The sequence below is a fragment of the Clarias gariepinus genome, chromosome 11, assembly GCF_024256425.1.
Source record: "Clarias gariepinus isolate MV-2021 ecotype Netherlands chromosome 11, CGAR_prim_01v2, whole genome shotgun sequence".
In the NCBI taxonomy this organism is placed as follows: Eukaryota; Metazoa; Chordata; class Actinopteri; order Siluriformes; family Clariidae; genus Clarias; species Clarias gariepinus.
Window position 1 is genome coordinate 26,174,324 of NC_071110.1, and position 128,177 is coordinate 26,302,500.

At 40.9% G+C, this 128,177-nt stretch overlaps 3 protein-coding genes across 9 annotated transcripts; 1 reads left to right on the forward strand and 2 right to left on the reverse strand.

Moving 5' to 3' along the window:
• Positions 1 to 4,424: 4,424 nt before the first annotated feature.
• tpst1 (tyrosylprotein sulfotransferase 1) lies at positions 4,425 to 55,700 on the forward strand. Of its 3 annotated transcripts, XM_053507949.1 has the most exons (7): positions 8,110 to 8,247; positions 8,329 to 8,403; positions 19,261 to 20,268; positions 34,564 to 34,762; positions 53,716 to 53,766; positions 54,430 to 54,501; positions 55,082 to 55,700. In XM_053507949.1, exons 3-6 carry the CDS (start codon positions 19,448 to 19,450, stop codon positions 54,463 to 54,465), a joined length of 1,107 nt encoding a protein of 368 aa, XP_053363924.1. In that variant the 5' UTR covers positions 8,110 to 8,247; positions 8,329 to 8,403; positions 19,261 to 19,447; the 3' UTR covers positions 54,466 to 54,501; positions 55,082 to 55,700. The 3 variants fall into 3 exon arrangements, with proteins under 3 accessions (XP_053363926.1, XP_053363925.1, XP_053363924.1); XM_053507951.1 differs by lacking the exons at positions 8,110 to 8,247; positions 8,329 to 8,403 and adding an exon at positions 4,425 to 4,573; XM_053507950.1 differs by lacking the exon at positions 53,716 to 53,766 and having other exon boundaries at positions 8,104 to 8,247.
• Positions 55,701 to 59,987: 4,287 nt separating this feature from the next.
• Positions 59,988 to 115,106, reverse strand: sgsm2 (small G protein signaling modulator 2). 4 transcript variants are annotated; one of them, XM_053507999.1, is made up of 24 exons: positions 115,006 to 115,106; positions 106,951 to 107,026; positions 85,724 to 85,892; positions 79,889 to 80,053; positions 79,711 to 79,778; positions 79,440 to 79,588; positions 78,188 to 78,322; positions 76,376 to 76,500; positions 76,167 to 76,234; positions 75,085 to 75,248; positions 74,864 to 74,993; positions 72,582 to 72,716; positions 67,268 to 67,427; positions 67,101 to 67,165; positions 66,863 to 67,008; positions 66,643 to 66,771; positions 66,375 to 66,557; positions 65,429 to 65,806; positions 64,988 to 65,112; positions 64,467 to 64,549; positions 63,072 to 63,181; positions 62,892 to 62,988; positions 62,607 to 62,774; positions 59,988 to 62,134 (listed from the first exon to the last, which is right to left on the reverse strand). In XM_053507999.1, the coding sequence occupies exons 1-24, from the start codon at positions 115,063 to 115,065 to the stop codon at positions 62,046 to 62,048; spliced, it is 3,177 nt and encodes a 1,058-aa protein (XP_053363974.1). In that variant the 5' UTR covers positions 115,066 to 115,106; the 3' UTR covers positions 59,988 to 62,045. The 4 variants fall into 4 exon arrangements, with proteins under 4 accessions (XP_053363974.1, XP_053363973.1, XP_053363976.1 ...); XM_053507998.1 differs by having other exon boundaries at positions 79,889 to 80,056; XM_053508001.1 differs by lacking the exon at positions 72,582 to 72,716.
• A 2,809-nt stretch (positions 115,107 to 117,915) lies between these two features.
• Positions 117,916 to 127,805, reverse strand: tnfaip1 (tumor necrosis factor, alpha-induced protein 1 (endothelial)). 2 transcript variants are annotated; one of them, XM_053507980.1, is made up of 9 exons: positions 127,636 to 127,805; positions 124,936 to 124,983; positions 124,745 to 124,800; positions 122,670 to 123,013; positions 122,401 to 122,570; positions 122,214 to 122,297; positions 122,053 to 122,105; positions 121,770 to 121,965; positions 117,916 to 119,177 (listed from the first exon to the last, which is right to left on the reverse strand). In XM_053507980.1, exons 3-9 carry the CDS (start codon positions 124,798 to 124,800, stop codon positions 118,959 to 118,961), a joined length of 1,122 nt encoding a protein of 373 aa, XP_053363955.1. In that variant the 5' UTR covers positions 124,936 to 124,983; positions 127,636 to 127,805; the 3' UTR covers positions 117,916 to 118,958. The 2 variants fall into 2 exon arrangements, with proteins under 2 accessions (XP_053363955.1, XP_053363956.1); XM_053507981.1 differs by lacking the exon at positions 124,745 to 124,800.
• Between the last annotated feature and the right edge of the window lie 372 nt (positions 127,806 to 128,177).

The window sequence follows — 128,177 nt, forward strand, 5'->3', positions numbered from 1 at the left end:
TCTAGGTGAGATACTGGTTCAACATGACCCGCCAAATCATCTTTAACATGCTTTGGCAATGTAAAACGTACTAGGCAAAAGAACCATTGTTCCAAGAAGACAACTATTTTACAATAAAGGCTTTGTAAAACATACTGTATTGCTCCAAACACTTTCCTTTTCCATTTGTTAGGTTACAATGTATATTAGTGAAGGTCAAAGCGAATGATTTACGTCATGCTCACTAAACAATTCAGTGAGACATCATGCCTCATAATTGTTATATAATTGGATAATTGTTTTAGGCTGGTCAGGTTTGGAGTGGATCCAGAATGCAATATATCCTGGGATAACTAGTAATTCCCACCCATCCCAATCCACCATGGAAGAGGTGCCGTTTTATTGCAGCAGAATGCGCACACAGGCTCCCATTTAATTGGGAGGGTCGATTTATAGTGGCCAGTCCACCTACCAGAAGCTAGAACTCGGAGGAAACCCATGAAGGCATGTAGAGAATGTGCAACACCGAACAGTAAACTGAGCTCATGTTCAAACCAGGCATCCTGGATCTTTGGGGTGGCCAAGGAAACCACTATTCCCCAGTGGTTAATCATACAACAACAGTTATTATAACAGTTAATATAACCTCACATTGATAAAAGGGACAAGAGATACCAAATAAAAATCTAGTTGAGTTCCCTGCCATTCATCTCTTTTACAGTAAGCAACTGTGCAAACCAGCAGTTTTTAGAACAGAAAGAGAAACTTCCAGGAGAAGTCTATTGTTTTCTCTCTTCCCCTGATATCACTCCATCTTGTCCATATGGCCACACGATGTGGGACACTGCAACTTCCTCCCATTCTCCCATGACTCCCATCTGTTCCCACAATGTACACTGCAGTCTGGGTATATCCTACTCCAGCCTCCTGAGACATATTGTTAACGATGACATGTTCAATCCAACTGCTTAACGTTTTGTATGGTGAGAATTCAGTATATGAATAGCCGACATCACAGACAAGGAAATGCATAGGAAACCATACCCTAGGGAGCATGAGGTAAGATATAAGAGTGAGAGATTTTCTGCCTGAGGAATCCTGAATGGATTTTTGCTGTATAGTAATAATACTCAGCTTAGCATGAGTAAGTAGAGCAGATTCTTTGATTAAATCAAAATGCCAACTTTGCCACTCCAGAACTGTGATGAAAGTGATGAGATCATTTGCCGGTGTGCACAGAAGTGTTGACACCTCCTTTGAAGTGAGGCAGAAACAACAGATGTGGCCATTTTCCTGCTTAACAATTTACCATAATAAGCATGGTTTATCTTTTTAATTTTTTTTTTTTTAATACTTCTTGTTTTTGAAAGTATCCCCTTCAGCGCCAACATGCTGTGATGCCTCTGGTCGGTGCAGGTTGTCGAGTGTGAAAACCACCCGCAGAAGTAATAGTAATCACTTTTATAAAGATTTAAACCCAGATTTGAGGCATTTAGGTGAGGGTGGATAGCGGCACTGTGGTGTGGTGGTTAGCACTGTCGCCTTGCACCTCCAGGGTTTGGGTTTGATTCCTGTGTGCTTGGAATATGCATGTTCTCCCCATGCTTGGTTGGTTTTCTTCCAAAGTCCAAAGACCCGCAGATAAGGTTAATTGGCATTCCCTAAATTGCCTATAGTGTGTGAATAAGTGTGTGATTGCATGGATGTATCCCCTGCGATGGATTGGAACACTGTCCAGGGTGTACCCCACCCCGTGCCCTAAGCCTCCTGGGATAGGCTCCAGGCCCCCCACGACCCTGAATGCAGGATAAAGTGGTAGAGATAATGATATGATGGGTAAGGGTGGTGGTGCAGGTTTGCTGAGTCAGTTTTCGATTATTTGGATATTTTCATTACATTTGTTAGTTAAATTATTTTAAATTGGTCCAGTAAGTGTGTGTCAGAGCACTAAACTGCAGCTCCCAGCAAGCAATGCGGGTCCGGTTCACTTGTCACAGGATTAGATTTCTGTTTACTTCCTCAATTAATGCACATCATCTATTTTGTGTCCCGATTTGTGACTATTAAGTTCCATGTGTGTCAATTGTCTTTTTGTCTTATGTCCCATTATCGTAGCTATGTCCATTTAATATAACGGGTATTGGTGACTCAGTGGTAGGTTTCTTGCCTGCCACGCGGAAGGCCAGGGTTCGATTCCACGCGGAAGGCCCGGGTTCGATTCCCACCCAATTCCCAATCCACTGAATGCAGTGCCGGTTCCAAGCTCAGATAAAATGGAGGTGTTGTGTCTGAAAGGGCATCCGGCGTAACAAACCTGTGCTATGTTGTTGTGCGGATCAGATAGTCCGCTGTAGCGACTCCTCGACTGGATCAGCTGAAAGATTAATAACAACAACATGTCCATAAATATGAGCCTGCACCTGCATCCTCAACTTTCCTTTTTTTTCCCTTTAGTTGACATTAGAGCTGATGACCGTCACTAGACATGCTGACTACATTAACAAATTAAGCAGAGACAATTCTCACAGAATAGTCACTGCACACAATAGAAACATATTCTTCAGTGAGGTTAAATGACTTTTCCAAGTCTTAGAAAGGCCAGTATTCATCTTGCTCTTGCTCTTGGCTTCATATTAAGCACCATTAGTCCTGTCCAATCTGTCATTTTGAAATGTCTTGTTGAGGATTTATTTGCTTACTCTGGCTATTTTGCCAACAAGTTACTTTAGCTTGAAAGTGCCCAGTACTATAAGAAGAAAATCAATATTTTTTTTGAATCAGAAGGTTATAAAGCCATAGTTAGAAGAAACCTACTGCACATGCTGCTTGGGGCTGAGATTGACTCATCCACGGCGCCGCCCTTTTGGTAGGGCGACTTTCCACTTTGCCTTCAAGTTGAATTTAGCATCACAAAAAGTTTTTTTGTGTGTGAAAATATGTAGCACTATGTAGCTTTGGGATGTAAGAATCATTGACATTTCACGGTGAAAGACCGGAGGAATTGTTTTATTTTGTTTATGGAGGATTGCGTGCAGGAATTAAGGCAGGATGGATATGTGCTGTATTTTTTTTCCATAAATAATGGACACTGTTGTGCCATCCACAATGTGCAAAGAATGCATGGCATAAATTCCATAAATTATAATGTGAAAATTTTTTATTTTGTTGACTTTGACCATGACATGGCTGCGGGGCCAGGCAGGTTGGTATAGGTATTTTAGAAACTGCAGATTTTAATAAACAATTGCCTGTACATTTAACATTCATTCATCTTCAGTAACACTTGTCCAGTGTACAGGTTTGGGGAGAGCCTGGAGCCTATCCCAGAAGACTTAGGGCAGGAGATGGGCCCCAACCTGGGCAGGGTGTTAAAATATCGCTGGGTTAAAAATTTAAGAACTCCAACTCATCTTCAAGTCTTTGGCCTGTGAGAGGAAACCAGAGTGCACAGAAGAAACCCATCAAGCACGGGGAGAACATGCAAACTCCACAGATACAAACTCCAAGAAAGGAATCGAACCCTCAACCCTGGAGCTGCAAGGCGACAGTGCTAACCACTACGCCACCATGCTGCCTTGTACATTTGACAATGGTGTGGAAAAAGTGATATTAAGACAGCAGGAATTCCAAAAGTCAACACAGGTATGTTAACTCAATTAACAACCCTTTACAACTGTGGTGAACAGAAAAGCAACTCAGAAAGCTCATGAATAAGAACAGGAATCCGAGATTCCAGTGACCACAAACGGACTGCCACTAGAAAGTTAATCTGGATATTTGACCAGTTTTTGGTAAAACATTTGATACAGGTATTTTAGTCTGGCTGTTTCTTTGAAACCTCTCAAGTGTAAAGTCTTGACACTGAAACAGAAATGAAGCGAAACTGAAAAAACCCAGGAACGAAAGTGAAAAACAGTAGTAAAACTGAAAAGGTTTTTTTTTTACACCATTAAATGTTTTTTAGTGTACATTTTTTTTTTACTCACTTTGAATATTTTTTTATTTTTGATAACTCCTTTATTTCCATAGCTGTCTCTTTAACAACAACTAGAAAAAACCTGTACCGTGAGTCTGCCTTATGAAATTTAACCACAAATGGGCGGGGCATATCCCTGTCCTCAATACCTGAACCAATCATCAACTTGGAGATAAATACGATCGGCGATCTGTTGTCCAATCAGACTCCTGCCTCGCTCAGGACTTACATCGGGTTGCCAGATTGGCATTATAATCCCAATTGTTTTCTTTGTTTATTATTATTGTTTAATAACAGACTTTTCATAATTAATTAATAATCGGTAAGTTATTGACATATTTGTTTACTTTTTAATCGTTTGTATTAGTTTGTTATGTAAAATTTGCTCAATGTGTGTTATATACATGTGCGTATATCTGGCAACCCGGAATGTTATGACGCGCATTCTGTGTGCTTACAGTTATGGTGAGAGCCGAGAGGATTTCAGTGTCGCGGTTTTCCTGCGCCTAGAGGAAGAGTACGCGGATGGAAAGCGGACGGCTGTCGGCGTCTCGTGGCTCAGATCCGCTCCATGAACCCCTGGCTGTGTCTCTGTAAGCGGATCTTCGAAAGCTTTAGGTGGGTTTCAATTCATTCTTCGTTTTACCCCGAAGTACTGCGTCGCGAACCTTCCTGTGTTCCGTGGATCCTTTCCATTCCTTTCCCTGGTGCTGGTGCAACTCGGGGATACAAACCTCCAGGGTTTCCTCCTGTTGATGTTGAGGTGCTCGCGCGTGCACGTGCAGGAGGATTGAATCCCCGGGCGCGTGCAGTAGAAGGCTGTCAGTGTGCACAGGATCTCGAGCTGTAGTGAAGTGCCATGCAAACTGCACGGGAGGAAAAATAATCAGCACTCCATCACTCTTGTTGTGGTCTCTGGGCGTTGTGCAAACATTCCCAGGGCTTACACAGACCACCAGGAGGTCATTGCACTTTGGAGGCTATAGATAGATTGTCTTACATTTTTCTAAGTTTGTGCAATGCTTCAGTTTCTGTCTCCATCAGTGTCTTGATGCAATCAACAGAGCTGTGTAGTTATGTGTGTGTCAATGAAAGAGAAAGAGAGGGAGTTGGATCATGCTCTGGAGTCTACTAAAAAAAAAATCTGGCTCATTAAAGATGTCCTCTCCTTGATATATAGGTGACAAGGTGATTTGCTCTGACATTTATAGCTTTCATATAAAAAACCCTGGAGAAACTCATTTCAGCTCTCTCGTGCTCATATTCTGGTCGCAGTATGAATGTTGGTAGTTTATCAGCTTCTCTCTCATCAACAGCGGACCATCCGATCCGCACAACAACTTGGCACAGGTTTTTACGCCGGATGCCCTTCCTCATGCAACCCTCCTGAATCCGGTGCCTGGGGTTTGGGGCTGTGGGTGGAAATCGAACCCGGGCCTTATGCATGTCAGGGGAGAATATGAATACGCTACAGTTTTAGTCCATTCATAACCTGCTTAACCAGTCAGATGATGCAGAGAGAGAAACAAACATTCGCATTAGTCTGTTCTGGCTTTCACATTAGTTTTCTCCTTTTTTTATCTTGAAACTCATCTTTTGTAAGCACTAGATCCCGCTCAGGGTTATCATGGATCACGAGGCTATCCCAGGAACACTGGGTGCAATGCAGGGGGAAAAAAAACAACAACAGTCTAACAAAGTCAGAGCTAGGTGCGAGTTATGATAATAGTAAATCCGTGTACTGACATGTTTTATGGCAGGGAGAAGGAAACCAGGGAACCTGCAGGAAACCCAGGCAGAGAAACTCCACACAGACAAGTAACCCGAGCTCTGGAGACCCCGGAGCTGTAAAGGGGAAACGATGCCACCCACCGTGCTGCCTCCGTGTTCGGTCAACATCATGTCTCGAAGCGACACACAGACCGTATCATTCGGACAAAAAAGAAAATTAAAGATTGTCTTTGTTGAAATAATGAACAGTGTAGTTTTTAGAGGATTGAAGATGGTCTTTGTTAGAATAATAAATTATGTTGTTTTCAGAGGATTAAAGATTGTCTTTTGAAATTATATATTGTGTAGTTTTTAGAGGGTTGAAGATTGACTTTGTTGAAATAATACATTATGTAGATTTTAGAGGATTGAAATTTGTTTTTGTTGAAATAGTAAATTGTGTAGTTTTAAGAGGATTGATAATTGTCTTTTAAAATCATATATTGTGTAGTTTTTATAGGATTGAAGATTGTCTGTTAAAATAGTACAATGTGTTTTTTAGAGGATTGAAGATTGTCTTCATTGAAATAAGATACTGTGTAGTTTTTAGAGGATTGATGATTCTTCGTTGATATAATACAATGTATAGTTTAAGGAGGATTGAACATGCTATGTTGGAATAATACAATGTGTAGTTTTTAAAAGATTGAAGATTATTAAAATAATAAATTGCTTTAGGCATGTAATCATTTCCTGCAGTGCTATAAGACTTGTCAGATTGAAATTTTTTTAGGATAGGAAAAACAAAACAAAAAAACTTCAGAATAGAATTGTGAGAGGTCGGGTTTCTGTTCTGTATCGATAATGAAATAGTGGGATTTGGAGAATCTTTAATTTCTCAACTTTTTCATCAGCCGAGCAACTCTTCTGCATAAACTACTCATCTTAAGAACCCACGAGACATGACATTTTCTAACATAAAAATTCAACTTGTCTGAATCTTAAAGTTAATTAGAACGACTTGAGTGGATGTTTATTATTCCGCTTTACTTTACAGTTTTCCGCGTAAATTTTTTGGAATCTGAACTTTCTTGTCCATGTCACAGTTGAGCGAGTGCTTGGTCACTTCTCCAAAAATGGTCGCTTCTCCGCTGATGGTTATTTCTCCTAAAAATCTGTGGTTTGTTGTGTTTACTTACTTATCTGCATTTGTTTGTATAGAGCTCAGAAATCTGGACTTTAAACTGTCAATAAGGAAACGCATGCTGAAGTCACAGTGTCTCTACCCATCCCAGGGTTGTTAAATGTGTTTTTTTTCTTCTTTTTTTAACTAATAACTTTGGTTTGGGACGAACAGCATAGCACTAAATAGTCAGCTTCTTCAGCTTGTGTTTGTCTCAATGTATTGAATCCTGATAATTTCTTTGTAGCGGGTACTTTTTCATCTGAAAAATCTCAAATCTGATCTGTTTTGGTGACATCAAATATGTACAGTATATACAGTACCAGTCAAAAGTTTGGACACAGCTTCTAATCTCATGGTCGTTCCAGGTTTTTAGTTCTTTCTACATTGTAAAACATCCAAAATGTGCAATAATCTCATTTGAACAGTTGATATTGAGACGTGTTTGCTACTTATGCAATAATACTTAAAATAACAACTAGCTGTTTTTGTTGGTATTTAATGACAAAATTCCATATGCGCTATTCCTTCGTTTTGGAATCTTCAGTATCGTTGTAGAATGTGGAAAATAAATCATTAAGCAGAAAACACATTGAATTAGAAGGGGTGCCGAAACTTTTGACTGGTACTGCGTGTAGTAAGGTCGGATCCGACATTGAGTCTGGGGGAAAAAAAGAAAAAGCGTGTGTGATTTTGACATGCCTGCCATCGTTCTGTGTTCCTCTTGTTCACATTGTTAAAGACTACAGCAGCTGTGTTGTTCTCAGCGTTTCATTTTCTTTTTTCCTTTCTGACAGTCGCTAAGATGTTGGCAGCGGTGTGAAGGAAGCGTGGCTCTTCCTGATAGATCACACTAACTTGTAACACTCGTAAATGGCACACAGAAGCAAGTTTGTTCGTTCCAGGATATCAGCATGTTTACCGTACATGTTGTCCTTGATATCCTGAACTCCAGCATGTCCCTGCCAGCCTGCTGTCCCTTTGTTTCTCAGACTACAGCATCAGCCTATAAGTACAAGTACTGTATAAGGTTTATGTCTCAGTGTCTCTTCTGGTTAAAAACTGTCAGCGTTTTCTAATGTTCATTCCTGTTCAGGGAAATTCGTTGATGATTATATCCAAGAGATTAATTCAGGTTAGGTCATTTTGTCCGTTTCTGGGCAGTCAATCAATATTTTCCCATTAAAGATGTCTGTGCTGACCAGGTCACGCACGTGCTGGAAGGCACTGGTGATTGATATGTTTTGTTTCATGGGTTTCTGGCCCCTCCGGGAACCGTTAGCTTGTGTCGACGCTGTTGACAAAGGAGTACACGTGTACGTGTGAACGCCCGTGGCGCTATAAAGCAGTTGTTGAGTAAGTGTTGGTTAATTTAGCTTCAATATCAGCAGCAGTGATGGTAGGACTGGGTACTTTTTACTTTATATATCCTCATATACATATTCTGGTATGTTTTTATGATATATCTTTTTTTTGTCAGAAAGTGTCAGAATTGTGCAACAGTACATTTTCTGCAACAGGAAAGACTTCAGGAAATACTGACGAAAGCAACACGGTGAGGAAAATAACTTTTACAGGGGCCGCTATACCATAAGCGATGACTATATCCGTGAATCGTTTTTGGGCACTGCCGTTCTCGATTAGATTCAATGCCACTACTGTCTGATTTGCCTCAAGCTGCTCAAATTCTTACAGGTTTTGTAAGAAAGGTATTTAATAAGCATTGAAATGCTGTGTATGTTGTGTTTTGATTGTTGAAACGTTTACATCTTATAGAAAGCGATTCAGTTTGTTGTTGTTGTTCTTAGCAATCATGCGCTCCAGACTCCAGTCCAGTAGGTGGCAGTATTGCACCAACGCACCATAAACCCAAAGAGAAGAACTTTAAGGAACTAGAGCGTTTAATGTTTAATAATTTACATAAATAATTTAAAACGGTTAATAAATTCCAAACCAACGATCGATTCAGTTATATTCAGTATAATACATAAACAAATAATAACACGAACTGACTTGTTTTGTGGACATTAAACATAACTGTAAACAGATCAAGATTATGTTATCATTTTTCATTAATAAAAATGTAATTTCTGTCAAATTGATCTGGTATAAGAGGAATAAAACGCTGTATGACATTTATCGTAAAAAAAAATTTCGTTTACTTGTAAGTTGTCATCGTCGTCAATACTGCTTCTTCTTTAAACAGGATTGTGGGGGTCTGGGTTATGGCCTATGTCAGGAGGCTTGGGGCACAAGGCGGGGTGCACCCTGGATATTCATCATAGGGCACACACATATACATTTATACATTACACACGGTAATTAACCTAATCTGCATGTCTCGAGGCGACAGTGCTAACCACTACGCGACTGTGCCGCCTACTCCTAAGTCATTACACACACATCTTTAAGGATGTGCTACGTACTGTTTAATGAATTTAGTAGGGATTTTATTATATTTATATTTTTGGACATGATATCCTACAATAATCTTTGTCAGTAAATGTGTCGTGACTGGAGAAATAACATCTCTGACATTATGCATCTGACCAGAGCTTAGTCATATGGCACCATGCTGAGTTGTTTATGGTCCTTGACATTGCAGCACTATGGAATGCCTCGACTGTAATTAAACAAAGCTGCTAGCCTCTCTCTCCCTCTAAGCACTAGCGAACAACATCTGGAATACATTTTAATGAAGCTGATCCTGAACATCCTATGGTATATTCAATTTATTCCAATATTTTCCATCTAATATTTTCCATAACAGCAGATTTTTCACAGAGCATGCTTTGCCAGGGTAGAGGGATCACTCGTTACAGATCACTCGCTATCTCTGAACATATGCACAAGTTTTTTTTAATATTTTTATTTTTTTAGTGAGCCAATACTATTGGAACAGATAGTCTTAAAGTAGAATAAAATGTTTCAGTAAACCCCCATGAAGAAGTTCTCTGTTGTGCTGGCAGTGTGTTTCGGATCATCGTCCTTCTGCATGATGAAGTTCCTCTCAGTTAGATTGGATGCTTTTCTCTGTACCCTGGCAGACGGAATGTTTATGTAGAGATCTGAATTAATTCCGCTGCTACCATCATGAATTACTTCATTACATCATCAATATAGATTAGGGAGTCTGTTTTAGAAGCAGCCATGCAGGCCGAAGCCCTGACACTCCCTTCATTGTGTTTGAATGATGAGCTTGTATGTTTTGGACTGCTATCACATCCTTTCTTTCTCCACGCTTTGGCGGTTCCATTAATTTAGTCTTGGTTCCAAAGCTTTGGTGGCTCATCTCTGTATTTCATCCCGACTTTCACTCTCGCCTCTATATTTCTGCTTTTAAAGTCTTTTTTAAAAGGGGGATTGTGATACAGTACCTGTACTCCTGCCATGTGGTTTCTAATTTGTCTATTGCACAATCCTAGTGCAACGGCCTTTTTTTTCCCCTTTCTGCTTTTAGAATTTCTTGCATTTCTTCCATTGATAGCTCCGTAGTCTTCATGCTGGTTTAATCTTCACAACAACAGATAAAGAATGGACATTCCGAATTAGTTAAATGTTTAAACAAGCAATCTAACAAGAATACCAGCCAGGCCTGTGTTCCAATATTTTTGATTACTTGGGGGGACAAATGGGTGTATTCATGGTACCAAAATGTTTTGATACCACTACTGTCATGATTTATTTATTAATTTCTTTTTATTTTAAATATACTTTCACTTTGAGCCAGATGTACTAGAGTTCTGTAGTTTAAAAAGCAAAATGGGTTAGAAATGAGGAGGGTTTTAGCACAAGCCTTATTATTTTGTGGGACACCGTATATACTGTCGCAAACGTTTTAATGAGACTGATTAGTTCTAGATTCTAGGACAATGTTATGCCTTACTGAGTATTTTTTTGTTTTGTTTTATGCAACAAATGTATCAGTGATGCAAATGTAAAATTGTATCATTAATAATTGTTCAAAATATGTCGAGATTATTTAATTAACAGTCACGTGATAGATAAGATCAGACAATGGCGTGCTGCTGAAATAACAAGAGGCTTTGTCCTCTCCAAGTCAGCACTTAGTATATATACAATATACATAGGGAAATTACCAACCAAATGTCTTGTTTTTGCCATCTTTGTGTTTGCCGTAGACTATTTCCCAGCCGTGGTGGAGCATGTGTTTAAGTCTTCGCTTGTTTATTTAGCTGAGAAGACGTTTGACGTTTTTCTTGGTAATTTCCATTAGTACATAACAGAGTAATAAAACCAAGCTCTGTGTTATTTTAGCAGCTCCTTGTCGGTTGCATGACTGTGGTCGAAAATGTGTCAATTTGTGTGTTCGTTGGATTTTTACAACTTTATGGGAGGTTTCATGATTGTAATAAGTGCCATTATGTGTTGTTCTGTGAGAATAGAGAGTCGTGCTGATTTCAAGCCCTGTATTTATTATTAATTGTGTTTTGAGCCGCATTTATGCTTTTAAGGTGACAAACAGTAGGCATTTTTGTGTTCTAATAAATTACACTTAAATAACTTTTTTGAATTAAACAACTGAAATGAAATAACACATAAATAACTTTTTTTAATGAAATAAGCTATACATTAAATTATGCTTAATGCTTATGCATTTAAATTAAGTTATTATTATTTATTTATTATAAAACATTATTGTTATTTAAATTAAATAACTTGTGTATGTATATATATATATATATATATATATATATATATATATATATATATATATATAAAACTAAGCATATTCAATTTAAATTATATTTACATTTAAATTCAATTTAAATTACTTTAAATACATTTAAACTACTTGTATATATTAACCGAGCAAAATAAATTATTTATTTTTAAAACCTAACCGGCCATTTAATTTTATTTATTTATTTATTTATTTATTTATTTGTTTGTTTGTTTTTATTTAACATTTTCATTTAATTTTGCAATGCTGACAAACTGCACAAAGCTTTTCTCTGTCCTATTTTAATACATACTACTACTTACATATTACTTTTTCACTTTACATAAATAACATGTAAATGAGGATTGGCAGGTCATTTTCCTATTCGATCGGTTCATACAGATGTAAAAAACTTTAAATATCAAGCAAATATCGAACGTCTAACAGATGCCTGTAGTTAAAAAACACATCTGGAAGAGAAATCCCAGCCTACAGCTTTATTCTTACAGAATAAGCTACACAGTAAGTCCCCTACATAAGAACATTCGAAGATACAAACATGCGTTTGTGCATGTTCAGTCGTGGAAGTTACAGTAGATCATATATCCGGCGTATATATTGTCACATGCATGCAGAATGCATCCTCTGCAAATGCAGTTCTAGGATGTCCGGGAGCAAGAGTAAAAGCTGCAGCGATGAAGCTGGTACTCCTAAGAAGTGCCAAGCAATAACGATTAAGGCAAATTTAAAATAATTAAGGGGAATGGGGCAAGGTGAAAAGATGGCAGACATTGGTCTTTTAACCATCAGCATAATTCTAACAACTCTATACTGTTATATACTGTGTAGAACAAATTGTTTTAGTATTCTAGTACAGAGACATGTTTGTCAGACTTACGAACAAATTGGACTTACGGACGAGTTCTCGGAATGGAACTTGTTTGAATGTAGGGGAATTACTGTATAAGCGAGTTCTGCATGACCCTACATTCATTAGTTACACATGAACTGTTAAATATAGCATTCATACCCTGCATCACTTGTTACTGAGGAGAATAAGTTCAGCGAGGTAGCTAATCAGAACTTCTTATTTATTCAGTCTACCCCAATAAAAATGAAGTGCCGCCTTGTGGAGTTATTTGGTATTACCATGTAGCCACGTTACTGAAATTTGATTGTTACAGTACAATGAACGTTATGTACAGTAGGCACGGTAGGGGTGACTTGTTGGCCCACCATGCCCCTACTATTATGGGGAAACACTGTATGTATATTTATACATGTACATTCACTGATCAGACATCACAACGCCAAACTTGAAGCCCAATACTGTCTAGTTTTCCCTTGTGCCCTTGGGGCATGACTCCACAAGAGCTTTTTATCATGGCCAGCGTTGCTGAGTTCAGCAGGTTTCAACGGGAAATAAGGTGAAAATATTTTCAGTTGTACTTGGATTCTCTTGTCCACTCCAGAGTAAGAAAACACACAGACGTGATTATTTCTCAAGTAATACAACAATGTCCAGTGAACGTCCCAGTATAAAACCAACGTTACCACAGAATTTGCACAACAAGCTGCTGACTTTCAGTGGTCGCCTTTATTGTGCACAGAAAGTACCAACACTGAAAGTACAGTACCAAAAATACATAGCGATAAGTAGCATGTTGTACTGTAACTCTTCTAATGTTAAGGTTAAGGTTATAATGAAAAGGTCTGGACAACACCATTACCCAGGGGTAGAATCGTGGCAGGAGAAGTGTTGGGTTGTTTAGTAGTGTGTGTGTGTGTGTGTGTGTGTGTGGTTAGAACTTAATCAGAACTCCTCAGAGGTTACAGCTGAGGATATAACTTTGTCCTAATCATTTTCCTTCTTAAAATGAATGCTGTGAGGATGATATTTATGAGCTGGCACCCGTGCCGTTGCCGTCCGTCGGTATTATGTAACACTACATAGAGCTCACAACATGGAACATTGGAAAGTAGTCCAGGACGGGATGTCTCCACCACAAAACTGGTTTATATTCATGTACAGCATGTCCAGAAATCTTTCCTGCTTTTATACCACAGTGATTTATGAGCGATTTACAATTTATTACAGTTGTTTATTAATAATGTATGACTCAACATGCTTTTTAAACATTCTTGATTCTGTTTAATGGAAGTTAAGAAGGTTTTTTTTTTTTTCCCGCTCTCATAAAATTAATGCAATTAGAAAATTGAAGATTATCATATTATAGGGAAAGCGGAAGTCCCTGTGACGACTGCTTACACAAAACATCATAAATAACAGTAAATTCTTATTATAATATATGAACTACAGCTGGAATTGCCACCGAAGTGCGGTTATATAAGATTCTTCGACACCTTTTATGTTTACAAACCACAAAGTCTTTACAAGCTCGTACAGTGGCGTAGTGGTCAGCACTGTTGCGGTGCATCTACAGGGTCCGGGTTCGATTTCCACTTCGGATCTTTGTGCATGGAGTTTGCATGTTCTCCCTGTGCTTGTCCATGACATGCAGATTAGGATGATTGGCATTCCCAAATTGGCCATAGAGTGTGAATGTGAGTGTGTCCCCTGTGATGGGTTGACCCCCCCATCCAGAGCCTTCAAAGAAGTGTTCAGTGTGTTACCAGAGAAGATATCAGGGTGTACAGTCTCACTGAGAAAGTGCAATTATGAGAGAACGACTTCAAACAATTTGCATTTCTTAGAAATTAGTCAAGGACGCAGCAGTAAAAGGACTGGCCTCCAGAACTCCAGAAATGATTCGAGGTAAAAGATAGTAGGCGTGAGTTAAGTCGCGAGAACCTTTCTTCTCTCACGTCTTTTGAAAACACCCCAGCAATGACTCTTGTCTCTTATGTGTTGCTTATCTTGTCTGCCTGAAGCACTCATTATTAAGTGTTGATGTGGTCCGGTTGCCGCACAGGCCCATGGAGAATTACCAAACAGATCAATGGCAAATCCAATGGAGGATATCCGTAACAGAAGTGAAGAAGCGCTGTTAATTTAATACCAACACTTTCTTGATTTCAGTTTCACCAAGATGAAATGTGAGAGCAAACATTGCTTGACCACAGTAGTAAATCAGTTACAAGGCCTCCTGGGTTGGTTTCTCTCTGATAGAATTGAATCTACATAAGGATATAGACTCGCTCTTGAGTATAGGTACGGCATCCTTGCCGTTTTGTGTGTCAGTGTTTTTATTTAAATGTCCTTTATACTGATGGATAAAAAAGAATAATAATACCTTTTTGCAGCATAGTACCATGTTTTTAGTGTGTTAGACTTACACAGATAACGTAACCGTAACGTAACATAACTCCACATAACATTAACACATTAATGTTGTTGTTGTTTTTTTTGGCTGGGGGTTCGCTATAGCAGACTATCTGATCTGCACAACTTGGCACATGTTTCACGCTAGATGACGCAACCCTCTCATTTTATCCGGGTTTGGAACCAGTACTGTATCCAGTGACTAGGGTTTGGGTATTGGCTGGGAATCGAACCCTGGCCTTCCGCATGGTAGGCGAGAAAGCTACCTCGTTAAATAAACACATTAACATTATCATATACCAGTAAACTGGAGACAGGATCATTGGAACCCAAGGCTCATCCATGCCACTGCTAACCTGTCTGGTTCAATCCCGCAGAACATACTGGCGGCAATAGAAAGGTATCAGGACGCCCAGTGCACCACTGCACACCGGGCCCAGCAGGCAGAGCTCAAGGCTGCCGATTCGGCCTCCACCAGATCTTACCTGATCCGATCGAGCATCCATGGGAAGTGCTGGACAAATAAGTCTTTCACAACACACAGCCCCCAAATTATTACCTAACATTCTGGCCCCAGACGCCACAGCACACCCCCAGACATCTTGTGAAATCATGTGCCCAAGGGAACCTACTGTACACAATATTGGGCATAACATTTTGCATTTTTTAATGTTAGGGCTGATTGGTGTATTTTTGTATATTGTTTGTTATGCATCTGTCTATCTTTAGCACAAATTTGGATCGGTGTAATGTTTTGAGAAAGAGTTTTTGATGTTATGCATCATCACTTTCAGTGATCCACCATGGTTTATACAATCATCAGTTGGGAATGTGCAGGCTGTTTTTTTTCCCCCTCGGCATGACTCTCAGAAGGCTAAGCTGTTTCTCAACTTCAAGGTTTTTCCTCATCAAACCCAGGCTTGTTCCATGAATAGCTTTATGTCTCACCTGTCTCACGTATTCGATGTGCTGTGGTGGAGAAACCCTGATCTGAGATTGAGCCCAACCCCAATAAACACCTTCAAAAGGAATAAAAACAAAAGCAGCATAAGATTGTTACATTGTTGCCTTCTTTCTGTGTTCCACATTCTCACATTGGATAGACAGCAACAGCTGTGGTGTTCTCAGATTTTATTTTTTTCTTTTCCATTTCTGGCCAGTGACAATCGCTGAGATGTCTGAGATGAGAGTTGCTGTTCCTGATAGATTGCACTCAAACGCGTAATGTTTGTAAAATGCCAAGCATTTAGTTTGGTCCAGTATATCATCATGTTTAATGTTACATATTGTCTTTGATGACCTCAAACCTGGCTTTCACTGGGGCAAGTACTGACCGTATGTGAGTGTTAAACATCTGAGTCTCTTCTGGTTAAAGGTGCAGATAGGTGTGAGAACAAGCGTGTGTAGCTGAAGACTTTTTCAAACGTCTCAAAATACAGCAGCAAAAGATGTTATAAGTATTTAAAGAATTCTTTGATAATTATGTACGCTTTGATATAAAAGTATTTCTCAGTTTTGCACTATTTTATACCCCACTATATCATGATATATATATATATATATATATATATATATATATATATATATATATATATAGATAGATATAGATATAGATATAGATATATAGATAGATATAAATATATAGATATATTTATAGATATAGATATATATAGATAGATAGATAGATAGATATAGTACACACAGTACTGTGCAAAAGTTTTAGGCACCATATTAGATACTGTACCAAATTGTTTATCATGTCTGCAAAATTATGTACAAAGTCATTCAATATTTCCATATATAACTTTTTATTTATAAAAAATTAATAAATAAATAACATTACAGGAGAATATGTGCATGGCTGTAAAGGAAAAAAATTGTACAAGACAGACCCGTTTTCAGATGGAAACAAAAAACCTAATGTACGCTCCTGGGATTTGCATAAAAATAGAAAGGAGCGAGTGTGACGAAGTTACCAAAAGAACTCGTAGTCTCCAGCAAGCTCAGTAAAACCTAACAGCTGCTTCCTATTCAACTGCACAAATCTGTGTCTTTTCACTCCAAATATTGACTGTTTATTTATTTGCTCTTTATAGAAGTTTCTTTTATGCAGAAATGTTTTCAAAAGCATCTTTTTTTATGCCATATTTTTGTATGTGCCCAAGACTTTTTTGCACAGTACTATAAGTAAAACAGCTGTTAGGTTTTACTGAGCATGCTGGAGAATATGAGTTCTTCTGGTATTTTTGTCACCCTCGCTCCTTTGTGGACCTTTTTAGGGCCTTTTTATCAATTCCTAATCATACTGCATGTCAGCAGACTTGACTTAACATTCGTTCTGTAAGGGCCCTGCAGTTTAACACTGAAATCAGTCCAAATTGGTTCCGGAAATCAGTCCAAATTGACTTATCATATAAAACCCTTATCGTATAAAAGCATATAAGAATAATGTATAATGGATGTGTTCTCTTCTGACCAGCCTAAAGATAGTTTGAGCTCGGAGACTGAAGTCTGGAGTCTTTCCAAGAATTACACAGTCAGCTCTAGAATGCTTGGCACCTTTTACGAAAAATGAGCAGCACATGTCATGAGTCATATTTTTTTGAGCTTAAACATATGGACACACTGTAGGAGTTTACTTACTCACAGAAGTTTTTAAAAAAGACTTTCTACAAAAGACTGTTTTTTAAAATGTCCCCTACAATTAAAGTGCACTTAATATCCTCATGCAACACGGAGCTTTTTCCAGTAGCATTCACTGACTATAACGGTGCCTTTTTTTTCTTAAATGTGAACCTACCATTGGGGTGGGGGGGTATGTGATCCTATCTAACCATGGCACATGGCACGGTGGTGGTGGTACCAGTAGGTTGAGGGTTTGATTCCCAACTGTGCGTTTCCAAATTTCCTGCAGTATGAATCTGTATGCTTGTGATGCCTATGATGGATCGGCACCCTGTCCAGGGTGTACCCCGCCTCAAGCCCCAAGTCCCCTGGAATAGGCTCCATGCCCTCCGCGACCTTGTATATAAGATAAGCGGTATAGAGAATGAATGAGTGGGTTTCAGAAAGAGCTTGCTTCCTTTCCACAGACCTTTTCGATTTAAATTGCGAATCTGCCTAATCGCGCAGTGTTAATCTGAAGGTTCTTCTCTTCGTCTTTCTATCCATCGTTCTCCCGGTGTGGCACCTGAAAACTGCTCAGTCAGATGAGCTGGGATTTTCTATTCCATACTCCTGATATATTTAGCTTAGCTAAACATTCTATTGATCTGATTAAGGCGTCTCCTGATAATCCACTTGCGTCTGTCACTACATATGTTCACTCATTATCGGCTTATTCCTTGCTCAGCTTATTTCCTCTTGAGACAGGGGGACAACGCATGAGTGTCTTGTCTGGTGGAAGCGTCGTGTCGTATTATATTCTTTATGCAAAGACGTTTTTGAAATACAGTATGGCCTGCTTCCCTTGCTGGTTCGAGTAGCAACGATAAAATAAATGTCCCTCGACTTTCCCAGACCTTTTCTCATTTGAGACGCTTCCAATCATTTTTGACAAGCCTGGTTTTGTAGATTCTTTAGGAATCGTAAAATCCAAAGGCTTGGCTCGTCTTAGTATCAGAGTTGGAGATTTATAACTTAAAAACACAGGAGACTTTCATCTTCCGGTTACATCACCTAACAGAATTCCATATTTTCCCCCCGGCCTGTATAAGATGGTGTCTTTAGTTATTTTTTTCCCCTTTATTCGAAATGTATTGCAGTTTCAAAGAGAAATCCACAAGGAATAAGTTCAAGTTAATATTCTTTAATTGGCGGGGTTTTCCAAGTACAGAACATTCTCAGTACATGACGAAGTGTATTTCTGCTCGTTAACCTTATCAAGGGATTAAAAAAAAAAACCACACATGTGCATAAGAAAGGGTCATTAAAAATGTCTTGTATGTTTGCAGACTGGGAATCCAGCTGCTCTGTGCGTTACTGCCGTATATCCCCGTCATCCCGAATTCCACAAGTGTGTTTATGCATAGAGTTTACTCAGGGCAGCGTGTGGCCCTCTGGTTAAAGAAAAAAGCTCAGGAGGAAACCTCACGACATAACCATTGAGCGCGAGCCAGCACTGTGTGGTAAACCTTTACATGTGTTGCATATTGTGTGCAGTTTACCACTCGGGCCTTGTGTATAGCAGTCAGCGGTCGAAAAGCGTTTCTGCTCAAGATTTCTTAGTTTTTTTTGCTGAAGTACAAACAGACACCACCGCTTGCAAAAGAACCGAACATCAAAACCATGATAAGATGAGTGTGTCATACTGTATCAAACCGGTCTCCTAATCTGGTACCGATCGTAAATTCTGCTTGTTTTTTTTTTTTTTTTACCCGAGACACCTGTCATAACTTCATATCAAAGAAATGTGACGTGGGTCTGTTCTGGATTTGTCGTTGCAGGCCCGATGGAGCTGGGAACTAGACGAAAGCCGCACGGAGAAGATCCCGATCTATGCTCGTCCTTCAGCAGGGAGTCCTGAACTGAAAAAACGGGTGTCGTCCTCAACCCTACCTGTCCCTTTTTCTCTAACTACGATCCCACCCTGTCTGGCACAGGCTCGTCCCTGGTTCCGTCCCCGACCCCAAGATGATTGGCAAGCTCAAGCAAAACTTGCTGGTGGCCTGTTTGGTTATCAGCTCTGTGACGGTGTTTTACCTCGGTCGGCATGCGATGGAATGCCACCACCGCGACGATCGAATCCCGGTCGGCCTGCGCTCTACGCTGCGCACTGGACAGAACATTAGCGCCCCTTTCGTCTACAACAAGGACATGCCCCTCATCTTTATCGGAGGTGTTCCTCGCAGCGGCACCACATTAATGAGGGCCATGCTAGATGCGCACCCAGACGTCCGCTGCGGAGAAGAGACTCGTGTCATCCCCCGGATCCTGGCCATGAAGCAGATGTGGAGCCGCTCGGGACGTGAGAAGATGCGTCTGGACGAAGCCGGCGTCACGGATGAAGTGCTAGACTCGGCGATGCAGGCCTTCCTTCTGGAGATCATCGTGAAGCACGGGGAGCCGGCCACTTACCTGTGCAACAAGGACCCATTTGCGCTCAAGTCCCTTTCGTACTTGGCGAAGATCTTCCCCCGCGCCAAATTCATCCTCATGATTCGTGACGGCAGAGCCTCCGTCCACTCCATGATCTCGCGCAAAGTGACCATTGCCGGCTTTGACTTAAACAGCTACCGAGACTGCCTGACAAAGTGGAACCGGGCCATAGAGACCATGTACACTCAGTGTTTGGAGGCGGCCGACAAGTGCCTGCCCATGCACTACGAACAGCTCGTCCTGCATCCGGAGAAATGGATGCGGACGCTGCTGAAATTCCTCAACATTCCCTGGAACGAATCGGTCCTGCATCACGAGGACCTCATTGGAAAAACAGGAGGTGTATCGCTTTCCAAGTAAGTCACTTATATACAGGGGGTTATTAGACACGGTTTTAATCGAGTAGCTTGGCCTAATTGTTTTGCTGTAATTACAGTCTAGAGCGGAACAGTAAAACTGAACCTAACACCCGTTTAATTCTCCTGGCGTCCGGGGTCTGAGTCGTTTGAAGTAATGATGACTCTTCGGTGCTCTTTTGTTTTAAACAATTAGTCTCTATTTAGATTTAATTTTATTCTCAGTATTTCGACTGAAATGTACATCAGTTAATTTTTTGTCGATAAAAACTAAAAACATTTAGTCTAAGTTTAGTCAATTTATTTTTCTTTTATTAATACATTAACAATTAAATCACATATTGTTACATTTACATTAACGGCATTTGGCAGAAGCCCTTATCCAAACCGACTTACATTTTTCTGTTATACATCTGAGCAGTTGAAGGTTAAGGGACTTGCTCAAGGGCCCAACAGTGGCAACCTTGTGATTGAGGGGTTTGAACCTGGGACCTTCCGAATCGTAATCCAAATTTTTCAATTTCAATAAAAGTTTCACGAAACGACTCGTGATTTGTGTAGTGCAGTGAGTGGGCTACAAACAGCATGCTTTCACTATGACTGTAGGGGACTAGTTACTGTTTATAACTAGTGCAATTGCAAAAAAATAAAAGGACAAGACTGTTAAAGAAATCTCTCCAGTGTTGTAACATCTATCTCTCCCTGCCAGGCTCGATTCCTGTCTCTCTGTGCATGGAGTTTGCATGTTCTCCTTGTGCTTGGTGGGTTTCCTCCAGGTACTCTGGTTTCCTCCCACAGTCCTAAAACAGGCAGATTAGGCTAATTGCCCGTAGTGTGTGTGTGTGCCCTGCGATAAATTGGCACCCTGTCCAGGGTGTACCTCCGTGACCATATACACAGGCTAAAGTGGTATAGACAATGAGTGAGAGTGACTGAGTATAAATGCAACCTTAATACTTAACCTAAACAAACTGTTGAATGAACCTTAACGTTAACTCGCCTTGTCATTCATTTCTGAGCGACTGGTGTTCTAGCGCTTTTCCATGTTTTTTTTTCCATGTTTTTTTTTTGTCAATTAGTTTTTTTAAGGCATCACAGGTAAAGTTATAGCATAAATCGTTTTCAGTTTTTTCTTTTCCGTTTTTGATGCTGGTAGGCGGGGCAAAGCTCCATTTGTCTTTTTATTTATTTTATTTTTTTATAAAACCACCAATCATATGGCGTGATGCATTTTAGAAAATGCAGATGCAGATGAAAAAACATTTGTCCACGCATCTGTCATTCATGTCATCGTTTAGTTTTTACTCGTTGACGAAAAAAAAAATTTTTTGTCACACTCGTTTTCAGACGTTACTTTTAGTCTTGTCTTCGTCATGTAAAACAGGACGTCAGAGAACATAACACGTTTCTTTATTATTTTCGTTGATGAAAATTACCGCTGCTTTGATCACGTGCCAGGCGACTTTTTGTTTTTATGTAATATGTCTCAATGTATCTGTTCTTTAGCAGATGAAAGCATGTTTTGTTTATAAACATTATCTGATCGTTTTCTGTAAGCAGTCGAGGGAATTAAGATGCGGTGAGCGCTAATGACCGCTGAATGATTGCTGGGGATATAAGCTGGGTCGACACGCATGTTCCTGATGCTGTGCTAACATGTTGGTTCAGGCCCTCAGCAGTTTGTACAGGACTGATGGGATTATACTTGTACAAATATACAGCGTGTGAACACACTTTCTTTGTAATTATGTGTGAGCACGTTGCAGGTAAATTTTCTTTATTTGATAAGCTTTTTGTTTGGGTGAGAGATTTTATCTCATTTCGTTGGCCAGGATGTTGACAGGTTTTTCTTGTGCCCTACTTTGTGGTTTTGTACACGCGTTAAGACCTCCGGAAGCAGCTTGAACAAGACCAACGTCTGTAGTTATCTTTGGAGAATAAAGCAGCAGTCAGTTTATTATTCAAAATCATCTCTCAGTGACAATTTTGTAATGTTACCCTTAAAACCCAGAGCATCATTAGTGTTTTCTGCATTACTGTATTTTATTGCAATACAGTACATCCTGTAATACATCCTGTAATGTCCTTTTTTTTCAAGCACAACCCAGGCAGTATGATCAAATGTTTTTTATTTTTTTATTTTTTATAATTTATTATATAGACATAACTAGGGGGAAAAATATGATCACAGGCAAACAAATACTATAGGCACAGGCAAAATACACATTTGATTGCATATTTTTATTGTTTATTATTTTCATAATGCATTGCATATGCATTTTCTGTGACATCATTTCCATATTCTGGTAACAGTTCTGTTTATTGTAATGATAACTTTGGTTTTACGTGATGTGTCCAAACACTTTGACACATACCAGCAGGACATTGGAACTCCACATAGTGTATAGTATATTAAAATTTTGTACTTCCAGCATGGATCCGCACTTTTTATCCGTATCGTAATTTAACCAACTTTAAGTATGCTTGTTATTGTAACTGACCCTCACACTACAGGCAATATGGAAACGCTAGTTAGCTTAATCTGCATGTCTGTGGACTGTGAAAGCAAAAACCAGAGAGCTCAGAGGAAACCCACCAAGCATGGGGAGAACCTGCAAACACCGTCCACACAGAACCCGGACCATGGTGGTGCGAAGCCGCAGTGCTAATCGCTACTTCAACATGCCGTCCATTATAATAATAATAATAATAATAATAATAATAATAATAATAATAATTTTAATGATTTTAGATTTTAAATTATGCATACTATTTATTATTATAAATACTACGCATAATTTCAGTATGCAGTAGTGTTTGAAATATGGAGACTTTATTATAAAAAAAACTTTAATCCTAAACTTATTCATAATCTGTTGTACCTGCAATGGATGTGTGCAGACTTTACCCCAGTTACTGTTGTTAATTCATTTTGTAGGATCATCCCTATTTGAGAAGTCAAAGACATCTTAAACTAGACAAAAATCCCAGACAATCCTGTAAATCTAGCATAAGTAGGAAGATAACTGGTAGTTTTTACCATGGCTCCCCATTATAAAAAAATAAATAAATAAAAATAAAAAATCTTGATCACAGAAACAAATCCAAATCTTACTTATTTTTTTTATATATTAGGAATATTTTTGAATTTGGTAATGTAAATTTGGATTTATTCTCAAAATTGGGGATTGGCACCTGCGACGGATTGGCACCCTGTCCAGGGTGTACCACGTCTCCTAGGATAGGCTCCAGGCCCCCTGTGACCCTGAATACAAGATAAAGAGATGATGCAGACGATGAGATGAGATGAGATGGGATTGGTATCTTTTTAGTTTCCTAGCAATGTTAAAGGTTGGGTATTTAGACGCATGTCACTGGTTTATAGTTGGATCCAGAGCAGTAGTGATTAGACTATCTTGTTGCTGTTTGCAGTGGCTTGGGATTTAATGTTGGACTTGCCTTTAATCTGACCGAAAAAAAAGAACAACCTATCAGAGCAGGTTATTTTTCTTGCTAAACTGAATCGTTTATATTAAGAACTATGTATATGTTAAAAAGCATGATAAGTATCATAATTTTCCCTTTTCAGCATTTAGTTCCTGATCATTTTCAGTCTGCCAAAGTTGTTCTTTAGGACGCACGCATGCATGACCAGTCCCAAAGGTCAAACACGGGAAAGTTTCCTGTTTGCCGTTGGTGCGGATAAGAATGGCAACCCGGAGCAAATCCAAGCTAAAGATCGCCTTTAGGAGCATTACTGACCAATGTGTGAAAAAAGTTTAGGTCCAATCCAGAGTTTTGTTAAAGAATCAAAACTCTAAAGTCATGCAAAAACTACCGAGTCATGCCTCACTGCAACCCTCCAGTCTCCCTCCAGACCTCCTGCAGAAACTCGGCTTCCGCCTGGATGTCATCTGTAATCTTTGCTAAAAATCAGGCAGGAAGAAAAAAAAAGCTGTGTGGTTCTTTCTTTTCTCTCAGGCCGCCACTCAGGAATTCAGTTTCCCGGGTTTTTTTTTTCTTCCCGAGGCGTTTAGGCCTGCCTTTCATCTCTGCACTCACTGTCAGAGTCAGGTAATTCAGCATTATGGCTAAAGTAATTGCTTTGGGAAACGCGTTATAAAATCGACCTTGCTTGGGTTTATCTCACAGACTGTAAATTTCCTTTCTCGTTGAACTTTCGCGTGGCCCGCTGGAACCCCGTCTAAAGTGGACGCCCGGGCAGGCGTAATTTTAGCCGAGTGCTGTAAACGTCCCATAATGTCCTGCTGATGAGCCGTGTTATACAGTACCTGTGTGTGAGTGTGTAGTCGTTTTTTTGTTTTCAAAGGATAAGAAAAAACACACACTAAGATAATAGTTGTATAGCTTTCCCATATTGTTTGTCTTTTATACCAAGGACGGGATCATATTCCAAGAAGAATCAAGTTACTGGAACTGATTTAAATTTTTTTTTTTTTTTTTTAAATCTGGTGGGTGAATATGTTTCATTGCCAATTTCCAAATATAATTTTATGCAAATAGACAGAATTTTGGTTTTGAATCTGTGTGGTTGTCCTTTCTAACGCACTAGAAGAGAACAGCTAACTGTAACCAGGTAGAGTACGTCAGCGTTTCCCACGTTTGACCATTAACACGCTGTTCTGTATGGCCTTCATAACGCCGCTAATCTAAGGTGCTGTTTAATTGGTGATTTCTGAGGCTGGTGACCCTAAATGAACTTTGCTTCTGCAGCAGAGGTAGGTTTTCGTCGTGCTTTCCTGGGACGGTCTTCGCATCGTTTTTAAAGCCACTCTTTCCATGCTTGGGAACGATTGTGTTCTCACTGATCAAAAACAAAAAAGGGCTTGGAGTCACCCATCCCATGGCCCTGATGTGAAAAAATGGCCTAAATGTCATGGCTGATCACTGAACATCGATGATGTCATCGTGAAGAAAAACTCTTAAATATACTGTACACAGAAAAAAGCCTTATCTGAACCAAGAAGTGGGAAATGTCTTGAACATGAGTGTGTTAAAAGGGGCATTCCAGGGCAGTTAATTCATAACGACAGTCCCTTTAAAGGGCAGTTTAAAACCCTTATTTGAAAAAGCAATAATCAAATCAGGCCTGCCACGATGCAGAATCTTTTTTTTTTTTTTTTTTTTTTAAGTTTTTTTGCTGGAAAATTTACACACTTATTTGTGGAGCTTTAAATAAAGCTTTAACTCCTTTAGCTTAGGTCCTCCGCTAGACGGTTGGTAGCCCTGATTAATCTGGAGACGTTAGGAGAGGGTGAGAAAGATGATGAGTAAAGGCATTCCTGATGTGTCTGTTTTTTTTCCTGTTATTTTTATAAACCAAGCCCGCTTCTGACCGTCTGGCAAATATCACATGCCGAGGAGTGTTCCTGCGGTCAAAAAACCCGGCGCGCAGTCTGTTCAATTATGAACTTTGAATGATGTTTTGGAAAGAATAAAACACAACACAGCATACTCTACTTACACAACTATACTAATCTCGAACGGACTGAACTCGCGCTCCAAGTTGTAACTCGTCTGCACGTAATGTAACTCTGGATCAGATAACGTCTGTATCTGTGTTTACACATCGCTCGGTTTAGGCTGAAATCTTAGCATGTGTACAGTACATAACTGCCCTTGCCTATTAAACAAATATTTTTTCTCCCCTTCCCGTCCCTGCTTGTCTTCTCCTACTTGTGTTTGATGTTTGATGGGTCTGATCTAATGAAATAAAAAGGCAATGAAAAGAAATAATTGAGGATATCATCAGATTATATCAGATTATGTCTAATCTTTCATCGGGTCCCAGAGATTGTGCGTAGAGCCCACGTGAAACTTTTTACCCATGTGAACTCTCACTCTTCCCTCTTTATCTGTGCCCGGCATTTACGTTCGTCAGTGCGATGTTTATCGTTGTTTGCCCGGTTACTGGGCTGATTATTCACGTTAATGCAGCGAAATGCTAATGTTGACTGACTACGACTCCAGCTGGGTGCATACACACATGGTCTCATTACTTCCGTGTCCTCGGGCAGAGTTTCAATCCTCAAATGCATCAAAAACACTTAAGGATTTCTGCTCCTAAATTTATGCTAAAAATCACTGGAGGCAAACAATGCTGGATTCCCAGACAGTTCCTCTGGTTCCTATACGTGTCCTAATTTACAGTAGGAATATCAAGAAAAAGCAATGGTATGTACAGGTAGAGCTGAATGGATGAAGAGGCTTTTCTGAGTCATCTGCATACCAGATGGTGTCCCACCCTTTGACCATATGCATGTTATTCTTCAACACATTGATTCCAATCAAATATTAATAAAAAGGGACCGAATGCGGAGTCCCAAGCCACCGGACACATGACATGACCAAACTGATGTCAATTGTGCTCCTAAAAAGAGAACATAAGCGGTGGTGTATTATTGAATAAAATGCTGAGAGGAGCCCATGAGACCAGCATTTGACTATTAGTGTGTGCTGCTTAAGCAATATGACATGACAGAAGGAATCACAGGCATCACAGCCGTGCTGATCTCCGGGGAAAAAAAACAGCACAACCTCGAGGTTGATATCGCTTTTACCCCAACATACGAACGAGTTCCATTCTCAGAGCTTGTTTGTAAGTCCAATTTGTTCGCAAGTTCAATAAACATTGTCTAGATGCTAGAATACTAACACAAGTGGTTCTACACAATATATTACAGTACAGTGTTCTTTAGAATCGTGCCGATGGTCGAACAATTCATGTTAAAAGAATGAACAATGTCTGCCGTCTTTTCACCTCGTTTCATTCTATCAATTATTTTCACTTTTGTCTTCATCGTTATTGCTTTTGCACTCGCTTCTTGACATCCTGGGCTTGTAGTGCACTTTCAGAGAATGCACGCTGCATTCACGTGATAATGTATGCCAGACCTGTGACCTACCTTCTATGATTGAACATGCGCAGAAGCATGTTCGTATCTTCAAAAGTGCATAACTCGAATGTTTGTATGTAGGGGACTTATTGTATACAACAGTTCGACACCATTTATTACCAACAGATTATGATTTGTTTATTTAATCAGTTACGTGGAAATCCTCTCGTCCTATCAGATTGCTCAGACAGAATTAGCTGTTGTCTAATATGATTTATCACTCGCAAATAAACAAGAAGCGGAGTCCCTCTCGAAAAAAAGAAATTTCCAAAGACGACCCAGGCACAAAAATCTGGTTTGAATGCCCATTGTTGTGCCCTCTGGAAGTTCTTACTTTCCTTTCAGTCTCACATTGGTCATCTCGCACATGTTTTTTTTTTTTCCCGAATGAAGATGCACTAGGACAGTTCCCTTTATTTCTATCAAGGTAAATAGAGAATGCTTGGAGTTTATAAATATGAACTGAAATATGTACTACCATGTATTTGTTAGGACCAGTCTGAATTTCAATTATAGAAAAAAATAAGATCCAAAAATCCCAGCTGGTGCAGGGCGGAAATATTGCACCGTCATTGCGCTTCTGCGCTCTGTGCGAACGGAATAAGGGAAGAATCGGGGGTTGTTGTTGTTACACCATTAAGCCGGAAGCAGAGGTTAAGCACAGGGTCAAGACGAGGCCTGTGTGAAAGGGGAGTTGTGAAGCGGAGGTTTGATGTGTACGATATGCCAACAGTGAACAAGTAACAGACTGATATCTTGTATAGAGGAAATCAGATGTACTACACTTAATAAGTGCTAAAGTTTTAGTGCGCCAAGTGTGAAAAATGTAGTGAACAATGATGTGAGTCAGCAAGTGCCCGACTATATCGTTTAATTCTGTGTCAAGGTTTGTAGGGGGCAAAGAGACTTTACGGAGACTTGGAGAACAAGGTGGGATATACCCTGGATGGGGTGCCAATCCATTGCAGGGAACATCAACATACATACACTTGCTCATTCACACACACTACAGGCAATTTGAGAATGCCAATTAGACTAATCTGCATGTCTTTGGACTGTGGGAGGGAACCTGAGTACCCTGAGGAAACCCACCAACTTCACTGGGAGAACATGGACCCAAAAAGTGAGAGGTGACCGTGACTGTGCTAACCGCTAAGGCAATGTGCCGCTAGTCGGGCAACATATTAGTGTGAAATCTCAGTGAATTAGAGCGTCAGCGACCTCAAAACTTCTGAACAAACTCGGCTCAACACTCGGTTCTTCCACTTGTTTTAGAACGTAGTGGTATGCATGGTATTTCCGACACATGACATTCCGCCGATGCATACGTGTGAAACGTCACACCTCCACTCAGACCAGAATGGCATGTGCTTTTTGAAAGCATGCATTGAGACTGCGTAACGCTGAATTTGTGAGTTCTCACTGTTAGATCTGCATGAAAAACTGCCGCACAATAGGAATACACACTATTCCTTTTTGCAGTTAAGAGTTTGGCATACCAAAGCATGGTACTGTATTTGCTGGATTACACACTTCTATAGGTGCTAAGGTGCTTCAGAGTTTATGAGGCAGTCAGTAGAACATGCCTACTCAAGCCTCGATCATGCTACAGCGCTCCAGGGGAACTGGGGCACCATGGCTTGTTTTAAGTGGAGGGATTGATATGATTTTCGGTGGTGGGGAGGGAGGGCCTAGCAAGCTCTAATGGCTTGATGAACACAGAACCCCACCCAGACTCCCAGAGGGCACTTACAGAAAACCATCCATTAAATTTGGCCCACAGCACCTGCCAGAAAAGTGCCCAGGTCTCTATCTATGGTGCACCACATAACCCCAGCCCAGCGTCACTAAAGCCAGGACATGACCATTAAGATCCATTACATGTTCATGTTTTTAAGGTGACTTGTGGCAGAGCTCTGGCCATTACTTAGAGTTGTGCAGCTGGGGATTTCTCTTATCTGACTTTAGGAAAACACCACCCTGCAGAAAAGCACTAGAGTTCGTCATGAATAATTGACAAACAGGCCGAGGCCATTAAGCAGAGCTCAATGAAGATGAACTTCACGTGTTATTTTTTTACTTGTTAGTAGGAATGATTTTTTTTGTGTGTGAGTGTTTTTCAATTATTATTGATAATCTGGAAAAAAAGAATAGATAGTTATAAGTGCTGTGGTTTGATTTTGTATGAAAATATAGTAATTGGTGCTTTGAAATGCACTAACCAGTTTGGTCATGCTCTCTCGCTCTAACGCACCTGCCAGATTTGAGTGTTTTGTTTGTTCTCCATATCTCCCTATTGATCTCCATATTAAGAGGCTTTATGGCTCTTGCTGGAGAAATGGACATCTTTAGCTGTGTTAAATTATTTCTCTTTCTTTACCAGCACTGTTCTCAGACACTTTGGGGATTTGTGTTTTCTAAAAGCACTTCTGTACTCAGGGGCCTAAGGTTGGATGAGGATGAGGATTGATCATCGCCTACTTCGGCCAGTCCGTGAGACTCTGAGCTATCCGTTATGTTGAACCATAAGAACCATGGATGTGTTCATGCAAATACAAATTATCTGTTATTGTGGCATTTAGAATTCTTAAACTTAAAACTCAATTTACATGGACTCGAATATTCCAGTAATAAACAGAATAATAGAACATTTTAATAAACTTGGTGAGAACAACGTATAGTAAAGCTTTAACCAATCAAAGATAATACCGCCTTTACCGCTTTATCCTGTATACAGGGTCGTGGGGGGCCTGGAGCCTATTTAAGGAGACTTATGTCACCTCTGGATGTGGTGCCAACCCATGACCAATACACTCACTTACTCACTCACTACAGGCAATTTGGAAACAGCAATTAGTCTAATCTGCATGTCTTTGGACTGTGGGAGAAAACCGGAGTACACTGAGGAAACCCACGAAAGACTGGGCGAGCATGCATACTCCATGCACAGACCCCGAGGCGGGAATCAAACTACTATAACAAAGTACTTCTTTCACTTCCAGCAGGTTAACAGCGGGCAGAACCACTTTGCCGCTTATCAAATTAAGTTGCGTCCTGATTGAATGCTCAGCGCATGCAAACTAGCGTCTTATCGGATCAGCATCCAGTGGCAAACGGTAGAGTTGGAATGATGTTAATCAGATTAAAAGAAATATTGTACTGGTGTTGGGAGTTTGTTCCTAGTAACGCATGAGGGCAATCGTCATAACCAGAACAAAATGAAATGTTTCCTAATGCACCCGATTGTTTAATATACACTAATAATGGGAGCAGGATTTGGATACGGATTGGTATCAACCTATGTAGTAGAAATATGAATCTCCAGACGCCCGATACGATATTATCACAGTACCGATTGTATTAATATTGTGATTCTGTCTTAATGAAGAATCATGATATATAATATTACATTTTTTTCCCAGATTTTTTACAATTTGAATACCTTATTGAAAAAAGTTAAACTTCAACTGAATTAAACATGAGTAATTAAAATACAGCATTAACATTAGTTCTCTTACCTAAAACCCAGCGCAGCGTGCAACTTTCGATAATGCAGCATATTAATAATGTGTTTCTGTTGCATCAATCCAGGATCGTTTACTCACTTCCTTTTCATCTATACCGCTTAGAGACCTGGGGCACGAGGCGGGGTACACTTTGGATGTGGTGCCAGTCCATCGCAGGGTACACATGATGGGACTGAAATGTTGTACGCAGTCGTAAGGCGGGATTTACCATAAAATGAAAAATGTTGGAGAAAAGTTCATGCTTTGCTTCCAGCAGATTAAATGCAGAAACACTTTGCCGCTTATTCTGATTAAATGCTTTGTGCATGAAAGCTCGCATCTTACTGGATCAGCGTCCATGCAAACGTTTAAGAAACACATTATAATAATAGTGAGTTTCTGACGCACCACTCGGATGCTCATGCGCTCGGCACAGGATCGGTTATGTCCAACATGATCGACTGAAAAAACAGCCAATTCCGGTCACTGGCTAATCGACCTCTATTATAAATGTTTAAAAAAGTTAGGTTTTTTTTCCTTCCTTATCCAATTCCTCCCCATCACTAGGGGGCTCCCACATTAAGGCTACTACAGTACGACCATTCAGTTGGGAGGGAAGACTATCGAAGACGTATAACGTTTCCTTCAAACCACGTAACGCCACCCGACCGCATATTTTCGAACTACTCGCTCACGCATGGTTGGGAGGACGGTGCTATCCAATACTTCTTCCGCTTTGATCTCACAGACGCCCCTGATTGGCTGTGACTAAGTTCCTCCCATCCCACCCCTCTGGGAGAGCTTGGCCAATCAGCTCTCTCTAGACCCCCGGCTCCGAGAGGCTACAGCTTCACCCGGAGATCGAACCAGTGATCTCTGGATGATGGGGGAGCACTTTACCACTGCGCCACTCGGGTCTATAAATGATTTAAAATATGATTTTGGAGTCAATGAGCCGCGATACCTGTGCCACCAATCAAAATAATCAGGATTCATAATTGAATCGATTTTTAAAAAATATTGTACTCATTCTGAAAAAAGTTATCAGTGCATCTCCGATAGTTGTTCCAGATGTTCTGATCTGTAACAACATCCAATATGCAGATCTGTCAGCAGTCGGGTTTGTTCTTTACCGACCATGAGCCGTCCTTTATGATGCCGGCGTGACATCTTTTTTGAATTGCAAATTCTTCCAGATGCCAACTCAAAGGGTGTCTTTGTAGCATTGTATCTTCATTCCAATTAGCATTAGCGTATTGAAACGATGCTGGCTCTCCATTAGTTGGCCATGGCAACAGCGAATGACAGAAGATCTTATTTTTCTCGAGAACGGCATGACTCATCAGAGAGGGAGAGAGAGAGAGAGAGAGACTGCCTGATTCGGCTTTACCTCTTTGTCAGTCTTGCGCATCTCTATTTTTTATTTTTTTTTCATTTCTAAGAGCATCGCTTTAGAGTGAAACTTAGTGCCAGCTTCCATTAGTGGAGCATATCTAGAGCTATAGTCTTCGTAAAAAAGAAAGAAAAAAAAAAAAGAAGATGGTTAAAGCAATTGCATGTGTCTTTAGACTGAAATAAGCCTATTAATCATGTAGTAAGTGCCGACGTGGAATTCAAACGTAGATGGATTATTGAAGTAAAGCGGTGTATTGGCCAGGGAGTCCGACACGTAAAGCAGCACTTATTTTTAGTGTAAATGGAGTGCACGGTGTCAGGGGAGAAGCCCGGGTCTCTAACTCTAAGAGTGCGGAACTGCTCGGTAAAACTAACCGCTAGCTCGAGCTAGTGAGCGGGAGAGCCTGAGTCCGGCCAAGTAGTGATGAAGTCATGTGATGAAGCAGAGCCAGAGTTTTTGATAGTCTCGGCCATAATCTCCTGTGTGTCTACTGTGGGGGAGGAACTGACTGTCTCGCAGAAAAGCTGTGCTCTCATACTGATTCTTCAATTTGAACTGGGCAGTTCTGAGAATATAAAAAAAAAAGGAAATAAATGCCCAAGGAGACGTGACGAGGTAGGTAGTCATACTTGCTTCTGGGCCATACGCTCGTAAACTCGAGCACACTTGGTAGTGTGAGTCACACTGGAGGCCTTACCCTACTTACAGCAGGCTCAGTGGAAATAAAAGAATAGAAAAATAAAAATAAATAATAAAATCTTTCTGGGCATGTCATGTGCTGCTTTTTCCACGCAGCTCTACGTGATGTCGAATGTCAGGATTTAGCTGGAGATTCCCCTCGTTCCCACTACAGACTGTTGTAATCTGTTTCCCATCTGCTTCTAGTCACCTCCAAAGGGGGAATAACAAAGGTGGCCTCGAATAATCTTCGCTTCAAAAGCAGTGAAAGTGAGCGGGGAGGGAGATGGCGGTAACGCATAACATTCTACTTAAGCACTTTTCCCCAGTCCCTGTGGTTCAGAGGCAATGGAAAGTTCAGAATCAGAAAAGTTTTAAGAAAAAAGTGTTGCACTGACAGGAGTGTTCAAGTCTAACCGGGACTTGTGATGCAATTTCACATGAATGAACTCTTAACTGCAGAAAAACAGTTAAATGGTTAAAACGTTTTAAAGAAGGTCAGGGTTTGAGGTGGCTTAGATCCCATCGTAGTCCTTCCCTGAACATTAATATTGACACATCCTCCATTCAGTCCTGACCTCGCTTCAAACCATTATCCAAACCTTTGGGCCATTAAGGAGTTCCTGGGAGGCCAGCGTTTCAGACGTAAAGCAGGAAGTCCGATCAACTAATATGGGCAATTTTGGAAAAGCCTGTTAGCTTCTTCTGCATGTCTTTGGACTGTGTGAGGAATGCGGGGTACCCTGGAGGAAACCCACCAAGCACGAGAAGAACATGCAAACTCCACACACATGGACCCCAGGCGGGATTTGAAGGCTGTGCGAGGCCAAAGTGTTAACCACTATGCCCCGTGCTGCATTGTTATAAAATAGTAATCCTAAAAAATTATTAATATCCTAACATAATATCTTACTCTCCTTTACAAAACTACTTAAGACTTGTCTTAACTGTGTGCATTCAGTGGATTCAGTGCAATCATTAAAATGTGTGTTTTTTGTGTTTGTTTGTTTGTTTTTCCCGTGTACGAGCACTAAAATAGTTTTTCGTACATGGCAAGAAACGACACTCGTTTAAGAAAAACCCTATGTGACTATTTAATCATCTCTCTTCTTCAGTCTGGATACGTGTTTAATGTTTTCTTAATAGCGAAAAGTATTGAAATGACCTGAATGGCTGACACTGTGTTTTTGCTTTTCTAATAAACAGCAGCGCTTCTCAACTTGCTGAATATTTTATTTCCCAGAGATCAATAATTTAGCACGGGTGTGACATAATGCATGATTCATTTTCAATCTGTTCACGAATTTGTTTTTGAAAGATTCCCAGTTAAAGGGAGTCCCACCGTAACCATGGTAACAATCTTGTTTTAGTTCGAGCTGTGTGAAACTCTTGGGATTTCTCGAGCGATACCGTAGACCTGTTGGTTAACACCGTATGTCATTATTTGAGCTGCATCACTGCAGGCTCCGTTATTGGGTGATTTGTGGACTATAATCGGTTGGTTAAGGAGAATTATTGGAACTCTGTCTTTAATAGAGCCATTAGTGCCATTGGCATAATCCTAATGAAATTCGAACATCATGTAGCCAATGAAACATGATGCGTGGCAACGGGAAGATGATCTCAGCGACTGAAATTGTTCATTTAAACCATTTTACATGCTTCTGTAAATGGAGGAAGGCTCCGAGGTTTATCGAATTCTCTCTCATGATGCATTTGGGGCTAATTAGGCAGCTAGCGGTATTACGAGGAATGATGAAGCGTCGGTGCTAATCTCCGAGCTTGTTGTGTTTCGCAGGGTCGAGCGCTCCACAGACCAGGTGATCAAGCCAGTCAACGTGGAGGCATTGTCCAAGTGGGTGGGCAAGATCCCAGTGGACGTGCTGAGGGACATGCCCGTCATTGCGCCGATGCTCGCCAGACTAGGCTACGACCCCCATGCTAACCCGCCGAACTACGGTCGCCCTGACGCACGTGTCCTGGACAATACTAGAAGGGTGAGTACTTAAACATTAAACAACACTTTTGCACATATACGTTTAATAACATTCCTAGTTTGCTAATCCTACAAATATGGAAATGGTATTGAGACTTTATTTGCACTGCATTTACTGTACTTATATGTGACTGGTACGCTCCTTGTCTGTATTTCTCTAAATTATTAGTGAAATCTTTTTGAATTATCCGGTATTTAAAATCTTGATGACTTGTAATCATCTACGAATTGACTTTATGTTAGCTACAAAATGGTACAATGTATTTTCTGAGGTAACTTTAATGGAATTCTGAGGTAAAACCCATGCTAATCCCCCACACATTATCGGATATGAACTTTTGCACAATTGTCAGCAGTGTACCTAGTTAGCTTTGATTATCTAAAATTTGCTTTGAATGATCAAGGAATGTCCCACACGTTTCTCACAGCAGTGACCCGGACGTCCCTGTTTTGTGACCACAGAAGCTCTGAGCCGCATCATACACAGTGCAGTATTTATTACCGCATATTATTTAGTAGTTTAGTTTGCAGGATTTGATTTAGCCATTTGAGCGGATTAGCCCCGCCTCCTGTATAAGTGACAGCTCAACATTCCAATGCCTTTTCATACTTACTGTATACATACTGTACAGTACATATCATAATATTCATACGTTGAATACATTGCTCTGATTGTCTTCGAGGCTTCTCAGGGTTTTACATTGACATTATCAACTTGCGCAAGCAGTCGACGTACCTGCCAAGGACACATTCTTCCAGGCCGCGACGATAAAAAAGTAGGCTGGAAATGGAAACCTGCCCAATCTGGCAACACTGACCAACAACAATGCTTCCTCCCACTCCTGATCATGCTGCGACTAATAACGAGAGCACTTGCAAATCATTTTTCCCAAAGAAGGTTCTTCGGTATGCATTTCACGGAGAGCTATCGTACTGGAGCAGGAGTCTGGAGCCCCTTTATTTCTTAATATTTTGCTTCCAAACAGTCCGACTCTCTTGTATTTTGAAAAATTTTTAGTCCAGTCCCTGTACCTAAGCATTTTCAGAGGTTTGTTAAGTCACACACTGACCTATCAATCATTAAAGCAAAAAAAAACATCTAAATTAAAGCATGAACCAGTGCAGATGATGACGAATGATCAGGTTGGTGATTAGTATACTGCTGATTCTGAATGCTAAGGGGTTGAACCAGACGAGAGGGGAAATGAGGTTGCTGCTAAGGTCGATACATAAACTACGAATTGTATCTTTAAATTGTATTTTTGGGTACTTTGTAGCTTGTTCCAGTAAAATATTATTTTCCATTTTTTTCCCCCTAAAATTTAATTGAATTCAATATCAAAAATTGGGGTGGCTCAAAACATTTTTCACGATAATGTCGAACCGAACCTTCAACAATACGAACCAGCGTATGTTAGAAACCGACCCTTAGAAGGCATTTCATGAGCACATCCGATTCAGAGCGTGCACAAAGAGGGGCTATTCACAGACGGTGCTGTTGACAATGTGTTTGTGTAAGGAGTGGGTGTACAAGGGGGGGCTGAGCAAATCAGAGCCTTGTGTGTAACTCCGCTATAATGTAAGATTTTTTCCATTTTAACTAATAAATAAAATGAATATGTAGTGCTCAGTGTTAATCCCGGGTCAAGCCACCACAAATAAATCAATGTATGGGAAAAGAATTTGGCGAGTAGTCCAGTCCAACACTAAACATGATATTCAGTAAGGATTCAATTCAGATATGAATTGTGATTTGTTTGTCTGGTGGTTCTTGTATCCAAAGTCATTTTTTTTTAAACTAATTTTTGCGTTTATAATGAACCGGTGGATCGGCCAGACTAGAATTGGCCGGTTTTCAATTTGATTTGGCCGTGACCGGTGATGTATACGGATATAAACTAGTCTGTACCAAAATTACTATTGAATAGGGGTTTTTATAAAATCACAATTTTAATCGAATCGGCACCTAGGTATCATGATATCGTATCGTGGGGTGATTGGTGATTTCCATCCCTAAAATTTAGCACATTTTTGGACTTATTACAAAAAAAGCACAAAGCACCTAATAAATCTAAAACTTGGTAACACATTTTCATATTCCACATCTTAATAATTTACAAAATGCTTCTTTTTTTTTAAATTGGCAACTTATCAAGGTTTCACGTATGATTTCTCCCGACCCAAGCCCTAACAAGTTTCAGTGTGTGTTCTCACGATATTAAAGTCGTAGCCGTTTGGAAAGAAATTTAGGAATAAGGGAAATGTAAGGCTGATCAGAGTAAGATTATCGACCTTGCCCAAGAAGGTTGTTCGGCCATATGGGATTTGAACTCACAACCTACCGAAGAGTGAAAACTGTTAAGTCATCAGTGAGAGAAAAGTAGTACTTCTTCTATATCTACAATCATTAATGTTAAATTGCTGAGAAGTTCACGAGCCCAAGATACACAGTATGCACTGTAACTTCTCAACAGCAGGTTTTTATTGGAAATGCAAGTACTTTAGAGTTATATCAGGGTAGGAGCATTGCTTTCTGAATTCTCATTAGGACGTAAAAAACCCATAGCATGCTAATATATGCCAATAAACCAGAGGTTCTCAAGTTTTAATGTCCATTTAAAGGGCCCAGGATTCTTCTGACCCCTATTTTCTTGAGCGTAAAGCCCATCTTGCACCACCATCACTGCAGAGCAGTTTTATTCTGTGCAGTTAACGTAATGTGTGAACATCTGTGAATAGTATAAACATGCATTATGCATTAAATAAATTGTGAAATGAAATTTAAACTTTTACACTCTGTACAGGCTGGAACTGTCTGGAAATTTGGATTATAACTAAGTCCAGAGGGCACGCTGCTAAAGTTAGGCAAGAGACTGAAATATCAGCCATGGGCTTTTTTTTTAACATGCATTTAAACACATTGTGGAGCCTTCATTGAGATACTTAGAACAAGACTTTTACAAGACCTTTTACTTTTGTTTTGCATTTTTATGTTGCAAATCAAGGGTAGTGCAGTTACTATATACTTGGTTATATTTAGAAACTAGAAGCCTTTGTAGTCCAACTATGGACCTTGCAGGCCACTGGTGATTATGACTGTGATTATTCATTCCCATATTACGATCTTGCTAGGGCCTCCGGTCAACATTTACACACATTCACACACTGTGGGCAAAATCGGAACGCCATTTAGCTTAATCTGCATGTCTTTGGAGTGTGGGAGGAAACCGGAGAACCCGGAGGAAACCCACCAAGCACAGGGAGAACATGCAAACTCCATGCACACAGACCTCCAGGTGGGAATCGAACCTGGACCCTGGAGGTGCAAGGTGACAGTGCTAAAGGCTAAGCCACCTACAGTACCTACCTGTCCATTACTTTATTAATCCCAAAGGGGAATTTTATAAAATAATATTTAATAATGTAATAATTAGCCGTGCATACCTTAAACGTTTGCCCTTGTGCATAACATCCGTTTATTTAATAAATTTTTAGCTTAAAATACAAAAGCATTCATCATAATTAAAACTCGAATCTCGCACATGTTCTCGTTAACATGTTGCCGTGACGATTCACAGTTTTTTTTTCTAAGAGCTTGCGGAAGGTTCCGAAGTCACAGCTGCTGTACTGTTATTGGTTCGCTTGTTATTGATCTCTAATAATTCATGATGCTCTGTTGGAAGGAAGCCCACTGGCGCATTCAAGACCTAATAGTACACTCTGTTATGAAATGAGAAGAGACTTGTAGGCAATCACAGCGTGAACATTATTCCTCATTCGCCAAACCCCATTATGGACGCGTCCGCTGATGGGTTCGCTCTCTGCAGATACACAGATATGGAGCCCAGGACGTGGTGTGTAAGCGGACACCGCACTTCAGCACATCTCATCTCAGTCATTTGTTTCGGGTCAAAGGTCAAAATCTGCTCCTGCCATTTGGACTAATTCTCTTTGGAGGAAGGAGAAAAAAAAAAGTTTGGTGACCGGCTTTGTATGTAATGTGTGAGAGCAGGGTGTGGACTAATACTGTACGTTCATCTTCAGTGCGTCTCTGCTCGGTCAAGTGTCTCTCACTCGATTTTATTTTTAATGCTTGGGGAACTTTAAACAAGGGTGACTTCGAGCTCGGTTTCGGAAGTGACGTGGTTAATGACAGAAATTGTGCGCTGTGGAAAATGTAAGTCGTTTAAGGCTTCATAAAAATCCATGTTATGCCAAAATGGCCCCAGGGCAGCGAACTAGTACCTCGATTTAAAGGGCAGGGCTTCGTCTATGGAAAAATGTCTAGCGTACTGTAGATTTCCTGCATTTTGGCGTTCCGATTAAAACGGAACTAACTGTTTTGGCACCTTGAAGCGATCTGTCATTCACGCAGAAGACTTTCCATGAGTCGAGAAAAGGAAAAATAACAGACTTGACTTTTCACACACATTTAGGGAGGAGGGTGCGTTATTCAAAAAGGAAAGTCTGTAGAATGCGCACCCCCTTCGTCCCCACCCCTCGGGATGAGGTTATTGAGGTTGGGAAGAATTATGAGTTATGCGTCCTCAGCCATTCAACCGCTGCCAGTTTTTGGGTGATTTTTTTTTTTCCCGGCTGTATGTGTTATTTGATTAGGTGAAAATATGCGCTGTTCACGTTTCGATCAAACTTTCACACGTGTCCTGTGGCTGAAAGGAATCTTTGGCACGAGCTAAAATGGCATATCTTTCATATTTCCCGATGGTTGGAAAAGCTACGGGTCTAAGTGGTTAATTAATTCCAGACACTCACGTCCACGTATGTGCATGCGCCTGTGTGTGTGCTTTCCTAACTGAAATATATTTATCTCCCACGTCACCTCATGCAGATGCTCGCCTCTGTATGACTGTATGACACCATTTCCTCTGGCTTCAGTTTGTACATTTCGAGGTTGTTGAGTCTCTCTTGCTACAATAGCGAGATCCTGCCTTTCTTCCCGAGTGTGAAGCACATGCTCGCGACTGGCCCTGCACATCTGCACAATATTAATCTGTGTCTCCCCCTCGATCAAGCACAGCTGCATGACTCTTCTCCTCCTCTACATGCATTACAACATGTGGGCGCACACACACACACACACACAAAAACAAAGATACATACAACATGCTTTTGTGCATGCAGCACAAAATGCAACCCTGGGTGTTGGGACGCAGTAACTTTACATACTTTACTCGAGTGTTTTTAAATCACTCGATCATCGTCTATACCGCTTTATCCCGTGTACAGGGTCGCGAGGGGACTCATAGGAGGGGGCATACATACACTTACACACTATGGACAATTTGGGACGGCCAGTTAGCCTAATCTGCATGTTTTTGGACTGTGGAAGGAAACCAGAGAACCCAGAGGAAACCCACTAGGTGGGAATCGAACCCGGAACGTGGAGGTGCAAGGCAACATAAGCACTTTTAAATCCTCACAAGAACTTCCTCATGTAACTGGATCATGTTAATGTTGATGTGAATTGATCACACATGATTCGGATGAGTAATTAGAAAGCTGTTTAAATTCTATATACTGTAGGTTAAGCAATGACATCATGCCTGGATGAGAGACTAAATATTTTAACATGAATCATAACTCCCATGCTGACTGAGTTTACCCTTTCCATTGTCTGAAAATGATTTCTCATGCTCCCAGAAACAGAACCACAGTTTCACAATTCGGTGCTGGAAAAATGCATAGATGTGATGAACCACAAGTTCAGTATTCAGTACATTCAGGTCGTCAGCTGACTTTGTTTTATTGGCTCGTAACAATGACCACCTGAAGCCGCCCTAGATCATAATACAGTGGATCTTATCCATGATGCACTCCCCTTCTCTTCACCCTGACACACCCTTCACTCTCGAATACAGTACGGTCAATCTGGACTTTTCAGGTCACATGACCCATTTTTTCCCTATTGCTCCAAAATTCAAATCTTTTCAATTTGCTCTTTATCTAAATGAATCACTCTTTATTAGTCACTTACTGTACAAGTGGTTTTCTTATGGCTACACAGCTGTTTAGTCCCGATCCCCTGAATGTGTCACATTGTGTGTGAGTGGAAATACTTTTACTCTCACTATTAAACATAGCTATCGCTTTTATATGATGCATCTCCATATGTTTAAGTGATATCCGAGTCCTGCGTGATTTTGTCCCTAATTTAGTCATGTCCAATTCCTCCCCGTCACTAGGGGCGCTCCCACATTAAGCTATTACTACTATCACTCTGTCAGGTGGGAAGACTATCGAAGACTTTTACATGTTTTCTCCGAACCACATGACGCCAGCCGACCACCAATTTTTTCGGACTGCTCTTTTAAGCACTGTTGGGGGCGGAGTAACACACAGCCTTTTCTGCTTGTGCCTCTGATTGGCTGTAGAGCCGTGATTAATGTGGGAGCACTAAGTACCTCATCCCTTTTTTGCTCGGCCAATCATCTCTCTCTAGACCTCCAGCTGCGAGAGGTTACAGCATCACCCGGGAATCGAACTCGCGATCTCCGGATGATAGGATGAGCACTTTACCACTGCGCCACTTGAAGGCCCCATAATATTTAAATCATTTTTCATTCACTTCCATGGAGTTGACGGTTTTGAACGTTCCTAACAGTTCTATGAGACGTGACGATAATCGGGTCTCTCCCTCAAGACGAAATGGGGTAAAGTGATAAAGTATAAAATGCATCAGTGGTGCTACAACAGCTGCGTCTTTCTTTTTCATTTTTTATTCCCTTTTTAATAACGTGACGTGACTACTGGTTTATGTAATTTTGAGTCATCCCATTTATGTTCATTTTATTTTATTTTATTGTTTTTTTACCATGTGTCTAAAATCCATCCTGTAGGCATGTGCTTGGAGCTGAACAATACCGTTTCCGACGTGCTTCTAAGCCTTCGCTGTGCCATTTTACTGTAAAAGTATGATGCCTGGTGACGCACGGAGGCGTCGTGAGATTTCCATAAAAACCGAGAAATTCTCCCAGATGCGCACACACAATGCACACGTTTAATCGATTCAACCTTTGCTTACTTGCTTTTATGTACATGCACGCCGTGTTCTCGTTCAATGAATACACGTCCCACCGGGCTTTCTCTACTGTATCTTTGCAAATGGCCCTGCAAGAGCAAGGTTTCCATGGTAACAGGTCCTAACTGGAAGACCACGGCGCGTTGGAAATTTCAGGTGGTGTTGCATGGATGTTTCTAGGAGATAGGAGAGACAGAAACTGCAGTGCGAATTCTTCTTCTTTATTCTTCATTATGCCGTTCTAAACACATTCGACTGATTTTTTATCTGGTGGAATAAAAAAGAAATATTTTTGGGTAATAATTTTTGGTTTTCTCTAGCCTTTGTTCTTTTTTTTATATTGATGAATTATGCACAATAGGATGAGGGACCAGAACCAACAAGACAAAGACAAAAATAAATGATTTAAAATTTTTTGTACATGACAGACGCCTGTATGTTTTTACTTTTGTACATGCAATATCAATTTTTAACCTGGAAACATGGCTTATAGTTTACTGTAACAAGTTTTTAAAGGTACTCCATATATGCATTTTTATGTAAAGGTATGTACAGAACTTATATAAAATATCATCACAATGATGCTGGAAAGGTACGGTACAGCGCATTTATCCAAAAGAGCAATGACTAAGCTACACTATATTGCAAAACGTACATTATATGAAGACCTCACCATCCAACCCCTACTGTGTATGTGCCTTCCATAAACTGTTGCCATAACGATGGAAGCACACATAGGACGTCTTTGTATGCCGTAGCACTGAGATTTCCCTTCCCTCTGCACGAAACATGGTTTGGCGAGGTTGGGTTGGAAGAACTCGAGTCCTGACCTCAACCCCGCCGAATACCTTTGGGATAAAAGGAATTCAGACTGTGCCCCAGGCCTTCTCACTTCACATCTGTGTCTGACTTCACTAACGCTGTTGTTGCTGAATGAGCATAAATCCCCACGTCCTCTTTCCAGAATGTAGTGGAACGCCCTCCCGGAAGAGTGGAGGTAGTTATTAGAGCTGTGATTCATAGGTAGACTGTTGATTCTTTCCAATTTCTAGGCGTGGCCATTTTTGATGCAATGGCACTGTCTGTGAGTTGCTTATAGGTTTTCTAAAATTTTCTAAAAACTACCTAATAAACGTTAAAATGCTGTGCAATCTATGCTGTTGTATGTTAAATGTGTTTTTCCATGGCAATGTTCTGGTCCACACCCCAGTCCTGTAGGTGGTGCTGTTGCACTAATCCCTATTAAATTCAAAAGAAGAAGTGATAAACTAGCATTTTTTTTGCAATTACTTTGTAAAGGATGATTCTGAATCGAAAAATCGCTCAACAAAATATTGAATAAGAATATTCCCAAGAACGCAAGCCTCCCAAGAACTCCTTTTATGGCCGACAAATAAAACTGCCCTAGATCAAGTCAAGTTCCTTCAAAGTGAGTGTGGTGTGTTGAGCGGTATGAGGTGGTGCATTGTCCTTCTAAAACAATGCCTTTGGTGATCAAACCAGGATGTATTTTTCCAGTAAAGAAAAGGGGAAGGGCCGTTAATGGCGTTTCTGGGAAGCTATTGTTTCAGATGTGATGCAGGCAGTAATCAGTATAACATGAATGAATGACTAGTCCCAAGTTAACTAGTCCAAACTAATCCGATTGGCTAAAAATAATCAAAGTTCCCCTGTCTATCGGGTATTTACTATGAAAAGCAAGATGACTTTGTTTCTTGCTTTGGCTGGAGGCACTAGTGGTGAAACTGCACTGTACAGTTTTATACTCGTCCATATTTGTAATACTATTCCAGCCGACACCAGCATGCAGCTTGGCTTGCGCTCGTGTCAGATTGACCGATTGTCCAGTGACAAATTGCCAATTAAATCTGCCCGAGTGCTTATTTGGCTTTTCTTCTCAAGAGCTTCGCTTCCTTACTTGTCGTGTATATCAATTCTTTAACCTCAGTATTAAAATTCATAATCAATGCTACTAAGCACTCAGTTCTCAGTTCTACACGCATTACAGTTGTATCCTCAACATTACCCTTATCTTATATTCCCTTAAATTCCTTTCATTGGCAATACTTACTGTATTACTCTGTGTGCTGCACGGTTTCCCCTCATAGGCCGATTGGAGTCGCTAGCAATGTCATATACAGGAAGATTTAAGTGTGAGAGTGTTAAAAGCATTTAATCGGAGTCTAAAGTTTTGACTTGAACATTTGACGTGTTTAATCTGCTGGAAAAATTAACAGAGGAAGGAGAAAAGGTAGGATTTTTCTCCAGTATTGCAGTTTAAGTTGGGCTTTCCATCTTTCCAATAAATCCCACCTAATATAGTATGATTGGTTTCGATGCTTTAGTACACGTGAAATACAATTTATCAGTTGGACGTGCCATGCAAAATAAATGTAGTCTCCTACTTACAAACGAGTTTTGTTCCAGGAGCGCGTTTGTAAGTCCGATTTGTTCTTAAGTACGACAAAGTGAGTCTTGTTCGCTGTTGATACAAATCTACAATGTAACATATAACAATCCGCTTGACTAAATCTGTCCCCTTTCCCCACACCAAAACTACTGTAACTGCACTTAAGGAGCATGAATCTAGCTAAATTATTGTTGTTAAGTCAATTAATTGTTGTCTCTGCGCCTTTAATTCATGAGGGGAAATACAATTTTCTGGACTTTAAACATTTTATACATTAACTTACAGACTGAAAATAATAAATACTGTAAATATTGGTATCTGGTGCAATGCAGTGTCAAATTTTTTGTACAATTCACTCGAGCTACTTCCGTGATTAGACTCCCTGTATCACAAAACTCTTCAATCTGAAACAAATTAGAATAATCTCAATGCTTTATCGGCCGTTTGTGGGAAGACGCATGCACGTGATGTGATGCGACGCGACGCGACGCGACGCGATACTGTGGCTGATTCTGTGCAACACCACTCCGGCTACGATTAAATAATTTCGTCCTTCAGATTCACAATAAGTTGAAACCAGATGTGCGTATGCAGTCTTTAGCTTGAAAGCTCTGACTTTGACTGCAAATATTTACTCTCTTTTTCTTTCCTCTGCTTAAGCACAAAGACACGATCAGAGAGCGAGTTTGACAGAACAGCGTTATCTGGTTTATTCCAGGGAAAATATTGCTCGCTCCTTATCTCATTGTGCGTCCAGCAGATAATCGAGAGTGTTTGGATGCAGGTATGCAATAATGAACACGGAGTGAGTAATCACAAGAAGGTTGAACTGTCATCATGTGAGTCAAGATGATATTCCTCCTAATCTAACACCCCCGTACACACACACACACACACACACACACACACGGGTATCACTGACGAACAGAGGATGGAAGTATATTTCAGAATTTTGTTGATAAGTCTTTCGACTTTCCGCTGGCTCTGCCGCGAGCTCCCTGACTCATCCTGAGTGAACTGATGGATAATGACAACTTTAAACCTCCCAAGGCCTTGCTGTCCGTCGCTGCTGAAATTATTAAGACTGCAGAATCTCGGCTCATGCTGACACACAGTGATGCTTACAGACACACACCGTCCAAACGCGTTATACAGGAGTTAGAGACCTGTGTTTAACCGCTCAGCAAGTCGAAGTAACTGGAACTGTCATTTGATTAATGATTAATTATGATTGCAACATGCATGTTAGACAAGAATTGGAGAAAATAATCCAGAGCTGAACAAAAAAAACATTTAAGGAGTATGAGCCACTGGGAAAAGAATGTGCATGTTAGATAGCAGTGCACAATTTCTTATGACTCCGTCCATTAATCAATAAATCAGTAAACAACATTGATTATCGGGTGAGATAAATTAGGCAGCAAGTAAACAATCAGTTCTCCAAGTTGATAAATGGGCGAGCGTAAAGGTCTGAGTGGCTTCGATAAAGGCTGGTGGTTAGACATCGGGGTCAGAACATCTCTAAAACAGCAGGTCTTTTGTGGTGTTCAGTGGTTGTATGTACCAACCAAATGTGGTCCAAGTCAGGACAAGAGTGAACCAGCGATGGGTGCACAAGGCGTGCTGGAGAAAAGGTTTGAATGCCAATCGTCCCTCTACCTGTCATAATGATAATACCAATTGAAATGTAAGATGACTTGTACTATTACTAGTACTACTCATAATAATAATAATAATAATAATTTGTGATTGTGGAGTGATGGCTACAATTCAATCCCGATTATTGATATTAGCAAAAAAATGTGTGGATTGATATCAGAAAAGCTAGTTATCGGGTTATAATAAAAAATGGACCTATTGGACCAAGTGGACAATTTTTTTTTTTGTTCTATATGGTGTTTATCATTAACTACTGAAACTGAAATAACTAATTAATGCTTTTAATCTAAAAAAAAAAAAAAACTTGTTCCGAGAGGCTAAGAGAGTTTTCAAAACCTTAGCCAATGAGAATGCAGTGTTATATAAGACCCGCCCCATAGTATAGCTGTTGGCCAATGAGTAAGCATAACTCTAAATAAAATTTGAAAAAATTAAGGAAAGGTTTGAGTTTTAAACTCAAAAGTGCAGTGCCGAAACCGAGAACCTGAGAAGGGAAACTGAAAAAAGCCACCAGCTAAACTAAAAAACTAATGGGCAAAACTGAAAAAAAGAAAGAAAAAAAAAACATTCTTATCAGCCAAAACACAGACACAGTATGGGTGTGAATTGTATTTTTTTCTGTTATACATATAATACAGAAAATGTGTGTGCTGAAGATTAACGCAGCATGGAAGTGATTCAGCCGGTTTGGAGGGATGATTTTATATGCGCCCCAAACATGGCCATTTTTCAATGTCGTACCGTCCCGTTTCAAACTTTAATTATTAAAATGCTAATTATACATATTTCTCTATGAGTATTGATATTAAAATTAATGTAAGCTTCTCGAAGCATGTGACCTATAAAAATTGTTGCTTAAATGAAAGCATTCTGTACAATATTAGGGATTCTTTTTTCTTCAAAAAAAATCTGTAGTGTCCGTAACCATGTCAAATTTATGTTGCAATATCTTAACAATTTTGCATTTTAAAGTAATTTACCTTTTAGGGTTTATGTCTTTTCATGTGAAATCATGTAAAATTTTAAGATCATTGAAAGATTTGAATATAAAAAAATACATAAAAGGGCCTGAAATTGTATTTATTTATTTATTGTATATTAAATATGTTTCTTTTTATATGATAAAAATATAAATGGCATGGATCAGGAGATAAGAAGCATTAAGTATTATGTAAAATGGTGTGATATGATCCTATTTGAAAATTCACTTTTTTTCTCTAATTTGTTTCTTTTTGTTCATTTCTTTTTTTTACCACAAATGTAATTACAATTTTTAAAACTTGACTAATTGTAAGTCATTTTTGTTGTTTAAAAAAATATTAAACATAGTATTTTTTCAAGAATTCCACCTGATTTTTAGTGTTTTGATGTTGGAAAAAGGAAATTGATATAATAACATATAGTAGTAATAGTAGTAATAATAATAATAATAATAATAATTACTATTATTATAACCATACTATAATAATCCTTATAATAATAATACAGGTATTACTATTAATTTATGTTACAACATTAACTTGTTTTATCAGATGCCTCATGCTTTGTAGAGCTTCTTGCCAAGTTCAGATGAGGTGTGTGTGTGTGTGTTTGTATGTGAAAAATTGAGCAAATGAAAAATAAGCAATTTGTACCTGGAACTATACACACTACAGAACCTTTTCAACCCACATCTCGACCCGTGCCATCCTGACACACCTTTAAGTATCTATTTGTGTTTTGCTCCAAAAATAGCAGATCCAGCTCCCATACATATTAAGTTCCAGTACAAACAACGCTGAGAGAATGGCCTCGCTGTTTTGCATAGAGCCGGCTTATCGGGTTACTGAGCAAACCTGCAGCGTGCCGTCTCGCGCATCAATGCCCCTGTGTTCGCGTTCTGCGGCACTTAACCTACTGAAAATCATTTAAATAGAAGCGAAGGGTAAATGTTCATTCATCTATAAACCAGAGGAGTTCAAAAGTTTCCCCAAAGATGACATTTATAATTTTTTTCTTTTTTCATCCTCCAGCTGCCTCGGACGAGCCGTTTGATCTCGTGTCTGCAGTGATTCAGTCTGAAGTTTTTGGCTGGCGTGTCAGTGTGATTAAAACAGCAAAAGGAATGAATTAAGCTTTGCCGTTCTGTAGCTTCCATACTTCCTATCTGATTCACAATCTCAGCTCTCGGTGGCGGTGAGTGCGGTGTTGCAGTGATTATCATTTTGTGGTCGTAGCAGCCGAATTCTTACACTATCCCATTTATTTCGCTGCGCAGCATGTGAACGTCTCAAGCCGTAATCGATACCTATTAACAGGCTCTGCCACACACCTTCTCCGATATACGCTGAGAAATTTTTATCAAGATCAATATGTTCCTGGTCTGAGGTCGATTCTGATGAGTTTGCGTTCAGTTTGTACGGCCATGCAGAAACAAGATGATGCAGAAATAAAATCCTGAGCAAACAAGCCTGGATGTTGGTTGGAATGCCCTCTGTTTTTATTTAGCGTAACGAGGACGAGCGGATGAAAGGTCTGATTTGCGGTTTAATTTAATTTCCGTCCTGTGTGATAAGTGAATGCCGTGTAGCTGTAAATATGGACAGGAACGGCCCGGCTGTCAGGGCTTGTCCGCCCACTGCTTGGATTTATGAGACTCGGATAAACAACCTCAATCATGTCAGATCGGTGATGAGAAGGGAACAGTGACCGTTCTTTTAGAGAGAGGAAACAGGAGGATGCAAGAAGCCCTCGAAGCAAAGTCGTGATGATTTCACATCTTAAGAACAACACTTTTAAAAACAATAATAATATTAATTATTATTATTATTATTATAATAAAGAACAATTAATAAACACAGTTTAAGTTCCCATATTTACTTTGACTATGTCTTTAACGACTTAACGCAGGCTGTTCCCCAAAGTGTGTGTTAATGCGCCACCTGAAATATCCCCTGAGATCCTGCGGTACTGTTTTACTCCTCTTCCGAACACACTGTTTCAGTGTCTATGTAAATGAGCTGCAGCTGAGCAACGCCCCTAGTCCCAGCAAAGCACAGCAACAAGCGGGGGGGAGTGTGTCTGCTTCTATGAGGTCACATTAGTAAAATGTGAAAATCTGCAGGAATGTTTTTTTCCCCCCTTTATTATTTATTTAATTATCTTTTGTCCGTACGCGCACGCTGGAGACGTGTCTGAATATCTAAATGACTGAAAACCGAGTCTTGCATTATCGGTTCCCCTGCATTCGAACTTGTTTGTAAAGAGTGTGTGTATTGATTTTTCATCACCGCTCCTCAGAGATCTTGAATGATACTGAAAATGTTACTAGAGATGCGGCGGGAAAAAAATCAATTCAGTCATGTATCCTGATTCGCTACAATGACTGCAAAATCTGACAGATTCATTACTTGTTTTATTAATTTGTAATTTATTTGTATGTTTTTTAGTTTAGGTAATGAAAATGTTGCAGTTCCCCTGTAGTCCTTTAGGTGGAGCACTCTGAATCATGCATGCTTTGACAGGCAGCACAGCGTCCCCCGTGTCGTAGGAGCAATTTATTTGAGAAGTTTGTTTAGAATTGTAACTTAGTCTTGTTATATTTGTGATAGGATCACAGTAGAAATAGTATTGGCACCTGGGTATTGTGATAAAATTGTATCAGGTGGCCCGCGGTGATTCCTATTCGTAAAGGTATTTATTTATTTATTTGTTTGTTTGTTTGTTTATTTGTAGTACTTCTCTAACGGATGTCATTAAGTTTTTATACCGTATTTATATTTACTGTATATATACTGTATGTGTGTGTGTATGTATGTATTCCAGTTGAGAAGTGAAGTGATTCTGAATACAAGTTGTTTTTTTCTTTTGAGTTAAAAAAAAAAAACTGCCCTTTATTTCAAGCGACAGCTGTGATAGATCCATAAATAGCTCTTAAAGAATGAATTTAAACATTACTGCTGAGAATAAAAGTACAGCTGAAACAGCATCTGCCACATTCCTCGGTGTCTCTCCACTTTCCCATATGTGTGCTTCAGGGGCGGGACGTCTCACATCCTCGCCTGGAACAAACCCCTGACGCTTTCACTACCCCAGGAGCATCCGTTTAAAACTTAAGGACGTATTTGTTGTACTGTAGCAGTGATTGTGCGATTCGTCTCTTAGCTTGATCTACAGTAGTCATGTCCTTCTCCTGTCCTTTCCTATTTTCTAATCAGCCTTACAGTATATTAACCAAGCCACCTCGGTGTGAGCTTCTGGCTGCCTCGTTTTGGCTGATTGGTGTCCGTCTGAAGGATAATGGACCCACATGAGCCATCTATCCTGATTATCATCTCTGGTTTTATAGGGACATTAGTAATATGTGGAGAAAGGGAGGGGGAAGGTGGGGGGCTGTTACACGAGGAGATGAGGGGAAAAAAAAGGAGCTGTGATGTGATTCTGGGCCCCTGCTGTCAGAATATTTTCTTCCACAGCCTTTGGCCTCTAATCAGCAGCGACAGAACCTCATGAGATGCAAAAGAACCTGGCTGTGGATTAGATCCACAGCAGTATCTGGCTCTCGTCCCTGCGTTCCTCTCAGAGGTGCAGTACACGGAGCGGGCGTGATGCTGTGATGAGTTTTTCAGGGATCGGTTGTATTGTTCTTCATGCATGTACTGTTACATACTGATATACTACTCATTTCTGAAGTTTTGGAGCATTATGAGCTGCCATCCTGGAAAAAAGAGAAGCTCAATCGCTATCAGTGTTGGAACTGTTACAAACGAATTCCGCGCCGGCTTGCAGCTCTCAGCAGGAGGCCCGGGAAACTCTCCTTCTCCACGGCCTCCCCACCCCACCGTGCTACCACCTCCAGACATTCCTCTCATTAATTAGGGCTAAAAACCTAAGTAATGCTCGTCTCCTATAGTCAGGCTATTTGTGCCAGGCCAAGAAAGCTCAAGTTGCTCAGCAGCTGAGCTCTGTGAAAGAATATGGCATGTACTCAATAAAATTAATTGAGTAAAAAAAAAATACAAATCTACAAAGGGGCCGTCTCCCTATCGATGATGTCGTCACATTATCTCTGGTCTAATGCAGACATTAGGTCATACCAGGGGTTTAGATTTTCTCCAGCTCATTAACAGACAAGCATATTCGCTAAAGATTTCCTACTATCTAAAAGGTCTGGTTCCTCTTAAGGTTTCTTCCTACTGCCATCTTAGAGAGTTTTTCACTTTCCACCGTCACCCTCGGCTTGCTGATCAGAGACAGATCATTATGATTTGCACCTTCAGGTCCTGGGTTCGATTCCCATGTTTGCATTGTACAGTTTGCATGTTCTTCCGGTGCTTGGTGGGTTTCTTCAGGGTTCTCCGGTTTCCCCCCACAGTCTAGATTAGGCTAATTGGTGTTCCCGTATTGCCCGTAGTGTGTGAATGTTGACCAGAGTTCCGACCATGGTTGGACAGATGGGAATAAATACGATGGTCACCATTGGCTTCCATGTCTCCAAGTCCCTAGTTGGACTAGGGAGGTTCCTAGATGGATGGATGGATGGATGGATGGATTTGAATGAATGACTTGAATTGAACATGCTTTATCCAAAGCTTACAAAAGTGTAAACCAAAAGCTGCTGTTCACTTCAAGGTAACTAATGATTAGGTACTGTAGCTCCTGCAGCTTTTTTTTATTCCTAACAATATAATGAACAAGTCTAGTAGCATAAATTCGTAAACACGCACATGTATACTTTTGTACCAGGAAATCGTAACAGGGCTAAATTAAAGGATCCATTAGATCCCTCATGGATTATTAAATATTGAAGAGCAGCAGAATAAATGATATTGTTGCTTCTCGTGTTTAGTTTTACCGTTGCACGAGAGAGGAATAACTTGGTCACCTCCCTTTCTCTTTTCCTTTAAATTCGCTGTCTAGGGACGAGAGGTTGAATAAATGAACTCCGAGCCATTTAGCCATTATTTGGCTTAACATGTACACTATACAGTATTGCCAAAAGTATTTGCTCGCCTGCCTTCACATGCATATGTTCTTGAGTAACATCCATAAGGTTTAATATGATGTTGGTCCCGCCCCTTTTGCAGCTAGAACAGCTTCAACTCTTCTGGGAAGGCTTTCCACACGGTTTAGGAGAGTGTTTATGGGACATTCATCCAGAAGCGCATTTGTGAGGTCGGACACTGATGTTGGACGAGAAGGCCTGGCTCGCAGTCTCCGCTCAAATACATCCCATAATTCATTCTGTCGGGTTGAGATGCAGGCCAGTCGAGTTCTTTCACACCAAACTCGCTCATCCATGTCTTTCCTTTGTGCACTGTGGAGCACAGTCATGGATAAGCGAGCTTGGTGTGGAAGAACCTTCTCAACCTGATAGAAAGACTCTCCAGTTGAAAGAGTTGAAGCTGTTATAGCGGATAACGGGATAACGGTGTAACTATAACAACATGACTCGTACTACAAGCAAAGAAACAGCACAGATAATCATGGTCATGTGTTTTTATGACAAAAATATATATATATTTTTTTTTTTGACACTGGGTTCCCTGTTGAGTCTGGTTCCTCTCAAGGTTTCTCCTTATTGCCATCTCAGGGAGTTTTTCCATTGAAACTGCAGCTGTTGTCCTCGGCTTGCTCATCAGGGACAATCTCATCATTTTTATTCATACACCTTCACATGTCGTGCAAACTTCCATAATTCTTCTGATTGTGTAAAGCTGCTTTGCAACATTGACGATTGTTAAAAGCGCTATACAAATAGAATTGAATTAAATTGAATTTGCGAGGTCGTTCCCATATTCCGGTGGTGTTGCTGTGTTGCCGGGGCAGATTAGTGTTGCTTGAGTTTTAAGGGGTTATTACTAACTGACGCGGCCCGGCGGTGACTGTGTGAGCGGTGGGGAGTAAAATAAACCTGTCACATTTCTCAAATTCCCACCTTTTGCAGAGTGAAAAATCTGTCTAGTTGTAGCTTCAGCACAGTTTATTTGACCTTTTTCCATTTTTCTCTTGTGGACCTTTACTTCCTGTTCTGTCTGCCACCTGTTTCCTTTTGGTCTTGGTTTTCTGTCAAATTATTTTTTTTTCATTAGGTTTTTTTTTTTTTTTTTGCTTCTTCTATTTTATGATTTGGTTCTTTCTCCTGTTACTCCCTCAAAAAGTTCCTCATGAGAGGAGGCATGAACTGGACTTGACTTAATTAGATATTGTTTCCTTCTGCAGCCTCGGGCTTCTCTTAAAGACTCGGTAACGAGGCTGCCTCTGATATCAACAGTACACAGAATTCACAAGTGCCCCAGCCCTGTAACACTGTCCCCCAACACCCCACCCCCACCCCCCCTTTCCTCCTCCTCCTCTCTCCCTCCCTTTTATCCTATGACTTGGCAGACACAGACTCACAGAGACATGGGTGTCGGGTTCAACCGAGTCCAACACCTTGGCTGAGGGAGAATGCCTCTCTCCTGAATAGTCTTAGTTAAACAGTGCCTGGGTTACAAAATCCCTGCATTAAGTCTGAGATTTCTTCTGAGATCATTTCGATTTACTGTTTATAAACAAACTTATAATACAGTATCATTTGTTTATAAACAAATAAAATATATATGTCATTGTTTATAAACAAACTAATGTATCATTGTGTGTTTATAAACAATGATGTATTATATGTTTAATCTACTGTATCAAAAAAAAAGCAGATTTAAGAATGAATAGACTACAGATGTTAAAAGCTTGGTCACAATAAGAGAGAGTAAGTCAGATGGTGGGTTTAGTGTCTCTGTCTTGTTTGCTTTAGGTCTAAGAACAAAGCTCTGTTGTAGTGACTGCAGCACGTCAGCCTCTAAAACAGTTCTTTGTGTGTTTTTTCTAGGTATTTAAAGGTGAATTTCAGCTACCTGACTTTCTTAAAGAACAATCACAGGTATGGTGGGTTTTTTTTTTTTTTTTTTTTTTTGAGAGCTCGTCTTTTTTTATTATTAGTTTTAACCCTTCCTCTTTTTTTATTACTATTTTTTTCTACTTTATTTTCAAACCTTTCCTAAAATACAGTAGTTTGTTGAAGCAGTCCAGATTTTCATTTCCAGATCCTCTCTCGTATCAGATTAATCGTCTCTTAAAATGGCACTCGTTTTAATAACGATTAAGGACGAATCTAGTAACTTCCTACGATCTCCTCTCTCGCCCTTTATTTTCCTGTTTGGAGAAGCGTCTTCTGATGTTAGCGCTTGGATTTTTGAGCGTTCCATAAAGAAGAAGTTAAAGTCAGATGCTCCCTGGCTGGTCTGGTGGAACAATACTGCCCCCTGTTGATCTGTTCAAGGGAAACATGGTGTACTGTAAAAGATGCAAGGAAAAAAAAACAGATAGATAGATAGATGGATAGATAGACAGACAGACTTTATTGATCCCATGAGGTAAATTATTGATGGGCGATGAGCCATGCTTGTTGCCATACATTGCATGTTAAAAGTTCAGACAGGTGGGATCCTTTAATTAAAGAGTGTTATTGATATTAAACATTAAAGCTTACTCGGTTGCATACTGTATCATTACAAGCAGTAAAATTGTTGTCTTCTTCTTACAGCAACAAAAGTCTTCAGAGAAACCAAACTCGAGTTAGAAGAAGAGGGAGTAAAATGATTAAACACACACAGAAGTAAGTGACCCATTTTTATTTATTTTTTAATCCAAGCTAAATGGTTCATGTCCTGTATAAAGCTCTGACATGTTTTTTTTTTCTTTATTGAAAGTCTGAACCGGCACATCGTCTTAATGTCTTCTATCTAATGCATAATTAACATGTAAAGTCCTCCTAAGATTTCCAGTTGATTACTTGGTCACAAGCCTTGATAATTACTCGTGTCTGGGTGTTCTGACTAAAGATTATATATCCAAGTGGAAATATCTTATACATAGTTAAATGTATCAACACGTGCTTGAAATAAAATGACAACAATTAAGCTTTACTCGCTCACTCATTGTCTACACCACTTTACTTGACTGCGTACAGGGGCATGAAGCCTTGTATTTCCACATCATTTAGATGTTTAGGTTAATTTTTATATACAATTACAAATAACATTTGACTAAAAATAAACCTTACTACTTTTATATTTGGTTTGTTGTGAACTTATTTTTAGAAAGATTCAGGAATACTTTACTTGCCAAGATGTCTTTTTTTTTTTTTTATCATCCTCATATGCTTACTCAGCTGCTTATCGCCCACTGTGTTACAGGACAAAGCGGGAACAGATGCAGCAGGACCATGGTGTGCTCACGTAACCACTACTGGGACCTCCGTGCTGTCTCTCACCCACCACACAAACCCACAGACTGTATCACCTGCATACATAAAAACACACACACACACACACACACACCTTCTCTGGCTCATGGGCCTGGACCACTATATGGAGAACTTTTGGCCTTTGATGTTGTACTGTAACAATTGTGGCCTACGAATGTCATTGCTATGTCGGATTTCTTCCCATTTATGTTTTTTTGTTTCATTTGTGTTTTTTTTTTTTTTTGGTCACATGATAATCATCTGACTTTTTGTTTTTTCCTGGCTACATAAATCTGTGATTCTGTTATAAGAAAATACAGTGGCTAGCAAAGGAAATATTTATGGAAGAAACTTAGCTTTTTGAAGATGCAATATCTATTTTGATGTTCTGTTTTTATTTTCATGCCTTTGTATTGTGCAATTCCTCGGGTACATGTGTACGAGATCGCGGTCTGGAGGCGTCGCCGGTGGTAAATATAGAATTGCATTTTGTACCATCATTCACTAGTATGATCTTTTGTACACAGAGAAATGTAATAAATGAATTGTCAGTGTTGAAGGCAAAAAAAGAGGTGCTTGCAGTTTTCTGTTGATTAAAAACTCACATGGGTTTATGCTCAAATCCCTTTAAAAAATCACTATAGTATACTGTACTATAGATACTGCTGTACTTCAAGGTAACTAAGATACTCCCATGGTGCTAATATGCTACATTACATTACTATGCTACACTACGCTACATTATGGCGGCACGGTGGCTTAGCGGTTAGCACTGTTGCCTTGCACCTCCGGGGTCCGGGGTTCGGTTCAAGCCTCAGGGTCTGTGTGCAAGGAGTTTGCATGTTCTTCCCGTGCTTGCTGGGTTTCCTCTGAGTACTCCGATTTTTCTACATTATGAGAATCCATTAGCATTTCCGCCCCGTACTTAGTTACACTTACTCTTCTTGTCTGCAGATATTCAGTTTTTGGCCTTAGACAGTAAAGATTTTTCTCTGTAGTATCAACGCAGAGTAAATTTTATTGACTTGACAGTGAGTGTTCCTGCCTGCGAGGGAGGACCTAACTTTAAAATATTCCACATTTCCTACTATCTAACTTGCTAGATATTTATTAGAATTATTGAGTGATTCTCCCTTGACATATTATACATTATCTACTGCACAGCCTGGTAATTCATCTGAAATGAATTGGGCATTCCCTACAGACAATGCACTTTTTTCCCTCCAAACAAGGATGGTAAGGTCATGCTACACTTGTAAGGTCTGATTATTAGTGCTTTAGGATTGACCATCTCAGCAATGATATGACTGACTTAGACGTTGGCATTCAGCGCAGCCTACTGTATGTCAGCATTGTGCGTTCAGCTGGCAGATTTCAATTCTGGCTCATAGTTGAATCTGGCCCAAGCCCCTCAGTCTGAACAGCTTGCTAGTCACAAACACCGAGGCCCAGCGATGACCAACAAGCACAACAAACAGCCCAGCAAACAAACTGAATTACACTAGACAAATCAACGACTTGGTAGCAGGCATGGCACTCCTGCAGTCATGATCAAGAAGCTGTGACCATATCAGTAGGTTAGACTTCAGAACCCTCCTTACACCCTCAAGTAATCCTTTTTGCAACTTACTGGAGGAGGAGGAGGAGGAGGGGGAGGATGCTTTGTCTACAGCCATGTCCGGAGGGTCATAATGACTTACAAGGGGTGAACTACCACTTTTGAGGGCACTTCGATAAACATCTAAACAGGGGTTTACCTTTACTTCCACTGGCTCGCAGGTACCTACAATAGACCACATGATTTGATTGCCACAAACTGCTATAACCCAGGTACATATGGGCACTAGGCACTTGAGTATAAGGACAAGCTGGTATGTGTTCTGACAAATATGATGAATCATGAGCAGATCACTTTTGGCCATATGCCCGCTGTTGATGGTTGTAATACTGTACATTAATGGTGCTCCCATCAGACAAAAGCTCTATCCCCAGATATACACAGCTGAGTGCAGATCGAGCGGTGGTGTCCAAAATAACTCCATGTGACTCTTAAACCAGTATTATGTAGGAGGTGCATTAGAAGGCCACACCTTGGTTCTGTATTGCAACACCTACAAAAGGCCTAAGGCAGGGGTACTTACAGTAGGTACACTCCCTCAGACCTCTGGTGGGTGTCTGAGTACCCCTTATCCACTATATGGATAGACCCTGGGAAGAAATACAAGACTATTGCTGAGCATGTGTCCTGGAGCAATGGGAATGCAACTGCTGATGAGACCAGTGGTCTTAATGAAACTTTTGCAGGGATACAGAATAGGGTAGTGGTGGCTCAAACCAAAAGCTGTAGGTTCCTGGGGGCTCAAGCCCCAGCGCTGCTGTATCCTGGCTGACCCTGTGCTCTGAAAAGCTAGTTTTCTTAGTTTTGACCTAGTTCCTGAAGACTCTCTCTTGCTATGGTTGACACAGTTTCAGCAAAGCATCCACAGAAATGCCCTAGGTTACATCCTTTATCTTTGTGAACAAAGTCATTGATTTTGATGCTCTCGGTGAGGGTGACCTTGTGCAGTGTTGACTGCTGTGCTCAACAGTACTATTTGGACATGCTGGCCGGAGGTAGGACACAGATATGTGGGCTCGCTTATCTAAGCACAGGGTGGCCTATTGTGTGGTAGACATAGACCTGACTTATAGACAGAATGCATACCAAGTCCCTTCTGTCCTATGCCACTGTAGGCAGAGCGCCACCTCTTTGTGTGCATTATTTATACCTACTGTACATTACACTAGAACGTCTGCTATGTTAATGTCACCGTGCACATACTCCATAGTGTTCAGGTTACCAGTTGACCCTCCCAAAGGTATGTATTGTCTTCTCCTTTTTTGTGTGTGTAAAACTGAATCCCAAGTGTAGTGTAAAAACCACCAGGGATGAAAAAAAAAAAAAATCGTTAGTGTGTCTGAGAGTACTGGAACAGTTTCTCCATGGAACATCGGTCCACTGCATTTGAATAGAACACTATCGTAAAGAACACAATCATGAATTCCTCCATTAAAGATATTGTGGATTAACTTCTAAATCAATATAAAATGTCCCATTGAGTAACAGGACAACTTATTTTCTTTATTCTCTACCTTAGCATGCATGGAGACCACACAGTCCTAAAGGGTCCTCAAAAGTTGAAACTGTTCAAATGTCTTGGATGAAGGGGTAAAAGTATTAAGTTCGAAGGGTAAAACTTCACAATAAATTTTCCCATGTTCCCTCCAGTGTTGGGGGTTGTTACTTTTTATAGTAACTTATTACACTACCAAATTACTGTACTGTAAAAGTAATCAGTTACATTACAGCGTTACTTAAAAAGTAACTAGTTCGAGTACTTTTCCACTGCAGAAAATGAAAACTCCTCTGTGATTCATGTTGTTTCAGTCAAGACCTTTATAATTATTCTACCATCATCACTCAGCGAAGTTTGGCCCATAATCTGTTAACTACTAATACCCCTAATCTCATCTACGCGGTTTTGCGCGGTGACCGTAAGTACGGTTCATCATGATCCACCGCGAGTTTTGGTGCTGTGATTAGGTTTCCATCTTTCCGCTCGTAGTCAAACCGCATAGGTGAGATAGGGGTACAACAGCAAGAATAACAGAGGCGGGCGGGTTATCGGGGGCGGGGCTTGTAGGATGACTTTCACACACACTAAGGGTTTGGGAATGACTGCTGTCTGGCTCACGGATTACGTAAATTGTCTAAATAACGGATGACATTAATATACATACTTTGTAACACATTACACCCAACGCTGCCCATGTCTAATTTTGGAACGAGTGGCACAGTGGCATAATGGTTAACACTGTGGCCTTTTCAGGGTCATGAGTCCAAATCCTGCCTTGGGTCTTGGGTTTGTATGCCTCCACGTCCCCCAGATCTCAACCCCATAGAAAATCTTTGGAGGGAGTTGAAAGTCCGTGTTGCCCAGCGACAGCCCCAAAACATCACTGCTCTAGAGGAGATCTGCATGGAGGGATGGGCCAAAATACCAGCAACAGGGTGTGAGAACCTTACAGAAAACATTTGACCTCCGTCATTGCCAACAAAGGGGCTGTATAACAAAGTATTGGGATAAAATTTTGTTATTGACCAAATAACCACCATAATTTGCAATTAGATTCTTTAAAATCCTATAATGTGATTTTCTGGATTTTTTTTTCTTATTGTTGTTATTTTTAGTCTTTTGGGTGATTCTGTCAAGGAGTCTCCACAACCTGTCACAGGTTTTACGCCAGATGCCCGACCTGACACAACCGTTCCATCTTATCTGGGCTTGGGCTGACCGGCACTGCATCCAGTTGCTGGCCAAAAGACAAAAACTGCGTGTATCTTGTACACTCTAGGAACTCCAGACCTTAAGCTCTCAGGCTGATAATGTTGATACCATTTAGTATGTAAATATAATATATAACAAAAACAAGCATGATATGATGCTCGAGGACGTTACAGTCCTCCGTGGTCCTTAAAGGAGTTAAACCATGGGCCCCAATGGTGCTCCATCATTGGATAGATCCTTATACTGGTTACTAGGTTGGTAACTAAGTACCATCAGTCAAACACTGTTGGGAGGTTTTTTTTAATGGGAGAGAAAGAGAAGAAATTAACCCTAATATCTAAGTCTTTAGTCGTTACTTGAAGATTGCCCATGACTCAGACCTCTGGAGGACGTAGGCTACATCCCACCACCTGCTGTAGGTGCCAGAACAGGAGAGAGACTACATGCATGTTTCCCTCTGCCCCTGAGAGGTGCTGGGACCAGTCGAGCATTGCCAGAGGATCGGAGGGAACGTGGTGATAGAGCTTTGAGGTGCTTCGTAGGCACGCATCACTGTTGCCGAAGTTTCCTCATGGTACAGCTGTAAATATACAAAGATCTGAATTTTCTGTTTTAAAAGCAAATATATTTGGACAAATGAAACTTGATTGTGTCAAAATATTTTAGGAACAACTTTTTTTTTCTTTTGTAATACATTCAAGGTAAAAGTATACATCCATTAAAATACATACTTCAGCATTCAGAGTTTGGCATCCAAAACAAAATATATCATTTCGAAATCCATAGAATCCAGGGCACGAACATGAATAAGGACCGTAACAGTCAACATGTAACAAAGGCTTCCCACATTCGAACTGTACAGTTCTCCAGTTATACAGGGTTCACTGAAGCACATCTCTACAACCGAAAGTCAAAAATAACGTTGGAAATACAGTCGCCTTTATGGGAATCGAAGAACTCCTGGGCTTTTTCTTCTCTATCCTTCTATCTACACTACAGTAGCAGGACATGGAGGGGAGACGTTAGGATTAGGGAGGGGGGCGGTTAATAAATTAAATGCATCACAGTAAAAATTAAGATGATTTATTTTCATTCAACAGTCTTTGAGTTCTGCATGGAGGTTGCACAACTGTATGACACTAAGGACGGTGTTCTGGAGGCTTTGGTACACAAGCTCCTTTTGGAAGTAATCGTTCGTAGGATGCATCATGTCCCTCACACATACAGTACAGTACAGTAGACGCTCACGAGATGATTAGCAGGGTCTGAGGCACAGAATCTATGGAGGGCCACTAAGGAAGTGTTACATTACCTGATAACAGATACGCAAAGCTTTGTAACATTACAAAGAATCTGAAGGGGAATGAGGAATTAAGCAGCAGTAGCTCAGGATAGGGGAAGACTTGATGGGGCAAATTTATGTTCTGAGCACTTGGGAGTGCCGTGTGTACCGAGACGGAGCTTTGGCTGAAACGTAAGAGTGACCGTCCTCTGCGGGACGATTTTCAGGAATGTCTATACTGATCGGAAAGACCATACTTCAGAGTGCTTTCTTACTAAAGCTGCAATGAGTGGAGAGTTACATACTAGTTTACTAGTGTGTAAAAAAAAGTCATGCACCATTCTTGAATATGCGCACACGCCGAGACACATCAGTTTTCACACGGCCATCGTTTGGAAGCGTCTCGCCCCCGTGTCTCCACGTCAATCTCATTTCAGAGCGAACCCCTTAACCGGGGGGGGATTTGGGTAGCTGGGTGGGGCTTACACTTCCCCTTTTCCCTCTTTCGGACTGAGGAAGGGAGGGTTGTGCAAAAGTGCAAAAGTAGCCTTTTTTTCCCCTTAGTAGTGTTCCAGAAGATCTAGGAGAGAAAACAAGGCCAGCAAAGTCAAAGACAAATACAAGGTAGACAAATACCATGATAAGGTTATATATATAACTGGCACAGTCCTTTTGGTCACAAATCGATGCTTTAATGACTTCTTCATGGCTTTAGGCAGCTTCTGTAATGTCAGGTTCTGTGGGTGCAGAAAAATGTGCTCTACTGTTTTTAGTCCCATATCTAATAAAGGCAGACGGAAAAAAACGAAAAGAAGAAGGGATCCTCCTGAGAGTCACTGATAAGTGCGGAATACTTTCTGTACATTTGGCAGAGAGGAAAAACAGTCATTGGTAAAACAGACCTACATTGTGGCAATCTTGAGGCTGAAGTCATGTTTTTCTTTTGTTTTTAGAAAGTTGACACTAAAAAGACCCGGTGGATCCTGTGGACGAGTGGACAGGCAAAAAAGAAGGAAAGAAAGAAAAAAAATCGATCAGTCACAGTGTGCTCAAATCCCACATGCATGCAGACAACTCCAACAGCCGACACAATGGCGTTCCGTTACAGGCAAAGGATACAGAAAGAGGACGATTTCAGGCCATTCAGTGTAATTGCAGGTGCCGATCAGAGTCATCGCTTTACCCGGGGAGTCACTGAGAGCCAGCGTGCTCTCGGTCCCCCTCTATCTCTGAACAGAGGGATTGCTGACGGGACCATAGGGGCAAGGAGGAATGAGAAATAGTGAGGAAGCAGGACGTGAGCGTCACTTGTTCTCGATGAGTGTTTGCACCTTGTGCACCAGCTCGCGGGCTATCCTCAGGATGTGCTGGACGTCGTGCCGCTCGGCCATTTCTGTTAGACAGAACGAAGGACAGACTATTATTATAGAACTGGTGCTGAATTAAAATGTAAGGAGGTCCATGTTTAGCACTAATTAGCCCCTTTATTAGTGTGTCTGCATATGATACCGGCTTTAGGTGCGTAGAGTGTGTATATATATATATAATATTAATATATTAATTATATAATAATTACACCGGCTGGAGATTTTTTCCCCACTACGCCGCCTGACCTGATTGGTCAAACGGAGTCATGTGATCGTTGTTGCTGCGTCTAATTGATGAAACACAATCATGCGGTAGATCCACTGGCTGCATGTGTGGAATAAACGGTTGGAAAAGTAACGAGTCGAGTGTAGCCGAATGTAGCGGAGTAAAAAGTATGGTGCAGTTAAACTACTCATAGAAGTACATTTTTTCCAAAAAGATACTCGAGGAAACGTAACTCGTTACTACCCTCTGGTTACGCTAACGAATTCCCTCACCGTTGAAGAACTTGATGATGTCTGTGAAGTCCATGTTGTTGTCACGGATGATTTCCCGGTACACCTCCACCAGCGCCAGTGCAATGAACAACACGAAATGCCGCGAGGAGATACGGGGGGCCACCCAGATCACCTCCCACACGGCAAACACGTCCTCATACAGCAGCTCTAACGCACACATACAGTACACGCAAATAAAAATGGCCAACGGCTTTCACTATTTTGGAAAAACAACAACAAGAACAAAACAAGAGCGTTTGCATCGGAAATGCCATCATACTGCACCTCTTTTGAAGTCCAACAGGAACCAGCGGTAGCAAAAGTAGAAGTGAGTGTAATCTCCATTCTGGTGCATCAGCTCAAACAACTCGGAGTCGAGGATCTGTAAAAGCAGCGGAGGTGACGGCTCATTAATTATCTTGTCTCTCATCGTATGACTCTGTGTGAGGGGAAGGGAAACAGCACCTGAATTAAGGACCTCATATTGGCGAAATGAGTGTCCATGGCTCCTCCAGTGGGGAAATTCTGACTCATCCTCTTCATTAGCTGTGTGAAACAGCTATAGGCAAGGCATTCTGAGAGAGAGAGAGAGAGGAAGAGGGAGAGAGGGAGAGAGGGAGAGAGAGAGAGAGAGAGAGGGGGGGGGAACAAAGGTGAGTATAAATGGACAGCTGTTAAAAGAGACCTAATTTAGCCTTGTTACGGAACGATCCGATATATCTATATATATAAATATAATATCACACATTATATATATATATATAAAGTGTTGACAAAAGACCTTGATGTGGGGCAAATTGACAACATTAATTGTATTGTATTAATAGTATTAATTGTGCAAAGAAGAATAATGTACTCACAGTGTGTACAGTATATATACTATATGATGTCTGCCTTATGATGTACAAAACCATTCACTATTTCCAAACTTTAAAATGAATTAATAAATAACATTACAAAGCTCCTTGGTTTTGCATATAAATAAAAAGCAGCAAAAGTTTCCAAAAGAGCTCATATTCTCCAGCACACTCAGTAAAAGCTAACAGCTGTTTTACCTCTAGTACTGTGTAAACGTCCTGGGCACATACAAAAAATGCCATAAGTATAAAACATTAATAAAAAAAAAAAAGCTTCTATAAAGAGCACTAAAGAGTAATAAAATAAACACAGTCAATATTTGTTGTGAAAATAATCAGCAGTGTTACGTACAGATTTGTGCAGTTTTATAAGTAAAACAGCTGTTGGGGTTTACTGAGCGTGCTGAAGAATATGATGTTCTTCTGGTAACTTTTTCATAACTTTTTCTTTCTATTCTCATACATAACCCAGGAACCTTAATTATTTGCTATTATTATTATTGTTTTTGTTATTATCATTATTTTTATTATCATTATTGTTATTATCATTATTGTTATTATTATTATTGTTATTATTATTATTAGCTTTCATCTAAGAAATGGTCTGTCATAATATGTTTTTTTTTTACAGGCATGCATTTGTACAAAATAGTTTGAAAATTATGAACGTTTATGTACATAATACTGCAGACGTGATAAGCATGCTGTATATAACTAACACAGTACTATAATAAAGTAAATATTTTTTTTAAAAAGTCTTACTTATCAGACATGGATATATATATATATATATATATATATATATATATATATATATATATAGGATGATATATAGGATGACGCTATTAAATAGCAAATTCTTTTAGAAGGTTATTCTTCAGAAAAAATACATAAGGATGGTCAAGTTTTTTTTCTTTCTTAGTTTTTTCTGATTAGTTAAACGTTGAACCAACAGACAGCAAAAAAAAAAAAAGAAGTTTAAGTAATAAACTCTGATTCTCACCATCATCCAAAATGACCATCAGAGGGGCCAGGAGGTCACACATGCCCTGCACGTAGCCCACCTCTAGATGCTCCCACACGTAACTGAGTGGAAATTAGGGGAGAATGAAGAGTTGAACAAATGTACACTTCAGGTTGTATGTTAAAGTACAGTACAGGTTGCCGTACACTGCCATCATGTGGCTGAAAAACGTAATCGCGCCTAAGGTAATCAATCTCACAGTGAAATGTCTCTGTGCCTTTAAATCACAAAGGGACTCCTAGATGCCATTTTGTCTCTGTTTTGAGCTGTTTTCCACTGTATTGGACTGTGAACTCGAAATATGATTATTCACATCTGGAATTCACATCTGTTTTTGGACAATGCACGTGAACTACTTGCGTGGTTGAACTGGAAGCGGAACCGCGTTCCGTTTGTATCTGCCGAAATTCGTAACTCGAATGTCCGTAAGTCAGGGGACTACCTGTACTAAGTACTATTACGGTATTAATGGAAAAAAACAAGATCCAAGTCTGTCTCACCTGCACATAATATTTCGCAGTTTCTCCAGGTTGCTCGTGGTGAAGTAGTAGTAGTTGCGGTCGCAGCGTGCAACATCTTTGTCTATCCTGTGCAGGTTCAGGGCGACTGAGTCCAATAGCTCGATCTGTAGTAATAATAATAATAATAATTATGATAATTATAATAATGATGATGGTGCAGGCCAAAAGACAACATAAAAAATATTATAAATAAATAATAGTTGCAGAACAGCATATAAGACATGAAATAGTTATAGAATATCATATTAGTATATACAGGAATATGAAGTACAAAGTAAGTGAGTTAACATTAAACTATGTAACAAAATAATTAAACAAACAAACTTCTAATACAAGTAAACAGTGTCTTAGTTAAATAACCAACTATATACAGTGCGTTACTGATTATAGTCTGGGCTTCATACAGGAGACTGAGTTTACCGTATACGAGGAGAATGATGGTGGAGTGTCCTCACTGTTAGTGACCAGCTTATCCAGCTGACTGCACAGCCTGTCCTCACTCAGCGAGTCTCGCGCACTCGGTTCTCCCGGTCCACCCCTAGTTGTGGCCTCGTCTCCCGGTTCCTCCTCCATACTCTGTCCATCATCGATACTAGACAGAATCTGGGAGTGTGCGGAAGCTACTGAGTAGTTCCTAGAAGAAGGGAGTCCAGAGTCTGGAGAGTCAAACTCGACTAGCGACCTCTCGTCAGGAGCCAGGGCCACTGGATTAACCACTGTGGTCATGGTGGGGGTGTTATCGTTCTCGCACGGAGTGTCCTGACTGAGCCCATCGGGTTCGTCCACTGACATGAACACCTGGAGGAAGGACAGAGAGAGAGAGAGAGAGAGAGAGAGAGAGAGAGAGATGTCAAGCAGCAATTAACCACCTCAAGCAGTCAACCACCTCTATTGTTTATTCTCTTCAATGTTTGTTTACATTGTACCGCTACAAAAAAAAAGAAAACATATTGTTTATAAAATAAAGAAACAAACAAATCAGAATCTATTAACAGTAAACAAGGTTTGTGGAACTGTTGTAAAAAAGCAATATTGCACGAGAGGGAGTGCTGTTGTGCTGAATATCAGCACGGCTGCGATAGCACAAGGACTCCTATTCCTAGTGTAAACCCTATTAATTACACTAACTGTTGGTCGCGAGCTCTGCCAGTCGCGGTTAGGTAGTTCCGCCAGCCGCGGAAGGAAAATGTGTTGTTTATAAATAACTCGTTAAACAAACAAACAAATTAAACTGTTGTATAAAAGCAATATCACAAGCCCCCCCCCCACCACCGTTCTTGCCTCCATATAAACTCACCTTTCTCACAGTTGCAGAGTTTGATAGCTCCTCAGCTGAAGCACTGCTTTACAGAAGAGAGAATCTTACCTCATTGCTGAGAGTCGAGTCTCTGTGGATGAGTTTCATGACGTGGCTGTCGATGCTGCTGCCCGATGAGAGTTTGGCGAAAATGGCCGACTGCATCTCCTTCTCCCGCTGCTTCACGATCACCTCGCAGGCCTTCCACTCTCTCATCACCTGTTTGTAGCGTGCTGCGATCTTCTCGTCAATCTGCAGGGGGTACCACGAATCAGACCAGGAAGAACCTCAACTGGAACTAGAGTTCATACACGAAAACCGAGGGATCAGTTTTTACCTGCGTCATGTCTTTCTTCCCCATGCCGAACTTATAATGGCCCAACAAAAACGGCCACACCTCTTTCCTGATCTCGTGCTGCACGCCGCCGTAATAGACCAACCGCAGTAGCTCGAGCTCCTTGTAGTTCTGAAATGAATACCGCGAAGAGGAGAAAAGGTGACACCTCCAGTTAAACACCAAACTGCTCATTAACGGGCCTTATTTGCAGTACACCGACCTTGCAGTCTTTTTGATATTTGCTCCAGATGTCTTTGCTGAGGCCTCCAGATGCTTCACAGGGTTTGTCCGGTGGCACGATGTTGTGGTTGACCAGCGCAGACAGATGCGTTCTCACGGTGGACAGATGCCGACAGTAGGCTAGCCCTAAAGTAATCGTATTTTTAAGCCTGATGAGAATGAGTCAATTGGAGCGTCGTGTTTTTACATACTGCATGTGGATGATAGTGTAAACTCACAGCCGTAGAAGGCTCTAGAGACGATCTGCCTCTTCATGTTATGACACAGCATCTTGAGGGGGATTCTGCATGTGGAAAGAGAAATAAGCACCAGCAGAGATTAGCATCCGGTGGGAAGTTAGCTACAAAAAGGCTGTGTATCGAAAAATAAAGAGATGCCGTCTCACCGGTCATGCATGCAGTTACACGCTCCAGGAAGCTCTACGGACAAGCTACCGCCCCCAGCAGAGCACGACAGGCACGACGAAGCATGGCTGGCGTTCTCGGCTTGCTGCCATGACGACGGGCTGCCTCCTAAGCCCGGCATCTCCATCACCTCCCCGTGGTCTAGGAAGAGAGAGAGGGAAAGAGAAAGATGAATGAGCTTTGTGAAAGCTGCCCTAGTAACCTTCATTACATGATTACTCCTCCACAATTCCTTTGTGTTTCTTAATGCGTCATCGCTTTAAGTCTTTTTTTTCTTTCTTTCTTTAAAGAACTGCTGATGGCTTTGCTTAAACTGGGCATTTAAAAAAAAAATCTTTCAATGGATTAATAATTATAATAAAAAAAAGAAAAATTACAGTGGCAAAAGTTCAATTTTATTGATCAGCACGTTCTGTTACAAATAACGCTAATTATAATAGACCAACCATTACATCATATTACATAGGGCAGTGATTCATCTATTCCCTGAGATCCTTAAATACAGACACAGGGAGGTAAAAAGGGATTCCTGAGGTAGCATGCATCTGTGAAGGAATAGAAACCAAAAGATAAAAAAGGCATGAACGATGCAAGAGGGGCGGGCCATGCCAGAAGACCTGCCAATCACAGCGTGCCACCGCACGGACAGAGCCAGGCATTCAGATAGCTACGAGAGGAAGAGAGAGGGGACATACAGCCACTGCTCCCACCATGCTGGATGCATCAAACCAAATAACAGAGAGTAGTGGAGAGGAGGACAAGAACAAACCAAAAAAAGGATAACTAAAGAGAAAGAGGGAAAAAAAAAATATATATATATATATATATATAAAAATCATGTTATTAAAATGTAAATGTACTCGAGCCAACCAAAAGAGTTCAATAGTACACACTGAGCAAATGCTCTTCACCTTAATTCTTCAGGCCCCAACTGGTGACCTGGTGACACTATAAGCTTCCTGTTGGGCCGTAACCAAAAAATGAATAAAAAAGACAACAACAAAAAAAAAAAAGGAGAAATAAATAAACAACAGAAGAACAGAATGTCTGATTTTCACTGCTGGTGGGTCTCTCGTGTGGGCTTTGATGTTTAAAATATGCCAACGTTACGGTCAAATAGGTGATGTGTTCACGGAACGATTCACGTATCTACCACGCCAGAACCCCACAGGACCAGACTGTTGTAATGAAAGGTGACCGCAGTTAGTGAAGAATTATAGTGAACAGCATTGCAGAAAACTGGCTGAAAACAGGAGGAGGAGGGAAATATTAAAAATCAACTCAATGATCTGAAACTGAACAAAAACAAAACAAAAAACTAACAAAAAAAACTAAACAAAACAAAAAAAACCGAAAAGTCAGAGAAGGGGAAGACACAGATTGGACAAAGCAGCAGAGGTGCACATTCCGGTTAAATAATAATCGAACCAAAAGATACTGGTAAGTGCAGTTTTCCCATGCAGAGTCGTCAAACACGATGGATGGAAATGAAATGAAAAAATGGAAGCCAAAAATCAGATACGGTGATTCATTAAGTCAAGTCAAGTGAACCAAAAAGAATGCCAAAGGAAAAACCAAGCAAATAATTGGAAGCATTGCTGCCCCGCCCAACAGTGCAGAGGAAAGGGAATGAGAGTTGCCCTAATTGGGATGAAAATCACTCCCGCTCCCAAATACATCCTCTACAACCAACCCTGAGATATGCGTGTGTGTGTGTGCATTTCTATAGAAACTCACTGCTACCATGTAAGGAACCAAAAAATAAATCAGCATCTCGTTCTTTTGTTACTATAAAGGAACATCTCGTTATATCCAGAGTGTGTTATTGTTATGAGAAAAGCATCTTGTCACTATGAGATAAACAGAGCATCGAAAAAACACCACTTGCATTGTGTTTAACTGCAGATGGTGAAAGAATTGTTCAAATTTTACTTCATGTTTGGCCTAAAACGCATCTCAAAGTCGCACACACTGATACTGTACGTGTGAAGATCCAATTCAATTGAATTCACTCCCTCACTCACTCATCTTCTATACCGCTTTATCCTGTATTCAGGGTCGTGGCGACCTGGAGCCTATCCCAGGAGACTTGGGGCACGAGGCAGGGTACACCCTAGACAGGGTGCCAATCCATCGCAGGGCACATACACATACCCACTTACACACTCATACACACACTACGGGCAATTTGGGAACGCCAATTAGCCTAACCTGCATGTCTTTGAACTGTAAGAGGAAACCGGAGTACCCGGAGGAAACCCACCAATCACGGGGAGTACATGCAAACTCCATGCACACAGAGACGGGAATCGAGCCTGGCCGGGAATCGAACAAGGACACTGGAGATGCAGGGCGACAGTGCTAACCACTAAACCACCAAAATTTAACTGGTTAGCAATGTTGCCTTGCATTTCCAGGGTCCGGGTTCGATTCCTGCCTCGGGGTCTGCGTGGATGAAGTTTGCATGTTCTCCTCATGGTTGGCAGGGTTTCCTCCTGATAGGGTCCAGGCCACCTTGAGTTTGAAAAGTGTGAGGAAATGTATATAAAATCATAGTTATCAGATATCAGTTATCAGTCTTGGAATATGCCCGTGTCATCAGGAAAGAAAAAAATATTTTAATTCAGTACATTCAGGTCATTAGCTGACTTCATTTTATTGCCACATATCATTGCTGAGTCTAGATCTGACCAACTGCAGCAACCCCAGATCATAACACTGCCTCCAGAGATTTTAACAGTGTCCACTATGTATGATGAGCGCATCGCTTCATGGGCTTCCCATCCTACCATATGCAAACGTATCAGGGTAAGATGGTAAGGGTCTGGACTCACCAGGACAAATGACCTTTGACCATCGCTCCAAAGTCCAATCTTTATGCTCTATGCTCCTAGTATACTGAAGCCTTTTTTCTTGATCCTCAGTAGCACATGGTTTTCTTGTGGTGACACAGCTGTTTAGTCCCAGTCCACTCAAAATAAGTTCTCGTCATACACAGCTGTGCTTTATATTGTCGATTATTTAGGATGCAACATCACCAAAGGTTTTTATACTGATCTGTAAAAACATTAATCCAATATGCATATTGTCTTCCAGACGGTATGTACTGTACATTGCTTTGATTTTTGGATATTTACATTCAGATCAGATGAGCAGTCTTAAGTCTTCAAACTTGGTCTTGGTGTGTTTTGCCATCGGTCTTGCCTTCAGCAGCAATATTCATGCTCAGTTGGATTCAGGTCAGGGGACAGACTCTTGCCAGTGCCGAAAATTTGGGTCATTGTCCACTTGCACAGTCCAATTAGTTTTGAAGCACTTAGCTGAAGATAAAGACCTCTGGAATTCATTGCAGAGCATTTCTCAGCAATCCTATCATATCATATTATCCATCCATCCATCCATCTTCAACCGCTTAGCCAAAGTAGGGTTGCGGAGAGGTAGCAGATCCAGCAGGGAACCCAAACTTCGCTTTTCCCAGCCACCTCAGCTAACTCCAATTAGTAAACTCAAGGGAACCAATGCAGTGAGCATTCACCTCTGGTGAAGTCTTATTGTGCTTGTTGACTTTGACCCAGACACGCCCATCTCCTGGAGGGTGTTCTTGATCCATCACAGATTTTTTTCCATGGCCTTTGGTGTTCCCGAGCTCACCCTTAAATTAAGGCAGAAAAGGTGAGAAAGATATGATATGATTGAAATACTTTCATTATTTTATTTCGACTCCAGTGTGCTCTGATAAACAGGTCAAATAACAAGGACTTTGTTAATGTCCAAATATAAATGGATATGACTGCATATGGCTCCAGCCATCCTAATCAGCACGAAGCGTTCCAAAGAATTAATGATAGAATTAGAGAATCCTTTGTGATTTTTGTCACCTTGCACCACCAGGGTTGGGGTTGGGGTTCGGGTTTGCGAGTCCCCCTGTGAGTGTTGGGTTTGCTCTGAGTACTTCGCTGTTCTCCCACAGTCCAAAGAGATGGCTAATCTGCGTTGAACTGGCAACCCAACCCCTTAAGAAAGTGTCTCCTCCGAAGTGGGGGTATCAGTCGGCCGATGTGACGGATGGGCCAAATACCAAACGCCTTCTGCACTGCTCAGTGACAATAAACCAAACATGAAGTAGACTGTGACCTTCTTCTTGAAATTCCTTTAACTTTGCGGTTTGTAAGAGCCTAGCCACTACAATACATTGCTGTTGTATATTGTTTATTTTTCTCTTGTTGTATTGAAATGCTTTTCTCTTGATCATGATACACTGGTGAAGATATTTTCTTCTTTCAAGTTAACACAGCCCTTTAATATACTCGTGTGTGGGTGTGATGCAAAAAAAAAAAAAAAAGCAGAGATGGAGTGTTTGTAGGGCTGCACGATGTACCAGTTGTTAATTAGTATCACAATATGCTGTAGGCCTGGAAGCCTCCATGAGCAGCGGTGGTTTTTAAAATTTTACTTTTTTACACACTATTATAAATGTCCCCGGTTTAGTTTAAATATAGCATATAATGATATCATACCATGTAGCGATTAAATTAACAATATGCTCATTTTGTCTATATTGCGCAATAATAAGTGTTGTAGTCCCTGTGTCCCCGTGGCCATGTGATGACAGGACTAATGCCAGCGAGACAGTTTACTGAAGGTAACCCCCAGCAACAGAGGAGTGCAAGGGAAAAAGTGACGACGGACGGGGGGGCGGGGGTGTGAGAGAGGAGGGGAAACGGCACTCGTCTCTCTCTCCCTCCCATACACTCATACACTCATACACACCAAGGCTTGCATGTCATCATTTGTTCTGTTAAGTTTGCCACGTGTCTGATATAAAATAGGGCTAATATAGTGCATAAATGGTAAAAAAAAAAAAAAAAGGATAGTGACTAGATTAAACTGTGTAAAAAAACAAATGCATTTACATCATCATCACTCTCTTTCTCTGCATTGTGAAAAGCTTTGGAGCGACCCAGGTCCGGTTATTTGACCTCGCTTTTTATTTCCATGTTGATGTTACCATGGTTACAGGCTTGGCTAATCACACACATGTCCGCACGATGCACTTGAACAATACTAGTGCAAAAACCAAATGGTCTGATCCACATGTTAACCCGCACCTGCACTGTTGGACTAGGACTTCAGGGGGGTGGGGTTGGGGATGGGGATGTTTGAGGTTTGGGGGGCGGAGCAATCAGGCAAGCACCCAGAAGCAGGTTAAAAAGTCATGCCATAAGCGAGTGATGGAGAAAGAGTAGGAAAAAATGAGGTGGGGTGGGGGGATTGGGTGGCGCTCGTGATAAAAACCTTTCATGACATTAGGGTCTGTGAGGTTCCGCGAGCAGATCATTGAGATCATTGCGTGAAGTCTATCTTCCTCCTCCTCATCGTCGTCCAGAGAGGGCGCGCGACTGCCCGTGGTGTGGTGGTAGTTTATAGTGACTGCTCGGGCAATAAGAAAACACAGTTTAGCACCCTCCACACCGAAAGCACGCCACACACACACATACGCAAACACACACCAGTTTTACTCATCACTTACCCTCAAGTCCAAGTTGAGCGTCATCAGGTCTACTAATCGGATCTAACAAAGTGTCTGAACGCCGGAGTGCATTATGGGTGTTCAGTACCTGCTTTGGATAACATATTGCATTTCGCTCCAGGATTTCCTGAGCACACGGTACGCTGGAGCAGATGGTGGTGTTGACACTGTTGATGATTGAGTCTAGCTAACCAGTGAACCTGCCAAATCGATTTAGACGTATCACACCGCCTATGAGCCATAAACTATTTTATATATCTTACATTTACTGCATTTGGCAGACACCCTCATATCCAGAACGACTTACAGTTCAGGGTTAAGGGCCTTGCTTAGGGGCCCAACAGTGGCGGTGCTGGATTTAACCTTGGTTTGACCTTTTGACCTTCTGATCAGTTGGTCCAACACCTTAACCACTGATCTATCCCTGTATCTAAATGTGTTTTATATATTAAGGCAAACCTTTAATTATAATCTACGTCTAAGAGCCTGATGTACGCAGGAGCGCACGGCTTTACTGTGACCACAACATACAGTATTAATCCTATTAATTAATATTTCATAATGTAAAAATGTTAGTGTGAAATAGCAGAATTGGGCAATCACAGAAAGCTTTGATAGAACATGGAAATAAATACTCAGTGACAAATTTGTCTAAAATTTAAGCTCTTACTCAATATAGACCCTCATGTCATAGCACGTACAAGGGTGAGTCAAAAATCATCCGCACTCTGGCTGTAGAATCCTCGTAGGGCTGCTTCAGGGGACCAAACAGGTGAAAGTCTGATGGAGCGAGATCAGGGCCCGTATTTACAAAGCTTCTTAAGCCTGAAAGTTGCTCCTAGTCAGGAAATTCTAAGAAAATTCTAAGAATTATGACATTTTCTTAGGATTTTCCCTTAAATTTAGGATTAAATCTTAGTTAAGATAAAAATGATTCACGAAACATCTTAGCCCTAAAAACAGCTCCTAAGGTAAAAATTGTTAAGAGTAGAGAGGAGGACCTTTAAAAGGCTTAAGAGTTTCTATAGCAGAGGACAAAATGGTGGAAAGAAAAAATATTCTCCAAATACTGAACATAAAGATAAAAGAAAACAGTGCTTTTATCAACCAATCACAGTCCTTGAATTGCTGCATCATCCCTAGCAACGGGGTCAACCACACCCCCTCACTAAGATTTCCTTACTCAAAGTTGCTCTAAAAAGTTTTATAAATCACTTTTAATCTAAGACTCCCAGCTAGGACATTTTAGGCTAAGATAGGTGCTCCCTGAAAGAATTCTAATCACAACGCCCTCGGATATCAGTCCTCTGCGTTTAACCCAAAGTTTGAACTTCAGCTCAATAAGCGTCTCACAGTAACGAGCACTGTTGATTGTTGAACCTTTTTCCTGACAATCTTTCAATACAGACCCTTTGGGAATCCCAGAAAACTGTAAGCATTGATGAATTTTCCAGCTGATGGTCGACTTTTGAACTTTTCCCCGCTGGCGATTGAGGATGTTTTTGTTCCATACTCTGCCGTTTACTCTCAGACTTGTAGTGATGAATCCATGTCTCCCTTTCCAAATTTTGTTTATCCTCCTCCGTGAGATGTTTCGGCACCAGGTACACCCTCGGACCACAAAAACAAACCCAGAATCCATGCACGCTGCTCTTCTTCCGTGCAAATCACAAGTGAGCAGAAATTGAACACGTCCACATCTGCAGTGACTGGGGAGACAGGAGCCTTGAACAAAAAGTGCCGATAAGAAAGGGCTCCCAACAGAAGTTCTAATAGAACTGGGGTGCGGATCATTTTTGACTCAACCATGTACATCGTGCTTTCCGTTCAAGACTCCTTCATTGTGTAGAAGAATAAATTCTACATTATTAAACACGCACATGTATTTCTGATACATGATGAGAATATCTGTTTCAGTAGCTGTCACATCCAGGAGATTTCAGGGCCTGAAATCTTTGGTAGTGGCTTTCTGGGCATGGATGGACCCATGGGTTGATAAACTACATGTTTAAAGAGGAGAAAGTGAGCGAGATCGGAGCTAACTCACTGGAGTCGTGGCGGTGTCCTGGGTATACGATGCGGAACACGTAGTCCGCAGCAACAGGCTCGTCATCGCTGTCCTGATCCACCAACCGAGCCGTGCTGTTTCTTTTACGCAGCTTGGGGAAGACTTTACCCTGCCAGATACACGGGCACGCAAACACATTTAAACTGAAAAATTCAAAATGCCAGCATAAAGAGGTCCTTCAATATAATGAAGACACTCACCTTGCCCTTCTGGGACCAGAGTGGAGGCTCCAGTTGTCCCCGGGGTAGTAAGCCAGTCTCCAGGCAGGACAAAAATGCCAGCAGGTGACCTCCAGGGGGGAAGTGAAGAGGGGGCCGCTGGATCCCATCCTGACTTACCAACACCAGAGTCCCACCGCAATCAGCTACGAGAAGACACCATGTGTTATATAAATGCACGGGAGGTTTACTGATTTAAGGGGCATTTATAGCACGGTGCATAAGTAAAGTCTAGTCCATGTACAGGAAGGACATTGGACTGCCATTAAGCAGTGCCTTTGTAATGTTCATAAAACATAAGATACAACTTTCAAAATGGGATCCAGGTAGATCATCTCTAGAAAGCTAGAGCACCTACCGTAACTGTCCCATTCGTCCCAACACTGAGGGACGCTTGCAAAAGTGTTTACAATTTCATGTTTTCCACTTTTTTCTTTTTTACGATGGCGTGAAAAAGTATTTGTCACACTGAAATGATTCAGATCATCAAACTGTTTGTTTTAATATTTCACAAAGAAGTTGTTGTTTTTGGTCTTTCGACTATTGCTGTTGAGGGGGTCACCACAGCGGAGCATCTGGGACCAGCACTGCACCTAGTGGCTGGAATTTGGGCACTGGCAAGGAATCGAACCCTCTATTCTATTCTATTCTATTCTATTCTATTCTATTCTATTCTCCTGGGATTTTCACGCACTATCCTGGCTAGGGTTTACAGAGAATGGTCTGAAAAAGATAAAAAAGATTGAGCAGCAGTCCTCAGGATAAAAAAAATGCCTTGTTGATGCCAGAGGTCAAAGGTGACTGTCTAGACTGCTTCGCGGTGATAAAAAAAAGCATTGCCTGGTCTCAATTTCTCAATAAGTCTTAATTTGTGCTGTGATGGCAGGGCCAGAGTATGAAGGCAAAAGTGTGGGTCCAACCTACAATATTACTAGCAAGATAAACCTAATAAAGTGGCAAACTTGTTTAAGCAATTATTATATGTGATGCATCATGCTTTGAGGTGAAGCCACATTCATGACTGAGTGATGCCCATATTAAATAATGAATACAGAGAGACTTACGTCGTTGGTGACAGTGGATGCAGACGATCTGTCTTAAGGGTACAGTCAACGCGTAGTCCCAATAAATACTGTGGGCAGAGGATTAGTATCTGTGTGTCAGAGTCGATTTCTGTGGCTACACTGTTATACTGCTTAATCAATGAGAGTGTAGAAGCTGGTGTGCGTGTGTGTGTGTGTGTGTGTGTGTGTGTGTGTGCGTGCTAAACAACCTCTTCTCCAAGTCACAGTCCCCCAGAGTGCCGTTGATTAACTGGTTGGGCGTCCATTTCAGCGTGAGTGTGTCAGCAGTCTGATGTAGAGACAGGTAACCCCTTAACACCTCCATGTCCTTCTTCTAAACTCAAATAAACAGACTTGCGTTACTTAGAGTTCTCAAAACCTGACGGTTCCTAGATTATGTCCATTAATAATTTAAGGGTTGCTCTAATCATGGTTTTGGGGGGTCATCACCCACCCCTGATTACAGAAATCAAAATCGGCTGATACCTGAACCGACAGTGGACTATCCGGTCTGCGTACATTTCGCCACAGTTTATAAGTCGGATGCCCTTCCTGACACAACCCTCCCATTTTTTTCCGGGCTTGGGAACGGCACTGCATGCACAGGCTGGGTAGTATAAGGCTCAAACCCGGATCCTCAGATCAACAATCTAGAACCTTAGACGACTGAGCCAACACTTTCTTCAAGTTATAGCTGTATATAATTAAATAACTATGAACTCTAAACAGCAGTGCACAAATTTAATTAATTTTTTTTTTTTAAGTATCAGATTTTTTAAATCTATTGCAACATATTTACAGAAATTCTCATATTATTTCATGTAGATTGTAAAGAAACTAAAACCTATAGAATAGCCCATGCTCAACTGAACATCAAAAAAGTTTCATGCCTTTTCATTTTGTGTCATCACAACATTATCGAGTTATGTAACCATCCCGTTGAAAGTTTGGGAGTAGCTCAGTGGTTAAGGCATTAGACAACAGTTTGGAAGGTCCCAGGTTCAAATCCCACAACCACCAAGTTGTCCCTGTTGGGCTCTTGATCAAGGCCCTTAAACCCTCAACTGCTTACATGTATCTGGATAAGAGTGTGTGCCAAATGCCTAAATGTAATGTAAAAGACAACCGATCTGTAAAATTAAGTGATTATTAGCAGATTTATTGGAGTACCCTTAAAATGTTTAGATAAGATTAAATTCTTCGTCACATATCCCAGTAGGGAAGCTGGGGTCAGAGCACAAGCTCAGCAGGGATATGGCGCTCCTGAAGGAGATAGGGTTAAGGGGCCTGATCATGCCCTGACTGTTGGCATGACACAGGGCTGATGGTAGCGCTCACCTTCATACATTTCCAAAAGGACAGCAAAGGAGCCACTTCTCTCTGAAGACTGGGGTAAAGTCATTTTCTTTAATGGATCCTTTTCTGTTTGTTTGGGGCACCCGGGTAAAAAAGCTTGTCCGAGGAAGAAAAGGTGGGAGCTACCACCAGTTGTGCCATTCCAACAGTAAAGCATCCTGAGACTGTTAACGGGGGAGGATTCTTCTCAGCCAAGGGAATGGGCTCACTCATAAGTTTATCCAAGAACATAGTCATGAATAAAAAAGTGGCTCTGGGAACGAAACATCGAAATTTTGGGACCATGGCCAGAAAACTCCCTAGACCTTAATCCAACTGAGACCTTGTGGTCAATTCTCAAGAGGACGGTGGACAAACTGTGTCGGGAGATAGACTAACATACAGATTGTATATCCAGTGTTCCTGGGAGAGACAGATCCATGATATTGATAAAGATTTTTTTTTTATTTGCTTCTCATCCCAATCTTTCTGAAATTCTTACATTTTAAAGTATTCATAAAGCATTTCCAGTGTACACGTCTAAAAAAAGCCGATCGTTGACATCAGTCCTAAGACTCTTCACACTTCACTAATTAGTACAAACCCTGATCTACAAGCTTTAAAAAGGTGAAGTTGGTTTCTCAAGAAAGTTCATGATGACGATTATCATGTGTGCAGTTCCTCACCGGCTGAACGAGCACGTTGTTCTTTCCGTAAAGTAGATGCACACGCGAGTTTTGATGAAGGGACTCCACATACTCCCTCGCAGAGGCTGCAAACTTATCCTCGGACATGCTCCCGCTGGACTGTCGCTTACGGATCTGAAACCAAGCAGGGATTCAAATATGTAGTGGAACACACAATTACTCGACTTATGGAATCATGAACAAGAGCACGAAGGAAATTCTCTAGAAAAAAGCTTGAGACAGAGAGAGCGATTCTGAAACGCATAAAAAATTGATTAATGTTTCAAAGTTCCCTCCAAAGCAACAGCGCTTTAAATGCCTGAATTCTAATGCTGAAAGGAGGAGTTCTGAAAGGACAGTCCATGCAATGACAAGCGAACAGATATGCCCTTTAATCATAATCGTAAGATTTTTAGAATATTAGAATATAAGAATTATTGTTTATTCCTCCAGATTTCAAAGCCCAGAATATACTGACTAGACATTTTTTCCTCAACAGGAAACTAAATATTAATGACCCTACACTATATAATCATATTTTTGTATATAAAAACAATCAAACCAATTAAAACATTTAGAAAATGGCCTCTGAGTGGCGCAGTGATAAAGTGCTCGCCCTATCATCTGGAAATCGCAAGTTCGATTCCCGGGTGATGCTGTAACCTCTCGCAGCCGGAGGTCCAGAGAGAGCTGATTGGCCGAGCTCTCTCGGAGGTACTTAACGCGCCCACAATAATCACGGCTCCACAGCCAACCAATCTGTGATAGCGCTGTCCTCCGAGCGTGTTACACCACCCCCAACGGTGCGTGAACGAGCAGTTCGAAAAGATGCGGTCCGCTGGCGTTCGGAGGAAAACACGTGAAAGACTTCTCCTACTTCTCCTTCTCTTACATACATGGAACCCAGGGTGCTATGTATATCTTCACTAAATCTTGCACAAAATGGCCAAAAAATATATAAACTCTAATCGCTTGGCTTTCCACTGACCTAAACAACGTTGGAACGGCCCCCGGCCATTAACGGAACTTAGCCAGCTTGGTTCGATCGCTCGTATGCCTAAAAGGCTTCGCGTTTCACCAGGATTTCCTTGTTACCTTCTTCAATTGTTGTGAAATTGAAGGTTTGATACTATTCATCTACTGTATACCACTGATCCTACCTGCGCGACAAACCTGACTTTAATGTTAAGACTATATCCTCACTACCCTACCAAACCCCTCATGCTGCTCTCTCTCTTTCTCTCTCTCTCACCCCGAGAGCAGGCCTGCGACTGGGCGATGCCTCCTGTCCTCGATGTGCTCCATGGATCCGGTGCCTCTGGACAAGCTCATTGGCTGAAGGATCTGTCCAGAAGTGGTCTGACGTCTTTAACTTGGTGTACTCCAGAGCACACGGTCCAACTAGGGGCAAGAAAAAAAAATCAGAATGGAGAAACACAAGTCAAACACCAAAGAAAACTATAAGCAACTATACAGACCACGCTACAATACAGTACAATTAATTACAATTGAAACAGGCTCACCCAGAAGCGCCGCCAAAATAGGGCCGAACACGGAGTCATGCATCAGTGCTTCTTTTTCATAATACTTGCTGCAAACACACACAGAGAGACCAAGCTGATTCCTTCCACTGCAGCAAACAGTTTATTCGAAAGCACAAATGAGCTTTTAAGGAGTACAGATAAGCAAGTGCAGTCTTACCTTGAGTTATCCACAATATATTGCACTATTTTGTCCAGGACCTTATCAAAAAGGGCAGTGCGCACCCAGATGTGTTTGATGGCCTGAGCTGAGAGAGGCTGAGGAACTCGGCCTGCGGAGGAACCCTGCCTGCGGAGAGGCTCCTGTCCACTTGTGCTCTGGGTTCTTCTGAGAGCAAAACATGGCCAGAAAAAAACAGAATTCCCGGTTAATGAATACGTCATAATTAACAGCTAGTCACAATTAAGGGAATAATACATAGTCTAGTAACTTCAGATAATATAGGGCTATATTTCATGGCTAACTTTAGCCTGTTCCGGCATACGAGCCAAGGTGGACACCGGATGAGTTGCGCGTACATCCGGGAGCCGATCGAAAAAGCCAAGTGAAGCGAGTTTGCATAAATTCAGCTAGTGTTTTATAAATTCATCCTACGTGTGAATCCGTCCTACATACACTCACTGAGCATGTGCAAACTAAAGTTTCCGGATCTTTCTCCAATTTTCCGGAAAGCCCATAAATCCATGCTGCTACTAGTGGGATCTTGCGGTTAGTGTACAATCTTGCAGTGAGTATAGAATGCTTTTTTCATGTTTGTGTGATTATATGTTAACTTTAATTGTGCATATAATGTTACTTTAACAGTCTATGAATGTATAAGTATATTTCAGTACAGAATTAATCACCTACAGAATTATGCATCCCAAAAAATATGATGCATCCCTGGTATCATATACAAAGCATGCATCGCTTGCAAAAGAACAGCTTCATACTGCGGTGTCTTCTCTATCTGACAAAACACACTTTAGCATATACACACAGTAGGACTGAAACGATTCCTCGAGTAATTCCTTTACGTAAAATGATTGAGGCAAAATCTTCTGCCTCGAAGCTTCTTTTAATTAATTTTAAAAGCTTGCGTTATATTTTTGCACAATTATTTGTTTTGCGTGACGCAGTACGCTTCCGGATGCAAGCCGCCAGTAAACACCGCCGAAGAAGCGATTACGTCACCAACATAGCGGAAGGAGACGCAAACAGTTAGCTGTGTATTGATTTGAGCGAGCGTTCTGTTGCGGGCTGCAAAATGGAAGGAGCGATAAAATTATAATAAAATTAATTTTAATGTGTGCCTTAGTTTCTTTGATATTTAAAGTCATTTGAAATACCTTTGATTAGTTTTTGCATCTGAGAAAAGGCTTCAAAAGAAGAATGTATGGCACTGTAATGCACTTAATGCCACTTTTTAAAAGCACCCAGCGCCAGGAGGAAACGTAAGTTACGGTCAAGTGAGGTTTATTGTCTATGTATTTCATATCTTAATTCATTTACATGTCTTTTCTAAACATTTTGATTGTTTTTAATATGTAAAAATATGATTATAGCGTTGGAAATTCATAATATTGTTAGTATTTTTGGGTGGCTGGAACGGATTATCTGCATTTACTGTGCATTATTTCCTTTGAGAAGAACTCGTCTTAAGACCTCGTCTCCGGAACGGATTAAATCCGTATGCCGAGGTACCACTGTGTATATAGATATAAAATTGACTGAGAGATACGATTTCACCACTTATCTAAAAAAACTAATCCGATTTCCTGCATGTGTGCGTATGCACAAACTTACAGAAGTAGAACCACACAGGACCCGGGATGACATTATCTCCAGTATCACACAGCCTCAGGGTGGGTAATTTATCTTTAGATGCAATCTTTTGTACTTTTCACACAGTCTGTCCACAGGGGAGCAAGAGTGTTCAGCTTGTCTAATGCAGTCCAGCAGGGCTAGCAGCAGTCACGACACGCTTATTCACAGCCACTTATACCTACCTGCAAAGCCGTTCACCTAGCGGTACCGAAATGCATATAAATAAATAAAAAAAGTGTTATCTTGTGTGGCTCACCTCAGAGCACTGCTTTCTTTAATCAGAAGAAGGAGGGAGCGATATCAGGACTCGGACTGCTAGACGCTACAATTCAACAGCATTTACTGTTACTGTTACAGGAATGATGCTTCAGAAAGGAAACTTCACCACAGTGCTGGGAATGATTCATAACTCTACAAGGACTGTTAGAATGAAGACATCAGGACATGGAGACATGGAGACAGCATGACCTTTACTCACTACGCTATAAACCAGGAATGTCTTGATGGCACCGTTAGCAACTTACGCATGGTAGAAGTTCACAGGACTAAAGCGGCCGCTATTACACCGAGCAGGGAATTACGCAGACAGACATCCGCTGGGCATTTCGGGTACCAACATGATTAAGCTCAACAGTGACCTAAGCCAATAACCCATTGATCTGTTAAGGCAAGCCCAAAGATAAATGATCGAACTCCTTGCACGGCCGCCTCCTCCCTCACCCCAGCCCAAACCTTCATTTAAAATCGATCACCTAATGCCCTGCCAGTCGAGCTGGGTGCAACCAAGGAGCCCATTTTAAGCAAATAAATCCCAGAGAGTGAGACAGCTTGCCAAAGCTATGCGTATATTATTGCGATTTACAGTCAGATTCTGCACTGAGAGCAATAACGCCTTGCCTGACCAGAAGAACTAGTGCAATTATAGAGAACAAATAATATGGACGGTATGTAATCCTTGGAAGCAACAGGGCACAATGATTAATGAACAAAATAAACCCTGTTCTCCAGTGCGGCCCTTTTTGATGCAGTTCAGATCATATCACATGACAGATAACTTTCAGATCATATAACATCCAGCGTCTTGGCTGAGACTCTGGAGTGCTGATTGGATGGATGGGGGTTCGATCCACGCCACTGCCGGGTCGCCACTGTTGGGACCTTTGACGATCCTGTCTCACTCACTCATCGTCTATACCGCTTTATCCTGTATTCAGGGTCGCAGGGGCCTAGAGCCTATCCCAGGAGACTTGGAGCAATAGGCGGGGTACACCCTGGACAGGGTACCAATCCATCTCAGGACACACACACATACACACTCACAAGCTCATTCACACACTAAGGGCAATTGAGGAACGGCATTTAACCTAATCTGCGTGTTTTTGGGACTGAGCTGGGAATCAAACCGGAACTTGGAGGTGCAGGGCGGCAGTGATAACCACTAAGCCACCGAGCCGCCCTTTGGCAAACCTATGCCCATATAAAATACCCAGCATGCTCAGTGTCGGTCCCAAGCCTGGAGAAATAGGTGTGTTTCGACAGAAAGGGAATCCGGCATAAACCAGAAACCCCAAAAAAACAAAACCCCCAAAAATAAAGCAAATGACAAATGCTATTTGTTTATAAAAAAGACGCAACAGGTTTCTTTAAACTAAATTCTCTTTGGTAATTCTTGTCAATCCTAGCCAGTATTATAAGTTATACTGTTTAGTTCAGTTCAGGTCAGGTCATCCTACAGGGTACTGAAAGACCCAAACGCATTTCATTATGTGAAAGTTCAAAGGTTTTTACTAGACACAAGTCAAAAATGTTACGATGGTACACAATACAGAGTGCGCTACATGCTCTCTAGACTTGTCTTCCATACAATGGGAGAAGCCCCTCCAAGGGTAAGGGGATGACACATTTCCACTGTTGCTTACGACCCAGAGGTCCACCTCTCTCCTTATCTCTCAGCAACATCCAGCTAACATGATTTGAACCCAGAATGGATCAACCAAATTAGATCAGATCTGCACCGCGGGATGGGGCTCCACCGAGCGGCTTCCAGCGGCTGACGCAGCCTCATTAGATTGCAGAGCTCCGAGTGCCACTGGAAGAGAAAGATGACGAGCGAATTCAGAAAAGAATGACGCTCCAGCATGCCACGAGTGCAAGAACCATTGTGCCTTCACAAATCTGCTGGAGTCCGTGGTGCACTTAGCGATAACCTTTCAGAGCCCTAATCGTTGTCGAACAGATATCCTGTAATGAGCGAGTTATGTTTATGTCCTTTGTTCTAGCGATTAATGATGCTGTAATGTTGCCATGGCAATTGGAGTAAGCGAGCAAATGGGGCCTCAGTGGAATGGGAAGGAGTAAGAGATGCACTACATCCCGGCTGGGTTTCGAAGCATGGCTAAGTGCAAGCTGACGCTGTGTGTTTTGCACATTGGTTATAGATACACACAGGAGACAAAGGCTGTGCGCCGGTCCTTTACAATCACCGAGAGATTTCTCCCCTTTGTTCAGAAACCCTCTGTGCCACATATGCCATGTGGAGAATTAATGGACAAATAAGAAGCCAAGTGAAGCATTGGCTCATCCACACAAACCATCTCTCACTCGCGGCAGAGAGCTGCAAAGGCTGTTTAGGGACCCACCAAACAGCTCTGCGGCTCGGCTAATTTCTCACATAGATTTTTCTTGATGCCATAAGCATTGATTTATATCATTTTGCAGAAGCTGGTCATAACAAGTATTGCTAAATGGAGTGACTGTAATGATCAGAGGTGATGATGACAAAATAATGGTTGAAAAAAAAAAAAATCAACATAGAAATTCCCAGAACTCCAGCATCCCCTTTTCAGCAGGACGGTTCCGGAGCAAGTTCAAAGGCTGATGTCCAATTTTGAACCAGTTCTTTGCTTTCAAACAGCCAAAGCACCGGCCCTTAGACAGGAAAAAAAAAAAAAACAGTTCCACGGTGGCTCCGACACTTTGCTGAGCTAGAACTAAAAACCTCTTGCATCAGGAGCTGTGAGCGGGATCATCACCACCAATAGACTCGATATGCAATGGGCAGCTCAAATGCTTTCTAGTCATGATGAAGCGAAGAGAACTGCTCGGAAAGCTGCTGTTGTGCTTGTAGGTAGTTTTTTTTTTTGTGCCGCGATCATTTATCATTTTTGCTTTGCCATTAGCATTGCTGCTAGAGCATTGTTGTCCATGGATGTCAGTACAGCAATGTAATGCGGTGACTTTCTAGCCCATGGAAAAACAAAGCCAGTTCTTAGGAGGTTCGCTATCGAACCGACACCAGCACTGGGCATGAACTAGCACCTGGTTCAACTTTGGTGGAAAAGGAGTATAAGAGATATTGACTCAACTGTCTACTGACAATATGAACAGTATTATGTATTCTGCTTTATTGCCGTATCAGCTTCGGCAGATACATATTAAACATTCAACCAATTTATACGAACCATTATAATAAATTGGTTATAATTCTAGATATAACGTAAGGGATTTAAACAGTAGTAAAAAAAAGTTAACAAATGGATAAATAAATAAATATCAGATTATAACATCACCTTGGCCAAAAGAACAAGATTTTATACAAGGTTCTTTAGATGCACTTTTGCTAAAAATTGTCAACATTTTATTGGCTTCTCCTTGCAGAATAAGTCCTTTAAAGATCGTTCAGGTAGAAATCGTCGTCTCACGGCATTAAAACTTGGGCAAATCAAAGGTACAGTATATGCTTTATAGTCAGGTTAGTACTACAGTGCTGAGATTTTGGAGCTTCCTCGCCCTTCAATAAATATGCACGGGTCAAACTCGTTTAGGCTTTACGGCACCTTGTATATACGACTCGGTCGTGTCTGGATCTAAAGGGGTGAAAGGGGCAGCGAGCTTTTTCCCACCACTGGGCTTATTCCAAATTATTTGTTGTTTTGGCATTCTTCCCATTCTGCTTGCCAGTTATTTAGTATATACTAATTGATCCAATATGAACGGTAAACGATGCAAAACAATCTCACTTATAAATGATTTTACTTACCAAATACAGATCTAATATCTTATTAAATCTATAACAATGTCCATATACTGTACAGTACATCACTCATCAGAGTTAGCTTTTGCTATTAAAAAAAGGCCCTCATTACAACTTTTTTAGCGCAACAACTTCCACTTAAGTAAAGCTCAGACCTGGAGATGTCAGCCTGTTGCTGGAGCTGCTCCTGGACCTTGCGGCACACCTCTTCGGCCGTGGCGTACACCTTCCCGATCTTGGTGAAGAGGGCGGCGATCTTATCGCTGCGGAGGAAGCCTGCGGCCCTGCGCTTCAGCATGTGACCCAGGCAAGCCTCAATAGCACCTGAGAGAGAGAGAGAGAGAGAGAGAGAGAGAGAAAGAGAGAGGGGAGGTCTTATTAAACAGAGCACTTCACACACTCGCAACAAAGCAAGGGTTAATATTTTAGCACGAGAATACGGGACAAACATCAAGATCCTTACTGAAATGGGTAAACAACCCCAAGTCATCCTTTTATAAACCAAAGAAAGATTTTAATAGCACTGTCTCAATACAGAGCAGGCAGGATTTTTAATAAAACAGGTACTCTTGATACAGTAGATCCCCATATAAAGCAGTGATAGCAGGATAAATGATGTTTAATGCGTCTCAAAGGCCACTCGTTGAGATTTGCATCTGTTGCGACACTGAATGAAAAAGTCAGGCTGCCGTCTTCCAACATGATGGATACTGTTGATATCTTGGGGCAGCAAGGTGCTGGCCGACGGCATAATCGGTTTTATGATGCTAATAGCTCTTTTATTGCCGGCCATACAACATTAAAGCTGCATCCACAGGATTTGTGCACAAAAAAGGACCCAAACCAAAGGCGAAAAAAAAAAAAAAGCATAGAGACAAATAACGATCAGGCTAAACAAGCGTTATAATGAAATCATTATCCTTCATTAATCATGGAATACATCCTAAGCGCTGTCATTACATTCCGTCTGTTCGTTAGCATGATAATTAGTATCAAGGCTTTTTTTTTTTATTTATTTTTGAGAACTACAAGAAAAACATACAGTAACTTTCAGAACAATACTGATGCATCCATAGTTAATGTTAACCAAAGTCGTGTTTGCCCACTTCTTGACCCCTGGTGCAAAGGGATGATGAGTCACTGAATGTGCAGTTCTGGGATCTTAGGATTAAGAAAAGGTCATTAGAGGTCTAAGAAATCTTGGATCCGGTCTATGCACAGACAAACACTCCCTGAAACACATTTGTTTCTTGTGACATTCGAACCATCTAGAAGTTTACGAATCAGTAGGCTCGTCCCTCGGGCAGAAACCACCGTACCTCCGTACCGCTCTTGATAAACAAGCAGTCAGATCTAACCGTTGCATGCATGCATCAGATGAATCATCTAAGTGCTAAGTGCTTGGTTAAAACGCATGTTAAAAAAACACTGAGGCAGGTATGAGGCATGCCGAAAAGGTCATGTGGTGAGATGAGCAAGGTGTAAATTGAAACACTGGAGTTCTATTTTTACATAGAAGCTATTAGAATACAATTCTGTGTTTGCATGCTTGGTGGTTTGCCCACAAAGGTCTCAAAAACACCATCTCTTGATATCGGTGCATATAAGGCATTAACATATTGTAGAGCTAGAAATCTATCAAAACAATTAAAGCTTTAAAACACTCTCACTCACTCTATACCGCATTATCCTGTATACAGGGTCACAGGGGGCCTGGAGCCTATAAACAGGAGGCACGAGGCAGGTATACCCCGGACAATCCGTCGCTAATCTGCATGTCTTTGGACTGTTGGAGGAAACCCACCAAGCACGAGGAGAACATGCACGCGGACCCAGAGGTGGGAATCGAACGCGAGACCTGAAGGTTTCAGGGCGACAGTGTTAACCACTAAGCCACCATGCCACCCTTTGGCGAACCTACACTCATATAAAATACCCAGCATGCTCAGTGTGAGACCCAAACCTGAAGAAACGGGTGGGTTGCAGCAGAAAGGGCATCCGAGGGCCTCCAAGTGACGCAGTGGTAAAGTGCTCACCCTATCATCTGGAAATCGCGAGTTTGATTCCTGGGTGATGCTGTAACCTCTCGCAGCCGGAGGTCTAGAGAGAGCTGATTGGCCGAGCTCTCTCAGAGGGGAGGGATAAGAGGTACTTATCCCACCCCTCTAAAGTGGATAGCGCTGTCCTCCGAGTGTGTTACGCCGCCCACAACAGCAAGTGAGCAAGCAGTTTGAAAAGATGCGGTCGACTTGCGTGACGTGGTTTGGAGGAAACACGTGATAGTCTTCGGCCCTCCCAACTGAGTGGTAGTAGTAGCCTTAATGAGGGAGCCCCCTAGTGACGGGGAGAAATTGGACATGAATAAATTAGGAAGAAAATCGGGGGAAAAAAATCCCCCCTAAAAAATAAAAAGGGCATCCGGCACAAACCATGTGCAATTAACTTGAATCGAACCTGGAACCTGGAGGTGCAAGGCTAACTACTACACACTAAATGTGAAAGGTGTACACGTTTCTCCTTGTAATGGTGGCTTTATTAAAATTCAGCTGAATCGCCTCTACTCAATCAGAGGGAGGGCACTGGTACTGTTAAATGTGCCACGCACTTCACATTGGTTTTTAATGAGCTCAGGAGGATTGACCATATTTGGCCTGACAAATCACATCGCTGAGGTTTTGCAGCTCTGCTTAGGAAATGACAGAAGGGCTCCTAATGGCACGCTAATAGCTGAAAGCTCCCTAATTCTCTTCAAATGGAAAGAACAGCCAGGCTGAGCATTGGAGGGGGGAAAGAAGTTGTCTGGACCTGACATCTCTGTAGTTCAATCTCTTCTGAGCTCATTAGCAGATCTAATTAAGGCAGAGGCACAGACAGCAATGGCTGACAGGAAGGAACAGACTAAGTAGGCAGATAGATTATATACAGACACTGGGCTTTTCAACTTTTTCCTATTTTTTAGCAGCAAGAACTAAGGGGTTTGATATTATCTTAGCTGGCGGCACGGTGGTGCAGTGGTTAGCACTGCCACCTTGCACCTCCAGGGTGCTCATAGTACAGTTTGCATGTTCTCCCCGTGCTTGGTGGGTTTCCCTTAGGGTACTCCAGTTTCCTCCCACAGACGTGCCTATTAGGCTAATCGGCGTTGCCAAATGGGCTGGAGTGTGTGTGAATGATCATGTTGACTGGAGGTCCTACCACGGTTGTAAAAAAAAAAATGGGACTAAATACATGGCTCACCGTTGGCCTCCATGTTCCTTAGTTGGACTACAGTGGTCCCTAGTTGGATAAGTCTATAGAGTTTATACAGAATGGCTTCAATAGCATGAATCCATAGAGGCGACCTGCCTTATGTGTGACCTGATGGTGGGGGTATAATGGTGTGGGGAATCATCAATTCCACGACCTCGTCGAAGTATTACTGTTAACCACACGCTCGCTTTAAGGCCACAAGTAACCCATCTTATAATGACTGCTCTCAGCATAATAAAACTTCACAGTACAAAGCATAAGTCTCAAACTGGTTCCATGAAGATGACAATATGTTTAATGTACTTTAGCAGCTTCCTCAGTCACCAGATCTGAATTAGAGATTAGCAGCATAAACGCAACCAAGAAATCTGCCGCAATTATGTGATGCAATCATGTCAGTATGGACTAAAACCTTTAAAAGAATCTCAAATGACTGAAAAAACAAACAAACAAAACACCACTGCTCTGTAAGAAAGATTGGGTCCCAGGATTAGTGAGTGTGTAAGACCAACATGGGGTGGATTTTTATAATCAGTTAATAGTTGCCTAAACAAACAAACAAACGCTACACGGAAAGAAAGAAAATAGTCCATAGTTTGTAGAACAAGTCAGTACCAACTTTGGCATGGAGATCCCACAAGTAGCCCAAGTCCTTTTGATGTTCAATTCAATTTAATTTAACTCCGGAACATATGAGCCAAATGGTTTTGATCTTCCTGCATGGAGAATAAACATAATTGATCTGTCCGTTCATCTTTAAAGGTTTCGTTTTCATAGTGTACTTGCCTTTGCTTTGAGGCTTTGAGGTTTCGCGTCCTCTAATGGATGAGACGTAAAGATCTAGCAAGTTCTGACCAATGTACAGACAAAATCTTTCTTTTTATTCATATGGACGTATTATGCCTTAGATGCACATGTAGACTCACACCTCTCAGTGTGTGTGTGTGTGTGAAGTTTGCATGTTCTCCCTGTGTTTGGTGGGTTTTCTCCGAGTACTCCGGATTCCTCCCATAGGCATGCAGATTAGGCTCATTGGTGTTCCCAAATTGCCCGTAGTGTGTGAATGAGCGTGTGGTGTATATGCCTTGCACCCTGTCCAAGGTGTACCCCACAATGTGCCTGAATTTACCTGGGATAGTCTCCAGGCTTCCTGCGACCCTGTATAGGATTAGCGGTATACAAATGAATGAATGAATGAATGAATGACGTTATGATTTCTAAACTGAAATACAATAACCATATACTAAAAGAAAAAGATGTCTAGTGACAATCTATGATCCATGGCTACGATCAGTACTTGTAATCATCCTTGACAGAGATGGGAGTCGAGCGAGTGTGTGTCTGTGCGACATCTGTGCCTTTGTTGGGAGGAGCCACCTGTGAATGCGCTGCCAAGCTGGAGATGTGACTCACCGTAATTGACAATAATGAACTGCATAACAGCTGCATGCTGTATGTGTGGGAGGGGAATCAGGACTGTGTAGAAAAGACAGAGCAGGAGGCAGAAGGTTGATGGATAAGTGGAGCAGAAACGTTAAGAACAATCGAGCAGAGAGTGAGGGCCTGTGAATTGTGGCAGGTGCCGGACTGGAGCTCAGGCGCGACTGTAATACCTGAAGCCGATCGTACTTAAGAACGGCATGCGATACGAGCTTTGGTAACGCCCACACCTTTTAAACCATGCCGATTACAGTACGCACGTTCTGAAGTCAGCTGTAATGTTAAACTATTGTATAATTATACGGTTATACATTTGCACTTTCGACCTCAGAGCATGGAGTAATAGATGGGATTTACTCATGACTAGTGTATGTTTACAGACAAAGAGTTCCGATCCGATCAGCTTTAATGTAATCATTGATTCTTACAATTTTGTAAGGTTGAGTATCTTACACGCGTTTGCGCGAAGTTTTGCTATTTTCATCGTCAGCCAAATACACTCCCTGTTCTGTAATTGGAGAGTGAATCACAGATGAGAAATCGAAAAAGTAGACACGTTAAAATATCACGTTAGCGCTGTTATTTCAATGAAAGTGAAAATATGAACTAATCCCAATATAATTATTCAGTTTCGCTTTTCTAATTAATATCTATTGGTGCAGGTGTGTGTTTACATTGTGCAAGTAGCTTATTTAAAAGTAGATTATTAAATCTGGCTTATAACTGTTCATAACATCGCTTTTACTCAACATTTTGATTTGAGTTATGGTGCAGGTTAAACTTCTGCAAAAGTTTCATTAAATTCTGTCGATTTAAGACGCGCCCACAGTTTGATGCATGCACGGCACGCTGTTAAAACTTGCGGTTTTAATCTGGCACATAACTGCTCATAACTTCACTTCTACTTCACATTTTGATTTCATTTATGGCACAGGTACTGCTAAAGTTTCATTATATTCTGTCCAGTCAACTTTGCGTGATGCTGTGACAAAATCTGGCTGGACAGACATACAGACCTACAGACATACAGACAGAAATTTTCCTGAGACTGGTTTTGGGTCCCCCAATGCATGGAATGTGAAGATATCATTAAAAGAGAGTTCTGACCAAAACCTCTCTTTTATTCATATAGATCACGCTATCCGGTATCACCCAGATGAAGATGGGTTCCCTTTTAAGTCTGGTTTCTCTTCTCATGTCATATCAGGGAGTTATTTCTTGCCATGCCGGCTTGCTCGTTAGGCTTGAACATTTTTTAATATCCAGTATTTTGTGACAGTGTCCGTTGTCGAAAGTGCTTTACAAATAAAATTATATCAACTTGAACTAAATTAAAGCCATTAAATGTGGAAGTTTCACTTTTTATTTGCTTATAACTATTAAAAATCAGTAACTATTAAACAAACCTTACTTTCTTACTATTTAATAAAACGGACTCTTCTTCCATCAAATGACTCGAAGTCCCTCTAGTCAAAGAGCTCCTCAAAAGCTTTTCCCTTTTGTCATTTTGCAAAAAGAGACAAAGCACACAAAACCCACCCATTTGCAATTCGATTCCAGCCACATTTGTATGTAGGGGTCGAATCAAATTAACATTGGTTTTCTGAACATGTGGCTCGGTCTGCCCGGCCAAATCAGATTTCATGTGGGAGTTTTTTTGTTATTCCGTGTGCAGCACTTCTTGACGTCAAACACAAGAAGAGGAACATGGACAAGCATGAAGGCAGGTTAGGAGAGTACGTGGATGTAGAACAATGAATGGTCTGGTCTTTCTTTTTTCAAAGACGGGGGCATTATGTATTATGAGTAATGTATGCACTACTTTTGATTTGTATATGAACTCTAGTCTTAACTCATGACAATTCACATTCATAATTACAAGTGACTCTTTTCTTAGAATTCTGACTCCCTTCTTTTTCCGTTCTGACTTTTACTTTTTTTCATTCTGACAGATCAAAGTATGTTTATTCTTCCTGCGAGAAGTGGCCATAATAAGTGAATTTTAACACAGTGTACTCGTTTTAAGACAAAACTTAATCTTTATCCAACCTTTTTTACTTTCTCATCTGTGATTCACTCTCCGAATAACGAACAGGGAGTGTATTTGGCTGATGACGAAAAAATGACAACCTAGCGTAAACAAGGCGTAATATATTCAATCTTACACTATTTTATTTCTTTGTGTTTATACGTTAGTCAGAAAGTTCTGCCGTACATAAAGACAGACAGACATGTACATGCACATCACTGATTGAATTAAAGCTCACCAGATTATTTTTAGCTTGAACCTTTTTTCTTATATATATATATATATATATATATATATATATATATATATATTTTTTTTTTTTTATTATTATTATTTTTTTTTTTCAAATTTTCTCCCTAATTTATTTGTGGCCAATTCATCCCCGTCACTAGGGGGCTCCCACATTAAGGCTACTACTACCATTCAGCCGGGAGGGCGAAGACTATTCCCTGTTTCCTCCGAACCGCGTGATGTCAGCCGACCGCATCTTTTCGAACTGCTTGTTCACGCACCATTAGGGGCGGAGTAACACACTCGGAGGAAAGCGCTAGCCGCTCCTTCCACGTGCGCGAGCTCACAGACGCCACTGATTGGCTGTAGAGCCGTGATTAATGTGGGAGCGCAAGTACCTCTCATTTCTCCCCCCTGAGAGAGCTCGGCCAATCAGCTGTCTCTGTGCCTCCAGCTGTGAAAGGAAAACAGCAACACCTGGGGTTCGAACAAGCGATCTCCGGATGATAGGGCGAGCGCTTTACCACTGCGCCACTCGGAGGCTATTAGCTTGAACCTTCTACAAACTCTTACACTAGTCTAAATTAAAGTGACAGGTTTAAAACGTCGGACTCAAAGAAAACGAATACAATGCAAGTGAATAACGCGGTTGCACTGAGAAACAGCTCCGGCCTACAAAACGACAAGCGTGATGACTTTGAGAGATGTATTAGCATGAAATCTGAACCTTTATCCATTTGACCGGAGTGTACAGACGAGGAAGTGAGAGAGCTAAAGAACTAAAGTGTTGCCGTTTCTCATCCGTGCCAGAGTATCAGAAAAAGAAAAAAAAAACTTGCACACCAATCAGAACAAACAAATTACTTGGAATTTGCAACCGGGAAACTACAAAGATAAAAATGTAAATAAATAAATAATCAGATTTGCATTGATGAGTGTACATAGCCCATGAGAATATTGCTGAGCACCGCGTGTGAGTGGACAAAGTACAATTAAAATACACTGCTACACAACAGAGTAGCTACCACCACCGGGGCTGCTCCGGTTTGATTAGAAGCGAAGCATAGATGAGTCAGACACTTAGTGCAATTAGGTCTGAACACCGCGAGGTCTAAACAAGTGTTCACAGGTTGACTGTGTTGAGGGATTTACGTGTTACCGCTCAGACCCTGTGCACAACGTCGAGTCTGTAAACATACGGCGTCGGCTTCCTCCGCATCAGGAGGACGAAATGTGCAGCCGCTGGCCGATCGAGGAGAAGAGACAGAGGGGGGGGCAAAGCGCGAGCGTGAGAAGCGAGTGGGAGAGCAGTTTAATGACTCATCCACAGCATCTACCCCACTCCGTAGTGGTTTGGGAGCGGTGAGCCAGTTTAGGAGTGGTTTGTGTAAAGATTAACTTCATCCCCCTTTCCGCAAACACGCCTCGGCCAGTCGAGATCCGCCGGACAGAGGCGTTTTGTGCGCCGCAGATATTGAAGAGGTGTTGATTTCGAAGAGACATTTTGAGAAAAGTTGCAGTGATAGAGAGCACAAAACCATCATGACCCTTTCACAATGGAAGGAGAAAGCGTTTTAACCTCGAATAAAGTACTAAACCACTTCTCCCAGCTAAAACGAAGGGTTGTGGGAATTTGTGGAGTTATACTGAACCCCTGCTATTTCTGCTGTGTGAAATTTATCCAACACCTTTAATAATAGCAGCATGATGTCGTCACTCGGATAGGAGCTGCGAGGCCGAGTGTGTTAAAGCATACCAAGCTCAATGAAAGGAAGCTAAAATGGTGGGTTACTTTAAAGCCTTGTTATTTATTTATACACTGATGAATAAGCACGCACATACACACACACACACACACACACACACACAGATATCAAGGGGCCAACATCTCTGGTCTCTATTCATTTTCTAGTGCTCTCATAAGATAACAAATTTAATATATATTATTGATCTATAAATATAAATCAGTGTTTCTTACAGGTGTGAAATATACTTGCGGTGGTAGCCGGTGGAACACGCAGCATTACCTGCCAGCGCAAAAGTGGTCTACGGCAGACAACCAACAAGAAATACATGTGATTTTTAACACAATAAAAAGGTGAACCTTGGATTGTGAGTAACCCGGTCCTCACTACTCGGTTGTGGGTGTATTTTAATTGTATTTTAATTGTAATTTGTCCACTTACACTCACAGCAATATTCTCATGGGCTTTGTAGACTCATCAATGCAAATTTTTTTTTTCTTTGTAGTGTCCAGGTTGCAAGTGAAACCTTAGATTGTGAGTAACTTCTGTCTGCAAGCGTTGTGCAAGACGAGCAATTAAAAAAAAATATATATATATTAAAAATAAATGTAAACTTACTAAACAAGCAAGGACTTGAAATACAAGTAGTACACATCTTTTGTGCGCTGCGGGATTATGGGTAACCAAATAACTCTATAAATAAATATAATAAATAAATGAATGGGAATGAACTCTCAACCAAAATACCACACAGGACTAAAAACATCCTTTTGCACACTGCACTTTATAGATATTTCTTACACCTGACAATTATAGTCTATTTATGGACATTATACATTTGTACATGCATGCACATTTATGGACATTTCGAAACATTTATTAACTTTATTTCATTTTTGCATACTTTCTGGACATTTATATCCATTTTATTTTGCACACTTTTGCACATTTTCCATATTTTGCATATTTGTACAGCTATTATTGTGTATATTTTGTTCAGATAGTTTTTTTAATATCTTTTTTAAACAAATTTTATATCCCATATTTTATACAATGTTCTTTTATCTGCAGTTTTTCTATATTCTAGAAAGAAGGTTTTTATATTTTATTCTTTATTCCGTTCCCTAATTTATTTTTATTTCTATTGATAATTTAGATTTTAAGGCCACAAGTGGTCATATAAGCATTTCACTGCATATCATACTGTGTATGTGACAAATTAAATTTGATTTGAATTTAATTTTGAATTTAATTTGATTAATCATCTTCCATGCTTAATCTTATTGCCTGCGTCACTCGTATAGTCAACATATAGATTTTTCGCTTTAAGAAGGTACCACTGTGTGTGTATAGTAAATATAGGGTCAGGATTGTACAATATAGAGTGACATATCATATAGAGGCAATATGTTGAAAGTAAATTTTATTTCATTTCTTTTTTACGACAGCTGGCATCCGCTGCATTTACTAAAAGGTGAACAAATATACTGGGCTGCCATCAGAGCTGTATATGTAAAAGAGAGAAAGGTAGAGAACAGTAGAGTAGATCCGAAGTTCAACGTCTTATTGGATTTATATAAGTTCCCCTAGTGGTAAAGTTCTCATCCTACCATCCGGAGATCGCGAGTTCGATTCCCGGGTGATGCTGTAACCTCTCGCAGCCGGAGGTCTAGAGAGAGCTGATTGGCCGAGCTCTTTCACAGGGGAGGGATGAGAGGTACCTAGTGGTCCCACATTAATCACAGCTCTACAGTCATTTAGGAGCGTCTGTGGGCTCACACAAGCGGAGGGAGCGGATAGGGAGAAAATCGGGGGAAAAAATTCAATTAAAATGTGAGACTACACCCAGTCTCACAGTGTGAAGGGACAACCTGTCGTTGATGGGTAAAGAGTTTGTAGAAATAGTTAAAAAGTTAAAGCTATAAATAAGCTTTAATGTAAATCAGTGATATTATTGTCTGTCTGTCTTTCTGTACGGTAGAACTCTTTGTCTATCTTATTAAAAGATTTAATAAATTCTGTCCAGCGGTCGATTTGAGACGCACCCACAGTTTGATTCATGCACAGTTTGCTGTCAAAACTGTTCATAACCTCATTTCTACTCAATATTTTGATTTCATTCAGGGTGCAGGTTAAATCTCAGGCAAATACCTAAAACCTTACAACTGTTAATTAAAATTTCTAATTATAATCTAAAATAATTCACCAAAGCAGAAAATAGAAAACCGCTTGCATCTTGTGCAAATACTAATGTTTTACAAGAGCATGCTGACTTTTTTAGTAGTGATTTTAGTAGTAGATAGATAGTGATTTTGAATCGTATGAAAAATCTCAATGCCCAAAATGGGATGGGAAGAAACACCACAGGGTTTAAAAAAACAAAACAAAAAACACTTTTACACCATTTTCTATGTCTTAATAAAGGCAAAATGAACGTGACTAAATGTTGTTTTTGAAATAAAGATAATAAAGGGAAAAGGAAATATTAAACATATTAAACCGATAAATCTCCTTGCTCTCTTACCCTTACAAGCTTATGTAACAGGTGCAAGGCAAAGCAACATCTGTACAATGCATTCATCCTCACAATAAAAAATGATGTACATGTTATTCCACCCTGTGCTTAACTCTCAATTCAGCCTTCTCTAATCAAGCACAACCCTGTGGAATAGCTTCTCTGGAAAAGGGATTATAAAGAACACGGATGTCCAATGAGCACCTTGAGTCGTGGTTGATGGGCGCTGGCTGGGAGCATCTGAGTTTACAGTGTGACTAAACAAGAAAAGAAAACTACTAAAACTTTGGAAGAACGTTGGAAGAACATTCAAGGCTGGATGGGCTTCTTTTAGGTTAAACCTAGTGAGATAGGAGCTAGTGAAAACTCTCTGGTTGTAAGATGTTCATTTGGCATTCTATCTCTGTTTGCTTTGTGCAAGCTGAGTGCTCATGTTAAACAGGAAAGTCGAGTAATTAAAAGTCTACATATTCATATTCCAGCCAACATAACACAAGACATACACTAGTCCTACAGGTGCAATGTTCACAGCTCGGTTGTTAAACGCCTTTCTGTCTTTCTACTTCTACTTGAATTACAGCTTCCTTCATTTATTAAAAAAAATAAATTCCAGTTTCCACCCACTGACTCCACTAACAAGGCAAGGGGAGCACACTGGGAGTAAAGTACGATCTGCCCTCTTTAACATGACTGAGCTCACAGACACCTGTGATTACACGGTGTTGATCTGATTGACAGGGGAAAAAAAATACGCCATTGCCCCGACTCAGAAAGAATATTCAATTGCGCCTGACAAAAGGAAAAGGATGTCTGATCTCCAGGCAATAGGGGGAATGTTTCAAACAGGTTTTCTACACTTAATGGTATTCTTAGACCTGGACCTATTATACTAGCTAACAATATGTTGTAAACGTAAATATTAAATCTGATGAAATAATGATCAGTAATACAAGACAAAAGATGCAACACAGGGAGTGTGATAAAAAAAATTACTTTTAATTGTGCAGAACAACAGAACACAGTTATGAGACTAAAATCTACCTTTATTTCTCTATATAATCCCCTGCTAAACTAATGCACTTATCCCAGGGTTTCACTACCATAAAGAAAGATGGTTTTCTCAGCACACCAGAGCCAGCTTATGGCCTCCCAAGAACTCCTTTAGTGGCCCAAACATGTGGAAATGGTTTGGATCGAGGCTATGATAAATTTTAACTTACATATGAACTATATGGACAAACCTGTTAATTGAATTCAGGTGTTTCAATCAGGCAATCTTAATGCTTCAGAATTCTAAGACATCTTGGCCAATGTTATGCTTCTGTGGCAACTTTGTGGAAACCGTTTGGGGAAGGCCCTTTTCTATTCCTTTTCCAAAATGACTGTGCCTCAGTGCACAAAACAAGGACTATATAGACATGATTTGATGAGGAACTTGACTGGCCCTAACACAGAACCCTGACCTCAACCCCATCAAGCACCTTTGGGACGAACTGGAACGGAGATTGCAAGCCAGGCCTTCTCGTCCAACATCAGTGCCTGACCTCATGTGGACATGACAGAATAAATGGGCACGAATTCCCACAGAAACAATCCAAAATCTTGTGGAAGAAGAAGAAGAGTGGAAGCGGTTATAGCTGCAAGAGGGGGGCCGACTCCATGTTGAAGTATATGTATTTACAGTAACTACTATACCATTGTACTGTAGGTTTGTGTAGAAGGTAAAAATCAGGGTGTTAATATGTGTGAGCATGGCAATGAATTGAAATCCAACTGGATCCTGGGTGACAGAAAACATTAATAAAAGCAAAACTAAAAAACAAAGCAGGGGACTAGAAGGGTTCACTGTTTAAACTAAGACACTTCAACCAACTAGGACACTTCAGCTACTTGAGATATATTAATCATCGGCATCTTCTTTCTGGTTAAACCATAACCTCGGTCTGCTGGTGATATCCTTACAAATGATGCATTCCATCTGCACCACTCTCTTCCGTAAGTACGGATGAGCAACAGCTGATTTGTTTTCTGAGTCACATCAAATTCCTTCTGTTTCTTTTTCTTCATTAACTCACCTGTTGTCACACCATTGAAGTTTAAATTCAGCACTCAAGCCCTTGAGAGCTTGTTCTCACCAGGTAATAAATGTAGAAGGTCATAATCAATTGCGGTGTCAGTCTCCTGCGTTTGCAGCCCGTGTTCGCGTTTAACCCTTTTCCGACTCAACGCTGTTAGAATCCCTGCGTTAAAGTAGACGAGCAGACATCTCTACAGTATGTGCTCTGGAGTAAAGAGAGCATGGTAAAAATGGCTTCAGAGAGTGTTGCAGATATGTCACAAGGACCCCCAGAGTGTATCTCATGTAGCTTAAATCAGAGAGAACAAGGAGCCTGCGGGTGTTTCTCATGGTCCCTACCACCGGATCCGACTCAGCTTTATCGACTGAGTGTTTGAGTCACGCTGCAGGAGAGCCGACATGCCCAGTGTGATATCTCGAAACGCTCCTCTTGAAACCGCTCTGCCCAAATCTGTCAGAGTTCAGAGGCGGCCTGTCAGACATGCCAAAACTCACAAACACCACCCACTGTCATCACCAAACCCAGCCACAAAGCCTCCGGAAATCCTGAAATAACCCTAATCAGGACCCCTAATAGAGAAAATAGATTGCCCGTGTTTGTGTATATGTGTGTGCGTGTGTTTGTGTGTGTGTGCTAGTGTGAGAGAATGTATTTGCACGTAACAGCTTCTGACATAGCCAAGTGTGTGTTGAGAGGGACACTAAGTTGTCATGGAGACGAAGTAAGCGGTGGAATACCTGAGCCCTTTCCCAGGCCTCTAGTGACTTTCCCAGCTTGTAATTCTAAATTAGTTCCACAACGAGATTCAATTTCAAATGTAATGATGCCTGCCAAAGTGGGGTTTGGAGTAAATAATTAGACATTTCATCAACCCACAGCTTGTTTCACTACATTTTAACAGATGGAAGAGATGCTCAAATTAAGTTTGCTGTTCTTGCTTGTCTCATTAATTCACTGAACTAAGCTTGCTATAAAAAAAAAAGTGAGGGTTTTGAAGAAATTTGGGAAAGATAACGGTAACGCCAGTGTTTTACATTAGGGCACTCCTCCATCACGCCAACAACTACCAAGTGCGTCCCTCCTGGGCCAATCTGCTCTATCTCAACTTTTGGCTGCGGGAGGCTACAACATCACCCGGGAATCGAACTTGCGAATTTGGGTCTGAGATTATGTGTTGACATTTCTGAGCCGGGATGCCTCTGGGATGTGTTTTCAGACCTTCCAGTTGCAAAAGAAGAGCTGTTTTTTCTTTAAAACCTTCACTAAATAAAAATCCTACTATATTTGTGAAAGTTATTTACAGAGTCGGGTTGCCAGCTCAACGCCCTGAGCACTTGGGGTGAAGGACCTTGCTCAAGGGTCCAACAGAGGCAATCCGGCAGTGTCGGGAGTCGAACCGTTGACCTCTTTTTCACCTCTCCCTATTTCTTTTTAACAATTTCTCTTCGTTTCTGATGCTCCTTTGTATCTTCTGCAAGAGTCCTGGGTTTGCATTCTTCTTCAAGATCACACTGCACGAGCAAGTTTAATTTAAACCATCTGAGTCTATAAGGAATCTAGACCTTAAGGCTAAAGTGCATCAAGAAAACCAAACAATCATGGAACATGGCTTTCAACCTTGATTCAGGCCAAAAAGCTGCGGCAGTTCTTTTCTCTATAGAAGCTTGAAATGTTTTGAACGACGTGTGGGGGGTCAGTAAGCATCATGGCATCCGATATCGCTGTCTGGTGAATAAAGCAGGAGCAGGTTCGCCATCTACAAAGCACGTGTGCTTGCAATTAAATGTTTATTGTCTCGGTGTCTGCACTTTTAATTGCATGTTCAATCTTTGTTGCCCTGTGAGAATCTGCAGTGGCAATACTAGATAAACACAAGTGACTCATATCTCTATTCATTCAGTCATTACTACCTAATTACCACAGTGTTGCAGATGTTCAGCGTGCAATCTGGCAAGCTTTTCTTAAACCCTGAGTGCTTCTTATTGCAAATGTAGCACACAAGACCGTAAAAGCACCATTAGTTATTTATCCATACCACTGTTTAAATTAGCCTCCAGAGGTAGCTGGATGATATAACCCAGAATGTCCTTGTTGTCCGCCTGCAACAGGTTGTCATGATATGTTTCCATATTTCCATTAAGGGTCTAACGCGAAATTTTGGTGCAAAATCCACGATAAAAAAAGCCGAAAACGATTTACTGAATTGCAAGTTTACGACAACCATCAGGAGATTTCGAGTAGTAGATGTTCATTTGTTTTGCACAACCAAACAAGTACCGTCAACTGGGATTTAGTTCAATATTACTTATTAAGACTTCTGAACGTGCCCAGGTGAGAAACTGCATATGGCCTCAGTAATCAGTAAACAACAGTAAAAATTCAGGAAAAAGTAAAGGCAGCTTCTTCAGTTCTTTACCTAAAGTCCGGAGATTGAGATATTTGTTAAATTGTTGTCGTTGTAGTTGGTCTTTCGGCTGCTCCCATTGAGGGGTCGCCATAGGGAACCATCCAAACCGTACAACAACTTGGGACAGGTTTTTTCAGATACGACCCTCCTATTTTATGCGAGCTTGGGACCGGTACTGCACCAGTGGCTGGGGTTTGGGGCATTAGGGGAGGGATCAAACCCGGACCTTCTACATGGCAGGCAAGTAACCTACCATTGAGCCAGCAATGCCCCCTGTAACGCTGTAACGCTGGAAAATACACAATGGGATTAACAAGTGTAAGACCATATTAGACTTGATGGATTTAAAATGAAAAATTGAATGCTTTCGAACTTTAAAATAAAAAAGGAAATCCTTGGCACCCTGAATACCGAACAACTACAAGAGATTCATTAGAGAAGGGAATCATCAGTCAGGATACGATATCACAATACTATCCTGATTCGATATTACATTTTCCCCCGATTTTGTTACAATTTAAAACCTTAATGAGTAATTAAATGTAGCCTCGTTCCTTATAACATTCGATTTCTTGCTTAAAAACCAAGCGCAGCATTTAAACAATACAAACTAACTTAAAATACAAGAGTTTAACATTTAACTTAAATTAAAATAAACAGAAACCACATTGTTACTGAGCAGCATGTATCTCTGGACTGGTTAGTGAGTGGGTTTGAGAAGGTTTATATCTGTATGAGTGTGACAAAAAAAAAAAAAAAAAAAAAACAAGCACTGATTCTTTTTACCCCTAATGTGACATCATATAAGAAGATACCCTCTGCCAGCTTGTTGCCCGGCTCTGGTGGGGTGGGGCTGTGAAATAAACGGAATCTAACTTATAATTAAGTGCAGTATCTAAAGGGCTAGTTCAGCTGGAGCATTAACAAACATGTTGGGTATCTTTAAATCACATGTTCAGAAAATAGTAAAACATGAGACCTTTAAGGAAATTTCAAAGCAAAGAAAAAAAAAAACAATATGCAAAACCGAAGCAATGCCTTTTTTCATGAGTGGTCTTAAAGTGTAAAGACGAGATTCACAAACAAGCAGCCGGTATAAAGAGAGAGGCTATTACCAGGAACCTGTTAAGTAGCTAATGTATCGGTGTCATGGAGGTAGTGGTACAGTGTGTACTCTCTCTCTCTCTCTCTCTCGAGAAGGGGCGTAACGGAGGGACATATCACCACCTCTAACCGCACACATCCAACGCATGATCAGGACGCAGATGATCAGTTTGGAAAAAGGTGACATGCGTCCTGGATCTTCACACAGAAGCCATCTGGACGTTGTGCGAGTCGAAGTTGAGCAGAAAAAACAAAGACTAGAAAAGTTGCTGCTTTCTTCCCATCCTGACAGACATACTTCTAGGTCAAGCTCGGACTCGACGTTTGCACAAACGCCCTTTTCCTCTTTTATCCTGAAAGGCAACATTATGTGTTGCTGCTTTAAGTCTGCCTTTCATCAGCTGCGTTCGAAAAGATCACAGCATTTCCAAATACACTTTGTTGAGGAAGTGTGGCTGTGTGGGTTGGGTCATCTGCGTGATTCCTCTGTGGAGGACGCAGGCTGTGTGCGGGGGAATCCTTGTTGTGTGCCTCTGATGTAAACTAACAGAGAGCTGCTGTGTGTTTCATCCATTCCCACTGTAGCTGGCAGTACTCCCAGAGTCCCCCCCATTGTCTGAGCGCAAGCTTCTCACCCAGCACATCCTCGCTGTCACGACTCTCTCGTGCATCTAAAAAACAAGGTACACGACGCGCGCACACACACACACACACACAAATGCACACGCGGCTTTCCACTGCTTATATATGGCTCCATCTTCTGCCTCAGATGGACGATATCTCCAATACCGGGCAAATGTTTGGTTAAGATTACATTACTTCTTTTTGCACATGCCTATTTTACACCTGCCACGTTAAAAAGTTGTAGTTAAGATGAAAGGATGAGCTTAAAGCATGTATGTGTTTGATTCTTCTTATGTAACTTCATGTATTGAATGAATGAATTTGATCGTCATCTCATCATCTATACTGCGTTATCCTGTATATAGGGTCAGGAGCCTATTCCAGGAGACTTAGGGCACAAGGCGGGGTACACCTGGACAGGGTGCCAATACATTGCAGGACACACACACACACACACACACACACACACACTTATTTACACACTACAGGCAATTTGGGATGCAATCTGAATGTCTTTGGACACATGAAGGAAACCGGAGAACCCAGAGGAAACCCCTCGAGCATGGGGAGGTGCCAGGTGACCGTGCTAACCACTACGCCACCGTGCCACCCCAATTCAATGATATTTCTGTGAATAAAAGGAAATTATTCATGGTAATGATTCAATGTAGAGACAGCAAACATTTAGTGAAGAAGCTGGTGCGGACATAATGAAACAAAACTGCCATTTAATCCTAAAAACAAACCAAAAAGATTAAAGAGTTTGATGATTTCTGCTGTACTGGGCAGACTAACGACTGTAACATGCCTGAACATTAAATGCAATCTTGGCTAGCTCTAGCAAGAAAGCTGGTGCATGCTAGCATGAAAAGGTATTGAAGAGGATTAGCATACAAGTGAATACAGAGCATAAAAAAAAATAAAAAAAATCAATAATTCATTAGACAATAAGTCAGCACTAATGGTGTTTATGTGTGCGATCTACCACTACAGGGTTTGGAATATTTCAGTTAACTAGGGCCAGACTACTTTCTTAGACTATGAGTAGTCTAGACAACTGAAGAAAAGAAGAAGAAAAGAACAAAAGAAGATGTGTTAGAGCCTCTATAAATAAAAAAAAGGTTTTGTCTGTACATTGGTCAGAACTCACTATTTCAATGATATCGTTATGTTTCATACATTTGAGGACTGAAACAAGACGCTGAAAAACTAAAATTCTGTCTGTATGTCTGTCTGTATGTCTGTCCAGCCAGATTATGTCACAGGATCGCGCAAAACTGGCTGGACAGAATTTAATAAAACTTTGGCAGTACTTAGGTTTTTGCCTGAAGTTAAACTTGCGCCAGAAATGTAAAAATCCAAACCAAACCATTTTGAAACCAAAATGTGCAGTAAATTGACGTTATAAGCAGTTTTGTGCCAGATTACAAACTGCAAGTTTTGACAGCATACTGCACATGTGGGTGCGTCTTAAATCGACCACTAGACAGAATGGTTTAATGAAACTTTTGCTGTACTTAGATATCTGCCAAAAGTTTAACCTGTGAAATCAAAATGTTGAGTAAAGTGATGTTATGAACAGTTATGTGCCGGATTTAATAATCTACTTTAAAATAAGCTACTAACGCGCTACTTGCTCAATCTAAACAATAGATATTAATTAATATTTGTACTGGGATTAGTTCATATTTTTAAGTGAAATTTAACGTGCTGGAGTTGTTTTAAGACAAAACTTTACCTTTATCCGATCAACTTTTGCGATTTCTCATCTGTGATAGAAGTGAATTTTACGGTGTCCGACAAAACTCTAAACAAAAGAAATCCAAAAACAAATGAACAAAACTAAAAACAAAATAACAAAACCCAAAACAAAATAACAATTTCAAAAACAAAATAACAAAACCCAAACCTAAATAAGAAAACAAACTAATTTGTTAACTTATTTTTGGATTTGTTATTTTGTTTTGGGTTTAGTTATTTAGTTTTTGAATTTGTTATTTTGTTTCCAAAAAAGGTTTATATCTGAAATTTGAGAAAGGAATACGTTTTATTTCTTTGTATTGATACGTTAGGCAGAAGACGGACAGACGTGTACGTGGGCTTCAACCCGATAAGATTATCACTGATTACATTAAAGCTTATCAGCTTATTTTTAGCTTTAAATTTTTAACTATTTCTACAAACTCTTTTCCCGTCAACGGTAGGTACTTAAGCTAGTCGGAAAAAAATAGTTCTCGGAGTTCTTATATACCTGGAATTGCAGGCTGTGTCCAACATTAAAAGATATAAAGTAGACCTCAGCTATTGGGAGTTGAAACCCTCTGTAAAACTCTGGTTTCTGCTGAAGGCCAGTCAGTTTAAATAATGTCAGCTATCGAACAGTAATAAACGAATGAGACTGTTACACTCCAGACTGACTTTTACAACCATTAAACCCACTATGGGCGATAGAAAAAGCGCTGTCTCAAACAGTGCAGCAAGCAAAACTACTCTCTACTCTCTACACTCTGGGGTGAAGTGCATTATGTATTTTTTACTTTTCTTTTTTTTGCCGACTCGGCCACGGCGCTGCATGAAACTCAACTGAATTGATGGAGAGGCAGAGGGAGAGAGGGAGAGCGAGAGAGAAGTTGAATGTAAAGCACAGCAGAATAAGAGAAAAGTGACTGGCTCACTTAGCACAAAGTGAAACAAATCAGTGTGTTTGTGTGTCTCTCTCTCTCTCATTCTCTCTCTCTATCTCGCTTTCTCCCACACTCGCTTGCTCTTAAATAAATAAATAAACCGACTTCTGGAATAACGTATATGATTTGTGCCACAAACAATACATGGGAAGCTCCCAGAACTTCTGGGAGAGGTGGGAAGTCTAACTACAGGACTATAGATGACCGTGTATAAAAGAGAGGGGGGGAAATGTGACACTATTTTATGCAGAGATCAGATTTTTGAGTCAGATGTTATAAACTGGTTATTTCTAAAATAGATGGTGGATGACAAAGTCTTAATATTTTAGTAAACATTGAAGGTACAGTATATTTGTGTAAAGCAGAACCATGAAACAATACTAACAACATCTGCATTTCTAGACTAATAATAATAATAACAACAATACACAACACAATGTTGTGGGGTTAGCACGGTCGCTATGTGCCTCAAGGGTACGAGTTTGATTCCCTCGCCGGGTCTGTGTGCATGGATGTTCTCCCTGTGCTTGGTGGGTTTCCTCCGGGTTCTCCGGTTTCCTCCGACAATCCAAAGACATGCAGATTTGGCTAATTGCCGTTCCTAAATTGCCCGTGTAGTGGGTGTATGTTTATGCCGCGCAATGGATTGGCATCCTGTCCAGACCCTGTACTCCGCCTTGTGCCCCAAGTCTCCTGGGAGACTCCTAGGCTCTAGGCCCTCCGCGACCCTGTATACAGGATAAGTGGTATAGAAGATGAATTGATTTATAATAATAATAAGACAGAGAAATTTTTCGCCTACTACAGGAAGTAATATCGTCTATCGACACTGTGGCAGTCATGCTAGATCAGGGCACATTTTGTACAGACCTGCTTAACAGTGAATCAGTGCCACATATACAGTGAGTGATGACTGATATACTGTAGTACTGCTTGCATCCACCTGCCTCCACGTCATCGAAGCGAGAGAGAGGTGAGTCACGCGTTTTTATTCCCCGTCCACACTGGCGTACGCTTCTGGCTCCTTTCCAAAGCTCCAGGACCACCATGTCACTTCCAGTCAGCTGCCTTCTCTCAACACACTGCTGTCCCTAATGACTCCTTTCAAGCCCTAGTTCATAAACCTGCGCGCGGTTAATCCGGATGACATCAAAATTACTTCCTTCGTGATGAGTCACAGTGATATTAGCTACGAGAGAGCTATTCAACAACTGGGTTAATATCTAGCCGGGAAGTACATAAAGGAAATATCGAAGATGTCTCGCTTTATACTTACTGCACAGAGCGATGACATGGCTGCTGTCTTCGTGTACGAATTTCTTGGTGACTGCCTCCTCCATAATCTGCTTCACCTGCATGAAACATGAAACAAAAAAAAATAAAGAACACGTATCATGGTTATGCCGTCCAAATGCGCAGGTGATGGTCCAGCTCTGTGCCCACCTGACGCCTGTGCCAAAAGAAATTAAGAGTTGCTAATTAGTCCTGATCGTAAAACAGCATGTGATTATAATTAGACAGTGTTTAATTGATAAGTTCCCCTGGGAATGGGGGAAGCTGTGACAAATGTAAATGGATCTTTCTGGTCTATTTCGACTGTCAGAAGAGTGCCAGGCACTCTAATTAATCACAGTTTCTTCCTGGAAGTTTTAGGCTTGAAGGAGAGAAAGTAATTACAGCATTGTAATAGGGTGGGATGTGGGTGTCTGCCTGGACTGTGCAAGTGAGCGTGACTGGAGTGGGAGCTGCGGCTGGGGGCGACAGGCAAGAAATATATTATATCTTAGTCTGTATATCTTCTGGCTGTAACCAGTTCAGCAGTTACATCAGATTAGAAAAAAATAGGACTAATTTTGGAATAACTTTAAATATTGTTTTGTTTTACAGACTGTCTATAAGCAGGGTTTCCTCAGGGTCCTCTGGTTTCCTCAACAGTCCAAAGACATGCGGATTAGGCTAATTGGTGTTCCCAAATTGCCAATAGTGTGTGAATGAGTGTTTGTAGTGTATGTGCCCTGTGATGGATTGGCACCCCACCCAGGATATACCCCACCTCATGCCCCAAGTCTCCTGGGATAGGCTCCAGGTCCTCCATGACCCTGTATACAGGATAAAGCGGTGCAGTTGACAAGTGAATGTGATCTTTTGTCACACTCTCAAAACAAGGACCTGTCTGGAGATTTCGACTGATATAACCAGTCTGGTGATATGGCCATGGGCAAAAAAAAAAAAAACACAGGTCCGATTTAGCCCAGAGTCATCTGGCCACAAATGCATGCAAGACATGCTTGTTGTCAAAACGTGTGGTTCTTCCATGGTTTTGCTGGGTGCCAGTAAAAAAAAAATGAAAAAAAATGCAGTCTTTAAAGACACCCACTTTAGTTTGAGTTCTTAAATAGACTCGTAAGGAGAAGGCTTAAGGAACACAGTAGGCTCTTGTGGAATCATGACGACAAGAGGCTCCTCACACTTTACATAAATGTCATAACAGGTTCATGATCCACAAAAAGATTGCTCCCTTCTAAAATTTTGGGAATAGGGAAATTTATAAGATCTGGTCATCATTCCCATAAGAGCTACTCACTGGAAGGCTCTGGAATTTAGGAGCATTTCCTAGATTGCAAGGTTGCAGCAGTTATTCTAGGGGAGGCACATGTGATCTGTGTTCTGTTGGAATATCAGATCTGTTCAGAGATGAAGCTGCCAAGGTATTGGACGGGGAGCCAATACATCGCAGGACACACACACTCATTCACACACTACAGGCAATTTGGGATGCTATTAGCCTAGTCTGCATGTCTTTGGACTCTTGGAGGAAACCGGAGAACCCGGAGGGAAACCCACCAAGCACAGCGAAAACAAGCAAAGTCCATGCGGGAATCGAACCTGGACCATGGAGATGCCAGGTTGCAAGGCTCAGGAATTTAGAAACATTGCCTAGATTGCTAGGTTGCAGCAGTTATTCTGTGTTCTGCTGGAATATCAGATCTGTTGAGAAAGGAAGCTGCCAAGGTATTCTTACCACTCCTGAAAACAGCAATGGAAACGAAGGCCCTTGTGGCCATCTTGAGGGCATAAATAGTCCAAGTAATCCCTGGCCAATTGTGTGTAATGTGGGAAGGAACAGCATTACATCCAGCAAGAGGCCATTTGTGTGCTAGAGCATCCTAATACTAGTGTGCTTTTTACCTTCATCGGGGAGAAATTCAATAAGCAATGAGTTGACTTGGTAATGGTGAAAAAGTCCATCCATGCCTTCCCAATCCTCTCTTAGATATAAAACATCAAGTCCAGCAACACACTGTTCCCAGATTGTAAAGGATGTAAGAAAGGCATTGCATCTGCCAGCAAGCTAGAGCCTTTTCTCCTATTGATAAAACGAGTACACATCTCCGTCTGTGACATTTGAAATCCAGCCATAGGCTGATAATCCACTTAGTAGCCCAAGGGAACTACTGCTACAGCGGTTTTCAACAATCCTTGCACCCTCAACAAGCCCCAGTACAGACCTTACTGGCCTAGATGGATATAATGGGCGAGCATAATAATGTCTGCCACATATTGGGAGAGCTTTTCCAATGAGCCCAGCTTAGCGATCGAACCATTATAGTTAACAGCACACGGTACAGTAAGGGAAACCTACTCAATCATCAACTAATGATAATTGCCCATAGGCTTACCAGTCAATCAGACAGCAAGCAGCTGGGAACTTCAGTTGAACCCAGGCCAGCGGTTCAAGCCAGCAGTTCAACTTCACTTAAGCTTATTGAAAGAGCACTGTATGATGAGGAAGAGTTGTTCAATGAGCAACACTTATTCACAGACAGTGGATGCGTACAATCAGGAAAATGATGCTAAGGTGATCAGAAGAAAGGAGACCAATTCCTGGGTTGCACCACCTCTAGTAAGTAGCCATTATAGAAGTGTATCGCTAGCATTGGCGGTCAAAGCTCTGATTTTGATTACAAGCTGTTATGCTTCATCAGGTGTAAACGATCTTACACATGACCAAAATGAGATAGATTTTTCGGCTGCTCTCGTCAAAGGGGACGCCACAGAGGATCATGTGATCCGCACACAACTTGGCACAGGTTTTACGCTGGATGCTCTTCCTAGTGCAACCGTCTTATTTTATCCAAGCACTAAATCAAGTGGCTGGGATTTTACATTAGGTGGGAACTGAACCCAGGCCTACCGCATGGCAGGAGAGAAACTTACCTCTACTGAGCCACCAATGCTATGCAAGAAGGTCTCCAGATTATTCTTACTACACCTGGTGGATAGGGTAAACGAGAACCACAGCTAATAAAAATACCTGAGAATGTCATAAACTCCTGTTATTCCAATGATTGTAGAGAAACTCTTATCACCAAAAGCTAGGGCATTTATTCAAATATTTTAAACATGCACTTGGTACTTGAGTGGCTGACACACACCCAATTATATTACACAGCTCTGACTGCATGGTTCAACAGGTTTAAACAGGGTGACAAAATGCAGACAGATAAGTGTAACGCACGCTTAATGATCGAGCTTGGAAGAGCCTCCTATTGAACCGGGATGAACAATATAGCACTAAATCACATTCTCCGGCTCGGCTGACAGCAGGAACAATGGCTTTAATGAAGTCATTTTTCATGGATTATTACAGCTAGAGGATAAAGGGGGCCCGTCAGGTGATGCGTACATGTTTTATAGACATATCGAAGCATCCCAGATGTTTCACTTGTCTACCGGGTGACTGCAGCCATGGCAGATGATAAAGCCTCGGTCCCTGACTGCGTTTAAATGGCTGTAATAGACTTATGATGAGCAGAAAATGGCTGTTGCAGAAAAAACCTGGGATTTTAGGATTTGAGAGCATGAAAACGAAGAATAGCCAAGGTACACAATGGAATGGAAACAGCAATTTACAAACACATGTTTTATTCGAAGAAAATTGTAGCGCCTAAGGGAATCGAGTTAACAGTCTGGGTATTACTATAGAATTCAATTTTATGCAGAAGGTACAGTATAGCACTGTGTGTGAGATACATTAGAAAAACCACATACAGTATGAAGAAAATCCAGAACAAAAAGAAATAAACATACCAATGTAGCTACTGTAAGAAGGGACAAAGTGTGATGGACTAGACGACTGGGTCAGAACAACTGCAAAACTGCAGGTCTTGTGGGATGTTCCTGGTCTGCAATGATCAGGAGATACCAAAAGTGGTGCAAGGAAGGAAAACTGGCGAACTGGCAAGCCTGGCCAAGGCTCACTGATGCAGATGGGGAGTGAAAGCTGGAACTGTAATCTGATCTAATAGAAGCGTAGTGGACTGTAGATCAAATTAATGAAAAGGTTAATTCTGGTTTTGATAGAAAGGTGTCAGAAGACACAGTGCATCACTGTTGTGGTGGCAAAATGGGGGACCTACTCAATATTGGCTGATCAGTGGGTGTATATTTTATGATTTTTTGGATGAATTATTTGTTGTTGTTTTCTTCTTTCCAAATGACAGACAAACAGTGTCAAAAAGCTTGACGGCATGGCCACTCCTAGCACCTAGCAGGGTGTTCCCATATGCACCATACTCATCTGGGGTGTTTCCCTGGCCTCGTGCCCAGAATCTATGAGATAGGCTGCTGCCTCCTGCACAGGTTAAGGTGGTTCCTCAAAATGACTGAATGAATAAATGAATGAATCCGAATTACTCATATTTTTCTGAGTAAAAGGTTGCTGACCACTACTGGAGAGATCCCTCCCTCATTACAGCACAGCAAATTAGAACGAAAGTTGTTCCGACAGTCATCATAAAAGGTAATATATGGCACGCTGGTTTAGTGGTTTTCACCGTCGCCTTGCACGTCCAGGGTCTGGGATCGATTCCCACCTCGGGGTCTGTGTGCATGGAGATTGCATGCTCTCCCCGTGCTTAGTGGGTTTCCTCCAGATGCTCCGTTTTCCTTCCAATGTCCAAAGACATGCAGATTAGCCTAATTGGCGTTCCCAAATTGCCTGTAGTATATAAACACAATGTGCATATTTATACATAGAAATATAAGTTCACGTTTATGGGTGCAAAACTTAACAGAAATAGAACGATGCTCAGCGCTATAATGCTGCATGAGCACAAAGCGCAGACGACTAAGAGTAACGATTATAGTGTAATAGAAACTGTTTCGGCGTGGAGAAAGCCTCCTCGCACAATCATCCTCTCGCTGCAAGCTGCAGCTGTATAAATGGTGAATTGATGCAGTTAAACTTCTGTGGTCGTGGCTGATGCTTTCAGTTCCTAGGCAACAAGGAGGCCGCTAAGTGCAGCTGATAGTGACAGAGGTCTGAGGTGTAACACAAAGAGGGCTGGGAGAAGAGGATTGACTCCCAGCATTAAGAGATGCTCCCAATCCACTAAACATTTCCAGATTTGAAAGTATGCTTTCTTCGTTGATCTACTGATCTCATGCTGCACTGATGGAACGGACACAAATGGTGGCTAAATTATCCGAATGCATTCAGGGATACTGACTCAATTACCGCGCCGACGAAGAAATCAATATCCGTTTTTCCCGTGAAAAGCGTAAGGACGAGCATTCAAATGTGTGTGTGGAACTGATGAGAATCATTTTAAAACGTTCGATAAACCACGACGGGTATAATAAAGACTAGTCCTCCGATACGACTGCAGCTCGACTCGCTCCAAAAGGCGGAAAGCTGTGAGAGATGGATGTACGAAACCTTTCGAAAACTTCATTAACAGGATGACGTTAAAAATTCATTTCCTCATTAACTCCAGCCACCGCACCACTCTTGAGGGTAGAGACTGAACAGAGAACATCAGTCTGTGTCTCTTGGAAAAGAGCAAAAGACGTGGGTTTTTCGGTCAAAACGGTCGTCCAGGGTGACGAGGCTGATGAACGAGTTTTATCCCATCATCAATAATCGTTTGGATCCTTTATACTTACTCCTATAGATTTATTAACCCCAATTTGAGTTCAAGTGCCGTTGTAGCAGTTATAGTGCAGATTTATAACCCAGTAAAGACAGGTTTCATTTTTGGTACTGCTAGCCAGACACAAACCCAATGGACTGCAGATTTAATTATTCGTTCGTCAATCTACCCATCAGTCTACACGTATTATTTGCACATCCAGGGTCCAGGTTCAATTCCCTTATGTCTGGGGGGGTTTGCATGTTCTTCTCATGATTGGTGAGTTTCCTAGGGGTGCACTGGTTTCCTCCCACAGTCCAAAGACATACAGATTAAGCTAACTGGCGTTCCAATGATCCCCATTAGCCTCCATTGTCCCCAGTCAGACTTTAAAGGTTCCTAGATATATGAATGGATGGATGCTTCCAAATAATAATATATGTGGGAGTGATTATACAAAAAAAATTGATGAATTTGTATGCTGTTAAAAAAAAAAACATGTTCTTCAAACTTATTTCATACTTTGTTTCACTTTTATCTTACTTATTAGTATCTTCTAAACTATATGGCTTCAAGGTTTGTAAAAATTTGACCATTAAACCCATAATGTGCTTTTTTTTCTTTTTTTTCTTTTCTTTCTTTTTTTTTTATAAACATCCATTCCTGATTTATGCTGCTGTCATAAATAAATCCCCAGTCTTCTGGAAATGGCATCCTACTAGATTTCTGGAGTGTGGCTGTGGGGATTTGCTCATTCAGCCAGAGCATTAGAGAAGTCAGGCACCGATGTCTTGCGAGGAGCTCTGGGGTGCAGTCAGCATTGCAGTTCATCCCAAAGGCGTTCAGTGGAGTAACGGTCAGGTTTTGGTATACGCCACTTGATTTCTAACAAAACCAACCTTGGCAAGACCACATGTCCACATGGACCTCATTTTGTGCACAGCGGCACTGTCATGATGGAACAAGTTTGGGTCCTTTAGATCAAGTGATGGGAAATTGTTATTCTATATAATTTTAACGTTGGCAACACTTTTAGAGAAAGCCCACATATGCGCTGGTTTGTTATGGTTTCACATTTTTCAAGCTTTCATTTACATTTCTAAAACATTTATCTCAGTCTCTACTGATAGTTGTTTTTATTCTTGTCACAGTTGAGCTCCTATTCTACAACATGGGATATAGGCTTGGAAGACACCTTGGACAGGCTGCCAGTCCACTGCAGGACACCATGCGCACACATTCACACACTCATTCACACCTAGGTGCAATCATAGGCAGTCAGCTCAGTGATTTGTTTTTGGCACGTGGGAGGTAAGCCTAACGAAACCCACATGGATAGGGTAAGAAGATGCACAGAAGCTTGGCACGAACAGTAACTCAATCTCAGGATCAGGATTAGACCTTGGCACCCGCCGTGCACTCGTTCCAGAGCTTTCGCAGTTTAAATTTAGTTTTGGAGTGAGCATCGATAACTACCAGAAAAACAAATGCATGTTATGATGAACAGCTTTTTTTCAAAAATATGGACAAATTATGTTTTGAAATTGTAATCTGGAAACCTGGAAAAACGAGGAAAGACAAAAAGAAACGGGACTAAGAGTTACGCATGAAATCAAATCCAAGAGTCTGCTCTTATTTATTTGAGATGTCCAGTAGGTTGAATGCATTAACTTAAGTCCACGGCTTAAGTCTAAAGTCTATTGTTCCAGTGTTGTTTCTGTTCATCCTGTATACACGTACAACTACAAATACAGTAATGACTCACAAGGATAGTGGAAATGAAGCTGCATGCCAGATGGTGCTACATCTGAGAAATTACATTCATTTAAAACAGCCAGTTATTTAAACAGTGTAGATCTGGAGCGACGGTCATAATGTTTATGCATTCATGCGTAGATATGATATATAAAGAAAAAAAAACAGAGTGCATGATGCAAATCATTTCCTTGTGCAATATTCAACAGGTTCAACGCGCAGACTTAGCCACCATCATTAAACATTAACTGTAACAATAACAATGACAGGTTGTGCTGGTAATCCAATAAGGTCGGAATGAAATATAATCCTAGAGAAATCGATTTTTTTTTTTTATCTTTTAGGAAAAGTGTGTAATTCAGTGTGCATTCATTTTTCCCCCTCTAAAACTGAGTGATGATGATGATGATCATCATCATCATCATCAGGAGGGGCGTGAACAGGAACCTGGACATCACATCATTCAGCAGGTTACAGGAGAATCGACTTGATTCATTGTATCAACATCAAAGTTCCCCCAACATCAAAGCACCAAACTCACGAGCCTTTGCAATTGTGCATTGATCATGTCATGCATAAATATATTTATATAAATATACACCAGCCTTCCATGTTTCTCATTCACATATCTCTCTCTCTCTCACACACACACACACACTCACCTCCCGTTTCACGTTCCACAGCAATTTTTCTTTAAATTCTTCCTCCGTCGATGAACCCATCGCCCCGACACCCAGCGCACAGCATAAACCGATTTCACACACTCACAGCGCGGGTTAAACGCTCCGCCGTCTCTCCGCTCCTGCAGTTTTTTATTTTATTTTTTATTTATTTTTGATCTCACACGAGCGCGTATTGTGGCTGTTGAGCGCTGACGCATCCGAGAATCGCGTTAACGCGCCGCGGAGCCATCTTCCGTACTGCCGCTGTGACGTCACCCAGACGAACACGCCCCCTCCCGGGCCTGGCTGACCAATCGCGTTAATCAGCGCGCGGCCTGCGCTGCTCCGCCATGTATTTTTGGATCCGTGTCTTGTTTAAATACTGAAGTGGACAGGATCCACTGAGCGCACTTTTTATAGCCTCTCAGCTAGATGACGTTAAAGCGACAGAGAGGAGATGTGGGTGATGCCTTCCCTCTCTCTCTCTCTCCCTCTCTCTGTCCTCTTGTATGGAAGTCTAAGGGAAGTCAAGACATATTGTACCCAAGCCCTTATTATTATTATTATTATTATTATTCATTCTTGCTTCATAATAAAAATCATTTTTTTTCATAATTCATCATACAGCATTTTTTAAAGCAAGGTATAATTTACATTCACCCTCACCAGCCACTTCATAGGGTTAACACTACGGCTTCGCACCTCCATGGTCCGGGTTCGATTCGCACCTCGCGGTCTTCAAGTTGTGTCCGCGCTTGCTGGGTTTCCTCCCACAGTCCACAGTCATGCACATTATTCCCTAATTGCCCATAGTGTGTGTGAGTAATCCTGTGATGGATTGGCACTTAGTCTAGGGTCCAATTCAATTCACTCACTCACTCATCGTCATTACCGCTTTATCCTGTATTCAGGGTCAAAGGGATCTGGAGCCTATCCCAGGAGACTTAGACCACGAGGGACACTCATACACCCATTCACACCATACGGGCAATTTGGGAACGCCAATTAGCCTAACCTGCATATCTTTGGACTGTGGGAGGAAACCAGGGCGTCCCTGCATACAAAAAAGGGAAGGGTTCAATTCAATTCAGTTTAATTCAATTCAAATTTTATTCGTCACATACACAGTCATACACAGGACGATATGCAGTGAAATGCTTAGACGACCGCCCGTGACCTTAAAATACACTGTTATTAGGAAATAAATATGAAAAAGAAAATATAAGTAAATTTAACTAAGAAAGAATAAAATATTTGTACAATACAAATTACTAAATATACAATATATGAAAAATATAAGAAAAATATAAGGAAAATAAGAAAAACCTAGCTGTACAATATAGAAAATATAGAATTATTGACTTTTTGTATGGGATGATGTACATAAATAGAAATGCCCAGGGGGTGTGTAAATATCCCTAAAAGAATTTAAAGTGAATTTGTGCATTAGGGATGTCCATGTATGTGCAGGTGTGCAGTGCCCACTCGTGCCCTGTCTCCTGAGATAGGCTCCAGGCCCCCCTGTGACCTGAAACAGACAATTAATAAGTAAGTGAGTAAAATCAAAGGTATAATCAAGATTCTCCCTCACCAGCCGCTTCATTAGGTTAGCACTATAGCCATGCACATCCAGGGTTGAGGGTTCGATTTCTGCCTCAGAGTTTGCATGAACTCCCTATGCTTTCTGTCTTTTCTTCCCAATGTTGCTTGTACCGTAGCATTCCTAAATGGCTCGTAGTGTGTTGTGTGTGTGTCATGATGGATTCCCCCCCCCCCCTCCAGCGTATTCCCCCACCTCGTGCCCAGTCTCCTGGGATAGGCTCCAGGCCCACTGCAACCCTGTATACAAAATAAAGCAGTATAGATGATGAGTGTACAGGGTCTGTGTTCGATTCCTGCCTCGGGGTCTGCATCTTCTCACCCACTCCTTGCTGGGTTTCCTTCCACAGTCCATAGAATTTTGCCCATAGCGCATGAATGAGCATGGATGAATTAATTAATTGAATTGGCACTCCATCTAGGGTGTACCCCGCCTCGTGCCCTGAGTCTCCTGGCACAGGCTTCAGGCCCCGCTTGACTCTGTATACAGGTTAATGCGGCATAGATGAAGATTGAGAGAGTAAATTGCTCTTCACATGACAAATAAAGTACACCTCCAGGATCGAGGGTTTGATTCCCATCTCTGGTCTGTGTGCTTGGGGAATTTTCTAACACAGTAAAAAGACATACATTCCCCATAGAGTAAGTGAGTGCTCTGTGATAGATTGGCACCCTGTCCAGGGTGTCCCCGCCCCCGCATGCCTAAAGGCTACAGAACCCCTGTGACCTTGTACAGGATAAGTGGTATAGAAGATGAATGAAACATATTTTACGGTGCATGCGGAGTGTGTGCTTTCAGAGCTCAAATCCCAAAATTGTCAATCCGCCCCTGCTGGTGACTTGACCCTCAACTGCTCAGTTTTATAAATGAGATGAATGAATAGGGATGACTGCCAAACTCATTTATTTAAAAATTAATAATAAAAACTGCCTCATCTTCTTTCATTCTACAACTGTCAGTAAACTGCGTCTACTACACCTCCAGGTTCCTGTTTTTGGGTCAAGTCTGTGTAACCATTTTTATATTCACCTCAGTTGTAACTGTTGAGCTTAGTTGTCAGCTTTCTAACCCGAAGGCTAGGAGTTCAAATCCCAGCAGCACAGCAAAAGCCCTTACCATCAATTTCTCGGTTGTATAAAAGAGATACATTTAAATCTGATTAAGGGTGTCTACTAAATGCCATAAATGTATAGAAATCACAGCTCTGTAATGCTTTTCAGTTCATCCTAGTTGTAAAGAGTGGTTATTTGAATGACCATTGATGTCCTGTACATATTTTCCCAACACAGTAAAGAACCTCACACAATTCATTTAAATAAAATCTTTTATAAAGTGTATGAAAAGCTTGATAAAATAAACCTACAGATTTAACAAAAATACATCATGTAAGAAGAATCACAAATATATAACTAGTGAAGTTCAAAAGCACATTTGGAGCCAACTTCTACCGATTCCCCAACATTATGATTAGATCTCATATCAGAACTTATTTCGATCTTAGGCGCACTTTTGTTTTCTTAATACACAGGAAGGCATGAGTGGCACTAAGGCATCCTAAAATATCAAAGAAAAAGACACAAGGTGTCTTTCCTAATTTGTCAATTAATCTGCAATGTGGTTTAATCCCAAAAAAAAAAAAAAAAGGAAAAGGCTGTCAGTATTACAATTCTGATATAAATACATACAAATATTAAAAACACAAGCAAGGCTTGCTGTGTGTTCACATTATAGGATTCGTTTTTTTAAAGAAGTGGTATGATGATCAGTCAGTTTAAATTCTAGTGTCTATACAGAGCTTTAAATAAAAATAGGTTATAAAATGACTTAAAGGAGGTTAAAGACATTCTACAATAGTGCTGGTCATTTTTCATGACGCAAAATAAAGAAATCTAAAAGATTTATTATTTTTTTTTACCAGATTGTCAGGATTCATCGTGATATGGAGTTAAAACAGTGGTTAAATATTGTCAAAAAGAGAGTTGTCTGTAGTGTGATATTTCTCACAGAATTTTCGGCTGTGGGCGAAAGCTCACACTTCCATGCTGTTCGGTACACTTAAGTATACGTCACCGGAAAACCTGGCAAGTGTGCGTTCTCCCTTCGGAAAGACGTACCGGTCAAAATGATGCGTTTATCAGTTTATCAGTATCTGAGAGGATTCACTTACGCGACACCCCGATGTGATAATTCGTGGCTTACGGGGTGCTCTGAATATAGTGTTATCATTCGTGCTCGCACTCACTCAACAACGTCTCCCAAGTGTGTGTCTGTCTGTGTGTGTGTGCGCGCACACACGAGTTCTCAGTAGTTTGTGCAAGCTTTCGCTCTTTAGTGGACAAGACTCGGTTCTCAGCTAGTGTCCCAGTGGTCTGTCGTCGTAGGTGCTGTATCTCTTGATGTGTATGCGCCGTACTCGCTCTCTCAGCTCCACGCTCTCATCCTCCTCGCTGTGTGAGCAGCAATGAGCTCGTCTGCGTGTGGCTTCCAGGAGAGAGTTGTCAGGAACCGGGAGTGTCTCATAAAGCAGAGCATTTAGTGTCTCTTCGTAGATGCGGGCCTCGGGAAACTCCACCTGAGACGAAACAGTAAAACACAGGATGATGACGCCAGTGGTCTGGCTTCAGAAAATCCTAATTCACAAATTCTTTAAAATTGAAGATTGAATTTTAAAAGGGAAAAGCTAGCATCACCATGTTTCCTGTTCTTGTTTTTTTTCTTCTGGTTGGTCATTTTAATTATTCCATTGCCATACTGAATGTGTGTGTGAGTGCACCCTTGTTCATAAATCATCAGTTTTTGGATGCAAAATTTCTTTTTTTACTTTAAATAATAAAGGATCTGGCCTCTGAATGGCGCAGCCGAAGGTCTAAACCACATTGTCTCTAATTTTAGTCATGTCCAATTTCTGGACAATAACAACAAGGCAAGCTGACCAATATTAAAGGGATAGTTGTTGTTTTTTCAAGTCTTTCTTAAATCAAAACTGAGGTGCATAAACACTCCCGCTCAATAGTTCGGAATCACTTGCAAATTACTTTGTTTTTCAAAGAAAAAAACATTTTCATGCAATTCCCAAACAATTTTATTCATTCCACAAACCATTAAAGTTAGTAAAGGAGCGGCAGCACAGTCTCCGGGTCTGAACTCTACTGAGCTTTGGTGGGAGCAGCTTGACCGTATGGTACGGAGGAAGACTTCATCAAGCCGATCCATCATGTGGGAAATAATGGGAAGCTCATCAGATTAACTTGAAAAACTGATAGAATGTCTGCCGGGCTGTAATTGCTGCAAACGTTTTTTATTTTTTTTTTGATTGAGGAATACATGCATCATTTTAATCAAAATCATTATAGCTTTTCGGCTATATTTTTTTATTCAGACTAGTTTCGTGTGTGTTTCCTTGAAAAACAACAACATTTCGAAGTGATCCCAAAAGTATTTGAGTGGTAGTGTAAGTACATTATAATACCTCTTGGTCGTTATAAATGTTCCTGCTCTGCACAAGACCGTGACGTTTGTCACCCAGAATGCGAAAAGTAATTCCACAACCCTTGTTTAAAAATGCGTTCCGTAGTTCGGTTGAGACTCATATGAAGCTTCTGGAGTCACACTGAGCTTAAATTACTTTGTATTTAGTATACATTAAATAATTTTCTTTACCCTGACATCTGTCTAGTCATACGTGTTGGTTCAACTTTGTCTGCTCTTCCATTACTACTTAAAAGTCAACTTAAAAATTAAAAACAAAAACAACATACAGAGTCCGTTTAGCAACATGCAGAGCACACTCGTTTTGAATGCAAAACCCTATGTCTGAAACTGTTCTCAAACATGATGGTGACCAATAATTTGTATTTTAAGGCACTCAAATCAGTTTCAAGTTAGTCCTTGACCTTGCAAGTCTGCATCAATCACGGTCTGAACGTCTGCCTTGAGACAAGGTTACGCATCACTCCTGTGCACTACTTCAGCTCTTGTGCTTAATTGTGTTTTCTTTTTTGTCCTTCCCATTTCTACTTTTTCTATGAGTTTTCGTCAGCTATCTGGAACCTCTGGGATGTTTGTTCACCCAAATAATCCAGTCTTGGACATGAGAAACTAAAATGTGAACATTAACTGTAACAGGACAAACGGTTAGTGTTAGTATGCAATAATGAGCTTGACTAGAATATAAGTAAGCGATCCATGTTTTATTACAAAATTCCTGCACTAGTCATAGATAGATAGACTAGTCAGATCGGATATGATCCGATTTGCATTTTTATTGACGGTTCACATCATACTTTCCTTGAAATGCCACACATGCACATCGAACCATCTTTCCTCAAACAATCTGGGTTAAAACACTCATTGATTTCAAACAATGGTTGCAATTCTGGCAGAAATATGCTAGTGATTCTGCTCTGGAGAATTGCAAGCAGTTAGCCAGCTGTATTTGTTGAGGTCCAGAAGAAGGAAGAAAGCCAGACGCCTTGCTTTAGCTTTTTTTAGCAGATCTTGCTAGCACTGTTATGAAATCCCCATGCTACAGTACTGACTGTTCAAATAGAACTTTTTTGTTAAAATAAATTAAAAAATCTCGTCTTCTAATTACCGACGCCTATCCCAGGGGACTAAGGGTGCAAGATGGGATACGCCCTGGATAGGGTGCACTGGACAAGACAATCATCTATTATTGAGGATTTATTCATTATTTATTGTTAACATGCATCTGCCATAGGAATAAATGTAAAGCACTGGACCATAACAATTAATCGAGGGAACTTCCACATTGTGTCAAGCTCGAAATAAAACTTAAAATAAAAAGTTACCCAATGCTTAATAAATAGGAACTTGATAAAATCATCTGACATGAAAAAAAAAAAACAGTAAGTCCCAGACTTACGAATATTCGAGTTACGAATTTCCGCAGATTAATTTCCTTTATGCGCGATTATGTTTCTTGGCCACATGAAGCCAGTGTAGAGAAAGGGGACAGAGATTTAATCTGTGGTAAAGGCATATAAGACAAATTTTGTCGGAGTCAAAAATAAATCAGACTTACGAACATGTTACCGGAACGAAGCTTGTTCGTAAGCCGGGGACTACCTGTATCTATAAAAAATAATCTCTAAATCCTGATAATGATAATCATACAGTTGTTCAGAATCACGGCACTACCCACCTTGGTCTGCTTTTTCTCAGTAGCATAGACGATGGATGTGCAGCAAACTTCTGCTAATTTGCGACCCTGTCCGTAAAAGGACCAGCAACAGATCTCGTCGCCGATTATGTCCTTGATGAACAGCACGCGTCCGTTGTAGCTCAGCGACAACTTCTCAAACAGCTCGATGTTCTTGAGCAAGTTGTCATCGGAGTTGCTTTTAGAGAACAAAAACCACAAGTGAGCGATTGAGAAAACCAGATGGAATCAAAGTCCTTCAATACTTCAGATGAATGTTATTTACCTGGTGTAGGAATATTTGTTGTTCCCTCGATTGTAGAGGAGCTTTACTGCAGGCTGGAACAAACAAAAATAAACTGTAAGCAGAAAACTGTAGCAATGTAGCGTTACCTCTTCTGGTGAAGATGAATGATTCTGTCAGGGTTATTACAAGCTGAGCCTCACCCTCGTACAGCCCTGTATCAATCTCTCCTCTTCCTTGTGAGATGTGATGACCGGGATAACGCACAAAGCTTTCTGCATATTGTCCTGCAAACATAGGAAAGGGGTTCTTTTAAGCAAATCTGAAGTCGGCAGGACTGCTTCATTTCTGTTCAGAAACTTCATCAGATATGATGCACACTCTCCTCACCTGAAGTGCCTGCTGACACAAGTCGATCAGCCCCTGGATCTCATAATACTTCGCCTCAGTGAAAAGCTCCATGACCCCCTGCCTGCTCTTGGGCAAAGTTACGCTTCCGTCCCGCAAATAGCTGAGAATCGAACCGAAGTGTTTTCCACAACGGTCTATTAAAATCCATCCTGAGAGAACACAAAATACAGAAACGTGACTAAATCTATTCACGGTTTAAATGAAAATCTGATCAGTAAACAGTCAATTTATGATTTTACGACATTCACCTTCCTTGTCGGTGAAGACCTCCATCTTGCCGCTAAACATGGACTTGAACAATGTGTCCTGTCGCGTGAGCACCTGCACAGTGGAATAGTAGAGCGCTCCTCCCACGTTTAGGCGAACGTATTTGCTCCCTGCGACATCGCGCTGGCTGCAGGTCTTAATCTTGGGACATTCGGTGGAAGAGATGGAGAGAACGGGGTCAGCCCGAGGCCGGAGCGGGTGCAGGCAGCTCTCTCCCGACATGTCCCTCTGCAGGTAGATGACCACCCTGCACACGGTAGGTTTGATGTTACCCGCCGTGGTGAACGCCGCTGGGGAAGCTGTCAGTGCGAGCTTTCTCACATAGCTATAAATACATCACGAGGGAGATTAACACTTTTTTTCACATTCACAGAATAATTCATTGCAGTTTAATAACACTTTAAATGAACATAATAAAATGTCTGTGTCAGCAGACGTAGTTTCAACTATAATAAAAAAAAAAAATTTTGGGGGGGCGTTGAAACATCTTACAGATCTATATTCATGCATACACTCTAAGCGACGCACTGTAGATTCAGAGCCTTTTGTATTCCTAAAGGTTTTGCTCCCTGGGCTCGTTGTTATTCTGAGGTTATAAAGTAAAGCCTCTGAAGTCAGTACTTCTATGAGTAGCTTCACCTCTCTTTTATGCTGAAAACTGGCTGTTTTATTCAGTTTTTGAAACATGGCACTCGTGGTGAATACATCCTGACTAAAGCTGATTGCTAAAGTTTGCACATTCTTGGGATGAATTAAAAAAGACAAACCTCATTCACAGAAACAAGATGCAGTTTCTGACTTATGTTTGAGTTCTGTCAAGACAATTTGGCTAATTGATGGCGAGTTTTTGCTATTTGGCACGCAAAAATTTAAACATTAAATTTTTTGCCGGCCCTCATGGACCCTGCAGAACCTCAAGCAGTCACTTGTGGTACCCAATACCACGTGTCAAACCACATACAGTTGAACCTTGGATTACGAGCATAATTTGTCCTGAAAGCGGGCTTGTATTTCAAAACACTCGTAAACCAAATAAAATTTTCCCATAAGAAATAATGGAAACTCAAATTATTCATTACACAGCCCCAAAAAACAAATACATAAAAATAATTAATACAAAAAATTAAAAATAAAACAAATTAACCTGGACTTTACCTTTAAAAAAAAGTAAAAATAAATCCCCATAGATAAGTGTTTCTGTTTGTGCGAAGGTGCTGTGTGTGTGTGTGTGTTCACACACACACACACACACACACACACACACACACACACACACACACACACACACACACGTGCACACAATGGAAATACTGTTTTATCTAAAAAATAAACAAGAAATCTTTCTAATGACACTCGATTGAGTGACACACAAACAGAATCACTGCTGTAAAGTAAAAATAAAACAAATTAACCTGCACTTTACCTTTAAAAAGAATCAGTGTTTCTGTGTAGAGCAGAGAGAAAGAGCGTGTGTGTGTAAAGAAAATATCTTTAACCTCTCTATTTAGACTTGCTTTTGCTTTACATGCGCACTGTACACACACACACAGACACAAAATAAAATATGTTTTACGAACACACACGTGGTCACAGTGTTATACACGGATTTTGATTATACCAGTAAGAGACACGCACTAAGACTAAGCAGGGGAGATAATTACCCACAATTCCCCAGCACAAGAGAGAAAAACTGTTGGCTCAATTGTGATCTTGTCAAAACAAGAAGCGCATGTGTGATACATGATACTCGGTACTCGTAAACCAGGACTGGTTTGTTTTCCAAGTCTAAATTTATTTAAAATCTTTGTTTGTCTTGTGGAACACTCGCAATCCGTGGTTTCACTGTAGGTTCATTATATTGATCATTTTTTTAGGGCAAAAAAGGACAGTGTACTTTATACTTTACAATCCTGACTCCATGTAGACTTATTAACCATAATAATGCAAAAAAATAGCTTAAAATGCTTTGGTTTTTAAGAGCTATGTGATCTGACAAACAGTGCTGGCTTTGTACTCTGAAGAGTGTTTGGTTCTTAATGTTTTTATTTCATCTTACTCTTCACATATGGGTAGATGGAGGGGAGAGTTAGTAGGTTGGATCTCTGAAATCATCTGAAATTAATAAAAATATCAAATAAATCAAAAATATTGTGTTAAAGATTAAATGTATGTATATATATATATATATAAGTATATGCGTGTTGTTTACTGTAAACAAACTTAGCAAATACTGTAAGATGCTTGTACCTGCTGCTGCGCTGCCTGCCAATGTGTGAACAGTTTAGATCACGCCACCTGTAGGATCATAAAGAAACAAACATTTTCTACCTTAAATGCAAATGAATATCAATTTAAAAAAAAAAAAATTCTATCTATTTTCAGTCAGGTTGGCGATACATGAAATACTGCACAAAAGAATCATAATACATCACCGAATCTATTTCCCTCCCTATCTTTAATATTAAGTATTCAGTGTGATGGATGTTCCTTCTTTAAATAGGAAAAAGATGAAGTTAAATATTGTATATAGAGACATCCTTTTTGAATAAAGGGCCTAAACATTTGGCTTGATAACTGACTTAGAGCTCGGTTATACTTTGGATTTTTTTTTCAGTAATATTTAGTTTCTGACATTGATTGCAAGAAAACTTACATTTAGGCATTTGGCAGACGCCCTTATCCAGAGCGACTTAAATTTCTATCTCATTATACATCTGAGCAGTTGAGGGTTAAAGGCCGCGCTCAACAGAGACAACTTAGTGGTCATGGGGTTTGAACCTGGGACCTTTCGAACCGTAGTCCAATGCCTTAACCACTGAGCTACCCCTGACCCCCAACAAGAGTGAGTGAGAAAAGAGAGAGGTAAAGTAAGAGGAAGAAAGCTAAAGACAGCCTGAGGGTTAGTCCACACGAAGCCGGTGCGTTTCCTATCCGATCATTTTTTTCCCTCTTTCTAAAAAAAAAATAGCGTACACACAAAACCACTGAAAACGGTGTAGTATATATGCCAGACCAGTATAGGGCGCTGTAATTCTGCCATAGAGATACACTATACACGGAGAAGAAGACTTCGAATTGGTATACGAACCAAGATGGTGTTGTCTATTATCGCTTGTTGCTCATAACAGTTGCATAGAAACAATAGATTTTGCTGTAATAAAGCTAGCAGGCTTTGTAGCAACACGAACAGAATCATGTGGTCCGCCATTATTGTTGTTGCTGTTACGTGTGACGCAGCCGACACGTGATGTGATGACATCATCGTTTCACAAAATATACGGATTGGCTGTACACACGAAACCACAAGAGTGTCGTTTTCAGTTTTATCCACTTTGGGACGCGGTTTCAGTCTCCTAAAACGCCGGATCCATGTGGACGAAACGCCAATACGATAAAAAATTTATACGTATACAGCGAAACGCATCTCCGTGTGGACAGGCCCTGAGAGATAGAGAGAAAACATAAGGGGTGAGAGAAGAAAGCAGAGGGGGTCCGCAAAGTTAGAGTTCTATTTTGCCCAGCAATCATGGTTCAAAACTTCAGTGTAAACTTGTGTGAAGTGTCAAAAGTTCAGTGTAAACTTTTGCACTGACCTGTAATAATCAGCATAAGCTTTAACTAATAGATGTTGTATTTGTCAAACAGTCAGACAGAAGTCTTGCATCTTAAACAAGTTAGTTAGTAACGGGTAAATGTACTAACAGTTAGTTTACGACTAGTGTACTACAGGATAATACGCAAGTCATCGCCCAACTATGAACTAGTCAATGTACAGCTAATGTAATGTTTAACAGAGATCATTCCAACTCTCTCTCCCCCCCACACACACACCTCATTCTATTATGTAGTTGCCACTCCAGTGTTAAAGTTGATTTAAAATGGGGCTTTTACTGTAAATCTTACTAAAAACAGTTAAACTGTTTCCCTTAAGTCTCTCTTTTTCTTGCTCTCATTCTGTCCCTCTCTTTTTCCTCACCTATCTTGTTTTCTCTCTTTCTCTTAGGCTGACTGTCCCCCTTCTCTCTTTACCCCCTCCCTTTGTTCCCTCACTCACTCTTGCTGTCTCTCTCTCTCTTTATTTCTTTCTGCTTTCTCTTACCTTCATCTCTTTTTGTTACTGTCTCTGTCCCCCTTCTCTCTTAGTTGTTCTGAATCTCTCTCCTACACACAGAGCTTGTTCTGTCAAGCAGTTGGCACTCCATCGTTTTCAACTGTTGTGTTGAAAGTGTTAAAGTTAGATGGTAAAAGCTTTTAGCAGTAAAACAACAAGCAGTTACGATTTCTTCTTCTCTCTCTTCCTCTCATGTCCCTTTCTCTCTTCCTCACAGACTGTCTCTGTCCCCCTTCTCTTTACGTCTCCCTCTAACTTTCCTTCCTTCTCTTACACTTGTCTCTTTCTTTCATTCTCTCTCTGTCCCCCTTCTCTCTCTCTAACATACACACACACACACACACACACACACACAACTAAATGTAAGAAGAATTCAGCTATGTAGTTAGCACTTCAGCGTTTTCGACTTTAGTCGAAAGTGTTGAAGTTAGTTTAAAATAGCTTTTAGTATTAAAACAAGCAATTACAAATGTTTTCTTTTAACCTCTCTTTGTCTCTATGTCCCTTTCTGTCTTGTTTTATTACTTCCTCTCAGGCTGTCCCTGTCCCCTTTCTCTCTCACACACACACTCACTCACTCACTCACACACACACACACACTCACTCACACACACACACACACACTCACACCCCTCGTTCTCTTAAGCACTTGGCACTCCAGCGTTTCCAACTTTTGTCGAAAGTGCTAAAGTTAGTTTAAAATAGCTTTTAGCAGTAACCGTTACTAAAACACGCAGTTAGCTAAACACACACACAGGCCTGTGGAAGAGCCGAGACGCGAGCACAACTGCAGAAGGTTAAGTAAGTCGCTAGCATGGACATGAACACTGACTCACCTCAGCGCTGATCAGTAAAGTCGCTCTTTTCTACCACACAAGTTCAGGAGAGAAAACCGCCCGCCATTAACATTTAATTTAACACTTAAATAAATTTATATTACAAACAAGGTTTTATTTGTAAACGACGACGCGGTAGCCTTTAGCCCTAACGCCTTCGACGTGTTTTCCCTCTTCTTCTATGTAATGTTTACACAATCCACAGAATGTCAAACGAGTTCGTGCTGCCGCCTGCTGGTCAGTGCAGCGAATATACTGATAGGGATATGAGAAAATGAAATGGATTTTGATGAAATTTGAGCTCTAATTTATTTAACTAATGCGTGTTTAAATGATAATCAAAATGTATATTTACTTGAAAAAGTTTGTACTATAGCATGACAAAACCTCCTAAAATAAAGTGCATCAACCTCCAAAAACCTGGAAGTTCCAATAATGAGCACAATATCTTTTCCACGTTTCCAAAAAGTATATCTAGTCACGTGACTAGAGGTAATTATACTCACTCTTCTACATTGCCGTATCCTGTACAGGGTGGCAGG

Excerpts from the sequence above, each read along its gene's own strand:
- tpst1 (XM_053507951.1), top strand. The coding sequence starts at position 19,448 with ATGATTGGCAAGCTCAAGCAAAACTTGCTGGTGGCCTGTTTGGTTATC. Across the intron at positions 20,269-34,563 it reads GGAGGTGTATCGCTTTCCAA|GGTCGAGCGCTCCACAGACC; the intron begins GTAAGTCACTTA and ends TGTGTTTCGCAG. Across the intron at positions 53,767-54,429 it reads TTCTTAAAGAACAATCACAG|CAACAAAAGTCTTCAGAGAA; the intron begins GTATGGTGGGTT and ends TTCTTCTTACAG.
- sgsm2 (XM_053507998.1), bottom strand. The coding sequence starts at position 115,065 with ATGGGTTCATCGACGGAGGAAGAATTTAAAGAAAAATTGCTGTGGAAC. Across the intron at positions 75,249-76,166 it reads CATCCACTGTCACCAACGAC|CTGATTGCGGTGGGACTCTG; the intron begins GTAAGTCTCTCT and ends GTCTTCTCGTAG. Across the intron at positions 74,994-75,084 it reads TCTGGTCCCAGAAGGGCAAG|GGTAAAGTCTTCCCCAAGCT; the intron begins GTGAGTGTCTTC and ends TGTATCTGGCAG.
- tnfaip1 (XM_053507980.1), bottom strand. The coding sequence starts at position 124,800 with ATGATTTCAGAGATCCAACCTACTAACTCTCCCCTCCATCTACCCATA. Across the intron at positions 123,014-124,744 it reads CATCTACCCATATGTGAAGA|CTATGTGAGAAAGCTCGCAC; the intron begins GTAAGATGAAAT and ends ATGTATTTATAG. Across the intron at positions 122,298-122,400 it reads TGTGTCAGCAGGCACTTCAG|GACAATATGCAGAAAGCTTT; the intron begins GTGAGGAGAGTG and ends CTATGTTTGCAG.